Source organism: Hibiscus syriacus, unplaced genomic scaffold (genome assembly GCF_006381635.1).
Source record: "Hibiscus syriacus cultivar Baekdansim isolate YM2019G1 unplaced genomic scaffold, ASM638163v2 tig00111769_pilon, whole genome shotgun sequence".
NCBI classification, from domain to species: Eukaryota; Viridiplantae; Streptophyta; class Magnoliopsida; order Malvales; family Malvaceae; genus Hibiscus; species Hibiscus syriacus.
In genome coordinates, this window is record NW_024063172.1 from 1,444,886 (window position 1) to 1,570,000 (window position 125,115).

Below are 125,115 nucleotides of genomic sequence, written 5' to 3' on the forward strand. Positions count from 1 at the left end.
GCTTGACAATACTTCATCTGCTAATGCTAGATGAAAGTTTTCCATAGCATTCCCGTCCATCTCGTTCCATTTGATGTCATCTGCGAAATCCACCGGTCTTTCATTGATAGCCGCTAGACACCCGTCTTTCCTTAGGATGGCCTTCATCTTCAATTTCCACAATGAGAAATTTCTCCAATTGAATTTTTCAATATCAAATTTCGTTGCCATAGCTTCTTTTACGGATAGCTCCCACTATTTCACTATCGTGAATAGTTCTCTGGAACCTTCAAAGAATGGGTAATAACTTCTTACTTTCTTATGTTGGAGGATCCACCTTTTGGTGGCAACCACAAAGACAATAAGCAGATATTACACACTCTAATCTAGCTCGGATACCACTTGTTGCGGAAGACGGATATCAGATAGAGCAAAATCGCAACTGATAATTTGAGAAAATAAAAATGAAGATAAAAGAGACACAAAATTTACGTGGAAAACCCCTAAAAATTTAGGGTAAAAACCACGGGCAACGGTAGAAGAATTTCACTATGAGAAAATAGGAATTACAACCTCTCTCGATCTACCAAGGAGAAAACAATGATAATTCTCTCTTGATAAAAAGGAGAAAACAACTCTCAAGAAACTCTCTAAATTCTCTCTAGTATTGGAAGAAAGCTAGAATGCTTTGGGATGGTTTTGAAGCTAAATGAGCTAGGGTATTTATAGTTGAAGCTTTAAGGACTAATTTGTAAATACCCTAAATTACAATGACTAATTGCATAGTTTTACCATCTAAAATTTTCAACAATTTGGTGGCCAAATTTGACCAATTTTGCCACCCCCATTAATGCCACCAAATTGCCACCCATAATGTTGACAGTTGATGCAATTTGGTGTGCCAATTTTCAACAAAGAGTGCTATGATTAATAGTAGAGAAGAAGAATAGCGTAAGTCAAGAACAAGTGAATGCTGGCGTCATTTTGCGTTAGGTTCACTCGTGAGTTGAGCACTCAACAATAAGAAATCGTTAAGGTATGGAGAACGACGACGGGTATGAATGTCGAGGTTCAAATTCTAGAGTTTAAACGGTGAGCAAAGTGGCGACTAGAGTACATTAAAAAATATTGCCATGAGGTGAGGTTTGTTGTAGTTGCTGGTGACTTGGCGGGTTGACAGCTGAAGCCGTGGTTGTTGAGATAACTTTCAACCTCCCTAGAGTTCCTTATAGTCGGCCACAACAAAAACGACGATTACATGCGATAATAATATTTGGTAGGGTTAGGGTTTGTTTACTAATATATCACATCATTAAATTAACGAGAGTTAACATACTAAAGAACAAAATAAAATAGACTAATGTGTCACATCATTAAACTAACGAGATTTAACAGACTAAAAAATAAAATAAGACAAATCGATAATATAAGTGATTAAATTGTTACTTTTTTTCAAAATTGATAACTAAAATAATACAACACAAAAATATAAGTGAAATGTGTAGTTTACCCTAATAATAAATATATTTTTAATTTTAAAAAATAAAGGGTGAATCATAGGTCCCTCAGTTATTAGTGACATTACAAATTAATTATTGAATTTCAAAAAGTTATAAATGAATCACTTCATTTATCAATTATAACAAATATGTCACGTTATCGTTAAGTGTGTAACAAATGTTAAAATTTTAATTACAATCAAGTCACTCTAATTATTAATCATAATATGTTTTTCAATTAATTGTAACAAAAAATTTAAATTATGTTATAGTTGAAAAATAAGTGACTTATTTGTTACAATCGATAAAAAAGTGACCCATTGAATTTAAAGACCCTTTTATAATCTCACTAACAATAGAGTGACTTATGGTGTAATTACGCAAAAATAAATTATCTTTTTCGACGACGAAGAGAAAACGAAATCGAAAAGCGAAATTCCATCGCAGTTTCACGTTTTTTTGCTAGTAAAGTTAAGATTTTTTTTATATAAACCAATTATTTAAGAAAGATAACGAGGAGAAATCGTTAATCGTTTCAGTGAGAGTTATTTAGCGAGAGAAATAGATTAGATAGAAACAAAGAGATGTCGGGTGGAATAGCGCGTGGTCGACTCGCCGAGGAACGGAAGGCATGGAGGAAGAACCATCCTCATGTTCGTACTCTTTCTTTCTTTTTTCTTTTCGAGTTTCCAAAATTTCATGTTTCGGATTTGTCTGAACATTTGTGAACATTAGGGTTTTGTTGCGAGGCCGGAGACGCTGCCGGATGGAACGGTGAATTTGATGGTGTGGCATTGCACCATCCCTGGTAAAGCAGGGGTAGGTCAAATTATTGATATTTTTCTATTTGTTGATTAGATTCACTGTATGATTTTTATTGCTTTGGTATTTTCCAGTTGTTTTCAGTATTGTTTATATTTTGGTAAATTGGGCATTAGTTCGAACTGGAATTAGAGGTGAAGCTGAGTTGATGTATTTGAACTGAACCCAAATGTTATGAATTGAATGGGAAAACAAGGACAGCGTAGATTTTCTCTAAATGTTTGAGAAAAATGTTTTTTTTTTCATTCTAAAAGGGGAAAGAGGAAAGGATTTAGGCTTTAATGAGAGCAAATTTTTGTTATTTAAAAATGCATTTAAGCAATCTTTTCTGTGTGCTTTACATGGTTTATAGGTAGTGTTGTGAACTAACACGGGTGAACTCTGAGGCTAAACAGTCTATTAATTATCGTTATTGTTATGATCTCAACTTAGTATTGTTATCTTCATTTCAGTGAGCCTTATGTTAGTTAGTTGGCGTATTTTGTAGCTTCTGGTTAATAGCTTACTTTTGTTGCATTAAATTTAAATAATTGCATTTGTATTTAGTTTTCATACGGCTCTTTCCCCTTCCCAAAAGCAGCTCTGAACTATTCTTACGGTCCTGCTTCCTTTTTGTTTCAGGAGTTCTAATGGTTGGTGAAGCTCTAGCTCACTCTATTTTAATTGTGATATCATACAAGCACACATACACTTTTTAACACAAATACCTCTTATGATAGTACATTTTGGCTGTTCTTTTTTAGCAGCTCGCTTTATTGTTTATAAGCTGTCCTCTATTAATTATTCATTAATTAACTTGGGGTGCAGTCTTGATTAAACTCGGGTCTCATTCATCGTTATTATTACACATTAATGTAGATTTATTTGCATTATTGTTTGGGGAATAATTAGCTCACTGCCCGCTTAAGGCAGCAGCAATTTCTATACGTATTGTACTTCAGACAGCTGCTTTTGGAAATTTAAGTTTGAGGTTATCTGGCTGTTTATATGTTGCAAATTGAGAACTAACCAATTTGGGTTGCAAGTTTTAGGTTTTGCTTTGCAGCATTGGTGGTTTTATGTTACTCGGAGAGTAACAGCTATGTGGTATTCATTTTGTTCTTGTAGTGATTTCGTGCCTCTGAAATTGTATTGGCTGTTGGTTTCATTATTCACCATAGTTAATTGATCTTCTAGCATGGCAGCCTTGATCTTATTTCTGGGTGTTTCTATCTCCAAGCTCTGTTTTTTCTTTAAATATATTGAACAATTTTAAAGGTGATATATGGATGCTTTCAGTTTTATCTTGAGCATTTTATCAGTAGTATTAGAATGCTTCTTTCTTAAAAAAAAAACATAACCATTTAGAAAGTCAAAACCATTTCAATATAGAGTGGTGAGCAAGGAACATTGAAAGGGTATTTGCATGTTTCAATCAATGATTTGTGTTCATTTTAAAGTTTGGATGGGCTTAATACCTTGCATTATCTACGTTGCAGACTGATTGGGAAGGTGGTTTCTACCCACTCACACTCCACTTCAGTGAAGACTATCCGAGCAAACCTCCGAAGTGTAAATTTCCACAAGGCTTTTTCCACCCAAATGTTTACCCATCCGGTACTGTTTGCCTTTCAATCCTCAATGAGGATAGTGTAAGTATCATCTTCTTTTCATCGATTGTTTACATGTTGGATTGGTGATATTCCATCCATCTGGAACTGACATATCACGACATTGTGTTGTACGTAGGGTTGGAGACCAGCCATTACTGTGAAGCAGATCCTTGTCGGAATCCAGGATTTGCTGGATGCGCCAAATCCTGCTGACCCTGCTCAAACCGAAGGCTATCACCTGTTCATTCAGGTATATTTCTTAAGCTTAGATTCTTGGAGAACGAATAAATCAAGCACACACTAATGTCTGCCGCGTTGGACACAAACTGAATGTTGGTAATATTGGGTCTAAATGTTTAAGATGGCTGCCGAAGGCAGCAAAGTTTTCGGGAATCACAAACAATATGTTTACATCGTTCAGGATGCTAATGAATATAAGAGAAGGGTTCATCTGCAGGCGAAGCAATACCCACCTCTCATCTAGTGTCACTAAATACTGGATGTTCCTCAATGTTGCCGGTAAAATGCCGGCTCATTTCGTCGTGTATAATGTTAAATTATGCTTTTGCTAGAGAAAAATGCATTTCTTGTGTCTGCAATTGTGAGTTAGCCTTTCTATATGAACCAACATTTGTACTCAACAAATTTGAAACAATTGGGATGCTTATATACTATACAAGTGGACTTTATAACTGTATGAACCAGCATTTGTACTCATTTGAGCATATTTGAAAATGTCAGATCATTATTTGATCTAACTTAAAAATGTTAGGTCCTTATTCGAACAAATTTAAAAACGTTAGACCCCCATATTCGAATGTTTCAAAAATATTGACCAAGAAACCTCTAAAAGTTGAGCCATTATTTTAACACTTAGCTTATAAAATGTTTGAACCATGTCGGGGCTCATTCCATGGCTTGAATTCCTACATTGGGCTCAAGGTTCCTGCATAGGGCTTTGTGGCTCACTCTTAATCGAAATTCATATTGGACTTTAAAAAATATGGATAAACTACGTGTTTAGTTATCTAATTATTTATGCGGTTTCGTTTTGGTCACTCAACTATCTTTTTTTCAAAATCATATTTAGCGTCACGTTTTGGTTTTATATTAATCACCTATCGTTATGAAATAACAAAACTACTAACATGATATATATTATTTATATTTTTCAATGATGTGCTATTATTCGGTGTAATATATATTTAATTCAATCTAATTTGTTTGCAGTCCTATACCCTAGGTTAAGCTTTAGTAATTAATGTTAAACTGAATAATAATTCTCTATTAACGTCAATTAGGCTGAATTCCAAACAGGGGATTGCCCTCTCTAATTGTGTCATTCTTATGGGCATGGTCCTTTCTACTTGGCACCTCAAAATTTAGCCCCACTTAATTTTCTTAACAATCTTAAAAATCACATTAAGAAATTTTATGCAATAAATCAAGGTGAGGATAGGGCTCGTGCTATACTATATACAGACTTCTCATCACTCTTGTATGGATTCCATAAACATTCACTTGTGGGTTATGCTTAATAATTATTCTATATTGTACACATCATCTAAACCCATTTTTTACTAATCGTTTAATTTAATATTATAAATAGATATATTAAATTTTATTCACAAACATGTAAAATATTTTTTGAGATAAAATAATAACTCTAAATACTAAAGTGATATGAAATTAAGCAATAGTTTATAATAAAAAAATAGAGAGCTGTCATCTGCAATAACAACATCTTGAAAACTAGGTGCAGTTTGACACTCATCTTCTGGGGATGCCTGATCAAGAAACTGAGTTCCATGGATTCGATCCTTAAACATCTCGGAATTGGAGACACCCATAAACTAAAATGACTTTAATAACGACCAATAGATTAAAATTGAATGAATCAATAACGTATGAAACTAAAATCACTTTCTTTTTTGAACCGGTGATCAAAATCAATCAGACCGATAACATAAGTAACAATTCGTATAGTTTATCCTTATTTAATACAATGTGAAATTGACATGGAATGACTGTATACTTTTTATCTGGAGAGAGAGAAATTGAAGATAATTCCCAAAGTTTAAAGCTACAAAGATAAAGTTAGTGAAACACATAAAGAAGATTATGAAATTGAAGTTAATAGATAATCAAAATAATAATGAAGGATAAGTAAATAAACAATTTGAATAGGATGGCATTTAGACTTATAGAACTGTATAATTTATGTTGACATAGTTTATTTGTTAAGGTTATAGTCTTTTATTAATATACTTTATTATAATTTTTTTACTTTTTTGAAATATATATAATATAAAAGAATTCTGAAAATGAGAAAAATTAGAAACTAAAATTTTGAATAATTTCATAATTATAATATTATTTTTTATATTCTAATAAATTTATCCCTTTTATATCTTAAATCATTCCCTTCAAATTGTCTCTTTAAAGAACTAAGGGTAAACTACATGTTTAGTATATAAACTATTATTTTTGTTTTGTTTTAGTATCTAAATTTTATTTATTTCAAAATCATACCTAATGTTTACTTTTTGTTTCGTTTTGGTACCTCGCTGTTAAAAACTTAGTTGAATTATCGATTTCATATGACCCTACTGAATCAAATTAAGTCTGAACTTATCGATTTCATATTTTTTAACACCCCTTATCAAAATTATCTTGATCTAATTTTTTTAGAAAAGTTTTCATCATTAAAATGAATCTATTTGAAATTTATAGGAAGGAATAGGTTTTGCCATCCATATTTTGCTAAATGTAGAAGTGCACCTAATTTGTGCAATGTTGGTCACTAAAGCTTGATTCCAAAATTTGAAGGCAATCCTTATGGAATTCATTGTTGGCGTCTCTTTAATTTGTGTACAGCAATTGGTGGTGTTTAGGTACGGGCCAAGGCTCCGGCTGTGAACCTAACATGCTCCTACTACCAATTTGCTTTTATTTATAGCATTGTGCCTTAATTCATTTTATTTGTTTATTTATTTCGTTCGTTCTAATAGTAGGATAGGTTGGTACGAATCAAGCTATCTCAATGGTTAAAATGATGATTGTTATTCTTAAAACTCTCGAGTACTCTCGAGTTTGAACACCAACGACTGCAGGTTATTTGAGTGTTCATTATCAAATGATTGAGAGCCTCTAGAACATATAATATCACTTGTAATCACCATAGATTAATCAAAAACATTAAATCTCCTTACATATAGATATCTTTGAATTGTTTTAATTCATATTGTATTCTATTCATGATTTTTAATGATCAATTTTGGGTAAGGTACACAGATGGTCCCTCGACTATAGATTATTGCTTATTAATTCCATTGACTATTAAAAGTTATAAAACGGTCCTTCAACTATAGAGTGTTGATCATTTTGTAACTTTTAATAATCAAAAGACAAAATAAAGTAACGTTCTATAGTCGGAGGATTATTTTGTAACGTTTAATAGTCGAGGGATCATTCATGTGCTTTACCCATTCTTGTGGGTTGAATGTAAAAACTTTGTAATTATCAATTCCGTATACTTACCACCCTTTGAAAAAAACGTGGTATTAAAAAGACCTAGCATATGTAGGACGTTATCAGTATGATCTACTTAATGGTTTTGTTTATAGCAACTTTATCAAAGGGATTGTTAATCAATAGCCCCTAATTATTCAGCCGTAGTTTTCGTTAATGTTGACTTTACAACGGAATTAATGAGTACATTAGTGACGAATTCCCATGTGTGTACGCAACTGTTAAATGAATTATAAGGTCCAATTATGCTCATTAATTTGAAACGTACGCGTCGAGTTCTGATTCAGTGCGACGTTGTTGTTTCATGAAACTATCACAATCACCGCGAGTTGCCCTTTTCTGGGAATGTTTCTAAAATAGCAGCAACGCTACGGCAACAGATTTCTAGCGACAGATTTTTATTTGTCACTATTTAGAGGCGTGTGTTATAAATGTCGTCGTTAAAAAGCATGCGTATCAACCTCCAATGATGGACTCGGATTTTAATATTTAAATTTATGTGATTTTGCTTGATTTAAGTCATGTGTGCATAGGGATGACAACATGTCGGATTTTTTGTCAATTCGATCTGATCTAAAAATATATACATCATTCGTTCGAATCCAATCCAACCTGAAAAATATATATCTTTCACACGATTCTGACTTGACCCATTTTTTAGAGCATAAATCTGACCCGACCTGATCCGATATAAATTAAAGATTTAATTAAAAATAATAATATTTTTTAAGGAAATTACATTATTATCTTCGGGTCGGAGTTTTTTTCACCCTCCACCCGAACCTGACTCGACTCGACCTGACTTCATCCCTTAAAAAATCTGACCTGATCCGATCGGGTGAAATTGACATCCCTATGTGTGCACAAACTAAGTGGTCTTAATGATTAAATAATTATTTTTAGTCTTTGAAATTTAAAGTTCGAGCATTACATATGTCAAAGTATTAGTAGTTATTGTCAAACATAATTTATGGTAGTTGAATAGATACTACTTTATCAATATAAATGCCTTGTAATACCTCGGTTTCTGAGTCAGAAGTTTCGGTCAACCCAAAACCCGTCAATAGAGTCCATTAGATTCTTTCAAGCTAAATTAGACTAATTCTTTAGAGTATTGGGCCTAAGGTAGGCCGAAGAATTAAGATAAGTGATACTTTTAAATTGAGGTAAAAAGGAGAGGGACCAAGTTAATAATTTATCCATAGTTGTTTTAAAGGTTATAAACACCTTTCTTTTCCATAAATTTTCCAGAATTAAGGTAAATATTTTTATAACTTTATAAAAATTGGGTTCGAAATTTATAATTCTAAAATTCTATAAGCTCAACACGTGTTAGATAATAATTTCTTTTAATTACCGTAACGGATCAAACATCTAAAAATCGTGTTAGATAATACAAAAAACGAATGATGCTCGTTGAACGTCGATAAAATTTTCCCTTAAATTTGCACTAATTACTAGTCCACAACTGGAAAAGAAAGAAAAATCAAGGACAAAACAAAATACAAATTACAGTGCCCAAAAAGAAAAGGCAAAAGTAAGAGTTACGTTTAAAAGATGAAGGGGAAGGATAAAGGTTATTGGTGAAACTATGTTAATAAATGGTTACCGGTGAAGTAGTAAATGTTATTAATCATATTCTGAATTTAAAAAAATATATTTTTTTATTTATTATATCTAAATATTTATAAAAGTATGAAAAGTTAAAAATTATATTTATCACAATTTAAAAAAAAGAGTATGATTGTAATTTTTAAATAAGTTTCTGTCTAAATTAATTTGCAACTCCATTTTTTTAAGGATAAATGTTTGTATTATATCCAAAGAAAATTGTACAAGAATAAATCACAAATCACCTACTACTTACGGCACACAACCCATTCTTACACTAGAAATGGCTAAGTTGCCCTCTCACACAATTCATATCCTCCACCTTCAATCGGACTAACTCCTTAATACGGTACAACAATCCCCTTCAGTCGTAAAACACCCACAGAAAATCCTAAAATTTCTTTCTTTCCAAAAACAACGTCATACAAAAATTTCAAACAAGTCTAAACATAAAAGAAAGCGAAGACTTACCTCTAACATTGCGACAGACCCATTCAATCTCTTAGCTCCAGGACATGACTGGACGATGAACCCCGCAAGCATCCAACACACCGCCTCAAACCTACCTAGAATAAGAACACTCAAAGAATAGATGATCCCGAGTTTTAAACCCGGACAAACATAAAACACAACAATTATCCATAGACAAACCAAAAGGAATAAGACGACTATTGGTATGGAACATATCCAAGACCCCATCCAGGCAATAACCGAATACTTTGAGATATGTCCCGAGTGCCAAATCAACTTTTCTCTACTAACTTTAACATCCTGAACACAAACAGAATTCCAAATAGCATAGATAGAACCAGGTGACCCTTCCAGGAGCCCCAACAAGCATAAGTTGGAACAATTTACTTCAAACCCACCCACCTTTTGAAGAGCTCTCCACCTACACAAGGAGACTCCAAATTCAATCACATTCTCAATTACAATTTTAATAAATAGAAATGAAGTCTGAAAATTTTAAAATTTAAATTTTTTGGGTGAATAGGTGTGTGTATCATTAATTTCATTTTATGCCTTTTTGTTAGTTTTAAATTGAATTGATTTCAAATAGACCGACATATGAATTTAATTTTATAAACAAATTTATTATAAGAGAAAAGAAATTTTTATATACAATACAATATGATGGAAAGGGCGAATAAGAAAATTAAAAAATGATGAAGGACCACATTAAAGGGTGGTGTTTCCACTTGGGGGAGACAACCTCTTGAAACAAACCCCTTGTCCCACTTCCATTATAAGAAGGTTTTCTTTTCCCTTTTGCTTGCATCACCCCATTTTCACATACACAAACAAGTAGTATTAGGCACAAACCAAGCGAATTCAGTGGTAAAAGAATCGTTATTATTTTTTGAGGTATCGAGTTTGAGCACTAGGAATCAGAGGCGTATCAAAGCCTAGGTTTACCTAGGTCATGGCTCTCCCTATTCCAAAAAAGGGTAAATCACTTATTCAGCCACTCGTTAATTATTTAGTTTCTATTTTGGTCACATATCTATTATTTATTTTAAATCATACATAATTTACGTTTTGATTATATTTTGGTCACTCGTCTTTAAAATTTAACGGTGATGTTGCCATGTCATCATAAGATAATGGCATATTATGATTCAAAAATAATTTAAAAAATGCCATGTTAACATCATTATTAATTTTTTAATGGTGAGTGATCACAATAGAACCAAATGTAAGGTTAACTATAATTTTGAAAAAAAAAAAGTTGAGTGACCAAAACATAAATTAAGTAATAGGCAAGTGATCAAATAATTAGTTTACCCTAAATCAAAAACATGTATGAAATATGTTTAGAAAATTATATTGATCCATTTAATATAGCTTTTAGATTTAATCCATATATATTTGCTATTATATATTATATATATTATATTTAAATAAAAATTTTGTTATGTTTATATTGGTTCAGTCTATTAACTTTTTCTAGGTTCATCACTGTCAAGGATGTGAGTGTTCAGTGTCAAATGATTGAGAGTTATCTCTGAATATATATTGTCATGTATTTACCTCAGATTAATAAAGACATAATATATTACTATTAGATTGAGAGATGGAAATAATAAGAATAAAAACCAAAAATTTGTTGTGTATGCAAATTGGTCCCTGAATTTGAGAAATGATAAGTTTGAAAGATATACGATACATTTTAGATCCAATTTGAATAAGTTAAGTTCCGATCAATCAATCTAACATCACCCGACTATCACATACATGCCAAAACACATCTGCATAATATATTAACAAGTAATAATAACATTAGACTAACGGCGATAAGCTTTCACAAATTCAGACATAAACCAATGAAAGAATTTCTTCAGGGAGTAGAGTGAAAATAATAATAACTTTAGGGCTAATATATGCATAATCTATTAGTGTGTAATCTATGGGGACCAAGATAGAGAATATTGAAAATGCTTTTCGATTTGGTTAACGTGGGATTGTTAAGGAAAGAGACGCTTCCCTCTCCTTTATTTCTCACCTATTATGACTTTTAGTTTTAATTATGTTTCAGTCCCTCTACTATGCATAAATTCAATATTTAATTTCTTGATTAATTTGGCATTGATTTGCCTATTCTTATAATATTGTTAATAAACTTGAATTATAACATCATTAGTCGATGTCGTTAAAGTGATGATATGAAATTTTATTTATTATTAGTTGGTCACGAAAATATAATTAATAGGTTACTTTTAGAAGGAAAAAAACCGTCTCATCATTTTAATGGTAGCAACTAATATTACTATCAAATGGGATATGATAATAACAATATAAAAGTAGGAAAATCAAATTATGTCAAATTATCAAATGGGATATGAAAATAGGGTTTTTTTTTAGTATGTATTTATTTGTACGAATGAATAAATATCATTATTAATAAAAAGAATATATAATATAATTTTAAATAACCTTTTTTATTTATTTCAACTTATCTTTTTTATTAATATTTTATTATTAATATGAGGTAAGTATATGTTCAAGATAACTCTCGCCTATTTGATATCTAGTATTTCTGATGCTTAAATCTAGAATTTCAAAGAATAACAACAATTCTTTTATCACAAAATTCGCTTGATCCGTACAGTTAAATTGATTTCTATACCGTTTCGTTGAATCTTTAATCTTTGGGATTCGATGAACATAAACATCATTGATTTTCCTCCAAACTAATTTTTGACATTGCCAAATGTAAAAGAAAAGAAAATAGGAGCATCCACATTTAGGATCACTTGTTAAAATCGAAGTAGGAAGCATAAGTTGAGATGTCATGAACAGTTATACTAAATATGTAACATTGATGTATTTTTAAAGACATGTACGTAGGTAGTAATAATTTTTGTAAAAAGCAAGCATTGAGTTAAAAGCAACAAAGAACCTAGGCATAACGAAAGAGAGAAGCAAAGAGATACTTTAACCCAAAAAAAAAACAGATGAAACTTTAATAACTTTAACCCAAAAAAAAAAACAGATGAAACTTCATTTTATTCGCCATTATTGTTGATATAAAACCCTGCCTAACAAGAACTAGATCCCTCTGCCTCAATCCTTCATACCTTTACTAGCGTTAGCTAACTCTTAAAAACACAACCTCTTCCCTTTATTTTTAGCATTATATGCTGAGATAAAGTAAGAGCTTTTTAGCTCTCTTTATTTTCTGGGTTTTGATTCTTGAGAGAAGATGGTGATCGTGGTTGTTTGAAGTTCGGTTATTGAATTATATGTTGTTTTGGTTGAGTTGATAAGTTGAGGGTTTTTTGAAAGAGAAGAAAAAGAATGTGGGATCTTAATGACTGTCCTGATAAACCTGGAGTCGATGAATTCGAGGGGTGTGGAGATGAAGATAAGGGTAAACGTGTCGGGTCTATGTCGGATTTGAGCCCCCGGCCGTGGTGTGGTCGAGGATGGATCCGATGAAGAAGATGGGAAGAGAGTTAAAACAGCTTTAAACAAGAAACAAAGCAAGATTTTTGGATTCTCGGTTCTTCATCATGAAGAGGAAGAAGAGGCGGTGGAGGAGGAGGAGGAACCCATGGAGGGCGATGATCCGACCCCGGTAACCCGGCAGTTGTTCCCACTCGAAGAAGAAGACCCGGAAATGGGGAGCCCCACTTCGGGTGGAACCGAACCCGGGTTCCCTCGGGCTCACTGGGTTGGTGTCAAATTCTGCCAATCGGAGCTCAATGTTACCGGCGAAAATTCAGTCGAATCTTCAAGGCCGATGAAGAAAAGCCGGCGAGGACCGAGATCGAGAAGCTCTCAGTATAGAGGCGTTACCTTTTATAGAAGAACCGGCCGATGGGAGTCTCATATTTGGTTAGTTTTTTTATTTATTTCTCATTTTCATTACAATAAAGACCTGGATTTTTTTAAGGTTAGTTTATGTGTTTTGTAATTTAACGTACAGGGATTGTGGAAAGCAAGTTTATTTAGGTATGTCTGACTGTCTTTTAATATTTTTTTTAATTTTATTATTAATTTTATTTTCTGACGATGGATGTGATCTTATAGGTGGCTTCGACGCAGCACATGCAGCTGCTCGGTAAAAATGATAGAACTCATTGTAAAATGATAAAGAAAACAGAATCAAACAAGTTTCTTCTTTAAGAAAAAGTTTCCCTTTTATTTTCTTTCCAGAGCTATGATAGAGCTGCTATAAAGTTTCGGGGAGTTGAAGCTGACATTAATTTCAATATAGAAGATTACGAGTCAGATTTAAAACAGGTGAGAAACTTGACTCGGTTCTACCGTTTGAATGATATTATATGGATTTGATTTTATGGTGTGACAGATGAAAAATCTGACCAAGGAAGAATTTGTGCACGTACTTCGCCGGCAAAGTACTGGGTTTCCTAGAGGAAGCTCCAAATACAGGGGAGTCACCCTGCACAAGTGTGGGAGATGGGAAGCTCGACTCGGCCAATTACTAGGCAAAAAGTAGCATTACTTGAACCCATAAGTACTAGTCGATTCAAAAACTTCATATCGACACGATTTTCTTTTGTTATTTTATTTGGTTTTACAGGTACGTTTATTTAGGGTTGTTCAACACTGAGATTGAAGCAGCAAGGTGTGTCGTGTGTGTGCGTGCGCGCGCTTTTAAATTTTTTGAATCTGACGCAAAGTCGTGTGGATTTTAATATTTGGTCCCTTCTGCAGGGCTTACGATAAAGCTGCAATCAAGAGCAACGGGAAAGATGCCGTCACCAACTTTGATCCCAGTTACGACAATGAGCTCAACAATGGCGGTCAGTAAAATTTTCCATAGTTTGAATCCTTTGAAAAGAGTTTTCATAGTTTTCTTGTATCCTCTTATTGTCTAGAAATTCCTGCCGATGCTGGGGATCACAATCTTGATTTGAGCTTGGGGAATACAGTCTCAAAGCCAAATAATCTGGAATCCGGTACCGAGAAACGAAATTCACCACCCGAAACATATCAGCAATATCAGGGATTTAGGCCTAAGGTACTCATTTTCAGTACGTTATTCAGACTCGAGTACAAGTGTTCAAAATGGATATGTTCATTTTTTTTTGTTGATTGTGTAGCAGCCAATCCTGCAGCAAGAACAGGCTCGTAGAAGTGACGATCCTCGTCGAACATCAGATAGACGAATTCAACCTCCGGTCTCGGTTAGGTCCAGTGAAATGCTAAGATATGGACAGCTGAGAAGACCTGGAGAGAGCCATATGTTCCATATTCGTCCTCCTCCGCACGTTGTCTATCCATCGACCTATCAGGTTTGTGTTAATGACTATATCACTCAACTTGGATTCACGTGTCGGATACGGATTGTGTCAGGAAACTTGAGCTAACTAAAGCTTGTGTAAATGTTTCAGAATCAATTTGCAAGCAACAGCAACGGAGTCCGAATCGGGAGTGATCTTTCGCTTTCGACGAGTGCTCAACAACGACAACCGGGTCCTCCCCGATTGATTGCAAATGCAGCGGCAGCATCATCAGGATTCCCTATGCAGATTAAACCAACTCACCAGACATGGCAGCAGAGAAACAGGCTCCATTCGTTCATGACACCGTCCCACCCTATCTAAACCAAAAACATGTAGCCAATAGATTTTCATTAACTAAAACTACCACTTTGTTTTTTCATTGCAACTTCTCCTCCAGAAAAAAATTAACGAAAATTTCGAATTTTTCATTGCAATTTCTTGTCTTTTGGTTTATAATTGTAATTTTTTATTTTTTTAATAGTTCAGAATAATTACAAGATAACCTAAAAAAAAATATTGTTTTGTATAAATTTTTAGAACCAAAATCAAGCAGCCGACATGGGCATAATGGTGAGAGGGACTTCTCATCTTCACCCCATTGCTCTTTCTAAAGACATTTATATGTAATAAAATGCAGTAAAATTAAAAATCTATATTTTATGTAATTAAAAATAAATTTAACCGTTAATGTATAAATCATGTTTTAGCCTAAACTTAGTTATTTGAGTCCAACTATGTATGAACACTATCTAGAATTAATCCGTCCAAGTTTACATATATCTTAATTATTAGTTCAATTATACTAGTTATAAACCATTCACTTGACTATTAATAAATTTATACAAAATCACCTAAATTCAGATATTCTAAATTAATCTATTAAAAATAATCTTAAATATTCTTACATTTTATTTTGTGGCTTACCTTTTTTAATATGCTTAGAGAAGGTGATATGAATTTTAATATTAATTATCGATCGTCTGTATTCCTTATTTTTCTTTTATTTTTGTTTGTGTATTAGTTTTCAATAACTTTTTTTCAACATGATTTCATTGGCTTTGTGCTCTTTGTCGATCGTTTAACATTTTTTTTAATTTCTCATGATTAGATTTAATGTCACTATGATTGATCAATATAGCACTTATTCATTATCATGATTATCGTTTCTACTTTGGACCTTAATATTGGATTTAGATACGTAATTTGTGTTTTAGTTAGCCATCTTGTATATAAAGTATGTTTTGTAGATTAAATATTATATTAAGTACATAAATGATGAATTCATAATTATTATGTATTTCTCTTAAATTCGACATGTGTTAGAGTTTATTTAGAACTTGAACCATATATAAATATTGATAATTGATTGTGTTATTATATTAATTTTATTAATTATTAAGCTAGTTTTTATGTAAAAATTAATGATAGATGATCAAATTGTTACTTCAGTAGTTAAAAGAATCTTTGTTCTTCTTAGAGGTTACAGGTTTGAGCATCGATGGCTGCAGCAGGATGATTGAATGTTCATTATGTTCATTGTCAAATGAATGAGTATTTAGAACAATATACTTTGTAATACCTTAGCTTAATAAAAAAATACCTTTAATAACTTGAATACCCAATTTATAATCTTTTAAAATCGAGTGATCCAATTAAAATCATACTAATATTCAGATGACTAACTAGCAAGTTTACCCTAAAAAGAGTTTTGCGTGTCTGATTGACCTCACTGGCGTGGTTGTTCTTTGGACATTTTCTTTCACTTTTTATAAAAGCACAATTAGCGATAGGATAAATTTTAAATTTCATCACTCAATTTTTTTCTTATTACTATTTTTGTCGTTAAAGTTTAAAAAATTATTTTAACTTAAATATTATAAAATTTAATCAAATATAAATTAAATGGAATGAAATTATTCTATCTATTTTGGTACACATAATTGTACCATGAATGGTAGACGGATACAATTTTATAGATTTCACACCACACTCGTTCGAATTGAGGCGGGAATGACTATATGTTTAGTTCGTAGTGGACATGTGTGGATGTAAAAAATCATACCTTCCGTGAGTAGTGGGTAGGTGATGGGTTTGAGACCTTAACCACTTCACATTCGACCATTCCACATCCGCCCACTCACTAACCACCCACCATATAATTTTTGGATCATTATGAATTTAGATATAATTTCAAATACTATTATGTAAATGTTAAGACTTTATAGAATATGACTTGTAATTTGACCAAGTGTTAGTGTATAGACATTTTTAGAATTGAAGATTGTTGTTTCTCCTATCTGATATTCTCAACTTTTAGAATTGAGTGTATTGTCAGACGGATATGAACAAATATAGATGAATACGAGATGTATAACATGTATCCTGTTAAATAACGGGTGTGGAGTGAATTTAAAAATGTACCTACATGGACTGATACGAATATAAATATATATTTATATTTTACCCGTCGTGATTATAAGTAAATTGTAGATAAAAAAATATTAAATCAATAAAAGACTAGGTATCCGCATTCATCTCGTCCGTCAATTATGGCACCACGTGGGTCTCAACATTGCCAAATTTAAAGAATGCATTGGAAGTTATTTGGATTCTAGGGTAGATATTTTTAATGGTACTAAAAGAAACTACAATAAGCAAGGGGAATAATGCCAAATGTTGCAAAATAATTGTCCATCTCTCTCTCTCTCCAACCAATAATACAAAGAAACGTAACTCCTATAAAACTAATTTTTTCAAGATTGGTCTATGTTTCAAATTATTACGTCCTTTTTTTGGACCATACACATATGTTCAACTACATTAATGTCTTGTTCCTTTCGCTACCTAATAAGTTTTCGACTCATCAATATTTCACTTTAATCTGTATTTAGGTGGAGGAACTTGTTCATGAATTTCCTAAAACTACTTTTTTATTGTTAATAATGAAATGAATTACAATTGCTTACGTGTCTTCCTAGTTTGACAAGATAAATTTAGTTTTTAAGCTATTTAACATGGTTTTCAGAACCGGACCGGTTAGCAAACCGGTCATGCTATCGGTTCACTGATTTAACCGGTCTGACCGGTCGGAAGAACCGGACGACGTCATAATTATTTAAAAAATTAAATAAAAATACCAAAAATATTTAATAAAAAATAATTTTTTATATCACAAGTTATATTCAAAGCAAGTCATAACATATATAAATTAAAAACCATAAAATCAAGTGAAACAAAATGATTCAAATTAACTACAACATAATATTTAAGGTAAAACATATTAAATAATAAATATAATTATATAACTATAATTAAAAAATAAAATTGGGACTAAAAAATCATAACAAAATGATATTGTTTGGTTTAATTTTTTTTAAAAACAATCCCAGATGGCTAAGAAACATAGAAGAGCATCCTAAAAGTCTAAAGAGTAAAAATATGAGAACAAAACAATCTCACATTGCTAAGAAACATAGAATAGCATCACAACTAACTTCTATAAATAATAGAGATAATTTGACATTCAAAATCATAGAGCCTTTTGGTGAGCACTGAGTGAACTATTTTTTCACTTCAATCAAGCTCGAATTTTAGGCTTCTATTGAGCTTCTAATTTTTTTTATTTCAAGCATTTTTGAGTTCAAGTTTTAATATTATATTTCTAGTTCGAGTTGAACTTGATAATTTTTAACTTGTGAGTTTTGAGTGGAGTTGAGCTTACTTTTAAAGTTTTCAAGTTCGAGTCGAGCTCAGCAATACTCGAGTTCGACTTGGCCCGTTTAACAAACGACGTTTGGTTTATTTTTTTTTTATTAAAAAAATTCCGGTTTTTCCAGTTTTTTTCGGTTTTCAGCCGGTCCGGTTCGAACGGTTCAGCAGTTCAACCGATTTAGATTAAACCGGACTAGGCAACGGTTCCCGGTTGAACCGGTCGGTCCGGTTTTCAAAACAGGGCTATTTAAAGACTAAAAATATTAGGGTAAAGTACACAAATGGTCCTCAACTATATAATATTGTTTTATTGAATCTCTTGGCTATTAAAAGTTATAAATGGTCCTTTGACTGTAGAGAGTTGCTTCGTTGAATCACTCGACTATTAAAATTTACAAAAGATCACATAACTATTTATTATGTTCAAAACTTATCATTTTTCGTTAAAAAATAACGATCGTTCGAGTTGAATGTTAACATGCTAATTGAAATATGACAGTCGTTTGAGATTATGAGATTATATTTTATCATATCTCAGTTAGCAGGTTAACGTACAACTCATATTGTCGTCAAATTTTTAACAAAAAAAGTACGAGTTTAGAACATAATGAACAGTTGAGTGATCATTTTGTAACTTTTAATGGTCAAGGGATTCAACAAATCAATTTCCTATAGTCAGTGGATAATTTTATAACTTTTAATAGTCGAAGGACTTAATAAAGTAATATTCTATAATTGGGGGATCATTTATGTACTTTATCCAAAATATTACTAACTTCTAAATAAGTTTACCCTATCTCTTTGATAGATAAATTTAAATGCTGACACTGCATTGCAATTTTGTACACGTCCGGTGGGGGAAAATTAATACGTGCCATTATTTTTGGTCCCATATTGTATAAGTAATAACTTCAAAGTTAAACTCATTTTAGCTAATGAAATAGCTATTTTAAATAGGGATGGGCATGGTCCGGTTTTTGGTCAACCGACCCGACCCGAGAGTAAGGAATCCTCCACTCGAGACCTGACTCGACCAAAACAAGATTTCACCGACTCGATATATAACTTAAAAACCCGACTCAACCCGAAATAACAAAAAAATATTTTTATTCAATAAAAAACAGTGACTTAATTGGAAAAATATATAGAGGAATATTATTGTAATTATTCCTAAATATATAAGATATAATTTTTTTTTTCGGGTCGGATATTTTTCACCCTAAACTCGAACCCGACCCGAACATCACAATTAAAAAACCCAAACCGAACCGATCCAAATCCGATTTTTTAAAAACCATATCCAATCGGATCGAGTCAGAACCCGTCGATTTTAGGTCCCATGCACATCCCTAATTTTAAATGACGTAGTTAGGGTGATTTTTGAGGTTTATCTTTTTATAAACATTAGTCTTTCTGATTAAGTAAAGATTAATTTTATCAGATTAGATAAAAATACAATATCAAAAAAAGCTCATTAAATATTTTATGCTATTGTATTTTTAAAATTCTAAATCCAGAACGTTGATCAAATTATAATAACAATATCGTTCGATGATGATTTTATTACAATCTACAACAATCTCAATATTCAATATAAATAGTTTTAGGTTTAAGGGTCACATTTGCTCATGTAATAGATTCAATTTATTATTTTCGTCCATATTATATTTTTGTATCAATTTAATCTTTAAAATTGTTTAATTGCATCAATTTATACCATACACCTAAATTATGATTTAGATGTTAAGGTTTATGGTTTATTAAAGGTTGCGGGGGTTATGATTTAGGGTTTAAGATTTATAATTTAAGGTTTTAAGTTAGGGGTAGAGTATAAAATAACGCAATTGAGCAACTTCAATGGCTGAATTGATATGAAAATACGACTAGGATGAAAGTGATAAATTAGGTAAACTATAAGAACAAAAATGACCATTTTCCATAGTTTTAATTATAATAAATATAAAGTATAAGGTTGTTCTATGCATGAATGCATAATAAGATGTTAAAACACAACATGATTTATCGATAATGTACATATATTATGCAAACGTAAATATTCAAATATAAATCATTTAAAAAAATATTATTATTATCTATCAACAAAATCACTCAATAAATTTAACAATAAAAAAAATACTTTAACATGCTAGTGCTACTTTTTGTTTGGAATTTAGTTATTTTCATACACTATAACCCCACATGTTTTAGAATTGATTTTTCTTATCCAAGGAAAATGACCACATAGTGGTAAGTATGTATATTGATTTAAATATCCTCAAATTATTAAATCTATTTAATTTGGAACAAATTAATTGTTTTAATTGGTTACAATATTACAATAATATGCTTCTATTTTATTCTGATTTTCATATATATATATATATCACATATGTATTACAAAATAAACTGAAATTAACATACTTAAAATCATTTTTATCTAACAACCCCAATTGTTAGTTTGATTAAATAGTAGATCTGTTATTCTTTTAAATTAAAGTCAAACTACTTGAAAAAAACATATTTAATCAATTAATCAAAGTATTCATGTTTGTGCTACCATTAATCAAATTATTCAAACCAGAGTGCCTTCCCCCCAAAATATTATTTACCTTCTCTCCAAATAAAATAATTTAATCTAAAAAGACTCTCTAGAAGAGAGAGAAAAATGAATTAATACAAAAAAGAAGAAGAGAGAGAGATCCTACGAGATTGCTAGAGAGGGAAAGAGAGTTATTACAACTAGGGTTTGAAGCTCGGCCCGCCAAATATTCTCCGGCAAACCTAGTTTTTCTTGTTTTGCTCATCCGGATCCGGCATTGTCTTCTTATGAATCGGGTTCCGATCCGGGTATTCCAGCCTACTTTCTCGGACTCTGACCGGTTCTCTCTCCGAACATGACATCGAAATCTTCGCCTTCTGTTTCGGCGGATGGATCGGAATCTCATAAGGATTCCCCGGTAAGTCTCGCACTTCTCGATTTCTCTTTCTCTGTCTGACGTTCGTCAGACGAATATTTCATTATCATTTGAACTTTTTTGTTTGTCTCGAATTTTTCCTCGATTTTGAAATTATTTGATTGTAGGATCTGGCTGCATTTTGTTAAGTTTGGCTTATCTTATGGATTATTACGTCACTAAAAACCAGTGTATAGTTGACAAGTTTGTAAGCCTAAAATGCGACTAAAATGGTTTTAGTCTTTGTTTTGTTAATTTTAGAAGTCTTTGTTCAACAATTTTGTTTTGTTACAGGTAACATATTTCTGTCTTGAATTATGTATGCTTGATAATAAGCTTGATTGGAATTTTCATTTTTACACAGATGACACAAGTTGAAGAACTAACTGTGAGTTCTAAGAGATTTTATCAGTAATTGATTCGTTAAAGAAGCAAGTTGCAGCTGATCGATCTCTTTCTGTAAAGGTGATTCCTGGGTTATCTGATTCTGTTGGCAGCTTAAATAAAGGCTGTACATGCTAATCTATTTCAGTTCATTTGATTCCAGAAAAGTTTGGAAGAAAACAGGAAAAAAATAGGTGGTATAACAAGCCATCTTTATAAATTGTCAAATGAAAGAAGAGGCAATTGGGTTGGTGATACCGATAGTGCTACTGATCTATTGACAAAGAGGCAAAATGATGCTATTGGTATGCAAAATGGAATTGACTTAAGTAATGTGGTTAAGGATGGTTATAACTATCAAGAAGCTTCTACAGCAGTTCTTATGGGGTCTAGTATTCCTGTTAAGAATGCTGTTCGTCCTATTAAGCTTACAGAAATGAAAAAGCTGCCACCTTATACGACATGGATATTTCTAGACAGGTTTGTGAGGATAACTAGAATTTTTCTATATTATGTTTTCTTATTATCTTTCTTTATTTTATATAGAGTGCTAGTCAGAAAGACTTGTTTCAATCTTGCTTCTAGGATGTCTATTGTGTTATCCAATTTAGAAAACAGATATGAAAAATTGAAGGATATGGTCTCAACTATCAAGTAATAAAATAGCTTTCTTCTTTGAATTTCTATGAAAAGGATAAACTAAATTCATTTCTTTTGGCTGTAGAAATCAAAGAATGACAGAGGATCATCAGTGGTGGGTCGAAGGAGAATATACTATGATCAAAATGGTGGTGAAGCACTTATCTGCAGTGACAGTGAGGAGGAAGTTATGAGGAAGATGAAGATAAAAAGGATTTTGTTGAATCTGAAGACTTTATTCTCCGGTTGGTATAGTCGCGTTATCTATTATTATCATCATGTTTATGTTTTTTGTTTTCCTTTTTCTATCTCGAAGTATATTTCGTTGCTTTTACTACCCGTTTTAGTGTAGAAACCTGAAAATATTCTGGAAGCATGTACGATCTGCAGTAATTATAATTTTGTCAACTTGATAAAAATGTATTTTGAATATTAACGACAAAAGTATCATAATATACGTGTGTCATTTTGAATTAATGATTGTTAAAGGGATTGGTAATTATGAGATACATTCTGTAAGTATTCCATCAAAAAATTGGGTAAGACATCAATTATTCTGAATGGAAAATTAGAGATGAAGAAGACTCATGACTCATCTGCTACTTAATTTGCTTAGATTTGTGAATGTTCTACTTCTTTAGGGCCTCAATTCTCCTTTTGAATGTTTGGCATTTTAATTAGTTAATATTTTTGGCGGTGGACAAAATTGTTCTCACTTCTGTTTATTGACAATTGGTTTTCAACCTTTTATAGTCTACAAAGGTATACAGTTATTTTGGAACATGACAAAAACTAAGTCTAAATTACAAAGAAAACAAAATGATTTTTATATTTACACAACTCCAATCTACAATAAGTTTGAGGAATATAACTAGTTTTATGGTTTCCATTTGTTGCTTCTAGATGGTAAATTCTATCCTACAGCTTACCATGCCTAGTCATCTTTTCCGTGGTCTGATCCTAAAATACACAGTGAACTAGATAAAAAAAGTAACACAACATTTAGGTCAGAAGTGATCTCTTCATAGACAACACTGTAGTACAACTTGGGGACATGAATAGATGTCAAAGGCAATGATGTTATGGGTTTTATGATTCCTTTTCTGACAATGGTGTTTAATGTTCCATTGGTTTTTTTTTTATTTGATTCTTGGGACATGTGGTATAGGATGCAAATTGATTTGAGGAGTTTGTCATATGGTCGGTTGCTCATGAGTCTACTAATCAGATTCCATTGCTTTTGCTCTTTGAATCACTTTTATAATCTATTACAATTTGAGGAACAATCTATTACAACCTTTTATAGCCTGCAAGGGTATACAATTATTTTTGGAATGTAGCAAAAACTAGGAATTTCTAAATTACAAAGAAATCAGAATTGGTTTCTGTATTTACAATTTGCATTGATTTGTCAGTTTTAGGAACTTTTTCCATAATCCACTGCCAGATTTTTAGGGATGTCTTCCAAAAATAATGGGGTCAAGGAATCTGTCAGGTTTTGTCAACAGATGGAAATGAGCTTTTAGTTCTACAGTTGATGATATTTGGTGGAAACAAGCTTAAATTTATTTTTTAAAAGGAAAAATATGCCTAGTTAATTATGCTACATTGAATCAAATTGTGATTTCCTTAAAATTGTTGCAGAACTGTTGTTATTTACTTCGTGAACCTATAAGCTATCTTTGCATGATGTTTCACATGTTCTATGAAATTTAATTCATTTTGCAATACAGTTTCATGTATCTTCTTGTTATATTATTATTCATATTGACTTATGGACCAATAACGCCATAACATATCTTACAAAGTTTCTTAAGATTGATGTCTGAACTCCATCTAATTATTGCCAATGTTTCGCGCATCCTGTTATAAAATTGCCAGAATGACTATCAAGGATGTTGGTTTATCTGATCGGGTGCTGGAATCACTAGCACAGTGTTTGTCTAGTAGTCCTGCTGAAGTCAAGGTACGCACACTTGCTGGAAACTGCAACCTTTGAACTTTTTTTTAAGTATTAGCGGCCTTTTCTCTTTCATTTTTGGCAGCTAAAATTAGTTTTTGATGGGATTGTTTTTCTCTCCTGCTCATTTTTCCCCCTGATAAAATTGGTCATATAGTGTAAACTTCGGTCCAGCTGTTCCCCATTTTCTTTCTGCTGGATTTACAGAGATATGAAACACCATCAAACATTTTATACAGGCAAGATACGAAACTCTTATGAAGGAGGAGAAGGATGTTGGAGCTTCTAAGAATTGGGATACTGAAGTACAAAATTGGAATTCCTTTGTTGAAAAGGATCTTGAAGCAGCACTTGATTCTTTCGACAATTTATTTTGTCGACGGTGCCTTGTAAGCATTTTTCTTGCTCTTTATCATATTATGTGTTGCTTTGTAGTCTTCTTTAATTGTATCGTATTTTCTTGTACTTGGAAGGTCTTTGATTGCAGATTACATGGATGCTCTCAGGACCTCATCTTTCCTGTGAGCATGCAATTCTAAATGTTTATAATTTGTAGAATATGCTGCTAGGTGCCTAGATTTTATTTTCTCAGGACATTATACTTTTCAGACTGATAAACAAAATCCATGGAACCATCCAGATGAAGAGAATGCACCTTGTGGTCTGCATTGCTATCGTTTGGTATATGTTTTGCTGATCTCTTATCTCTTTAAATATTGAATTCCTTATACTTATATAGGATTGATCTGTTTAATGATAGGTGCTTAAGTCGGAAAGAAATGACACAGTTAGGTCTTCAATGAATCCTGAAGACAAGTCAAATTCTTCATCCGATAGTGTTGGAGCACAAATATCATCTAGTAAGAAATCTGCTAGGAAGAAAGCAAAGTCAAGCCAAAGTGAAAGTGCTTCATCCGATGCTAGAAATCTTTCAGAAAGTAGTGACTCAGAGATTAGAACCGGGCAAAAAGAATCCTCCCCTTTCCTGGTTATCACCTCCTAAAAATAAATTGCCAGAAAACCTGGCATTCTCAAGAGAAATAGCAAGCAAGTTGCTGAATGTGTTTAGTTTGCATGCGCAAGAGGCAGAAGAAGATGACAGCTTCTGAATTCGATTCTCTTGTGAGTGGATGTGTTTCACCTACAGATATGAAACTCAGGTCTAGTCCACGAACGCAAAATGATGATTCAACGTCTTCTTCACGTAAGGATGTAAAATCTTTAAACACAGGAAGGTCTAGGAGAAAAGACTGGTCGTTAAAAGGAGTGCAAGGAGAAGTTCCCCCTAGTGAAACTGTTAATGATCTGGCTTTGACTAGTAGCAGTGATTGTCTGGGAAGAGAAGAGTTTGTGGATGAAAATTTAGGTAAACAAGAACTTACTGATGATAAATCTTGGAAAGCTATTGAAAAAGGTCTTTTTGAGAAAGGTGTGGAGATTTTTGGCAGGAACAGGTTAGTTTAAGGAAATTACCACTTTGTATTTTAATGAATTGCTTTTCATACTGACTAGATAGAATCTGCATTGCATTTGAGTGAATGAATTCCATGAAATCTGCCGCCTGCTTATTGTTATTATCCGTTAAAGAATCCACTATCATCAAATTCATTTGTTCGAATTTCCACCTTACAAATTTCTGCATCTTGCCACAAGTGTTTTTTTAAAAGTTGCAGCTATGTTTATTTCCTTCCCCTCATTTTCTGAAAATTCAGACAATAATCAAGATTCGTAGTTTAAGAGTTACTTTATGTTGTTTGTGGATCACCCTCTCTTTGCAAGTAACACCATTTTTTTTTAATTTTGTTTGCAGTAATAGTTTTCCGGTTTCCTTCCTGTAAATTGATTCCGTCTACTTATAGTCTACTCTTTGTTATACAGCTGTTTGATTGCCAGAAATCTTTTAAACGATTTGAAGACATGTTGGGAGGTTTTCCAATACATGACTGGTACTGACAATAAACTGGCTTGCCATTCAGCCAATGGTGTTCTATCTCTTCTTGAAGGGTGCTCTAAATATGACCTTAATGGAGCTATTGTTAGTAATTTATTATCTTTGAAGGTTCTGACATGAGAACCTTTTGCTAAACTATATAATTCTACCATTTTTGTCACTGAGTTCCAATTCTCTTTTATTTTCTTTTAATACCTCTAGGGAAATAATGAAGTGAGACGGAGATCAAGGTTCCTACGAAGAAGGGGTAGAGTCCGTCGTTTGAAATATACCTGGAAATCAGCTGCATATCATTCAATCAGGAAAAGGATTACTGAGAAGAAAGATCAGCCATGTCGGCAGTATAATCCATGTAGTTGTCAAACTGCTTGTGGGAAGCAATGTTCTTGCCTTTTAAATGGAACATGCTGTGAAAATACTGCGGGTGAGCTATTTTTTTCAAGCTGAAGTGTGTTAAAATATGTCATCAATACATTCTTCTGTCCTTATCAGTTCTGATTCTTTGGATGTCTTAGATCTTGTCATCTTGATAGATTATGGTGAAAAATGTGCATTGATGATGATGTTGATCCATTTATTCTGTGCACTAATATTTGCTTGTTTATCTAACAATAAAAAAAAATATTTGCATGTTTATCTAGATGTCCTAAGAGTTGCAAGAATCGATTTAGAGGTTGTCATTGTGCTAAAAGTCGATGCCGAAGCCGTCAGTGTCCATGTTTTGCTGCAGACAGGGAATGTGATCCAGATGTTTGTAGAAATTGTTGGGTCAGGTGAGCTCTGACTTTGATTTTTTTTCTTCCTGATAAAAGCTTCATATCGCCTCTAGCATCTGATCCTTTGAAATTAGCTTCTGCAGTTGTGGTGATGGCATTGGTAGTCTTGGGGTTCCACCACAAAGAGGTGACAATTATGAATGCAGAAATATGAAGCTTCTTCTAAAACAACAACAAAGGGTAATGGTGTTTTCTACTCTGCATTTAATTGATGAGTGCATATGTACGGTTTTGTAAATATGCTTCAAACTGTTTTTAAGAAACAGTGCCCATCATTTTTATACTTAATTTTTGCGCAGTAGACTGTATCTAATCGATACCAGCAGATTATGGTAGCGAATATTCATATCTTTGTGCTGACAAGGCTTTTCCGATGCATGTACAGGTCTTGCTTGGAAGATCAGACGTTTCTGGATGGGGAGCTTTCCTGAAGGTAACTTAAGAACTTGTCTTTTTAATCGTGCTTTTTTCTGTTTTCAGCCTGGTGTTTAAGTTTTGTTCATTCTTCAGAATAATGTCGGGAAGCATGAGTACCTTGGTGAGTACACTGGAGAGCTGATTTCCCATAGGGAAGCTGATAAGCGTGGAAAGATATATGACCGTGAAATTCTTCATTCTCTTCAATCTGAATGATCAGGCATTCCCTTTCATCCTTCTTTGGAAGATGTAACCTCTCTTTTTATGTTCCTAGCAAATTTTGATTCCATCATTCTGTCATTTTCAGTTTGTTCTTGATGCATACCGAAAGGGTGACAATTGAAGTTTGCCAACCATTCTCCCGAGCCTAATTGCTATGCGAAGGTACACTATATTCACCTCATGCAAGAACGACTATTTATTTATCAGTATTTGTTGGAGGCCCACATGGTTGTTTTTGCCATTTTTCATTCCGATCTCGAGCTGAAAAACTGTCTCGCAGTAATTATGGTTGCAGGGGATCACCGTGGGGTATATTTGCCAAAGAACGAATAATTGCAGGAGAGGAACTGTTCTACGACTACCGTTACGAGCCAGACAGAGCTCCTGCCTGGGCTAGAAAACCCGAGGCATCTGGGTCCAAGAAAGAGGATGGCGCTCCGTCGAGCGGACGAGCTAAGAAACTTGCCTAACCTGACTATTTATTACATCCTACATTCAATTCTTTGCCATTCTTTCACAGGTAAAACTTGGAAAGATCATTCTCATTCGCATTGATGGTCGATAAGAAGAATGAATGTTGCCATGTTACTGGGGATGCCATCATTGTCATCTCCACTCTTGTAATTCATGTTTATTGCAGACTTAATTGACTGTTTTTTGTTCACATTCATTGAAAGAATTCACCATTTAACATTCTAAATTTCAATGTCATCTGACATGACTTGAAACATTTCTTGCATTATTTAACCTCGTTTATGAATTAAATCGAGTAAGACATTTTATTTGAACGAATAGAGGTTCATGTGTCACTAAGATGTACGGCATGCATTTTAATTACCAAGTATATTATTAGTTAAAATTCAAATTAAACAAGGTAATTATAAGATGACATTTGTTCACAGTATTTTTAATCATTGACGTACACATTTTATTTGAATGAATAGAGGTTCATGTGGCACTAAGATGTATGACATGCATATTTATTTATTACCATGTATATTATTAGTTAAAATTCAAATTAAACCGTTTAGGGTAATTATAAGGTGACATTTGTTCACAATATTTTTCTAAGGTAAATACAAGTTAGGAAGAAATACCAAGTTAAAAACTAAATAGGGCGATGTTGAAGTGGAGTAAATGTACCGAATAAATTGGAGTTTTATGTTGCCTTAAAAACTACGTGTTTTTGCAAAATTCTAAAATCTCATTTGGCCCTAATTATTATCAAGGAAAACTACTTGTTTGGTCATCCATCTATTATTTTGTTTCTATTTCGGTCATCCAACTATTACTTTTTCAAAATCATACTTTGTTTTAGTTTTGTTTTGGTCACCCCCATTAGAAAATTAAAGGTGATGCTGAAGTTGGTCACCCGCCACGTCAACATCGAAATATAATAAAAAAACTATAGCAGCATCATCATTAATTTTTTAATGGTTGGTGACCAAAATAGAATAAAAAAGTATATTTGGATGTTATTTTGAAAATATAATAATAGTTTGATCATAACATAAATTAAATATAGGAGTGACCAAATAAATAGTTTGCCATTATTATTTTTTTGTTTTATTAAAAGAACTTCAGTATACGTTAAATATTTACGAATTTAAAATTTGGGTGGAATTGCATGAATAAGGGGCATTATCTAACGATGATCACAATCATGATTAGGTGAAGGAAATCTTCACAATTTCTTAAATACTATACCTTTAAGAAAATCATTTAAGAAACAATTAACAATGGGATATTATTATTATTATTATTATTATCACCATCGTCAGTAGTAGTAACATGATATTTTTTATGTTCAATAATCACATAAATTTTAATTATATCTAAAGTTAAATTAGATTATATTTTTGAATATATTACAAAATTTTCACAAAACAATTTTTATCCTAAAATCACAACTCTAATTTTATTTAAAGGCATTGAATTCTCTATAACTCGACTTAACAACATTAACGCGCACATTGATATGTTATTGTAGCGTATAATCTCATTTAGCACGTTTTATAAAAGTGTGTTTTTTTAAATTATCATAATACCTTAGATATCAATATTTTTAACTATGCGCCTATTTAATATTTTACACTCAAATTCATCAAGTGACCTCAGACCTCAGTGATAGAAGATAATATTATTTCTCTAGAGATTCTGAGTTTGAACAATTACGTCTACAGAATATATATATCATAATTAGTTAAAAAAAATTATAAATATATTATCTTATAATTACTCCATATTATTAAAATTCATCCTAGACTCGTATCAGTGAATTTACCATATAGCCATATTGTGTGTACATATAATAATGTATGTTGCATGCTAATCACGTGCGTGCCATTATGTGAACTACATATAGACGAGGATTCCCAGTATTTAATCCTTCCATGTGATTTGGTATACTTTTAGTATTTAGGTTTAGTTTTAGATACTTTATATGATAATCCCTAATTATTACTAATTAATTTGTTTTTCGGAACCAAAGAAAGAGGGGTTTGGTGAATTAGAACACCTAAATCTGTGGGGATTAAATTATTGTCGTTGGTCCCACTTGGATTCTAATTAGCGAATACAAATCTGTGTTATGCTACTTTAATTGGGATCTCAAACCATGTTTTCGGCAAATCGCAATTAGTTTTTAATCAGTTGATTTTTTTCTATTTCTATTTTATATACGGGGAGAGGCAAATACCAACTATAATGGTTCACCGCTATAGAGCGTTGTTTTATTGAGTTCGATTATGAGAGTACTATTTTGTTGAGTCATCAGAATAGTAAAAGTTATAAAATGATCCTCAACTATAAGCATTGCTTTGTTGAGTCCATCGTGTTGAAGTATGAAATGCATTGCTTGAAATGCATCACTTGCTGAGTTGGTTAAGCTGCTGTGCATGAGTGCGTGTGTTTGTTAATCACTTGCTGAGTCTGTTAAGATGTTGTGCATGAGTGTGTGAGTCTGGTAGCCAGCTGTTAAAAGTTTGTTAGGTGTTTGCTTATGTGGCGTTGCGTATTAAGTTGGCAAAGGATGCAGTTAGAGCTGTTAGTCAGCTTAGTATAAAATCCTCTCTTGTTTTCGAACTTGATGTGAGAATGATTTTCAATACAAAATGATTCTAAAGCTTTTCTTAACTCTTTCTCTTTTCTGCTTTATCACTTAATAGAGCAACAACTCTATCTTAACACATCGACGATTAAAAGTTACAAAATATTTTCGAACTTGACTTTTTTCGTTGACATGCTAACTGAGTTACGATAGTCATTTGAGATTCTAAGATTATATATCTATTTTTTAAATGAATCTTGTACTATATTATTAGCTCATACACGTCAGGACAAGAGCATGGACCTCGTTAAAAAACTTTCCTAAACCTAGATGGAGGAAATTGGAAGATCATATTTTATTATATCTCAGTCGGTAGTTTAATGATCGGCTCAGACTGTCATCAAATTTTTAACGAAAAATGACAAGTTTGGAACATATGATTGGTCAGGTGACCATTTTATAACTTTGAAATAATCTACGTGCTTTATTTACGTGACAAAAGAATGCTAATCTTTAAATAATCTACATTAGGTGTTAGAATGAGAGTAAAAAAAACCCTGTTATGGAAGCTCATAGGTAAAGCATAGTGTTGAAATGTAGCGATGGAACTCCTGCTTCCTTATCGGTTGGCCTGCCTTGTTCCAAAGTCAATGTGGAAGTTTTTTTAGACATTGCTAGGGTTCACACTCCAAATATTACAAAGTCCCAAACTTTGACTTTTCATACTATAACACGCGGATTGGTCAACTCAAATGTTCCTAGAAATTATTCGCGTTTGATTTTCTGGAGAAGTTAAGTTTCAATATATTTGTTAAGAAGGGAATTGTACAAGAATAAATAAGATCATTTATGCTAATAAATAAATAAAATAATGGGCTGTACAATGTGTGACCAATCACAACTCTTGGTCACCAAAAAATAGAAAGTCAGTCCACCTAAATGTTTTCTAATTAATTTTACAAATTTTGATCAAGGCATCTTCTTCTACCTCAAGCTGATCCAGCTGCCGCAAATACTCCAGGTAGGCGCCCCATCGCAAGCCAATTCTCCAATCCGATCCAAAGCTAATGAAATGCGGCTTGAATTTTCCGATTCATCAGTTGAAACCCAATCTGAGAAATCGAAAGGACATCTCGGGGATTCCGAGAATTCTTCGAAACAACATTGTGAAGACGTTGAAGGAAATGAAACAGCTTTTTCATCGTCGGCGGCCATGAAAGGATGGTTCAGGAGCATCTCAGTCGTCCATCTTGCTTGGATCCCTAGAAAACACTTTCCCAGAAAATCTTTTCCTTCGTCGGATAACTCCCCGGGAATCCCTGGCAATTCATCGCCGAGCCCGATTTTAATCAACAAATCTGCCATGTTCGACCCTGGTTTCAAATTCCAAGCTGTTTTTCGGTAAACATCTCGACAACGACGCAGCCGAGGGCCCAAATATCCACCGGAAATCATAACGTTTCCATTGACGGACTCCGGCGCCATGTTCAAAGGCGTTCCCCTGATTTCGAACTTCCCCTGTTTCTCACCGTTTCTCTTCGCCAATCCAAATCAGCCAACTTGACGCCACCGTTACCGAAAAAAACATTTTGAAGCTTAACATCGCAATGAACAAACCCTTTGGAATGAACAAAGTTTAGCCCACTGAGTATCGATTTAGCGAATCTTTTAACATCGGATTCCGTCAATCTCCCGCCGTTTCGCTTAACGTGATCGGCCAAGCTCCCTTTATCCGCATACTCCAAGAACAAATTGAAACTTGTCAGAATTCTCGTCCCCGAAACAACGGATGATTCCCGGGGAAGAGCCGAGTTGATCCAGCACTCGTTTCTCGTGCCTGAGTGAAGCCGAGTTATGAGTTTGGCAACGCTTGACGACCATTAATGGAGATTTCGAAAACCCTGTTTTTGGTAACACCAAATTCACAGCGCCGAAACTCCCATGTCCAATCATTTCTCCTGGAACCCACTCCATGGATTCACCTCAACAAATCTGGTTTTCTTTTTGAAGAAATCGAAGCCTTTTTAGTGATTTGATTCTTTGAGAAAAAGAGAGTGCAAACAGAGGTGACAGAATTATGGTGGCGCTAAGTGCTTATATATATAAATGTGGGATTTTTTTTACTTGGTGGGCGTTCAACTAGTGTACGCTAAGAAAGATCCTATATTAGCACGTGATAGTCAAGGTTATTTTTTTAATTATTTTTTTCCAAATTTCGGATATAAAATATAACAACTTCAGACAACCAGTTTTGAAACGTGGTCCATATGGCCGATCCATAAGATTTTCACTCGATGGCACGTGGAGTAGATATTAATATTTTTTAATAATATCTACAATCAATTTGATTTAATTCCATTTTTCCTTTATTTTCCCTACTTTGCACTTGGGATCTTTCATGAGTTGTTGTCATGAGTTGTCCTTTAAATCACTCTTAATTAGCTACTTGACAACAAATATCATACAATAACATGGTATATTCATACTTGTTTAAATATTCCATTGATTATCATATATGATTTATTAATTACTAACATATTTGATGGATGTATAATTAATTTCTTACTTATGGAATATCTTTCTTAATAAGATTTGATTATTTGTTGGATTTAAAATGATATTTGAAGCATAAGTGCTAATCTAATTTATTTGAAGGAAAAACAATTATTTAAATTATATGAGAGCGTGTGATACTTTAAAAACCCTACATGAATTATTTAAATACAATATAAAATTAAGAACAAAAAAGAAAAAAATATTAATTTACAAATATCACAATGTAAATTAGTAGCAACAACAAATGTCGTATACTTAATATCTTAAAATTTATTAATATATAATTAGAAAACATGATGATAATAAAATAAAATATGATCATCCGAGTTTTTTTTTAAGTTAACATGATTATAAAATATATTTGATTTAATTATTTTTAATTATTTGATATGAACATTTAATTACTTTTGCAATTGTTTGTGTTTTGAATTTGAATCATTGATCTCTGTAAATAACAACGATTCTTTTAATTATTTAGATAATTTAATTCTTAAACAAATTAAAAAAATATTTATTACAATCATGTAAAAACCAAGAAATGTGAATCGCTGTCAAAACATGAATTTTCGTAGGAGAAAAAGAAGAAAAATGGCAATGAGAGAGCGGTTGTCGGTTTAGAAAAGAAGAAAAATGGCAATGAGAGAGCAGTTGTCGGTTATTAGATAAGGCGAAGACGCACGTCAGCCAAAGATAGACGGAACCGTCGCTGGAAGACGACGACGTGACTGAGTTGTAGGGACGGTAAAAGTGCAGCATGCAATGCCCAAGTGGAGTTTGGTCAAACAATATATAAAGAAATATAGGTTGTTTCTAGTGGGGGCTGCCGCCTAAGCCTGACCCCTATGAGCTCATGCAAGTGCAGCCCTCAAACTCAAAAAGGTTCATGGAATCTTGACCACCCATAGCCACACAAAAAATATTAAATGGATCCGTTCATTCATATTCTTGATATCAATTAATAATATTTTTATCTTATTTTTACGGTAAATATTCGTCTCTTTCTTACGTGTCAATAAGGAGATAATAGATATTTGGAAATTATTTTAAAATTAAAGAACATGATTCATTGATATCATAAATGACGTGATGAATCGGATCCATGAATTAATTTGTCCATGGCCGCAGCCGAGCCTCCCTCTTCGATAGACCTTCAAGTGGTGCACTTTGAGGTTGAAACCTCCAGAGTTGAATTCCAAATCTACCGAAAGTGCTATATTAGTGCTGTAAAAGGCCACCATTTGACAAGTGCATTCAAAGTTGAAACTTCTTAAACAAATGACGGTTGACAAGTTCGCAATGTTAATGGATGAAATGCTAAGATTCATCATCATCTCTAAACAATTTAACCTTAGTTTAATTATACCCCAGAGCAATTAAGAATTTTTACAACCGGGGGATCCGACACAATGTTTTCAAATCGTAATGAGGTTCAGCCCATGATCGCTTATATTCCTTCGCTTGGACTGTGGCACCATGAAACCCGATATGGAAATATGATTTAAATAAATCAAAAGGTAAAATAAGCTTTAGTACCAAAATTATAAGTTTTGGTTTAATTTAGGACTTAAATTTTTAATTTTTTAAAATCATAACATTTAGTTTTTGTTTCATTTTGGTACCCATTAAAAACTTAACGCGTTTAGTACTTAAACTATCAGTTTTGACCCGTTTTAGTAACTAAATTTCCAATTTTTTTCGAAACTTTACCTTAAATTGAAAGTTTAGATACTAAAGGAACAAAACTGATAATTTATGTATGGTTTTAAAAAAAATGAAAGTTTTTGTATTAAAATGGACCAAAACCAATAGTTTAGATACTAAACGCTAATTTACCTTAAATCAAATCATAGAATTTTTAATATTAGAAATTTTGTCATTATTGAAAGACATGTAAAGTTTGTAGGGTTAAATTGTAAATTTAAGAAATTCGAACCATTTCTACGAGTTTCAAAATGTTCAAGGGCCAAATTTCTTATTAATTTTTTTATTTATATAGAATGATTACAAATTAGCATGTGTTCAAAGTCTTTTAATTATTTAATAATAAACACTTAAACACTTGTATTGACATTATACTAACTTAATACTTCCAAAATAATAATTATCCCTTTAATTTTTTATGTGCTTGATTTGGGTCACTCTTATTCAATTTTAAGAAGAAAAGGAGGTGAGGGGATGAAATCGACCCAATACCGCACTTAAAAGATAAATTAGAACTCTAAGGTACATGGACTTTTAATTTGAGATCTATTGTTATATTGTTTAACGAACTCGTTATTTTAATGTGATGATTTTCAATAAAATATAATTTTTTTATTAATTTTTATCATATCAAAGGTAAAAAATTGAAATATATATATATATTCTTGCACTATAATAATACTGTAGATATCAAATTAAAAGTCAAACTGCCCTAGTTCCTTAATTTTTTTTCTGGGCTGCCGTAACAGGCCAAAATTGCCTATTTAGGTGACTAAGTAAGTGGTCTCGGACATGTGCCTTTGGCATGTACACAGCCGGTCTGACTTGCCACTGCGCTAGTAGAACTTAAACCTTTCTAAATTTGAATTAAAACCAAACCAATTTAATCACTAAATTTTATATATTAAATATTTTGGTTTTCTCATTAAAAAGGTAACTACGTGATTTATTTTGATATTATAACCTATCACCACCACCAATGTTTAAATTTTGACGATTACAAATGGAGTAAATTGGATTGGAAGGATCACCCTTATTTCTGTAGTACTCGATCGAGATTATGTAGCAAAATTGAGAAAATTTCGATGAAATAGTTCAACTTTAAAATTGGCTTACTTTTATCAATATATAAATTTTTTTTTATCTATAATCTAAAATTAAATATTCAGAAGATATGATATCGTTTATAATTATTTAAACTAATTTTTATTCAAATAATTAAATATTTTTAATCAATGTAAATTTTTTACACCGAATCAATATAATAAAAGTCGCAAACTCTAACATGTCTTAGGTAGTTCATATCTTATTGTAATCTCTAAATGAGGATTGATTCGAATAAAATCAAATTTAAATGATAAGATTAAAAAGCTAAATAATATTATGTGAATGTAAATATATGAATTATTGATGCTTTGATAGAAGTTGCCAATAAAAGTTTGATTTAATGATAAAACTAAATTTTTAAATTTCAAGATATCAAATTTAAATTTATGTAATTTCTTATAGTTTTTAAATTTCAAGGTATCGAAGAGTTCATGAGGATGATGAAGAGAACTTGTTACGGCGGGTATTAGAGGTTCGTCGTACGGCTGGAGGGAGCGTTCTATAGCTGCAGCTGTGGCATCTTGTATAAATAAACTAAAAAACATGTGCGTAGGATTGAATATACTTGGTCATGACTTTTAAACATGTACTTTCAAAAATGCTTAACTTGGCTGCTTCAAAAGGAATCTTTGATTTTCACCTAAAATGCAAGAAGATCGGGTTTTCACATCTTTCATTTACTGATGACTTGTTGATTTTCTACAAAGAAAATTTTGATTTGGTTGCAGATGTTTTAACTATTCTTGATCAATTCTATGAATTTTCAGGGCTTAAGCTTAATTCTTCCAAATGTGAGTTTTTCACGACGGGTATCTCTTCTAGGGACTTGGAGGATATTAAATTTCTTTCAGGGTTCAAATCTGGTTCTCTTCCGGTTAGGTACCTCGGTATTCCTTTAATTACTCGCAAACTCACAATGAAGGATTGTGATCCTCTACTTGAGAAAATAAAACTGCGATTGCATCACTGGTATGCTCGGCAACTTAGTTACGCTGGCAGACTGGAATTAATTCGCTCGGTTCTGTTCAACATCAATAATTTCTGGTGCAGGCAACTTGTCCTTCTAGCCTCTATTTTAAAAGCAGTCGATCAACTATGCGCAAGGTTCTTCTGGAAAGGTGAAGATAAAACTGTAGTAGGAGCTCGGGTAAGCTAAGATAGTGTCTCATAGGGATGGCAGTATGACCCGAACCCGATGCGGAAACCTGAAACCCGACCAAGTTCGGGTTGGGTATCGGGGATTTTTTCGGGTCGGGTTCGGGGCAAGGTATCCCCGCCCTGCCCCGATTATATATATATATATATATATAATATTTTATATTTTTTATATTAATTTTATATATAATATTTTCGGGTTCGGGTTCGGGTTTGGGTATAATATTTCAGGTCGGGTTCGGGGATTCATTTCGGGTTCGGGGACGGGGCGAGCAAAACCCGCCCCGAACCCGACCCGTTGCCATTCCTAGTGCCTCACCAAATCAGAAGGTGATTTAGGTCTGATTAACACATCTATTTGGAACCGAGCATGCACTATAAGCCTCATAAAAAAGGTTCTTGCTGGTAATGGTTTTGTGGGGTTGCATGGGTTCACAATTACGTTCTTAAAGGCAGATTCTGGCATTTCGAGGCTGCAACAAACATTAGTTGGGGCCTCAAAAGAATCTTAAAACTTAGACCTACTGCTTTTCCTTTAATTGCTTCTGGTTTCATGCGAACTAAGAAATCTGTGAGAACATTCGGATGCAAGTGCAGAAGGTTATGTGGCAACGTCTAATATGGTATCCTATGCATATTCCTAAGCATAGCTTGATTGCTTGGATGGCCATTTTGAATAGATTACCTACCAGAGATCATTTACAAAAAATGTGAATTTGCACAGATGGTCTGTGTTTAAACTGTAACACTCATCAAGAAACCAGAGATCATCTTTTCTATAATTGCTCCTTGGCTGCTGGTATATAGAAATCAATTCTTATCAAGAATGGAATGAACTATTCTACTTTGACTTGCGATGATATTGTAACTCGTGCTTGTTCCTCTTAGAAAGGAAAGTCCCTCTTAACCACCATTTTGAAGATTTCTTGGAATACTTTCATCTACTTTGTGTGGCAAGAACGGAACCAGAGATTATTTCAAGATTGTTTCCGTTCTACTGACGTTATTCTTAAAGAAATTGTTGACGTGGTTGCAATTCGTCTTAGGGGCAAGACCATAAATCGACTAGATAGTATTAACTTATTTCTTTGTAATGCTTGGGGTATAGTCTAGCCAATCATTGGTTGTGTAATTAGACTGTTTTTGTTTTGTTGATTGGTTGTAGCTAAACCTTGCTATTTTGGGTAATAAAAATCTGAATTATCCAAAAAAAAATTTTTTTATAGAAATGGATTGAATTGATCAATGTATCTTTGTTCGTCTTGATCTTTATCATTTGAGGTCATGTCATGCCTACGATGATATCATATTTTATTCGGTAAAGTATGCATTTAGTACTTAAAAATTTAGTTTTGAACCGTTTTACACTTAAATTTTCAGTTTTTTTAAAATGATACCTAATGTTTAGTTTTTATTTTATTGTAGTACCTCACCATTAAAAACTTAACGTGTTTAGTACTTAAACTATCGGTTTTGGCCTGTTTTAGCACCTAAATTTTCTTTTTTTTCCTTTAAAACTTAACATTAAATTTTGAATAGAGGTACCAAAATGAAACAAAAACTTTTAACGGCAAATACTAAAATGAAATAAAAAATTAACTTTAGATATGATTCTAAAAAACATTAAAAATTTAGATACTAAAATAGGCCAAATTTAATAATTTAAGTACTAAATACATAATTTACCCTATTTTATTTATTCACATATAGTGATTGGTGGTAATGAAATATATTTGACACGACGACATGATTTATTCAGTGATTGCAGTGAAAATAGTTACTATAATTAGGCTCAATTACCAAAATAAAAAGAGAGGTCTCTAATATATATATATAAACAGAGAATATAAGTTTGGTAGCTGATTATTCCATGTCTCGGAAAGTGGTGACAATTTATAGTTTGAATAAACATAAATTGTGGTTAATTCTATTATATTATATTATTTAACCGGAAATATTATAAAGTACAATAACATACTAGGTAGCGCTTATATAATGTAATAGGTAGCATTTATATAATGTAATAGGTAGTGCTTATATAATAAATATCGTAACGTAAAAAATAAATCATTAGACGCCTATAATTACTAAATTAATATCTTAAAACTCACTCAAAGGATAACCTTAAATTAATGTTGTCCACAGTGAAAAAAGTATGGACACTTTTAAAAAAAGGATAGATACTTTACAATATAACCACTACCTATTACATTATATAAACGATACCTATTACATATAAGCGCTACCTATTACATCATATTTTACATATTATATTGAAAGTGTTCATACTTTTTATAAAAAGGATCGATACTTCTTTTAAAGTTATGTAATTTATGTTTCAATTTTTTTAATAGTGTTTCATGTTTTCCACATACATATTAATTTAATAATTTCATTTGCACAAAAAATTATTTGATTGTTTTGATATTTTATAAAATAATATTTAGAATTTTTAATTTAATAATATATATCGTAACGTAAAAATAAATCATTAGACGCCTATAATTACTAAATTAATATCTTAAAACTCACTCAAAAGATAACCTTAAATTAATGTTTTCCACAATGAAAAAAGTATGGACACTTTTATAAAAAGGATAGATACTTTACAATACAACCACTACCTATTACATTATATAAACGATACCTATTACATTATATAAGCGCTACCTATTACATCATATTTTTACCTATTATATTGAAAGTGTCCATACTTTTTATAAAAGGATCGATGCTTCTTTTAAAGTTATGTAATTCATGTTTCAATTTTTTTTAATAGTGTTCATGTTTTCCACCTACAATATTAATTTAATAATTTCATTTGCACAAAAAATTATTTGATTGTTTGATATTTTATAAAATAATATTTAGAATTTTTAATTTAATAATAATATATATCGTAACGTAAAAATAAATCATTAGACGCCTATAATTACTAAATTAATATCTTAAAACTCACTCAAAAGATAACCTTAAATTAATGTTTTCCACAATGAAAAGTATGGACACTTTTATAAAATGGATATATATTTACAATATAACCACTACCTATTACATTATATAAACATACCTATTACATTATATAAGCGCTACCTATTACATCATATTTTTCCTATTATATTGAAAGTGTCCATACTTTTTATAAAAAGATCGATACTTCTTTTAAATTATGTAATTTATGTTCAATTTTTTTAACAGTGTTCCAGTTTTCCACCTACAATATTAATTTAATAATTTCATTTGCACAAAAATTATTTGATTGTTTTGATATTTTAAAATAATATTTAGAATTTAAATTTAACAACATTAACCAAAGATAATAATAAATATGTAATATATGTTTATTGTTTTTAATTTAATAATAATATATAACTCAAACACATTCCAAGCTATAAATTACAAGCTAAGAACACATGAAGAAGCAAGAACAACTATCCAAGCATCAAAAACGAGAAAATCCCAACATGATAACAACTGAACATATCATATCAATGTTCAAACTCAAGTTGTAGATTTTGATTTCCTTTTGCTTGACATCATATGAGATTTGGATTTTGATTTCCTTTTGCTTGGCACCATATGAGCTTTGGATTTTGATGAGCATCGGAAGTATTTCGGACTTATGATTTGGGTGGTACTCAGAAGCATTTGTTACATTTCTTGGATACCACCCAGATCATATGCCCGAAACATTTCTGACGCTTTAAAGTTGACCAAAAAATACAATGGTCGGGATTTCCCTCGCGTTTAAACGTTGGAAAAAAAACAATGGAAATTAGGAATAATCAATGATAACATGCATATTGGCTTGGACTAATATTTATAGCGGAGCCGAAATATATATTGAAATTCAAACTCAAATTGAAATTTAAATTCAAACTCCAATTACATATGAAATGAATTTGAAATGCAGTGTTAAATTGAACATGAAAATTGCATAGTTGATTCATACTGTTCAAGTAACATGCTTTATGAACCATCAAGCTAAAAGACAATATTGATTGAGTTCAAAGCTGAGTTGTGAGTTGATGGAGTTGTCACACTTGTCAGATGGTTGGAATAAAGGTACTCGCATGGAAGAGATAGATTGTTTTGTTATATAACCCATCTCAACTGAATGAAATATACATACAATATAATCAAACCAAACATACATACACAACAAATTATATATAACAATGTTCAAATAATGTACCCACAAAAACGAAATTAATCCAATGAAAAGAGTTATTTCTAACAAAGTCCGAACATTATTTTTCCAATAATGTACCCATAACAATGTTCAAATAATGTACCCACAACAATGTTTAATTGATTTGTTGTTTAATTTTCAATTTGAATTATTTGATTTAATAATTTCATTTGCACAAAAAATTATTTGATTGTTTTGATATTTTATAAAATAATATTTAGAATTTTTAATTTAATAATAATATATATCGTAACGTAAAAAATAAATCATTATACGCCTATAATTACTAAATTAATATCTTAAAACTCACTCAAAGATAACCTTAAATTAATGTTTTCCACAGTGAAAAAGTATGGACACTTTTATAAAAAGGATAGATACTTTACAATATAACCACTACCTATTACATTATATAAACGATACATATTACATTATATAAACGCTACCTATTACATCATATTTTTACCTATTATATTGAAAGTGTCCATACTTTTTATAAAAAGGATCGATACTTTTTTTAAAAGTTATGTAATTTATGTTTCAATTTTTTTAACAGTGTTTCATGTTTCCACCTACAATATTAATTTAATGATTTCATTTACACAAAAAATTATTTGATTGTTTTGATATTTTATAAAATAATATTTAGAATTTAAATTTAACAACATTAACCAAAGATAATAATAAATATGTAATATATATGTTTATTGTTTTTAATTTAATAATAATATATACCGTAACGTAAAAAATAAATCATTAGACGCCTATAATTACTAAATTAATATCTTAAAACTCACTCAAAAGATGTATATACCTAAATATGTATCGACACTTTTTTAAATCGTATCGACAAATTTTTTTTCCAATCTGGACATAAAGTACCGACACAATATTAAAAAGTGTCGATATAGGTTGTAGACCGATTCGCGCATAAAACTGGTATATTTATACCGGTTATATTACAAAATTATCTATTACATTATAATTATGGGTTCCGATGTGTAAATGTCGACACTTTTTGACAATGTATCGACACATTTTTCTTCCAATCTGGACATAAAGTACCGACACAATATTAAAAAGTGTCGATATAGGTTGTAGACCTATTCGCGAATAAAATCGGTATATTTATACCGATAGCATTGCAAATTTACCTATTTTATTATAATATGTTGAAAGTGTCCATACTTTTTATAAAAAGGATCGATACTTTTTTTAAAGATATGTAATTTATGTTTCAATTTTTTTTAAGTATGTTTCATGTTTTCCACCTACAATATTAATTTAATAATTTCATTTGCACAAAAAATTATTTGATTGTTTTGATATTTATAAAATAATATTAAGAATTTTTAATTTAATAATAATATCGTAACGTAAAAAATAAATCATTAGACGCCTAAATTACTAAATTAATATCTTAAAACTCACTCAAAAGATAACCTTAAATAATGTTTTCCACAGTGAAAAAAGTATAGACACTTTTATAAAAAGGATAGATACTTTACAATATAACCACTACCTATTACATATATAACGATACCTATTACATTATATAAGCGCTACCTATTACATCATATTTTACCTTTATATGAAAGTGTCCATACTTTTTATAAAAAGGATCGATACTTCTTTTAAAGTTATGTAATTTATGTTTCAATTTTTTTTAATAGTGTTTCATGTTTTCCACCTACAATATTAATTAATAATTCATTTACACAAAAATTATTGATTGTTTTGATATTTATAAAATAATATTTAGAATTTAAATTTAACAACATTAACCAAAAAATAATAAATATGTAATATATATGTTTATTGTTTTTAATTTAATAATATGTAAGTTATGTAATAGGTAGCGCTTATATTACCTATTTTATAAGTAAACCGGTATATTTATACCGGTTATATTAAAAAATTGTCTATTACATTTTTTCAGTCGACACTTTTTTAAATCGACACTTTGTTGTGGATATCATCGAAAACAATGCTATAGTCATGTTTTCGATACATTTGCAAGCAGATGTAAAATACATTAGTATTGATATTTCAACAATCCTCAAATGTATATGTACACATAGAAGCAAATATGGAAATTAATGAAAATATACACACAATATAATCACACCAAAATATAAATACACAAGAATGTTCAAATAATGTACCGACAAACAAAATTAATCCGATGAAAAAGGGTTATTTCTAACGAAGTCCGGAACATTAGAGGCCTTCAACAAATTTTCCAAATACTCTCGTATGTTTCCGCCTTTTTCTGAGGACATACATAAATAATTTCAATTATCAAAACTAATGAGCTGCAATTTTACTAACAATAAACTAAATAAGCATGAATAAATTTGTGTCATACCTAGAGCATTGTCGTTCGAATGGGAAGCAGCGTCAAAGGTATGTGGACATATGTAATTGTATTTCTATATAAACACATAAGTTGTTAAAATAATCAATGTCTGAACACCTGTTCAACTGGAAAAACATATTGCATAAATGCAACTTACCGGATTATAAATCATTTTTTCCGCTAAATCATCGACCAAAAGTGTATTTAGCTCGTTAAAATCTAGACACGCGTTCCAAACATCATTGAGATCTTTACAGTAGGTAACAGAATCGTATGTTTTGCATTTTTTTTCATCCTGTTCACAAACAGTCGAACATAAATATGTAGGAATCATAGACAATGAAAAGTCAGCAAACTATAATGACATTCTTCTTACCCACACGAATAGAAAATGCTCGGAAAATACAGGTAGTTTCTCAAGTACACGGTCGACGTTATGCCTGAGATTGTAATCAAGTTTGAATGTTAACATTCAAATGTATATTAACGATTTTGAATACAGTAATTCAATTGCTTCAAACATGTTCTAACCTCCTCTTTGAAGACAAAAAGGGCAACAACAAAATTGTCGACACAAAATTACATAAATTCAAATAATCCTCTTCTGAGGACAACATCTACAACATGAAGAAAATGAGATTAAAGTTCTACGCTTATATGTTAAAATAATGGATACAAAAGAATAGAATTAAAACCTGCAGGCAGTCTTGGGATGTAGGCAAGGACACCATTGAGATCAAAAATTAAAAGTTTTCTTGAAGGCGGCGTTGCAGACACGATATACTTGTTTGGATCATCATCTTCATCATCATCATCATCATCATCGTCATCATCTTCATCGTCAGCTTCATCGTCATCATCATCGTCATCTTCATCGTCAGCTTCATCTTCTGCGACCGCTTGGTTGTCCACATCTGTTAAAAGAAAATAAAATAAAGTTCAGAACGTGTAAATGTTAAGAAACATAGATAATGAATTACCTAACTCGTTTGATGTCGTTGACGTAATTCGTTGGAGACTTCACGTTGCAATGATGAAATATCGGATCGCATTCCACTCACAAGGGAATCAATATGCTCCCGAAAATTGACCATGTATTCCATCACGGTCTTAATTGTGACATCCTCTGCAACTGGAGCTTCTTCCATCATTGCGTCTCCACTTGGTTGCTCTTCTTCATGGCCAACGGGGGTCCATTTCCTCCCTCTCTTGATCTAATCCGACCTCCTTGACACGCTTCCAACCGATTTTTTCAACAAAATCATATCCCGCTTTTTTAATAAATACCATGTCAATCTTGCGGGTTAATCGAACAGGGGCGTCATGCGAAAAATCAACTTCCTTCTTCTTCAACAGATGGGTGATGACACATCCATATGGTAGTGTAGTTGAAATTGTTGCTCCCTTTGTGACCATATATACAATTGTATTAAATATGAGTTTTGCAATGTTTGGAGCCGTTTTGGATTTATACTTTGCTATCCACCAATAATCGCTGTCTCGAAGCGTTGAATGTTTTCCCCCACTAGGCCGGATATACCATGTGAGCATTTTGTGAAACACTCTCGACTCTACATCGAGGTGAATTGGGCTATTTCTAGCAACCCGTTTAATTGTAGACCAATCTACACCATTTTCATCTGAATCCCCTGTATTCGCTACACCTAAACCCTCTGCAATAGTTTCTGGAGATATATATATATCCTTCCCCATGACATGTGTATTAATTCCTATATATTAGTCTTATTAGGCTCGTGCTGTAAGGAAGCATTGTTGTAGAAGACTCTAACTAGGTTGGGATAATATCTTGGTTCTACACCAAGGAATTCAAGCCAACCCCAAGATATAAATGTGGATTTAAAACTAAATGCATATTTATCATCAAACAAGAAACCCATGTCAATGACACGTTCGGGACGAATCTTCCTTACTTTAAAACTCGTCTGCCATCTTTGTTTCTCCATATCGGATCTAAAGTTCAGAGTTTCGAAGGATCTGATTTCCTCAGAAGAATCGTTTGTTACAGAAGGAGGTTGTGGTTGAGAAGAACTGGGTTGAGAAGAGCTTTGAGAAAGACCTCGCTTCTGACGCTGACGTTTTGGAGCCATTTTGGTTGGATGCTATTACAATGGAACACAAACACATTCAGGAAAAAAACTCCAATATAGAAATCAATCAAACCCATAAAATATCGATAAATTTACCTGAATATCTGATCGTCACTTAAGATAACGGTAGAAGAAAGAGGAAGAGTTATCTTCTGTCTGCTTATGTTTAGGGTTTCTCGATTAAGAGTACAATATATAGTGAACGGTGGAAAAACACTTGATATTTAAATTAGTATCGACACAAACTAAAACGTGTCGACACATTATTTAGACATATTCTCTCATAAAACCGGTATACTTGTACCGGTTAGATTGAAAAATTACATATTACATTATACTTTTGGGTTCGATGTTTTTGGGATCGACACTTTTTATATATGGATCGACACTTTATGGTTGCACCCTGTTTTCCATTCATTATGGAACAAAACTATCGACACAAACTAAAACGTGTCGACACATTATTTAGACATATCCTCTCATAAAACCGGTATATTTATACCGGTTATATTGAAAAATTACATATTACATTATACTTTTGGGTTCGATGTTTTTGGGATCGACACTTTTTATATATGGATCGACACTTTATGGTTGCACCCTATTTTCCATTCATTCTGGAATAAAAATATCGACACAAACTAAAATAGTGTCGAAATATTATTTAGACATATTCTCTCATAAAACCGGTATATTTGTACCGGTTAGATTGAAAAATTACATATTACATTATACTTTTGGGTTCGATGTTTTTAGAATCGACACTTTTTATATATGGATCGACACTTTTATGGTTGCACCCTGTTTTCCATTCATTCTGGAACAAAAATATCGACACAAACTATAATAGTGTCGACACGTTATTTAGACATATTCTCTCATAAAACCGGTATATTTATACCGGTTATATTGAAAAATTACATATTACATTATACTTTTGGGTTTGATGTTTTTTGGATCGACACTTTTTATATATGAATCGACACTTTATGGTTGCACCCTGTTTTCCATTCATTCTGGAACAAAAATATCGACACAAACTAAAATAGTGTCGAAATATTATTTAGACATATTCTCTCATAAAACCGGTATATTTATACCGGTTAGATTGAAAAATTACATATTACATTATACTTTTGGGTTCGATGTTTTTAGGATCGACACTTTTTATATATGGATCGACACTTTTATGGTTGCACCCTGTTTTCCATTCATTCTGGAACAAAAATATCGACATAAACTATAATAGTGTCGACACATTATTTAGACATATTCTCTCATAAAACCGGTATATTTGTACCGGTTAGATTGAAAAATTACATATTACATTATACTTTTAGGTTCGATGTTTTTAGGATCGACACTTTTTATATATGGATCGACACTTTTATGGTTGCACCCTGTTTTCCATTCATTCTGGAACAAAAATATCGACATTAACTATAATAGTGTCGACACATTATTTAGACATATTCTCTCATAAAACCGGTATATTTATACCGGTTATATTGAAAAATTACATATTACATTATACTTTTGGGTTCGATGTTTTTAGGATCGACACTTTTTATATATGGTTGCACCCTGTTGGCCATATTGTAAATTTGCCTCTTACTTCAAAGTATCAACATGACCCTTAATGTGTATAAGAAACATGTACAACAACATACTGCTAACTTTTCTCATCTCATTCATAATTATATTAACATAAAAAAATATAAATCGTATACAAAATTATAAATTTTATACAAAATTAACCCTACATTTACATCATTGCATCCTTTTGTTATTCTTATGTAATATGGCAGCTTTTGTTATCTCCTGTCTTCGTTCATTTTGATTATGGCTTACGAGATCGTTTAATATTCGCGATCGATCCCAGTCTCCAACAACCTATATTCAAATTGTCATAACGTTAAGTATTGTCAACTACATCATTCAATCTACGAATTTTAACAATTTTACCACAAACGAATTTTTCAATCCACTTACAAAATCACTAGTTGCCCCTGTAGAACCGATCGATTCCATCCACATCATCACATACATGCCGCAATCATGTCTGTTACAAAATTTGAAAACCACACATGTCAATATGATGAATACTGCATAAATTAAGCTTTCTATTTGTGATAACATCTCATACCCATTCAATTGCTTATTCTTCTTATGCTCCACAAATTTGAAATTTTTCAAGGGATACTTTCCTAGAGATCCACAGGATTCAACCCAAATGCGTTTCTTATTATAAGAATCTAATATTTTAATCTGCATTAAAATAGAAGAAGTTATGCACCAAAAAAATTATGCATTATAATTTACATAATGTCCTTTCATACATACATACATACCAATCTCTTAGCATCCTTCACTCTCTGTTTAGCTGCTTCAGTTGTAAACATACTATCATATATTGTTGCAACACGATCTACCATATCCAACACCAACAGATACCAATGTGAATTATGGTAGTTTATTGTGATCATGATCTGCAACAAATTTCACACCCAATTTGACAAAATTTAACATTCTATATCCGAAAACATCATTTGCAATTGGTATGGTGTCTTACCTTCTCACAGTCGGTGAATTTCACATAGTTATCCAATATGAGACCCCAGAAGGTAGAAATACTCTCAACACTTTCTTTGTTGTTGGCATCCAACGCCTGTTGCTGTAATTACGCAACAAACATTATTAATTTACCGTCTATAACACTACTTTTCAACATTTATAATTTAACTCACCGCTAAGAGGTATGGAAGGTAGCCAATCCTCCGGAGTGACTTTTGAGAATCGTAGCATATTGTCCAGGCGAGCAAATCGATAACCTAACAAAATTAATTACAAATCAGAACATATTCAATAAGTTTTAACATTTTCTACTTTCTACTTACCACACTGCCAACCCATTCCGTAGGCTTCAACGTTGCAACGTCGTATACAGTAGCGAATTGATTTCCCATTGAGATTACAGAATATCTGTATGAATCATTAGGATTAATATGTTGTCATGAAATAAATATCACTCACAAAACAATATATTTCACTTACTCCGATTCTAACTCGCTATTCCATAAATAATCACAAATTGCAGCTTCGATGTCATCAATTCCGCTTGGAATATCCGCTTTTTCAACCTACAATTTTGCATACAAATTTTTCACAACAACATAATAAAAATCAAATTAAGTTTTCTTTTATTTTACTTCTGCTTCTTCTTCTGGGGTACAGGACATTCCGAATCCAAATCTGCTGCTATAACACTCTCCGGTGTATAAATGACATTGACTTCCTTCCTCCTCACTTCTTCCATCTCTTCTTCTTCCTCCTCCCTCTTTTCTTCTTCATATTTATTCAGTTCATCATATTTTTTTTTCTACATAGCTCTTCATCTCTTTTATTTCACCCTTCAATTGATCTCCTTCATCCAAGTATTTATCAACCACCCCCTTCACCCCGTAAGTTCACTCCTCAATTCCACAACCTCCTTCACCACTCCCTCAAATTTTCACCGTCACCATCTTAATATCACCCCTTAACACCCCAACTTCTTTCACCACTTCACCCCTCAACACCTCTACTTCTTTCACCACTCCATCTATTTTCCTTCCACTACCCCCTTATGCCTCTCAAGTGTATCTTCGACTCTCTTAAGTTTCTCTTCGACTCTTGATTGTCTTTGCATGATTTCAAATTGGATTTTTTTATATCAGCCAATTCAGACATCAAAATGTCGAAGTTACTACGTTTTCCCTCACCGTCGTCCCACTCACCGTTATCCCCCAATACAACCATCCCTCCTTTCTTCTCCTCTGCCTCCACTGCCTCCTCTACATCCTTGCCAATAACCTTCAAAATTAAATTACAATATTAAGACATTGATTATATTCTTAATATTATTTAATTACATTTATTACCCTTTCTTGGTTCTTCGATCTATCCAACTTCAACTTCACCATCACTCTAACCACCTCTTCCTTCCCCCATGCACGGATGTGTGCCACTCCGGTTCTTTCATATGCCGGCACTGCCTCAAAGCCCGACCAAAAATCGAACAGTGCAACCTGCATTTATAATAAAATTTATATTTTTATATAAAAACACAAAAAAGTTCTTCAACTCATTTACCTCTAAGATTGCTATGCACCCTTTGAGGTATCTCTGGCTGCCCTTTTTAAAGGTGATTATTGATTCAATCAATCTTGAATGGATATATTCAGCCCAATTGAATTCACCCTCAAGCCTTCATCACAAATGAGCTTCATATGTTCTTTGTTCGTTGACGTATTACCCGTTGGACAAAGAAAGATACCGACAAGGTATAATAGAACTCTGGCCTTCAGCTCATCCCCAACGTAAGATCCACTTTTTATTTCCTCTTCAATTTCAGCATATGTCACCTTATGCTTCAAACCATATTTGGAGGCAAGTGCTTTCCAGTCCTTACTCTGACAGACTTCTACAACACTTTTGCCTTCATTTTCTACCCCCAATACGGCTGCAGCACATGGGATCCCGAGAGGAAATGAAAAATCACCATATTTAGCAATACATTGCCTGACATCAAATTGCGCCATCAAGGATCGACACAATTTCCTCCGAATAGGTCGATCCCTTACTCCTACAACGATCCAAACCCTATTTCTCCCAGCACATTCAACTGACCTTCTCTTAAGGTGTTTAATTAATAAATTCACCCTTTTAATACTGCATCTTGTCGACACTTCCTACATTTTTAACAATATATAATGTTATAGTTCTTATATATTTTGTATCAACGTATTTACAAGTTTAATGAATACCTTATTTTCATGTGCTTTCCTCCGTTCTTTGTATTCTTTACTATCATTCCTTGACTGTGTGATGTAAGGTTCCTTTTCAGCATCACTCATTGAATTCCATTTGGACCTCACATCTTTTGTCACCTAATATAAAACATAAACGTTTCTTAATCAATACATTAACACTAAATACTACTCAATGTCAATTTCATTTTACATACCGAACCGCTCTGTGTGCCATCTTCCTTCATCCTTTGCATTCGGCCATACTGTCAACATTTAAAATTTGTAATCAATTTAAAGTTTATCGATACTTTAATCCAATTACCATTTCAACAATAATAACAAAAAGACATTGATACTTACTAGAAGTACATATATCCACCCTTGGGTTGCTTTCGAGTCTCGGTCTCAATTTCAAAGTCATCTGCTCCACCAACAATTTCCAACCCATTGACTCCATTTTCCTTCATATATCAGTTTACGCAAATCAAATTATTTGTTACATACACTTATTCAATATACAAATATAGATAACTACTCTTGTGGTAAAACGGTTTTCTTCAAAAGAATTTGAATGGCCACACCAAAATGTGTCGGCACATTTTATACAACCTATAATACCATTTTTCTACCTATAATATTTAATAAAAGTATCGACATTTTTATTTTTCCTTGAATATCACTTTCTACTGCAATCGTCCCAAATGCTTCTTTACTACAAAACCCCAAACAACACATAAAAACCCTATCGCGATTACTGTAATAAAAAATTAGGGTTTCGACAACATACTTTTCGATTCGACTGCAGCAACAAACAAACAAACTTCGCTTTAGAAACGCCTTCTGAAATGCAGCAACAATTACACTTGCTTTCAAAAACTCGTCCGTTCTATCTATTTTCAGAGGAGATTTAGCTTATATTTGATCGGATATGTTATTTATATTTAATCGATACAAATACAAAAGTGTCGATACTTTTATGTCAGGTGTCGATACTTTCGAAAGGATAATTACCTATTTCTTTGAAAGTGTCGATAATTTATTACACGTACTTACGAAAGTATCGACACTTTAAATATATCCGGTATCATTTTACCGGTTTTATCATTTTGATACCGATTTTATCATATTTTTACCTGTTATATCGTTGTGGATCGATATATTTTTTTAAAGTATCGACACATTATAAGCGCTAAAACTGCTTCTCTTTTAAATTCACAAAGTGTCGATCCTTATATAAAGTATCGACACTTTCAATATATCCGGTAACGTTTACCGGTTTTATCATTTTGTTACCGGTTTTATCATATTTTTACCTGGTATATCGTTTTAATATTTCTTCATGACTTAGACCTACTTTTATACGTATTGACACTTTTATAAAAATGATATATACTTTTTTGAAAGTTATGTAATTTATGTTTCAATTTTTTTTAATAGTGTTTCATGTTTCCACCTACAATATAATTTAATAATTTCATTTACACAAAAAATTATTTGATTATTTGATATTTTATAAATATTATTTAGAATTTAAATTTAACAATATTAACCAAAGATAATAATAAATATGTTTTCTACAGTGAAATAAGTATGGACAATTTTATAAAAATGATATATACTTTTTTGGAAGTTATGTAATTTATGTTTCAATATTTTTTAATAGTATTTTATGTTTTCCACCTACAATATTAATTTAATAATTTCATTTACGCAAAAAATTATTTGATTATTTGATATTTTATAAAATATTATTTAGAATTTAAATTAACAATATTAACCAAAGATAATAATAATATGTTTCCACAGTGAAATAAGTATGGACACTTTTATAAAAATGATATATACTTTTTTGAAAGTTATGTAATTTATGTTTCAATTTTTTTTAATAGTATTTTATGTTTTCCACCTACAATATTAATTTAATAATTTCATTTACGCAAAAAATTATTTGATTATTTGATATTTTATAAAATATTATTTAGAATTTAAATTTAACAATATTAACCAAAGATAATAATAAATATGTTTTCCACAGTGAAATAAGTATGGACACTTTTATAAAATTGATATATTTTTTTTTGAAAGTTATGTAATTTATGTTTCAATTTTTTTTAATAGTGTTTCATGTTTTCCACCTACAATATTAATTTAATAATTTCATTTACACAAAAAATTATTTGATTATTTGATATTTTATAAAATAATATTTAGAATTTAAATTTAACAATATTAACCAAAGATAATAATAAATATGTTTTCCACAGTGAAATAAGTATGAACACTTTTATAAAAATGATATATACTTTTTTTAAAGTTATGTAATTTATGTTTCAATTTTTTTTAATAGTGTTTCATGTTTTCCACCTACAATATTAATTTAATAATTTCATTTACACACAATATTATTTGATTTTTTGATATTTTATAAAATATTATTTAGGATTTAAATTTAACAATATTAACCAAAGATAATAATAAATATATTTTCACAGTGAAATAAGTATGGACACTTTTATAAAAATGATAGATACTTTACAATATAACAGGTAAAAATATGACAAAACCAGATTCATTATGACAAAACCGGTAAAATTTACTTGATATGTTAAAAGTATAGACACTTTTATAAAAAGGATAGATACTTACCGATAACCAAAGTTTACCGGTTACCAAATTTTTTAATAGTTTTTCATATTTTCTACCTAAAACATTATTAGTTGTCAACATAATAGGTACCGCTAAACCGAATTTATTAAATATATTTTAATGTATCCGGTACTGCCGTATATTAGCCGTATATTAACCCGCCTTTCCTGAGACAATCCCCTATTATATATAATTTTCTTAGTGTCTATTTTTCTTTCCGATATGTATAATTTAAAAAACATTAATATTTAAATATAATAATAATATAATTGAATTCAAAATAAGTTAATATTATTTTCTTAAGTATTACATATAATAATGTTATGATTTTAGAATTTTAATTTGGATCAACATTTGTGACTTCCTTTTAGAAATATACAATTCATTATAGTTGTATAATTTATATTTTACTTATTATAAACTGTCATGAATCCAATTTAGTTAATTTCTCCATATATAAATTTAATAATATTTATTTAGATTTTTTTTAATTAATATGTGTTGCGGAAGACGGCTATCGGATAGAGCAAAATCGCAACTGATAATTTGAGAAAATAAAAATGAAGATAAAAGAGACAAAATTTACGTGAAAAACCCCTAAAAATTTAGGGTAAAAACCACGGGCAACGGTAGAAGAATTTCACTATGAGAAAATAGGAAATACAACCTCTCTCAATATACTAAGGAGAAAACAATGATAATTCTCTCTAGATAAAAAGGAGAAAACAACTCTCAAGAAACTCTCTAAAATCTCTCTAGTATTGGAAGAAAGCTAGAATGCTTTGGGATGGTTTTGAAGCTAAATGAGCTAGGGTATTTATAGTTGAAGATTTAAGGACTAATTTGTAAATACCCTAAAGTTTAGTGACTAAAGTTTATAATTTACCCATTTAATTTTCAAACATTATTGCACCTAATTTTGACATTGTTGCACCTAATTTTGACATTGCAATATTAGGTGCCTAACTTGAACCAATTTTCCAAGCTTTGACATTTCAACAATCTCCCACTTGAAGAATTGATTGGAACAATCATATCTTCACACCATTCTTTCTACCTTCTGCCATCATGTTGCTTACGTCTCTGACAGGCCACAAGAGGATCGACACCAGGTAAATTTATTAGCGTTGATCGCCTTCGTCATGAAATCTGCTATGTTGTCTTTGGTATGGATCTTCTGTATATCTACCGGTCCTTCTTCCACCTTTTCACGAATGAAATGGTACTGAATTCGTATGTGCTTAGTCCTTGAATAAAATGATGGATTCCTTGCTAGATGCAAGGTGCTTTGACTGTCACAAAACAGAGAGACATACTCTTGATTGTGCCCAAGCTCCTCCAATAGCATCTTCAACCAAATTGCTTTTTTACTAGCTTGTGTAGCTGCTACATATTCTGCCTCTGTTGTGGATGTAGCCACAACTGACTGCAATTTTGAAACCCAGCTTACAGCTCTACCAGCAACTTTGAATACATATCCTGTAGTAGATTTGCTTTTATCCAAATCCCCTGCATAGTCAGAATCTACATACCCATTGATTAGTAAGTTTGATCCTCCGTAACATAATGCAATATTTGAGGCCCCTTTGATGTATCTCAGGATCCTCTTTACTGTATTCCAATGCTCTTTGCCTGGATTCGCCATGTACCGACTAACCACTCCCACTGCTTGTGCAATGTCTGGTCTTGTGCATATCATAGCGAACATTAAATTTCCCACTGCTGATGCATACGGTACTCGAGATATCTCTATCCTCTCTTCTTCACTGCTAGGACTCATACTGGAGGATAATTTGAAGTTAATAGGAAGAGGGGTAGAAATTGGCTTACAATCTTGCATGCTAATCGTGACAAGATTTTCTTCAAGTAATTCTTTTGTGAAAGCCAAATCTTCCTATTACTTCTGTCTCGGTGAATTTGCATCCCTAGAATCTTGTTTGTTGATCCCATGTCCTTCATTTCAAATTCCCTAGCCAGTTGTGCCTTCAATTCTTTAATATGATCTTTGTTGGGCCCTGCAACCAACATGTCATCCACATTCAACAGCAATATAACAAAATCGTTATCACCAGACCTCTTGAAATAAGCACAAGGGTCTGCATTAAGTCTGTTGTATCCAAGGCACATAATGAAGGAATCAAATCTCTTATACCAACACCTCGGCGCCTGCTTTAGACCGTACAGAGATTTGTTCAACCTGCAAACCAAGTTCTTCTTTTCGTCTTCTTCAAAACCTTCAGGCTGGAGCATATAAATCTCTTCTTCAAGATTTCCATGAAGAAAAGTTGTTTTAACATCTAGCTGTTCCAAATGTAAATTCAATGTAGCACACATTGCCAAGACTACTCGAATTGTTGTTAGTCGAACCACAGGAGAAATTTTTTTATTGAAATCAATACATTCTTTCTGAGCATATCCTTTGACCACTAGTCTTGCACGATACCTCTCCACTTGATCGTCACCATTTCGCTTGATTTTGAAAACCCATTTGTTACCAACTGGCTTCCTTCCTTGTGGTAGTGGCACAAGGTTCCATGTATTATTTTTATGAAGGGCTTCGATTTCTTCTTGCATCGCCATCATCCACAGTGAAGCATATGAACTGTTTATTGCCTCCTGGTATGTTGATGGCTCACCATTCTCTGTTAAAAGGCAGTATGCAATATTACCTTCTATAACATAATCTGAGTACCAATTGGGACGTCTTCTCACACGATCTGATTGACGAGTTGTTGGAGCTTCATAACTCTCTGGTTCTTGTTCATCATGTGCTGGTTCTGCTTCAGAAGAATCTCCTTCTTCAAACTCTTTTTCCACATGTATCTGAGTAGTCTCTGACTTTTCAGCGCTATCATCGTATTCTTTTATTTATAGCTTATCTTCTACAAAGATAACATCCTTGCTAATGATCACTTTGCGGGCAGTGGGATCCCACAAGCGATACCCCTTTACTCCATCAGCATACCCCAAGAATTTGCATTTCCTGGATTTTGTAACCAGCTTTGAAATTTCTTGGGCGTTGTACATCACGTACACAATACTTCCAAATACATGTAGGTTTAAATAATCAACTGGTTTACCAGTCCACATCTCCATTGGTGTCTTCAGCTCTATTGCAGTTGATGGAGCTCGATTCACCAAATAACAGGCGGTATTGACTGTTTCTGCCCAGAATGATTTTTCTAGGCCTACGTCCCTCAACATTGCTCTTGTTCTTTCTAATAAGGTTCTGTTCATCCGCTCTGCCACTCTATTTTGTTGAGGAGTGTTCGCCACTGTGAACTGTCTTTTGATGCCTTCTTTCTTGCAAAAGTCATCAAATTCTTCGCTTGTGTATTCTCCTCCATTATCTGTTCTGAAACACTTGATCTTATTTCCAGAATCAAGTTCCACCCGCACTTTGAAGTTTTTGAAAGTTGAAAACACGTCTGACTTCTTCTTAATAGGGTGCACCCAACATCTCCTGGAGTAGTCATCAATAAATGAGACAAAGTATTTTGCTCCACCTATGGACGTTACTGGTGCTTGCCATACGTCAGAGTGAACCAATTCTAGAACACTTTTGCCTCTAGAATTTGATGTGTTGAATTTCAACCGGTGCTGCTTACTTGTTATGCAATGCTCACACAAAGGAAGTGATACCTTTGTTAAGCCTGGAAGTAGCTTTTGCTCCACAAGGACTTTCATTCCTTGTTCTGACATGTGTCCAAGTTTCTGATGCCATAGCATTGCCGAATCTGAACTACATGAGGCAACAAAGGCTTCTGCTTCTACCAAAGTCTCTCCCTTCAACATGTACAAGTTTGCATCTATTTTTTCACCTTTCAGCACCACAAGCGCTCCACGGAACACCTTCATGATTCTTTTCCATGTTTCAATCTTGCTTGCATTATTATCCAACAATCCGTAGGATAATAAATTTTTCTTCAAGCCTTTCACGTGCCGCACATCTCGAACAATTTTAATTGTTCCATCATACATCTTCAATTTGATGGTTCCCACACCAACGATCTCTAAGGCATGATCATTGCAACTATACACAGATCCTCTTGAGACAGGTTCATAATGATGGAACCATTCTCTTCTTGAGGTCATGTGATATGTCGCTCCCGAATCAATGAGCCATATATCTGCAAATCTTTTTCTGCCTTCCACGGTGGTTGACGCTTCACAGCATAGAGTATCTCCATCATCTGAAGTGTTTGTGGTATTGCCTTGTGGATTGGAGTTTTTATTTAGACTCCAACAATCCTTCTTCAAGTGACCCTTCTTTCCACAGTGGTAGCACTTTAAATTCTTCTTGCTCCTCGACTTCGATCTACCATGTTTATGATTACTGCTTTGGCCACGTTCTGTTGATCTCCCTCTCATCGTTGTCAACGCTTCTGCTTGTTGCAGATTTACTTGTCTGTCTTCCTTGTTCTTGCATCGATTTTCTTCTTGTAGAACAACAGCTGCAACGTCATCGAAGACTAGACTGGTGACATTATTGTTTGTCAAGTTGATGATGAGTTGATCGTATGAATCCGGTAGACTTTGAAGTAGAAGTTCAACACGTTCTTGTTCTCCTATTTTACAGCTTAAGGATGTAAGTTGAGAAAATAAGGTGTTCAGTGTATTTAAGTGCTCCGTCACTGAAGTAGATTATGGCATACGGAGAGTGTACAATTTCCTCTTAAGAAAATTTTTATTGTGCAGCGATGTGGCCTCGTATAATTTGATGAGATGATCCCATATCTCCTTAGTTGTCTTCTTCTCCTCGATGCTTGACAATACTTCATCTGCTAATGCTAGATGAAAGTTTGTCATAGCATTCCCGTCCATCTCGTTCCATTTGATGTCATATGCGAAATCCACTGGCCTTTCATTGATAGCCGCTAGACACCCGTCTTTCCTTAGGATGGCCTTCATCTTCAATTTTCGCAATGAGAAATTTCTCCCATTAAACTTTTCAATATCAAATTTCGTTACCATTGCTTCGTTTACGGATAGCTCCCACTATTTCACTATCGTGAATAGTTATCTGGAACCTTCAAAGAATGGGTAATAACTTCTTACTTTCTTATGTTGGAGGATCCACCTTTTGGTGGCAACCACAAAGACAATAAGCAGATATTACACACTCTAATCTAGCTCTGATACCAATTGTTGCGGAAGACGGCTATCGGATAGAGCAAAATCGCAACTGATAATTTGAGAAAATAAAAATGAAGATAAAAGAGACACAAAATTTACGTGGAAAACCCCTAAAAATTTAGGGTAAAAACCACGGGCAACGGTAGAAGAATTTCACTATGAGAAAATAGGAATTACAACCTCTCTCAATCTACCATGGAGAAAACAATGATAATTCTCTCTAGATAAAAAAGAGAAAACAACTCTCAAGAAACTCTCTAAAATCTCTCTAGTATTGGAAGAAAGCTATAATGCTTTGGGATGGTTTTGAAGCTAAATGAGCTAGGGTATTTATAGTTGAAGCTTTAAGGACTAATTTGTAAATACCCTAAAGTTTAGTGACTAAAGTTTATAATTTACCTATTTAATTTTCAAACATTATTGCACCTAATTTTGACATTGTTGCACCTAATTTTGACATTGTAATATTAGGTGCCTAACTTGAACCAATTTTTCAAGCTTTGACATTTCAACAATATGAGATAAGTATAAGGTAATATCTGTTTAAATATATTTCTCAATCATTTTCTATTGAACCCTCGTAATCCCTGATATTTCTGGTGCTCGAACTCAAGGCCTTAAGGAATAATATTCATTCCTTCACCACTAAAGTAGTATTTGTTTAGATTTTTTTTCGATCTTTGATAATGGATACGTCCCGAAAGCGTAGTTATTCGAACCTGAATTCTTTAAAAATTATTTTTTTACCATTAACGTCCCTTAGTAGATTGTATCTTAAGTTACACGTTTAAAAAGAATTCAATAAAATGTATATTAGAAAGAGATAAATACTACTCAATTAGAAGCAACAAGTGTAGCAGAAAGAGAGAAGCTGCTACAGCATTTTCTTTATCAAAATACAATTATACCCTAAAAGGAAAAGAAAAATTATTACAACTGACTAATAAAGAGAAGCAGTGAGCATACCAGAGATGAGGAAGAAGCAGCAGACATTCTAGCAGTTGAAACTGACAAATTTTGGTGGCTCCGGATTTCCACAAACCCACCCATTATTATATTCCAACAGGATTTTTATATTAGCAATTTTAGATTTTTTTTTATAGATTTTTCTAACTGAGATGGCGTGAGTTGGATTTTCTTCATGGCTTTAATCGAATCCATTCGTAGCGCCCTTCCAATGGTTCATCCTTGAAAATGTCGTAGTTGTACCTAAAAGTAGTCAAGCCAAACAAATTCCCTCTTACTTAGTTTGAAATTACTGTTTGGTTCCCGAGAAAATGTAATACAAGGAAAGGGAGAAAAAAAAAACTAATGTGAACGTACTTTTCAGCAAAGTGATTCTGAAGTTTTTCCTCGGCAACAGAGAAGAATTCTTCCAGTACATATTCGGTTGGCATCTTCACCACCGTTGATCTCCGCTCTGATGGCGTCCACCTTGAATCCATGTCTTCTGCTTCTGCCGACGTCATCGTTTCTCTCCTGCCTCAGTTCACGATGGAGACGAAGAAAACAAGAATTTGAGAGGAGTATATAAAGAAAGAGAATTCAATTTTTAGAACGTAAGAAAGGGAATTTAAAATTTGATTTCAAGAGAGAAATATCAACATAAATAAATTTATTAGTAAGTTCAATTTCACCAACCTTTCTCTGCTGCTGAAATGCGTGGATGTTTCATCTTCAATGCTCTCATCCTAGGAAACAAAATTAAAAAATTCTTCAATTTAATAACATCAATTAAAGCTCGAGAAACTGAAATTCCGAGAATTTATCGTTTCTTTAACAAAAATTTCAAACTTCACCTCCAGATCTGGCAATTCAATATTTCTTTTCTCGCAAGAGCCGATATTGCTTGAAGAACATGACACCGGCACCGGCACCGTGTCTGGTATTCGGATTGCGACGTCAGCTACCTCCATAACTGCAATTCCTCCGACTGTAACGAGTTTGAATGGTTCTTTTTTTTCTTTCCTTTTCTGAGAGAATTATTTTTTTTCCTTTTTTGGGTTTTGAGCATTCGTTTTCTGGTTTTGTTAGTTTTACGATGATGACGAGAGAGAGGGAAACAATTGAACGGTGAGGATTTGTTTTCTGTTTTAAAGAGGTGATGAACTGATGGTGGTCCATATAACAGAATCTGTAACGGGAACATTTGACGGCGTAATATTTTATTCATTTTGTCAAATTCCCTTTATTTTGATTTAGTTATTATCCAATTATACTTTGTAAATATATTATTGCGACTTCATTAGTAAAAATCATTGTTAAATGATTTGGATTCATTACAGAATCAGGATAAGGATGTGTTGTCGGATAACTTTTTTTTAAATAAATATTATCTTATAATCACTTTAAACTAATAAAATTATTATATTTTATTAAATATTTTTACTTAATATTAAAAAATAGATCAATTTAAATATTATTATCTTATTTTTAAAAAATAATATGATATGATTAGAAAAGTAATATCTCCTCGAATTTTTTTAGTCTATCGACAACATACAAACATCTTATAGACTAGGGGTAGATGCACTAAACTTTTATAGGGGGTCAAGTGTATCCTCGTTATTTTGTAAAAATAGTTAAATTTAACTTAATGTATTAAGAGAAAAAGAAAAAAATAAATTTTTTTACATACCTATTATTTTTAAGAGAAAAATATTAAAATTTTGACCCTCATCTTTAAATTTTTAGATCCGTCACTACTATAGAGACAATCATTAAAATCTAAATCCTCTGGAAGAAGACTCATTTTTATCTCTAAATTACTCTACAAGTTAAATATTATTGTTTCACTTAAATGTGCATATTCATTTTCCCCCAAAAGAATGAATACGAAAATATGAATAAATGAAGAAATTTAAGTAAGGGCCGTAAAGGCCTAACAGTTCGGTAACGAAGAAATGAATGCTGACCCGTGGACAATGATAATGATATATCTTTTCACACTATGATGAATGATTCCATTTGAGATTTGAAAACATGCATGCATATATATCTCACGTGGGTCATGTATAAACTAAGCATACATATGGACCACCACCCAAGAAATGCTCTGCGTTTCTTGCTTCAAGTGTCGTGGGATTGTTAACCATACATCAACATCCATCCAAACTCTTTCACATATATTTCAACTAGTACCTATTGCTGAGTAAATGTCCCTTGATTGAAATACTTGCCCGTTTTATACTTGTGATGTCTTTTGGGTGTTAAGTAAAGGTTTTGCTAACTTTATGTTTGATTAAAATCAGCAATCGTAGGCAATATACAAATATGTATATTGTATTATGTTATTTTAAAATATGATATAAAATTAAATGATACATTATATATATGTTATAAATTTAGACAAAGTTAGGATTAAATATTAAAAAGATTAAGATTTATTAACTATTTAAATTTTTGAGTGTGAAATTGAACAGATAGCTCACCTTGTTTGCACTTTAAAAGGGTGTGGTCCAATTCGTGGGGCCGTGGGGGTACATCTCATATGCTTCATCGTCTTCTCCTTTTGCTCATTTAACCTAATGCACCTGCCGGCTTTTAAAGGGTAAGTAGAAAAAAATAATTCACCCACGTTGTTAAATTGGATCAATCCAATAGACAAGGCTATTATATACTTATACCCAAGTTATTCACCAAACAAGCCCAATACGGTCCATAATTTCAAATTTTGTATTTCTATGGAATACCATTAAACTTTAATATTTGAACCAATTTTACCACTAATTTTTTCATCAATTTAAAATATAATATCGAATTTTTTATTTTTAATCATTTTTTCCTACAAATAAGTTAATTCTTGTTCCCATATGTTTTTATTTTGATATGATACATGCCACAGCTAAGCAAGATCAGTTTAGTTCGGGTTTGTTTTTTATTTTGGATTTAATCACATTTACTTAAGTTTTGTTATTGATGCTTTAACAGAATGGTTGGATCCCTTAGAGGTGTTGGAAAAATTCGATAATTCTGGAACTTTTACCGGCATGGTTGTCAAGGGAAATGTGAATCTAATTGTTGGATTTGTGCATGTGTAGATGTAACGTGAATATCCGAACCGGTCAAAATCTTGTGAGTTTGCGGATATTTTAACCCAAATGTGAAATATTTTTCTTAAATAAAACGTATTTTCAAGATTTATTTTGGAATTAAAAGATAAACATTAAAAGGTTTCTTTAATCAAAACACTAATTTTAGAATTTGTTTGATTCTCGTTAATGCTTCATTAAGTTAAAAAATTTCAATTATTCACAATATAAAACCCATAAAATACCGTGTAAACCTGCTACGTTAAGCACCTATTTTAATTTTTCTTTTTGTGATAAACGAAAGCAAAAAAATAATAATTCATGATCTCCTGTAGTTATACTTGTAACAAAAGGAACCCAATTCTAAACAAAAAATAAATAAATAAAATGAATGGTTTTCTGAGCTGCGGTGGTGGGGCTGCTGTGCAATTCACTAATGCTTTCCCCGGATTCATCACCGTCCATTCAATCCAACGTAAACCAATGGTCGGGAGATTTCAGATGGAAAATAATAATAATGATGACGATGATGGTGATAATATGCGTAAATTATAGAAGGGATCACTTTGATTTTATTTCCTTCTCATTTGGGCCACTCAATTTTCAATTATCATGTTATCGATTAATTTTGAGATGTGAACTCACATTCTAATTAGTGGCGTGACACACTATAAAAATAATTTTTAATTCAAATCTTTAATTTTAGATAATATATCAATATTATACTTTAAAATATTTTAATTATAATTCTATAAAAACCCTAGTCGTGATCCTTAATTTTACCATTACCACCTTTCTTAATACATCCTACAGACACCAATACTAACAGTCCCCAGAAACAAGAACCCGTGCCTAAAACTCAAATCCCACAAAAATGAAGTAACTAACAAAAAACCCGTAACTCATCCGATATGCCGATAAAGCTTGGAGGATGAATGGACTAGATGAAGACCAATTTCCCACCTCGTGAGAGATGATCAACCCTTTTGTGCCGTCAAAAAAAATCTTGAGTATTTTAAAACTTGTCGAGAGATGGAATCGTCATTAATTATTTCGAGTTTGATGAGTTTGATGCGATTGAATACTTTCAAGTTTGATTTGTATTTAGCACTATAAATAAAAATAGATTCGAGAATCGATCACGCATGAAAAAGTTAAAGAATCCCATGATTCCGAAAATTAATCTTCTTATTAGTCATCATACACACAAATAACAACAATGACATGTAAAAATATAAAAAGAAATAAAAACGTGATTATCTTCAACGACGACAACAAAAAAAAGCATTAAAAAGTCATGAAAAAAATTAAGAAAATGATAAAACACTTAGAGCAAAATATGAGATGACCTAAGTATTAAATGTATAAACATTTCTGCACCGATTTGCACACAATCTTCTTTGGTGAACCTTCATTTAGTACACTTTAATCCTTCATGAATATTCTTAGGGTGTGCATGTTTCCCTAATACATCACGTTTACGAAGATATTATTTTTTGCGCATTAATTCATTAGTTATTTAATTCTTAATTTTATATCCGAGTCATCTTTTCATATTTAAAGTATTTTTAAACCTAAAAAATTGATTTTTTGACATAATTTTTTTAAAATTAAAATCAAACTTAATCACTCGTAAAGTTTGAATTTGGGCATAATAATTGAACTTGTTTTTATTACAGAAAGGGGAACTCAGATCCCCTAAAACCAATGTACGTGTGACTCATCATCCTAACGACAACGTAGATGACCTATCACTGTTGGCAGAAGATACTTACTCCACCTCTATATATTGAAATAAAATTTGAAAATAGTGCACAAGCGTCGCTTTGGCCGAGTGTTTCCCGCGAGAGTTCTAATCTCTCAGGCGACGACAAGCGTCGCTTTATTTTTTAATATTTATTAAATTAATGTCAACTTTCATATTAAATAATTAAATCTAACCTATATTTTTTAGTTTAAATACTATTTATATCTTCATTATCTTTTAAACTACCTCAAATATTTTTTTCCTTCTAATTTCATCCCAATAACTGCACACTTGTCAAAATTACAGACTTCTGCAGGAGTTTTCCCCCATTTATTTGGCCTACTTACTTTATATAATATAGGGCAAAGTACATAAATGGTCCCCTGACTATAGGGTATTGCTATATTAAGTCTCTCGATTCTTAAAAGTTATAAAATAGTATTCCAACTATAGAGTGTTACTTTGTTGAGTCTCTATTATTAAAAGTTACAAAATGATCACTTAACTATTAATTATGTTCCAAGCTTGTCATTTTTCGTTAAAAATTGACAGTATTCTAAGCTGAACGTTAACATGCTGATTGTGTATGATAAAATATGATCATAGAATATCTCAACTACTATCATATCTCAGTCATTATGTTAACGTCCAACTTAGACAACCGTCATTTTTAAATGGAAAAGGACAAGTTTGTAAGATAATGAATAGTCAGTTGATCATTTTGTAACTTTTAATAGTCGAGGGACATAACAAAATAACATTATATAGTCGGAGGCCATTTTATAATTTTTAATAGCTAAGAGATTTAATAAAACAATATCCTATAGTCGAGGGACCATTTGTGTTTGATGTTCTTGATTAAATATATATATCTCATTATTCAAAATTGCAAACTGAATGAACCTTTCTTTTTTCAGATATACACATTGGATTACAAGTGTTTGATAAATTGTTTATATATATATGTGTGTGTTTATTAAATTAAATAAATATGTATAAAAAATATATTAAATGAATGGATTTGGATTAAGATGTATTTTATTTATTAGACTTACATGTCGGTTTATCTATATATTTATTTTATTTAAAGTTGATTTTTTAATAATGTTCAAAATATTCTCTTTTACCATTTAATAAAATTTTTAAAATTGATACTTAATTTCCTATATAAGGTACATAATTTTTTGGTTACTTCATTTATTTATAATGTGATTATTAATATTTTATATCTAAAAAATATGAATTAAATTCATGAATATACTTGTTCAAATTTTGTTCATTTATTAACCTAGTGACATAAAATATGTGTGGAAATTTACGAAATGACGTGCAAATTCTAATATTTTATGGGTGTGGAATTTAATGATTTCATCCGTGTGAGTGTTTAGAAACAAAAGATCAAAGTTGTAAAAAATTAATCTTGTGGCTGTTTTTGGTTTGTAGTTTTTTCTTTTGATATTATCACATGTATTCTTTTCTTCTGATTAAGTTTAGAAATTTTTAATGAAGTATGTAAAAATATTTTTCTACATGATTCGATCCTATGAATTTATATCATTTTACCAAAAAAAAGTTATAAATAAAATACAGATTATGTTATAATAAATATTTAAAATATTGATATAAATTAATTATTAAAAAATTATATATTAATGATTAAGAAATTATAAAAAATTAGATTTTTTTTAAATATTTTATGAATTCTAAATAACTTGGTCGAAATTATTTTTAATAATAGAATCATTTTGGTAATAGATGGTACATCCCTTTCATGTATAATATTTTATAACCAATTTGACCTTACACTTATTAAACATTCGATCTACTTTTATAATTATTTTAATCTTTTTACATTTGTTTAAAATAAAAAATTATTAAATTATATTATCTTGCGTTAAATCTTAAATTATTTGTTAGTTAAAATAAGTTTTTAAACTATTATTTTGAAATTATTCTGAGTTTTATCGTTATTTTTAGTTTAATAAATAATAACAATTTGATATTTTAAGAAGGGTAAAAAAAATGCATAGTTTAACAATTTTTTAAGTCATGGCCAGCGCAAAAATCAACTTACATAAGTTGTTAAATGAATTGTTGTTATTCCTAGATGTTACGGGTTTGAGCACCAGCGGCTATAGCAAGATGATTAAGCGTTCATTATTAAATGGTCGAGAGTATTTAGAACATAAATTATTACGTAATCACCTTAGATTATTAAAATAATAAAACAAAAATAAGCTTTGGCCGGCAGAAAAAATAAGGCCATGCACGAACAATAAAAACAAGAAACCACAAGTGGGCTTAATTTTTAAAATGATTAAAAAATAAGAATGGCTGAAACATTTTAAGCATGGTTTGCATGTGGTGCCCTTTCGGCCAATTATGATTCGTTTTCTTGAAAAATACAAAAGCAAACCTCCAAAATATTTAAAAAAATAAAGCTATCAGCCAAAGCAATTATGGAAAGTTTTCAGATAAGGTTCGAGAACATTTTAAGCATGCTTTGCATATGGTGCCCTTTCGGCCAATTATGGTTCGTTTTCTTAAAAAATACAAACGCAAACCTCCAAAATAAGATAAATATGTAATCCAAAATATTTTAAAAAATTAAGCTATCGGCCAAAGCAACTATGGAAAGTTTTCAGATAAGGTTCAAGAACATTTTAAGCACGGTTTGCATGCTTGGTTTTTCAGTGTATGCACATGAAAGGAATTCATTACAAATAGGGTGTTTGATACTCGAATTCTTCTCATAATCAACTTAAACACACAGATTACGAATTCGGAATCAAAACCAAAAATGGCTGCCCAGAGGAAGATGTTAACGGTGCTGAGTATCGACGGAGGTGGCATTCGAGGCCTTATCCCTGGCACTATCCTTGCTTCCCTCGAAACCAAGCTTCAGGTAATCTTGAAATATGTTACGATGCGGCCGTAATTTAATACTATAGATCCCGGAAAACATTAGCTTACAAATGGTTTATGTTTTGGTAGGAATTGGATGGAGCGGATGCAATACTAGCAGATTATTTCGACGTCATTGCCGGAGCAAGCACAGGTGGTCTGATAGCCACCATGCTTGCTGCTCCAATCGATCAAGGCCGACCCTTAATTGCAGCAAAAGATATCAACGATTTCTATCTGAAGCATGGCCCCAAGATTTTCTCCAATGAGGGGTTATTTCTAATGCCTTCTATTAGTTACTTTCTTTGAGCAGAATATATTTTAACAGTCCTTTTTTTCTTTTTTATTCTTTAGTCGTCTTAAATTCGAGGATTCAGTGGAAAAATCTATAATACCCCTTGGACCAAAGTACGATGGAGATTACCTAAGAAAATTGACAAAGGACTTATTAAAAGACATGAGTCTCAAAGACACACTGACGAATCTGGTTATCCCAACTTTCGACGTCAAGTACATGCATGCAGTGGTCTTCACAACCAAGAATGTATAGATTCGGTTATCCAGTTTTCGCATTCCTTTTGAAAGGAGAATTGAAATGCATATAACGTATTCTTTTCTTACAGGCCAAGTCAGATGTTTCGAACAATGCTGGGTTAGCTGATGTCTGCAACAGCACCTCCGCTGCTCCGATATATTTTCCGGCATACTACTTCGAAACCAAGGATGCCAAAGGAAATACCGTAACGTATGATCTTATCGATGGCGGAGTTGCTGCTGCTAATCCTGTATGCACATCATTTCTTTCCTCTGTCTCATAATTGTATGTATATATTCATGTGTATGTATGAAGAATTTTTCTAATGTTTCGAATCATGATTTACAGACATTGATAGCTATGAACAGCATTTCCATGGAGACGTTCAAGCAAAAGAGTGAAACGATGGATGGTAGTAGGATGCTAGTGCTGTCACTTGGCACTGGTGCAGCCAAGTTCGAAGAGAAATATAATGCATCTATGGTGTCCCAATGGGGAGTGTTCGATTGGCTCTTTCACAATCTCAATAGCAGTCCATTGCTTGAATGTCTTGGCAGTGGAACCTCCGACATGGTCGACTTCACTATCGCTGCTCAATTCCAATCGGTCCAGTCCATCGAAAACTATCTCCGTATTCAGGAAAACGGGCTGACGGGTGATACGATATCGTCGGACAATGCATCATGTGAGAATATGAACAACCTTATAGACATTGGGAATAAGTTATTGAAGAAACGAGTCTCGAGAATCAATTGGGAAACCGGAATGTATGAAGAAGTTGAAGGGGAATCCACCAATGAAGAAGCCCTTGCCATCTTCGCTAAGAAGCTCTCCGATCAAAGAAAGCTCAGGCCTTCTTCTTAAATGGGCTTGATTTTAATGTAATGCTTTGCTCCGACAAGTGCCTTTCCGTTTGGGGTGTCAAATAAATGTAAGATCGATTTAGATCTTCACTTGTATGTGTGATTCAATAAGTTGGAGTTATTGCTCCGATAAGTGCCTTTCCTTTTGGGGTGTCAAATAAATTTAAGATCGATTTAGATCTTCACTTGTTTGTGTGATTCAATAAGCTGGAGTTATTCTGTTGTTCTTGGTCCTACAAATTATTTTGGGGGGGGGGGGGAATCTTAAGAGTGAATTACAAGGCTTGATTGTGTGTCAGATATGAGTATATGCCTCTTTCTATAGGTCTCTTCGATCAACAGTGTTAAGTAATTTCAAAAATTCAATCATAAAACAATACAGATTCCCTTCACATATTTAAACCTTCAATTTGAACAAAATCTGGCAAGTTTTTGCTGAAGCCGAAGCCTGCATGGTGGGGAAAAACCGATAAGACGTTGCAGTCGAAAAGCATGCTCACATCCATGGCAAAAGTTGAACAAAAATGAATACCTGATTTTCCCTCAAGCCAAACAAAATATGGACAGAAAAAAGAAACTATGCATAGGTTTTGCTAAAGATCTATTGAAACATTCTAGAGTATACCTGTTCTCCCGGTCTCTTCGATCGGCAATCTGCAGTAGTTTTACAAGTTAAAGGAAAGGCAGGGAGGAAAGCATTAAACATTTAACGTGTTTGATAAAGGAAACGGCGATGATTATTAACCTTCTTCCTTGCAGCTGCAAACTCTTTCTTTATTCCACCTGAAGGGTGGAAAATACGGTATAAGATGATCACAGAGTTATACTAAAAGTATGTAATTGAGCAAAGTTGATGAACTAACACCAAGAATGGTACTGAAAACTTATTAAGAAAAGAAAATCAGCCTGAAGACCATATGGAGTTTAGGCCATGAGGCCAATTACATTAACCAAATGTGAAAATCTAGCAAGCCTAACGACTTCCTTTCGATCCTTGTAGCAGTAATATGGAAGGAACGAGATTGCACTGACCATTATTAGGCTCTAAGTTCAATGCCTTTTTAAAGCTCTCAACTGCAGTATCTATATCCTTAAGTCTCATGTATGCCTGAAATAGGTGAAAAGCAAAAGCATGCAGTTTCAAGGAATGAATGAACTTGTCTTTGAATGTCAGGCATATAGTAAGCACCGACCTGGCCTTGCCGCAAGAAAGCTTTCACATTATCTCCACCGTCACGAATTGCAAAGTCGGCCTCCAACAATGCCCCTTTTAAGTCGCCAAGTTTCAAGTTGCAGGCCTGAAACAGACAACTTGGTTGAGCATGCAGTTTCTAGGACCTAACATTTTCAAGGAAGTCAAAATCTTACAGAACAATTCGTATATATCTGAGACTTGATCTTCCGCAGAGCCGAGCATTTCCCTATGCAATGATAAATTAGAGATGAAAAGAAAAAAAGCATGAGATTCATGTCATTAGTAGTAATAACATCTCGGTCATCAAAGAAAGGAACTAAATCATGCACCTCCATCAATGCCCTGCAGCTCCCAGCAAACATCCGAGTAACGCAAAGCCTTGCAATATTTTCGAAGAGCAATCTTATAATCTTGTTTCTATAAGAGGCAAAACAATATCAGAGTTCCAAACAAAAGATGTCCAGAAAGTATGCCACCATTACGCATTCATAATCAAAAACATGATGGAAAACCGTATAATCATATCGAATACCTTGAATTGCTCATTTCCGAAAGCTTTGATAGAGTCTACTGCCTCCATCCACCAAGAAAATTCATCTGGTTTTTTGTCAAGGTCAGCAGGCCAATCAGGATAAGGATCACCATCCTTAAAGAAGTTACATACGCCATCATCTGCCCCCTCAGGAATTTCTCCACAATCAACAATTACAACCTCTTGAGTGGGGCAATTAGTACCATCCTCGGTAGCAACATGGTCGATAGAACGAAGAACACCCACTCCTTTAATAATCTTCCCAAAAACAACAAGCTTTCCATTGAGACGAGACATTCGGTTAGTGGTGATAAAGAATTGAGATCCATTGGTGTTAGGCCCCGTTTTAGCCATTTATAACATCCCTTTCCGTTCATGTTTTAACTCGAAGTTCTCATCCTCGAATTTCAAGCCATAAATGGATTCTCCCCCAGTTCCATCACCAGCTGATATATCCCCACCTTGCATCATAGAACCCCTGATAACTCGGTGAAATCGAACACCCTGTAAAATCATTATGTATTCGTCATACCATTCGCATGGAATCTACACATATATTCAAACGCAATATTAAATCACAATATCACATAATACACAATGTGAAACAAAAACATTTAATCACTACAAAATAAAAAAGATGTGAACACTATTTTAACATTCCATGAAGAAGAAGAGGATGAACCTTATAATGCAGGGGAGCGGAAGTGTCGGGACCAATGCCATTCTCGCCAGTACACAAAACCCTGAAATTTTCAGCAGTTTTAGGGACAACATCCTTGTATAACTCCACTATTAGCCTTCCTTCTACTTCTCCTCCTATACTTATGTCCAAATAACACTTTGGGTTCACTATTTTTCCTCCTCTCTCTAAAACTCTGTGCTCCAACCAAAAACAAAAAGCCATAGGAAAGAAAAGGAAGTTTTTTTTTTTTTTTGTGCTAAGAACTGGAACCGTCAGATAAAGATTTTCTAATAAAACAAAAAATCAAAACTTTGGGTTGGAGGGGCTGCATTACATGAGAGTGACAATGACAATACCGCGGGTTTTGAGGTTATTCTTTAGGGTTGACATTCTTTTTCAACCTTTTGGATTTTTGCTTTGGGTCAAGGTAGAGAATGTGGAGATGTTGGGGGGCCATCCCAATAATTATATTAAAATTAGAAAAAGTATGAATAAATATTTTCTAATAAATAAAAAATAAGATTAATCTAATATTGATTTAAGTTGATAATATATCATAAATTTAATTAAATTATAAAATGAATTGAGAGATGACATAAACACGTATATAAGATAACTAAAATAAGATATTATATAAAAAGATAACATAAATGTTACTAGCTTAGTCCCAAAAAATATACTCTCTACTCGATTCAATTTGATCTAAAAATATATATCCTTTATTCAATACCGACTGACCTAAACTTTTAATGTATAAATCTGATCTTACCTAACTTGATCCGATAAAAAATAAGAATTTAATTAAAATATAATAAAGAGGGGAGTATCATAACAATTATTCATAAATTTATTTAAGGAAAATTCATTATTACTCTCAAGTCAAGTGATAGCTTTTTCATTATCCACTTGAATGTGACCCGACCTAACTCCTTTATAAAATTTGAATCGACCTGACTTGAACCCAACTTTTTTTTAAAGAAAATTTGACGTTGTTGAGTCATGTCGGGTAAGAATTTGTCGATTTTGAGTCTCTATTTTTCGGTGGTCTTTCACTAACTTGATCTCTTTTGTAGTTCGTTTACTGATACGGTCAAATATGTTTGTATCTATCATTTATTCGAGTTTATTATATGGTCATTGTGCAATCTAAGTGTCTAATTTTTGTGTTAATAATCATAAACAAATGTTCTTATTATATATTTAGTGTACAATTATGATTATAAACTTTCAATATAATCTAAGTTTTTTTAATAGAATTAGTAATTTATATTTGTTAGAAAAACTTTTATTATTCTCAATAATTAAAATTATTAATTAAATCGACGTTTGATAATTTGAATGATAAAATAAATGAGCTATGACATTGGGATATATCATTCCACCATGTTTATCAAGGAGTGAAATGGAAAATGCACTAAACAAGCCAATAGGGTATTAAATGACACATATTATTTAATTATTTTTATAATCAATTTATTTATTTAAATGATATATATTAATTAAGTTTTGATTAAATTATAATATGAATAGTTTTAAATCAGTTTAGTTTATGTCGGTTAAGAATTGAATTGGAGTTCCTGAATGTCTTTGGGAACTGAATTAACTGGATAGATTTTTCTCCTGTGAACAAGGTTGCTTATATGAATTAATTAAAATTTAAAATATTAATAATTTAAATATACATCTTAAAAGTAATCTATTATGGTCAATGTAAAATGCAGCAATATTGTATTCAAAGAAATAGAAATCTAATAAAATAAAGGATAAATTACATAAATGGTCATTAAAGTTCAAGTTTTTCTATTTTCTATTGATATTTCAAAAATAATAATTTAATCACTGACGTTATCAATTTATAATAAATCAAACACTCTTTGTTAACAATTATTATTAAAATAACGAAATGTTAATGTGACGTTAAATCAACTTGTATGAAACTGTTTGGCCACACGGGATAACAACTTTGACCAGTGTTTGATTATCCTATACAAAGAAGACGTCAATTTACATTAAAAAAAAACTTATATCACAAATAAGTACCTAAAATATATTCTATTTTTCATTTAAGTATTCAAAATATTTTCTGATCAAAATAAATATCTAAAGTTATTTTTTTAATCAAAATAGGTAAGTAAAATATTTTATGTCAAAATAGGTACCTAAACTATTCAAAAAAAAAATCATCTAAGTTCTAAAAAGGTTGACATCTTGCATTAATTATAGAATATTTTACGTACCTATTTTGACCAAAAAATACTTTAAGTACCTATTTTGACCAAAATGATAACTTTAGATACTTATTTTGATAAAAAAAAATACTATAAGCACTTAAATAAAAAAAGTGATATACTTTAAATACTTATTATATAAAAAAACCCTCAATCCTTAAGAAAAATTTAATTTACCCATTTCAAAATCAAATCCTATTTTACAAGTAACTCTTCATTTCACTTCAATTCTTGTTCCTCCTTGAATATTTTATTAATATATGGGATTTCAACATTTCACCTAATAGTGGTTGATTTTCCATCCAAATCAATGTTGTTCTACATGGTCAAACAATGTTATGTAAATCGAATTAACATGTCACATTAATATTTTATTATTTTAATAATTGATGTTAACGTTAAGCGATCGATTTATTAAAAATAGACAATATCAGTTATCATCAAAACATTAGTAGAAATAAATTTACTATCTTAATGATCATTTATGTAGTTTATCTTAAAATTAATTATGATATATTTTTAGTAAAAGAAAGAATAGGGTAACGGTCTGATGTAGCAGAGGGGGATGGAGTTTGAGTAGACAGTTGAGGCAATGTGTGTTGAGGTTTAGTCATTTCAATACAATGAATGCGTAAAGCAAAAGTCTTGAAGAAAAATAAATACGATAAAACAGTTGAAACAAATATGAAAACAGAGAGTCGGTGATGACGCCTGAGACTGAGTCACTCGGTGGTCATCGGCAGATGCTGCTGCCCCCCGAAATGCCAAAGCATTGAGTGATTCGCACGGTAACACCCATTGACCCATCGACAATGGAAAGCTCTTTTCTCGTCTTTCGTGACTCGTGCATGGGGATTGTTCTTAAACCAGAAATTTCATTACTTGAATCTATAAATAAGCGTGGACGGTATTAATGAGAGAATCGAGACACGATGCGGTTCATTCTTGTGGAATTACCACCGCACCCTTTTTGTAAGAGACAACTGTCAATTCCCAATGACGCTGTGATTGGAGAACGGTGATGTATATATTCTCATCTTATGTTTTGTTATTTATGTAATATGTAATGTTATTGTAAGGTATGTATGAGCATGTATATGCGGATACTAAAATATAATATTAATTATAATTTTTAAAAAATAATTAAATAATTAAAATTAAAGTGATAATTGAATAACTAAATATATAATTGATGAAAATAAAATTGAGTCTACGTAGAAAAGTCAAAGACAACTTATAGGTTGTTAATTATAACAATTTCCCATTATTAAATGCCGTCCATAGAATTCTACAGAATGAAACAACATTTCCAAAATTGTTTAAAAAAATGGTAATTGGCTTATCTTGAAATTTCCAATTAAATGCAATTATTTCATACTAGTAATTAATCTGAAGATCCTTTTTATTGGTATCACCGAAAGTATTTACAAGATTTTTTATTATTTAATGCATTACTTTTATGAAATGAAAAAAATAAAATTAATTCATAATACTTACTATTAAATTATGTCTTTAACTTTATAAAAAAATCCATTAATTTCTTTTAAATGATAATATTAGATCAGAATTGACATTCTAAATAAGAAACAATAAGCAGAAGGCAACTTTTAAATATAAATGATAAAAGATATCTACAGAAATCAAGTTTATTCAAACTGTGATATTTGATTGATATTAACAATTAATTAAAAAGGATAATTACATGAATCTAATGGCATCACATAAAATCATAGCTTAGTACAATCTTTTATTTAGAGGGAGACAGCACAGGAACAAAGAGGTAACTCAGAGACGCATTCAATAGTTGCTCAGGGCCAGGGTAAAAGACAAACCCTTTAAGGTGATAATAAATTTATTCCTTTTTTTCATTTTGATTTTTATTTATATCCCATTTTTATTGAAAACAAAATTTGAGTAGCTTTCCTTTTTAACAACAAAAAATAAAAATTCTCAGATTTTGATCTTAAAAGAAGCTGTTGTCCCTAGTCTTTAGGGTTAGGTTAAAGCACTATCTGTTTGATTTTTCTGAGGGAGAAAAAAGAAAACAAACAGAAGCTTTTTGAGAGAACAAGATCTGCCCAGAGATGACAATGTAATTTGTTTCTCGTTGCGTTTAAGGTTTTGTTTTGTAAGTTTGAAAGATGAAGGATCCAGTTTTACAAGTGAATTCACTATTCTATTAGTAGATCTATTCATCTTCTTTTTTTTTCTGGATCTCATAAGATCTTGAAAAAAGATGTCATCTTCCAATTCTCCATGCGCGGCGTGCAAGTTCCTTCGTCGGAAATGCACCCAAGAATGCGTCTTTGCGCCGTATTTCCCACCGGACAACCCTCAGAAATTCGCCAACGTTCATAAGGTGTTCGGCGCCAGCAACGTGGCCAAGCTTTTGAACGAACTGAACACCGCCCAACGTGAAGACGCCGTCAACTCGTTGGCCTACGAAGCCGAGGCTCGTCTCCGGGACCCCGTCTACGGCTGCGTCGGCCTCATCTCCATCCTCCAACAGAAGCTCAAACAAATGCAACACGATCTCAACAACGCCAAGAAAGAGTTGGCTACTTATATCGGCCCTCAAGCAATGCTTCCCATATTGCAACCGCCGGTCTACTTGCAACATCTCGAAAACCCTTCTTCTTCTTCGTCTTCCTCGGCTGTTATGCAACACAACATGATGCCGGTGATGGGGATTCCCACGGCTTCCGTAACAGCGGCGGCTTCGGGTCATTTAGTGATGAGAGAAACACAGCAGCAACAGGTTTTCAAGGCTCAGCAACAATTGGCGGCGTTAATAGCATCAAGGGAACAACAAGAGATGTTATATGAGCAACAACACGAGATTGTGAGGTTTAACAATGGTTTTGAAGGGTCAGGTCCGGTTGCTGCAGCCGCCACCATGTCTCCAGCTTCATTGGCTCTGGGAAGCTTCGGAAACCCTTATCAGATTCAAGCAAAACAAGCCCATCACCATTGTCATGGAGGCTACCACCATCATCAACTTCAAGCACAGGTTTTACTTCAGTCACAACAAGACCAACCACCGCAAAGATCAGGCAGCGACGATGAGACAAGAAGCATTGGGCAAGTTGAATAAATTAACAAAGAAACCATCTTTTTTTTTGCCTTCCATCAACAAATTTTCAATCTAGGTAAACTTAATTCATCATTTATCCTTTGTTTTATTAACTTATGGTAAATGCCTATCCACGAGGACTTGTTCTGAAATACTACTACTAGATAAGCTTTGCATTTATGAAGGGTGTTTAATATCTTCCCATTCAATGGATGTTGTTTTTTTATCCTCTTCTTTCATAAATTTGGTTAAAATATCATATGATATCAGCCAGTGGAAAGATAGAAATTACTCTTAATTGTGAAGGGTTGGTAAAGAGAATTATTGTCTTTTCACCGGCGTGGGATATTCCCATTTTCATCCGCTATGAATGACAGCCTTGGATTGACGTGAAAGAAATGAACAAGAGCATTTATCAGCATGGTTTGAATCAAAATAAAGATCCAATTTTGCTCTTCAAAAGATGAAACAGTGGATTTTTTTTGTGACAGATCAAATCCATGATCTTGACTTGTCCTCTCAGATTTTGCCTCGAAAGACAACAGCAGATAGCTTCCTTTTACATGAAATTTCAAACTTCTTTTTATGAAAAAATAAATCAGAGTGCTGTCGAAAGAGAAAACTTTATTAATAGATGAAGTTTCAGACCTCTTCAGTCAGCGGTTCTGTACAGGATTTGCATTTGTTCTTTTTGTCAAGGGAAATGAAAAGTTCTATCTTTTCAGTGTATGTCTATAACCATTAATTAATATGTGTTCACTGTTTTCTTTTCCATAAACTGCGATTCTGCCATGGGTGCTTTTCATCCATATGATGAAGATTTCCAACAATTTTTTAAGTTTTCGTCTAGTCTTTACCCCTGCAGCCCTCCAGGGAAGAGAATGGCCAAAATCGATTAAACGGGGTTGAAAATAAATTGATTCTTATAGCGTGACGGATAAATTATTTTCTGAGATAGAGTGATTATTGCACTGTCAACGATGGTGATCACAATACATCTCCTACATAAAAATTCATCACAGTTACAAGGACTGCATTTGAACATTGAACATTGAATTGGTATGATATGATATACTAATATTTTATATGGGGATCTGCACTTTTTCTGACATGGCATCGGTCTTTGTTTTACTTTGAATTTCATTACTTTATCTTAGGAATTATGAAGATTTTCTTTTATCTTACTTTTAATTATTTATGACAATAACACTTAAGATGAAAATACATTTTATCAATCGTTACTAAAAAAATGTACATGGTCAAATATTTATTTACGTGACAAGACCCTTAAAATAATTATATGTATTTTATCTGAAAAATAAGAAATCGAATGATGACAGAGACGTATATAGATAAAATCTCCAATCTTTCATTGAATAAATATTTAAAAATATAAAAAATAATATCAGAATAATATTATAAATACTTTTTTGAAAGAAATTATTAATTTTATTAGAAAATAAAACATTTCGAATTATAATAAAGATTTACAATAATAATCATAAATTAAAAACATAATTAAGATATTTTTCTAAAATTATTGACACGAAACTAACAACTTAATATCACATAAGGACCATACGATGAAAGATTAGAAAATCCAATCAAAACTCAAATAAGAATATATACAAAACAAATTTGATCGCACCGACAAACGAATCACAAAATGAAATCAAGCTACTGCAAGGCCACCAATAAAACCACAAATCAAAATCAAACGACATGAAAAAAAACTATCCACGAACGCAAATTGAATATCTAAATCCAATCCGAGGGTCCAAAGTAGAGAATATCAACATGATAGCAAATAAGCGTCATATTGATCAATCGTAATAATGTCAAATCAACTCTTAAAAAATAAATGAAAAACAACTATAGAAAACGTGCAAAGAGATGAAAAAACGTACCATCAAGACATATTAAAACATGCCATAAAGGTAAACTTATTAAAAAATAAAATAAAATAAAGATGCAATATAAAAATAAAAAAATAGAAAAATATATTGACAGCCAACAATCAATTTCAAAACTAGTACGGTCGCCAATCAACAAAAAAAGAAGACACAACAATTTAAGTTCATTAATCCAAGGCATGACATGCTTAAGTTCAATCAGCTTCATTAATTCAACAGTATAAGTCTAGTACTTCCCTTAGTCACAAACTGATGGTATAGACATAAACTTTAAACAATAGTCAACAAGATAGTGTTCAAGTGCATCATCAATAACATCACAATATTTCTTGATCTCGTCTATCGTCAAGTAAGGGCGAATGCACTAAACCTTTATAAGACTTAAATGTATTCCATTATTTCAAGAAAACGTTAAATTTAACTAATATATTAAGAAAAAGAGAAAAAATAAAAAAATAATTACATACTCATTCTAAGCTCTTAAAGCCATCATTCTTAATCAACTAGTCCCACGGTGACATTTTCATAACTTTACTCTTCTATAGGTATTCTATATTATATGAGTTAATACATCATATTAATTTCAATTTCTCAACTATTGTCCAATCTCAATTTGTCAACTATTGTCCAATCTCAATCAATCAAGACCCAAAGCTATATCCCACCACCAAGACCCAAAGTCATATCTCCACCACCGATGGTATTGATACTTATATCTATGATACTCGATCATTAAGTATCGATATCATCCTATGACATCGGTAAGTATCGATATCATCCCAGGATGTCTATACTAATTTAAGCTTCAAAATTAAGACCTCATAGCATCGATACCCCATACAAATTATTGGTACTATGCCTAAGAATATCTATATAAATCTAACTAAACTTTAGATATAATTTTGAAGAAACTAAAAGTTTAGTACTAAATCAGATTAAAACTGGTAGTTTAGATATTAAATATATGATTTACCTAGAACTTTATTACCAACAAACTTTATTAAGGTTGTGCGAACCACAAGTTGGCCTGAACCATTCTTCAAATAGGGCCTGAATATTTTCTTTGCATATTTTTAAGGGTAAAGTATACAAATGAGCTCCCAACTATAAAGAATTTCTTTGTTGAGTATTCCAACTATTAAAAGTTACAAAATAATTCATTAATTATAAGGTGTTACTTTGTCGAGTTCTTTGACTATTAAAAATTAGAAAATTGTCACATGACTATTCATATGTTTTAAACTCATCATTTTTCGTTAAAAAAAACTGTCGTTCGAGCTAAATGTTAACATGTTGATTGAGATATGAAAGTCATTTGAGATGACTTGATCAGATTTTATCATATCCCTATCAGTATATTAACGTCTAACTCAGACTACAGTCAATTTTTTTAACGAAAAAGGATGAGTTCGAAACATATGAATAAATTTTATAACTTTTAATAGTTAGATGACTCAATCACACGACACCTTATAGTCGAGAAATTATTTTATAACTTTTAGTATTGGAAACTCAACAAAAACAACGTCGTACAATTTAGGGATATTTAATTTTTTGACTTTATAACCTTTTTAATTCATCTTTCGTTTTTACAAGAATTGGTTCGTTTCAAGAGAAAAAGAAAAAAAGGAAAGATATAATCAATGGCGAAATTGCAGAATGGCAATGAGATTGTGTAATGAAAAAAAGAAAAGAAAAACTTTAAAGGTGAAGCAATTATTAACATAATGAAGACGTGAAATGCGCCGAGCATCAGTTAATTACAACTAACGAGTTGCTTTATCATCCATATAACATTTATGGCCAAATATTATAACATATGTAACAAGGTAAGATTACATTTAATCCGAAATTTAGAAATTATCACACATAATTTACTTAAAATTATTAGTACTATAAAGGTTAGGGTGTGAGCTTTTAATGTCACAAGGTTAAAAGTTATCTTTAAATAGATAATGTCTTCTACTCACCTTAGATTAATAATTTTTTTTCTAATAAAGCACTGAACCTGTATGTCTTGCACCTTTTCCTGCCTTGGTTCTTATGAGAAATTTGTAATTCTTTGGTTCAATGGCATTTTCAGGGTGGAAGAGATATGGGAAAAGCAGTAATGCTCCCATGGATTCTTGGAGCTTTGGCTGTTTTGAGTGTTCCGTTGGTGAAAGCGGAAGACCCATATTTTTACTACACTTGGACCGTCTCTTATGGCACTCGTTCTGTTCTTGGAATTTCCCAGCAGGTTTGGTATAATATGAATTCACTTTATGTTGAAAGTAATGTGCTTTGATGTGGAGATTTAACCTGGGTTTACTGAAAAAAAGTGTTGTTTTTTGTTGTTGTTGTTGTTTATTTGGAAGGTTATCCTTATCAACGATCAGTTTCCAGGACCAAAACTTGAAGCTGTGACTAATAACATTATCTTGAACCTTATTAACAAGCTGGACCAGCCTTTCTTGTTGACATGGTGACTACTGATTTTTCGTATGCTCGGATTCGAGTGCGAGTACAGGACTCTCAAATGATAATGATTTACAGGAATGACATCAAGCAAAGGAAGAACTCATGGCAGGATGGTGTGCTGGGAACCAATTGCCCTATCCCTCCAAACTCATACTACACCTACAAGTTCCAGGCCAAGGATCAAATTGGGTCTTTCAGATGTTTCCCCTCAACTCTGTTGCATAAAGCTGCTGGAGGATTTGGAGCTCTCAATATATACCATAGAAGTGTGATCCCAATCCCTTATGCAAACCCTGATGGAGATTTCACTTTACTTATCGGTGACTGGTACAAAACCAGTCATTAGGTTAGTGTACTCTGTTTTGTTTATGCACTCGATGATCAAGTGTTACTAGCAGCGGAGTGTGTGTCAGTGTAGTATACCGGTTGGATAAACAGGATTAAGACTTGTTGTCTTGGTTTGATTCATCGTCTCGAATATTGTTTCCTATTTTGCAGACATTGCAGCAATCTTTGGACTCAGGAAAGCCTCTTCCGTTTCCTGATGGAGTCCTTATAAATGTGCAGACTCAAACTAACTTTAGTGGGGAACAAGGTCATGTTCATGGCATTTTAATTCATTAATTCGATATATTTGTATATTCCAAGATTTTTTTCGTTTACCAAATAAGTTTTATTTGTGATGTTTCAGGCAAAACTTACATGTTTAGGATCTCTAATGTTGGATTGTCCACCTCATTGAACTGCAGGTTCAGGGTCACACAATGAAGTTAATTGAGGTTGAAGGGTTTCATGTGGTTCAGAACTTATATGATTCTCTTGATGTTCATGTTGGGCAGTCTTTAGCTGTTTTAGTGACCTTGAATCAGCCACCAAAGAGTTACCACATTGTCGCATCGACAAGATTTACCAGGACCATTCTTACTCCAACTGCGGTATTGCACTACGCAAACTCGCAAACCCAGTTTCGGGACCCCTGCCAGCAGCCCCTGCATTCGAATTTCATTGTCAATGCAGCAAGCAAGAACATTTAGGTACTAGTTATTGAACCACTACTTTGTTCTTGAATTCAGTTTAGCTCAAGGATGATCTTATTTGATTCGTTTTCCTTCTCGTAGGTGGAATTTGACATCAAATGCAGCCAGGTCTAATCCACAGGGTTCATTACATTATGGAAAGATAACACCAACCAAGACCATTGTGCTGTCGAATTCGGCATCCCTCATAAACGGAAAGCTGTGTTACACCGTGAACGGTGTCTCTTATGTTAATCCGGATACCCCTCCCAAGCTTGCTGATCATTATAACATTCCTGGAGTTTTCACCATTGATTCCATCCAAACCCTTCCCTCAGGTGGTGCTGCAACCGTTGCTACCTCCTTTATGCCGGTTTCTTACAAGATTTTCTCGAAGTCGTCTTCCAGAACAACGAAAATAGCCTGCAATCTTGGCATCTTGATGGTTATGATTTTTGGGTTGTGGGGTGAGTCACACTGCCCTGTTTGCTTGCTGTCTTTTTTCTGTTTCTGATTAGATATTTGTCGTTTCTATTACAATACATACAGTTTTGGCTATGGACAGTGGACTCCACATAAACGAAAAACTTACAATCTAGTCGATGCTCTTACCAGACATACAACTCAGGTAAGCCAACATCATGCCTGTGTTAGATACTGTTGTTTTTCTGCTACTGATGTTTTTATTCCATCCTAGGTTTATCCAAATTCTTGGACACCCATATTGATCTCCATGGACAACCAGTGCAACCTGAGGTCGGCATAATGGGGAAGACAATATATTGGGCAACAATTTTACTTGAGAGTCTTTGATCCTGCTCGAAGTCTTACCAACGAATACGATGTTCCTTCTAATGTCTTACTCTGTGGCAAAGCTGTTGGGATTCGCCCTTAGATTGAGTTATAAACCATCGGAGAGTGTTTGGTTGCTGAGAAAGTAGATGTGGATTGAAATGTTTTGAGTTTTCATTTCATTTGTATATATTGGAACACTTGATCAGTTCCATTTGTTGTACTGTATTAGCTCCAAGGGGTCTAATTATGTCTTGAAAATTTTATAAGATTTAAATCATAGTATCAAGAGTTTGTGGATATATGATGATGTCTAAATCAAGATTTATATGTTATGATTAAATCTTCATTAGTAGAGTTATAAATGAGATGCGTCGAATCATTTGAGTATTGTCGAGTTCGATTCAACTTAAAAACTTTAAAACTAAGTTCAACTCTAATAGAAAGTTCACAAGCTTAAAATTATTAAGTTGGATTCAAACTTAAAATCAAAAGTTAAACTCGAATCCAACTCGAAAAAACTTAAACTTTAACCATTCTATGACACGCATAAGGCTGCAGTTGGAATCCTCCTTTCCAACCGCTAAGAATCAAATTGCTTTTTACGGAAACACTTCAACAAAAAGCATGCTTTAAACATTATTTGATTACCTTTTTGTTGTTGCACAAAACAATACACAGAATCTTTAATCTTTCATATGCCACCCACCACTTCGTCACACAAGCTTAAACCCTAAAAATGTTTTTGAGTTAATATTTAATCAATCAATCGAGATAATAAACCCACGTTCCTGCTTATTCTCTTGTGAATAATCTCTGGTTTGAATGTTTTTTTTAGTTTAAAAACAACTATAGCAAAGCAACTTTAACTCTTTACATACAATAATGAAGAATCGAAACTGTAAAATAACGAGAAAAGCGTATAGCGTTTCCTTTTTTCTAACTTGTTCTACATGCTTGGAACACTCTCATAAGTTAAATAGTTAAACCACACCTTAAAAACACACCAAAACGAAAAAGAAACAACCTAATAAAGAAGAGCCGACCGACAGCATTTTAAGGATATGCACCACTGGTTGTTGGAAGATCAGACCATGATGATGAAAATGCCGGATTCCAGTAACCCAATTCTCCTCCTGCAACCGGAGCCGACTCCAAAATGGACGAAGGAGACGATAAAGAAGAAGAAGAAGAAGAAACCACATTGCTTAGGATTAGTGCTGACGTATTAGGGTAGTAACTTGATGGAGATGATGATTTGAACCTTTGATACAGTTCTTGGATACCTGCGTTTTGAACTTCACCTGCTAGGAACCCATTATTATTCTGTTGTTGATGATGATTGTTTTTGCAGAAAGGGTTAACAAGATCCAAGCCTAGGGTTCGAGCATTTAGTGCACCAGTTGCAACTGTTGTTGGTTCGTTCATCACTTGAGATCCAAGCAAGCTCAATTCTTCCTTGATACCAACAGGGTTAGACAAAGTGTTAGGGTTAGGGTTTTGGGTGGTTCTCAATAAGGATAAAAGATGTGAACTCTGTGGTGAAGTAGTTGTCCAAAGAACCGGAGTTGTAGATTGAAGCTCATGATCGAACCCAGATCTCCCAGCTTCAGAAACTACCGTTTTCATCTTGGATAAAGAAGTTGATTTCCCCAGAGATGATGTGGAAACAATACCACCGGCGCCGCTTTTGTTCTTCCGTCAACCACCGCCTATAGGAACGTTCCTGAGAGCGCCTCCTTTGGTCCAATACCGACGGCAAGTCTTGCAGAAGTGACGAGGCTGAGTGAGATTGTAGTTGTTGTAATAGCAGAACTTGGTGTTGGAGGAATCACACCGGGGGCACCTCACGCTCTGGTGGTTCTCCGGAGTCGATGAAATAGTCTTCGCCGGAGAAGACGAAGGCGACGGCGATGGTGATGGAGAAGAAGAAGAAGTTGGGGTTCCTTCTAAAATGCTTCCATTGATGGGGATTTTTCTTTCAGCTCCAAAGTTTAAGAAAGAAGAAGCTCCGAGGAGTTCTTGAATCATGTTTTTGTAGATCTACAACAATCCCAAAAAAAAAAACAAGAGAAAAGGCAAAGAAGATGGTGAGTGTTTTTCTTTTTGGTTAGTGAACTTGAAAAGCTAAAGTGGGGAAGAATTGGTTTGGCTGATTTTGTGGGTGCAAGGGGTGGGGATTCTTTAATATAGCCTCTGCTAAATCAATATGAAATAATAAAAGAAAGAGAGAAGAAGAATGCTCACTTTGGTGCCTTTCTAGCTCAAAAGCAACTGTTTTCGATTATAAATTAGGTTCTAAGCTGTCCTTTGAGGGGAGTGAATTGTATTCAGTCTTGTCAAATTTGATCATTATTATTTCTCTTTAATTAAAATAGTAATTATATAAAAAATCAAAATAAAATTATTAAAAAAATTAAAAATTCAATTCAATTAGTTAAAGTAGAGATAAGTATTCAACTAAATTAACTTAAAAAAATTCGAGTTAATAAGTTATATTTTATATTTTAAAAAAATTTCTTCAAGTTACTATGGATAATGAAATTTGAATATAATCAAGTTAAATCTTTTAATTTAAATTTAATTGTAAACTTTATAATTTTACGGTATAAATTGATTCAATTTAATAATTTTTAATCATATAATACATACACATATTTTTCAAGAAGGTATTGGTTGTGATATATGTTATCGGCAAAGATGGACGAAGGAGGGGTAGAGGCAATTACTCTCTCGAAATTTTAAAATTATTATATATTTTTTCATTTTTTCATGTACTTTTATTAAAAATATATTTTCATCCCATATAAAAATTTATCAGTTTAAATTTAGTAAATAAATATAATAATTAATATTTTATTTTGAATGCATCAAATTGAGAAATGATTGATCGTAATCAAGTTTCCTAAAAGAAGCTTAGGCTGGGGTTTTGAGATGATTACAAAGTTCAATGGAAAGGCAAATGACATTGAAGAACGTGTAAAGTTAAAGGTCCCCACCCTCCAACTACAAACCCATTGCTGTCGTTGGACTGCTCAAATAATTACTTGTCATATGCGTCCATGAGTTTCATTCTACTCTAAATCAATTTTGGGTCAAATACAAAAATAGTACCTCGGTTATAGGATGATATTTCGTTGAGTCCTTTAATTATTAAAACTTACAAAATAGTATATAACATATTGTTTTGTTGAGTCTTCGACTATTAAAAATTATAATATGATCATCCAACTATTCATATGTTCTAAACTTATTATTTTTCATAGAAAATTTGACGATCTTTTGAGCTAGATGTTAACATGTTGACTGAGATATGATAAAATCTTATCTTAGAACCTTTTGAGTTTTATTTTATGGATCGACTATTCGTGTATATTATGTCATTGTGCTAGTGCTTGAAAAATTATGTCGTCGAGTAAGTACTTAAAAGTAATGACGGTGGTAGTAGATATCATTAAAATATGATTTTATCATATCCCAATCAACATATTAATGTCTAGTTTAGGCGACCGTTGATTTTATAACAAAAAATTATGAGTTTGGAACATATGAATAGTCGAATGATCAGTTTGTCATTTTTAATTGTCGAGGAACTTAATAAAGTTGTGGCCTATAGTCGAGTGATCATTTGTGTACTTTACCCTATTTTATATTATTAAAAAATCAAATGATAATTTTGAGTTGAGGTGAGTAATTTAATTTAAAATTGAACACGAACTTGATTGAAAAACATAATTTTTTTCTTAAAGAATAATTAATACTAATTTATGGATATTTTTATCTTTTTAAATAATCTTCAAGATTTAAATTTATAATTATTATTGATTAAACTTTTAAAAAGTATTATAAACTATTATTTAACCCACATCGCCGATGTGTCGCAAAATATAACATATATCTAATTTAATAAAAAAATGAACTTTATCGTATCAAACAAATAAAACAATTTTTAAAATTAAAGATATTAAAACATGTGATGTTTTAGGGAGAAAAGTTGAACCCTCATATCTTTTGTTATTCAATTTTGGGCTAAAACTTTTCTAAGTTTAATCGAATGTTTCTTCACTCTTCGACCTGAGATTTAGAAAATTAAATTTGAAATTCATAAGATCAATATTTCTCGTGTTTATGTATGTTTTAGAGGTTTTGAATTTAAAAGTTGCGTACGTAAAATGTGTATTATTAATAAATTAAGAAAATTTTATCTTTTATTATTTTATAATTAACTCGTACTATTGCAAAAATGATTGTATGAAAACAGTTAGTCTTGAAGATGAAGCATCGTTCGATGGTTTTACAAGAAGATCAAAATTGGTTGAAAACGAGAGACTAAGATGGGAATGGCGGGGTCTACATGTCTCAAGTTTGTCGATCCAATTTGTCAAGAAACGAATCTTTTAATTATCACTTGGGGGACACAATATATTATAAACGGAGTCTATTGGAAAGAGGGAAAGAATGTGTAAATTACTTTATAATATTGGCATTACTTAATTCTAACTACAATTATAACAAAGTCTAGGGCATGTCAAATCTATTTTGAATTTCTCAACCGCACGGTTAGGATTCAGGAATTTAAGTTTATAATGTTAAATTCAAATCCTACCACCAGTACTCTTTGTGGGCAATCTGTAAATTTCTATGTAAAATCTCAAATAGATCTTAGGTTTGCCTTGGCGCTGAACTGGGAGAGTCACCCCTAACTTAAACTTTAGATGTAAAAAATATATAATCCCCTAGACCTGACCTGGACGTTATGCCCAAATCTAAACGATTATATTTTATTTAGAAATTTCTTTTCATATTTAAAACAACGTTGAAATTCATATAACAATATAGTATGAAATTAGATATAAGAAAGGTTCACACGATAAACATATATATATCAATATATACATATATCTAAAAAACCTTATAAAACACATATATATATCAAAATACATGTAATACATATATATCGAGACGGTAGCAAAAATAAGTGTCACAAAAGTATATAAACAAAGGCATATAGAGATATACAATGGTACAAAATAGGAGTAGTCGATCCTTCTGATGCCAAGTGTGCTAGCCTACAGTTTGCTACTATCTGAAAATGTTAAAAATTTACAGAATGAGCTAAAAAGCCCAGTGTGCTCCTTACGGTATATAAAAACATACAAATAAAATACTTTAGTAAAAAATAGTTTATCGAAAATATTTTAAAAATATGAACATTACGCCCATCTGATCACCAGAATGTGTAGGTTCCCCAAAACCATACACCCACCTGTACACACGGTAAGGCCTTATACATATAGCATAAGGACTTGCGGTAAGGACTTACCCTGAGCACAGAGCATATGAGTCTGCTATAAGGTCTTGCAAGTCATAGACTAGGCCTGATATACTTCCTCCAATAATACCCCTAATGACAACAACAAACATGTATCTATTCGAGTGAAAACGATAATTTAATCCATTAAAACATGAAAATATTCTAAACTCAGAAATCAGAGATCATATTAGAAATTTACAGTAAATCATATATCAGATAAACAATATTCATAAAATCAGGTATTGTGTCGTAAAAATATTCAGTATTATCAGAAATCTAAAACAGTTTAGATAAATAGTTTAAAACAGTAATGTAACACCATCAAGAAACACACTTGTATCGGCCTGAGTAATATGATAAGAAAGTCTACTACTGAGTCTGCTGATCATGATCAGCGGCAGCGCTAGATCTTACGAATCGAAAAATCCATATCATAATCCTAATATGAATAATAACAATAACCGCTATTTAAAAAATATACAAATACATACGAGTAACTCTCGAGGAACACGAATCGTGCGGATCTGACGGACGGGAATCATCGGATCTGACGGACGGGAATCACCAGATCTAACCGACCCTCGGTCGGGTGACACACGAGTATCTTCATAAAAATATATTGTCAAATCAATTCCATAATCAAATCCCAAATAAAAAAGCAAAAATACTAAAAATACTAAGCATTTTCGGATTAACAGGCTCGATTCGGGGCTTTCGGGTCAGAATTTGGCAAAACATATCACAAAATCTGACTAAGGATGTTCAAAAACGTCAAGACAGAGGTTTTAGAAAAAAGTCAACGTCGGTCAACGATCAACGGTCGGTCAACGGTTGACCGGTTCGATTCGGGTCGGGTTGGATCGGGCAGGCGGGTCGGATCAATATCAAGCAACCCACTAGGCGGTGAAACTTCCCCACGCGCAGTGGCGGTGCTTGGGGCGCGTGCAGGGCCTCCAGGAGTCGAAAAAATTCCTACGTACATTTTAAGAGGTTTTAAGACACTTACAAAGCTTGGTTCACAGCGGTGAACGACGGAGAACTCGATTTCGAAACGTTGGAAATTTAATCTTCCTTATCCCCTCACACGCTTGTAGAAACAAAGACAATGTGGACACCGGTGGACTCGGGACGATGCAAGGAAAACAATGGCGTGGGAGGTGTTGAAAACGGAGTAATGGTCGACGACAAAATGTCGATCAAAGATTTCCTTCTATAAGAGGAAAGGTTGAAAAGAGATAGATAAAGAGGGTTGAAACTTTCCAAAAATAGAAAGTTTATGATTTTTTTTTGGAATTTTAAACCCGATTTTTTTGTAATTACAGTATATGTCCTTCAATTTTAGTATTTTTGTATTTGGATCTAAATTTATTCAAAATTTTACTTTGATGCTTGGATTTAATTAAAATTTCAATTTAGTCCTTAAAAAAGTTTAAAGAAATTTTAGGCCCTAATTTGAGTGTGACAAAAATCCTCTTCCGAATTCATCAATCAAATTTTGAATAATCTAATTAGACAGGGGATATGTTCTTTATTTAATCACATTAATTTAATGTCATCTCTCTTTCAGAAAAACAAGAAAGAACATCAAACTAATTTTTTAGTGGTGGAGTTCTTGTGTAGGTTTTTTCCAACGTGATCATATAATTTCAAAGTAAAATTTGATTATACACACTCCGTCAACGGTTGAAATTAGCAGTCAACGGACGCTCCCATAATTTCAACATTGTCCAGTAATGAAATGTTTAGACCGAGAAAAGTCTATAAATATAGAGAAATTCTCGCCCCCATAGTGTAGACTTTCAGATCACTCGAATTTTCTCTAAAAATATTATATGTACCATATAAACAAAAAAAAAAGTTTTCTATTACATTCCACAACCATATCAGTTAACCTAACTTGTCGATTCCATTAATATAATAAAGGCTCAACGGTCACCTTTGCTCTTGTAATAGTAGACTTAATTTATCACTTTTACTTCTATCGTGTTTTCACTTAATTTAGTCATCAAAATTGCTTAATTGCGTCATTCTATATCTTACCATTGACTTAAAACCCTAAGTTATAATTTATTATTTAGATGTTATAAGGTTATGATTTAGAATTTACAATATAAGGTAGAATATAAAATGATACAATTGAGCAATTTCGAGGACGAAAGTAATAAATTAAGTCTATTATAGGAGCAAAAGTTATCTTTTGCATATAATAAAACACATCCGAACACATGAACATACGTAGAGTCTCATACTTAATCTAAAAACTATCATTCTTTTGGAATATGAAATCTCATTGTTTTATCTTACACGACTTTGCAAGAATAAAATCAAATCACTACATATCAACATGAAGTTAAGTGTTACAACATCAACCAAGTTGCATGGAAACGACATTTCTGTGAAAGAGAAATAATATCACACGGGGGGTGGTCCATAAATCCCAAGTTTTGCTTTGATACAATGAATATATATTTGCTTTTAAGGTGGGAATTTGGATATGTCCAAATCTTGTCATCAATCTTGTCTGAAAAAGACCAAAGTTATGAAAATGAAATCAGCTTCTCGTGAAGAAGAGGGGTGGGAAAATCTTTTAACAAAGCCCCAACACGTGCTAAAAGCTTGAGCTGTTCCAAACCCAAGAAATGAAGAAAACGAAATGAGAATGAAAAAGGAAACCAAAGCATATGTGAGAAAACGAAAACTCAAATTCTGTCTTCTTAATTTTTGCCATAAAGGGAAGGAAAGCAAAAATTGCGTGTTTCTCGAATTATGTAGTTTTTCGAGAAATTTATTGTCCGCAAAGTACAACGGCTGAGAGTACCTGACCGTGCGTGCCGTCCGGTGCGCGAGACGGGCTGCCCTTTTCCCACCTCACTTTACCCAATACAGTCGACGGGCAGCGGAAAACGACATCACCTTATTACAAATAGGGTAAACTACGTCAAATACCATCAAAATTTATACCGATAAATTGTTAGATCGTTAATGGTACAATGACGTGATTGATGGTTTTAGACATAGACACCTCATTAAAATGACAATATTTTGATTCAGTTGTTAACTATTTAACAGTCCAGTAATACAATTTAAATGAAAATCAAAGTTCAGTGCTATAATTGATAAAATTAAAAGTTCAATGATACAAACAATACAATGTATAAAGTTCGATGATATATGATATAGTTTACCCTTACGAACATTTGTAATTCAACCATTTAAGTGCATAAATTATGTATAATAATTTCACTTTAAATGTACTTCTGTTATGTATGGATTTTTTTAAGACTATAATTTAAATTTATCTTATTAATATTTATTTGTTCGTATCTTTATTTTATTCGAGTATTTTGATTAGGTTTTTTAACATTTTCCTTGTTAGGTCATTGTGTGATCTAGGGGCTAATTTTTGTGTCAATAATTATAGGAAAATAACATAATTATAATTTAGTTTACGTTTATTGTTATGCTTGTAAATCTTTATTGTAATTATTGATATTTTTATTTTTAATAAAACTAACGACTTTCTATTAAAATTTATCTTATTAACATATTAATTAATTAATTAATATGTTAATAAGATAAATTTTAATACCTCCGAACATCGGTCTTTGAAATTATTAGTTCTTCGTCACACGAGATCTTTTAGAAATTCATCGACAATTAGTCTTCACACAGATCTCTCCGTTTTCCAAAGTCCCTAACATCTCGTGTCCCTCAAGCACAAATCTTCAAGTTAACTGCAATGTGTAGACGAAACTTATATAAAATCTCTAATGAAAATCAATATCTAACCAACGAATCTTTTTAATTCGACCAGCCTAAAAATAGTCATCATGGCCCTTAGACTAACACGCTTAGACTAACGCTTAGACTAACATGCACCCAAAAGACATTATAATACCTCCAATCGAGATTGGTAAGAGGGGATGGACCATTGGCACTCATAACTGACATACCATCCTTCTCCTTCATGATAATTCTCTTTCTCCCTTCTTTAAACATTGGCCATCGATCATTCTCTTATTACTTACGACCCTTCATTTAAATCAAAAGAAATGAAGTGCTATTGACCAATAAACTAAACTTTGACTCATCAACAATAATAATAACAATAACCTCAATTAAATTACACTAAATTAATAAATTCAAATAACTTTTACATATAAATATTTTATTGAGGCCGGCCGTATCTGGGGAGATAATGTAGTCGCCATCAAACTGGAACGGGGGCAGCCTTCCCATTGATCCGTGAGGTTTCCGTCTTGTGTTTCTTTTTTTGATTGCCCAACCACTATCAGCTGCGTTTTCGCTTTGTATTATTGGTTTCGTTGCCCTCTATTAGGGCCATTCGTTATCATTATAAAATTAGCAAAAGAAAGAACTAGTAGTTTTTATCAAATTATATATAATTTCCACACCAAATCCAAAGCTGAATTTCAATAATTGCACGAACTTGTTTTGTTCTTATACTAGAAATGGGGAGCTTATAAGTAGTTTCCATGAAACTTCATGGAGAATCTTGTATCGTCACTTTACTACAAGGACAAGGTGATACTTAAGTACATAAAATCAATGCTAATGTATTCTTTTTTGTTTTTTTTTTAATTATATAAAATGATTACAAAGTGATATCTGTTCACTTTTATAATCTATTGATATTGTACACAAATCTTATAGATTTTGTTCGAACCTACAACTTTCAAGGAGAAATAACTTTATCTTTTAACACTGAAATCACTTGATAAATTTTATGACAATATATTTTTGAATGGATTAATAATATATTTAGATATTATCAATATCTAAAATAATACACACCATTAAAAACAATACATATTTTCTGGGAAAAAAGTAGTTTTTATTTTTAAAACCACAATTGTTGTTGCACATATAAACTTATAGTACAAATATTTTCTCCACAATTGGTCTAGATTAGGATGATAAATTTGTTTGAACTCAACATATTTTGACATAACTTAATACGATCAATTTAATTTTTGTTATAAAATATTATGTTTAAATCGGATTGGATTATGGATGGGCATAAATCGGGTTCAGTCGGTTTTTAGTCCACCTCATCTAAACTAAAAATTATACACCCTCTACTCAACTCAAAAATATATACCTTTCACATGATCTAAACCGACCCTGCATTTTTTAGATAAAATTTAAACCCGACGTGACTCGACCAAAATAATGTATTTATTAAAAAATATTATTTTTATTCAATAAAAATAGGAATTTAATTAAAAATAATAATATATAGATGGACATTATTATAATTGTCCCTAAATATATAAGATAAAACCATTTTTTTTAGATCAAATATTTTTCACATTAAATCCGAACCCAACTAGAATATAACCTCCAAAAAACCCGGCCTGACCCTGATTTTTTTTAAATTTTTTTTTGATTTGATTAGATCGGAAACCATCGGGTTTGAGTCCCATGCCGATGGCTAGATTGGATAAGGTTTGACCTAACTCGTCCATCAACCAAGCATGAAATGTTCCTTGCTGGAAAACAATTGTGCATCGAGAGTGGCGAGATCGCTCAGTGTACAGAATTAGAAAACACAGAGAAATTTATGGGTATTGGCTTGCAATGATTGAGATTAAATTTGCAAATTCGTATTTTATAGGAATTCTCACAGATACCAAATAAGAAAGCAAGTTTGGACTGAAATTCTCCATCAGAAAATGATTGAATTCTTTTATAATAATGGGAATATTATCAAAAACAATACGACAAAAAGGAATCCAACTGTTTCACTTGCTTCTTTTGAAAGGAGAACTGTGGATTGGAGGGTTCTTAAACAATATTAACAAAAAAATGTTTTAGGTACCAAATTTGAGAAAAGGTATAATTTAGTGGACAATTTCCCAATTAAGCCTACAATTTAGTACCTGCGTTCATTTCATTGGAATCTTTGAAATAATTTCCTTCTTCAAGCTGTTTGGTGCCCCAAAAAATAACACAAAAAAAGGGCAATCTTTTGAAAGGAGAACTATGGAGGGTTCTTAAAGAATACATGCTAATTGTGGTTGTTATCCCATCTCTAATTGTGTCGCGTTTATCATCATTATGGACATAATAAATATTATTACGAATATAAGAAGTATCATTGTCGTACAATGCATTAATGATTTCAAATAACATTAAAATCATAATATAACATTTGTTATTTTGATAACGTATCACTATTTAAATCCAATGCGCACCTTAAAAACCAAAAAGATTCACCTTGAAGTCTTAAACACAACTACAATAAAACTGGGTTTTGATCTTTATTTATTTATTTATTCACCTTTTGGAATCATTTGTTTTAGTTAACATTGAGGTTCGTTCAGTCATGTGGGATTATACCAATCTTCCAGTGATCTGCTTTGAAAGTTCCCAGATAATATTGTGAGAAAAAGCAAAAATAAAATGTATGATTTAATATATGATATCGATGCTCGTTTTTCAACTACAATATTTCCTTTTGCTAGTTTTGATTCTTCAAGCTGACACCACATTGGCATTTTTACGTGAATATTAAAGTGCTTTTGATCTGCTTTACTGAATGAAAATAGGCAAAAACAAACCAAATCAAACGAAATTGAATAATACAATACACAAAAGGTTGTAGTTTTGTTTATTATACTTCCATATACCTAATAATTTACTATCAGACACTAATTCTCCATCAAAGATGAACAAAAAAGATGAGATTCACTTGAGCAAATTCCCAGGGGTTGAAATGGAAAGTTCAGGCCAAGAAAAGCAACCAGTCCCCTCTTCTCCACCTTCAAAATGCCATGGACTCCCATCATTGCCACCACCAACCGCCGCACCATCCGCCCTCGGAAAATCCCACATTCCTCTTCCAAGCCCAAATCCAACATCTTCGAGTGCTGGACCAATACCAAGCCCAAACCAACCAAGAGACGGATAACCAGGTCCTTGAGGATGATTACTCAACAATGAAGCCAAACCATTGCCCATGGACTCCCCACCAATACCCAAACCTCCCTGATGGCTCGTCAGTGGCAGCCGCTGGCAAGCGGAAGTCATTGTAACTTGTGGTGGTAGTGGCATTGGTGGAAGAAGAAACGACGGTGGAGCCAAGGGTGGTGGTGGTGCGTGAACGCTTTGCGTTTCTTCTCGTGCCACCACCAATAGGGATGTCCCTGAGGGTGCCACCGTGAGTCCAGTAACGTCGACATGACTTACAAAAATGACGAGGTTGAGAGAAGTTATAGTTGTTGTAGTAGCAAAACTTGGTGTTGGTGGAATCACATCGAGGACAAGGCAGCTGATGTTGCTCCGGCGGTGGGGCTCCGGTGTTAATGGCCTTTGTTGACCGCCTGTTTGGATCCCCGGAATCTGATGGCATTTTCAGAGAAAACATGTACCCAATGTTATATGAACGGAGACGGGGAGAAAGAAGTGAGTAGGCTTTTACAGTGGTCTGTTCGAAACGACAAAGAGAGAGGTTTATGGCAAGAGAAAAAGATAATGATGAAAAGGGGTAAGCAGTTAGAGAAGGGTTCATGAGTGTCAGGGCAGCGTGGGGAGCAATGATAGATTCTCCCCCTTATTTCGGAGGCCTCCTGTCCCGTCCTGTCATTATCAGATTCCTCCGCTTTGTTCTTCCACTGTTCTCATCACCAAACATAACTGTTCCCTGTTCTCCCCGCACAGCTCGCCTACCTTTCACATTTCCGCACACCTTTATTACCTAAAGTCCAATCATTTACATTTGATGTAGGGGTGTAATAAACTAAGCTCAAAAAATAAGTTTTATTTATTTAAATTTTAATATAATATTATTTGTTTATTTGTAAAGATTATTGGTCTCATATAATTAGATTGTTTTATAACAATTTAAATCATTTGTACAATTTAATTTTTGTTTGATGAAAACTAATCTCATTTATAAAAAAATTATCTTTAAAAAAATCTTTCAAGTATGAATCTACATCTGCCCTCAAATAGTACATTCAAACCCCATAAGTAGGATAACAATTTACCGTTTCCGATGTGTTTTGACTCGATTCGATCTGATTAAGTAATTTTTTTTAATAATTCAGGTTCGAGTTGGGTCGAGTTTTTTGAAGGTGAATTTGGGTCGGGGCGGGTGAAGGGTGAAAAACTCCGACCCACTTAAAAATAATAATGTAATTTCATTAAAAAATTATTATTTTTTAATTCAATCTTTAATTTATATTGGGTCAGGTTTACACTCTAAAAAATTGAATCGAATGAAAAATATATATTTTTGAATCGAGTCGGATCAAATGCAAGATATAAAACTTCAAATCAAATCAAATCAAATTCGAGTGAATGGTGCATATTTTAAAATTGGATAAGATTGACTAAAAACTCGACCTTAACTTGACCGGTTACCGTTCCTACTTATAAGAACTGTTGGGCGCATGAATCGGTATTCATCTATGTCTCTCGGGCACAACATCTACTGTCACTCTCAACCCGCAAAATCCCTCATTTTCCATTTTGTTTCTTCACTTTCCTTCCTCTTGTTTCACGTATCTCCCTAATTTTAAAATCGAAGGACTTTAAAAATAATTAAACAAGAAAATAGAAATCGAGATGTAATTTTATTTTAAGATCACAAAATTCTAAAAATTTAATTAAATCATGTGAGAGAGACGCGTGTTTAATTATAATAATTTTAAAAATATTAATAATTTCAAAAAAAAATTATATTTATTGTAAAAATAAAGTTCGTCAAAAATAGAAAAGGATACACATGACAAGTTTTTTTACCTTATAATTATGAATATATTAAATAATAATTAAATATATTTTTATAAATCTTCTAATTTCTTAGGTAGTCATCATCTACATATTATCTTAATGTCGTTGAAAAATGTACACAAAACAAAATATCTTTAGAGTCACAAGCACGGCAATGACCATGGGTTCAATTAGACTATTAATCATGATTTCTTTCTGCCTTGGGGAAATAAAATAAATAATATACCTACTACTGTGAAGCCCATCTCTTGCACGTTTACAATTAAGGAAATTCCATATTAGAAAAGTTTAATGATATAAATTATCGAAATTCATTAATTATTTTATTTAATTTAAGAAATAGTTAATTTTTAAACTAATTACATCAAGTATTTATAGTTTATGATTTAAATTATAAACTGATTCTCAAACTTTTAATATTTAATTCATTCTAAAACTATATGTTAATGAATTATTATAACATTTTTTAGGATTTATCTTTTTTTTCTCTTTTTTTCCCTTTAATCGTCTTTAGTTTCTTTTTTTTATGATTAGTAACGGCATCAATCTTAGTATTGATCGCCGACCGTCGGTTTCATTGTTTTTCTTTTGTTTTATTATAATGTATCTTTATTTTTTTATTTTTAATAATTATATCTTTATGACACGATTTTTCTGTCTTTTTGGCACGTTTTTATCTGTATTTATGACACATTTTTGGTCATTTGACCGTTATTTTCATTTATCATTTTTCAGGATTGAATTTGATATCGTCACGATTGATCAAGATAACGATTTATTTGTTATAATGCTAATCTTTATTTATTTGGACCCTCAGATTGGATATGATACACAATTTGCATTCATGGGTTGTATTTTCACTTCGTTCAACTTGATTTGCGATTTGTTAGTGGCTTTTCAATATGTTCATCTTCTTTTGTTGTTCGTTTATCGATGCAGTCAGATATGTTCGTATTTACCTTTTATTCGAGTTTATTTGATTATGTTTTTTTGAATCTATTGCTTGTATGGTCATTGTGATCTTAAAGTGACTAATTTTCTCATATTTAGGGTTTAGGTTTATATTTTTAACTGACTTTATATTTTTAATAAAATTAAAGATTTCTATAAAAAGTAATTCATTCTAGAATTATTAATAGATTTTAAATATTGAATGGAATCCTCATTTTGATAATTTTTTAAAATATATAAAACATTTATATAATATTTTATTATCTTTAGAATAATAAAATGAATTATTCGAATTAGTCCAGACTAACCCATCAAATGAACTTGGATAAATATTTCAAAAATTTTCTTGAATTAATTGTTTGCATTTATTCAAGAAGGTAGGTAACAGTGTCGTCTCTGCAAACAGGCCACGCCCATTGAATTAGTCAATAAAATATATAAAGAAATGCTGATAACCCACCCTCAACTGTAACTTTGATGAAAATTTGCATGGAATCATTTCAAATTTAAAAGCTTAAATTCTTTTTTTAAAAATATTTCATAGACACGGATAATGGAGAAGTGTAAAGGAAACTTGCTTAAATCACAAAGGAAATGACAAAGTAAAAATCCCAGATAATTTAATCAAAGATTACGGAGCTGCTTAAGATTCACCGGAGAAATAACTTTGGTATTTCCATTGAGAATAAGTTGAGTAATTATAAGATTGGCAGCCTCACTGGGATGATAAGGATCCCAGAACACATGCTTGTCTAGATCATCGCACATGCTCGACGTCGGTCCGCACGGGATTATCCCGGCGAATTGGCCTCCATTTCCACATCAAGCTTTGCTGGCCGTCGTAAATCCTGCATGAAAAAAATAGGGTTAGAGAATAATCGAAGAAACAGAGACCGACCAGCTGCATGGGATTATACCGTATGTCTTGTAATTTGTAATGAGTTCCATCAATATGTCATACACATTAGCATGAACAAATAAGGCTCCGGGGAGCTTTCCGTTCGTTTCAGTAAGTAAATCCTTTAAACGTCCATTGTACTGTATTTCCAGCTTGTTGGCTAAATCGACACATTCGTTCTCGTTCAATTGATTGATGGTTTTCTGATAGGGAATGCAGCCGATCGGACCGACGTTACTGACGACAAACTTCCGAGCATCGAGCTGGTAAAGTCTCTGTTGAAACATGGTTGTTTAGTTGATAAGTGATAGTGAAACATTGGTTATATATATTGAATGGGCAAAACTTTCGAGATAACGTTATCGAATTTTTTATTTAAGGATATAACGTACTCCCAAGATTAATTGTTCAAATAGGGCGAATTGCACAGTGTTAGCCGTAGGTCGCCATGCCTTCCGGGCGACCTACGGCGTGGCAGCTTCCCAACATAGGTCGCCATGCCCTCCGGGCGACCTTGTAGGTCGCCATGCCCTCCGGGCGACCTTGTAGGTCGCCATGCACGCCAGGCGACCTTGTAGGTCGCCATGCACGCTGGGCGACCTTGTCCTGCGCCTTGCTCCCCGTTGCATGCTCGCTTGCTCCCCACTGCATGCTGGAGACCTCTTCCGACGTGCATGGCGCATGCAAAGCTTCATCCTCTCGCCACAGCTCGTATAGAACACTTTTATCGTGATTTCATTACTGCATGCATGAGGGAGACAGGGGTGAGGGAGGCAGAGCCACCTTTGTCGTGATTTCAGCAGAATCACGGAGGAATTCGAGCCATTTGCATGGCGACCTACAAGGTCGCACCGAGTGTATGGCGACCTATGATCTCGTTTGGCTTGCATGGCGACCAATCCATACACTGTATAATTCACACCATTTGAACAATTATTTCTTGGACAATATTATCACGTGAATTGTTTTTTTTCACAGCAATATCTCGTGAGTTTTGCCATATTGAATGGTGTTCATACAGTTAATTGGTTCCTCAAGTGACTAATCATGTCATCAATGAAGGCGTCTGGAGAAATCCTAGCTCCAACGGAAAGAACCGGGAGAAGATAGTTGTTGAGGAAATCATTTGCTCTGATTGTAATCGAAAATATCGATCTTTTCGAAATATAATCTCTGGCCTTTGATGCACCCAACAATGTATCGAACTGTTTCCTTGTGTTGTTGAAGAAATCAATTTGGATATCCAATCCCAGCCTATTAATATGCAGAAGAAAATTGATTAATTTGCCTGGAATTGGTTAAACTTTTGAAGGGTATATATATATATATATATATAAATCTAAAACTAACAAATATTCTTCCAGTTGCATTCATAATGCCCCCTCCTCCTGATGCATAATTTACACCATAAAGTATAGCTTTCCCGGTAGAATTTGGAGCAAGTTATGGAACTGCATAATTCGGTACTCCCAATTATTCTCCTGTTAACATATAATATATGTTACTAAAATGCGACACAAATGAAAACCCAAAGTGAAAAAGAGGTATATTATATAGAACCAACCTACAATGTCACCTATGGTTCTACCATTAGTGTATCGGCCGGTAGGGTTTCCGCCGGACACTTTAAAATCGATTCCATTCGGTGGAATATTCGCCCTGGACAACGTCGGTAAATAGTTATTATAACGGCATCAACGAGAGAATCACCGAAATGAAAGAAGCTCCCAAACTGCTATTGGTATCATCAGCTGCATTAACCGGATAGTAGTAGCCCAGAGTACCGAACCAAAAAATAATGAAACTCCAAGCTTTCACCATAACCATGGCTACCGATTAGTTCAAGTATCGATCTTATGATTCCGAGAACTGAAATGGGTGAGAGTAAATAAGTCCAGTTTGATGAAACTTGTGAACTTGTGTATATATTGGAGTTGGCATTTGGTTTGACACTTGTTGTAATGCAAAGGACTGTTTGATGTAAGGTAGGTGATCAATCTGATGTAAAATATTCTCAACGTGTGCTACGAACTTTTTGGCCTTTGTTTTGTGAATACGTAAGGGTGGAACCGAGTGGCCATTAGTTATATTATATGGTCAAATATGCCGTTTAGGTTTAGGGTGCGTTTGGTTCAAGGAATGTAAGATTACCAGTGGGAATAAAAGATTACCAGGGAATACGATTACTGAGAATGTTACATTACTGTGTTTGGTAGATATGGTTGGAATGTAAAATTACAGTGTTTAGTTGAAGGAATAAAAGATTACTTGAATGTATATTTTACCAAATTGTCCTTGTTCTATATTTTTTAACAAGTGAAATTCTAAATATTTCAATAAAAATTATTTATATAAAAATTATATATGTTGATAATATATTACTTGAGTATTTAAATATATCATGTATTATTTTAATTTTAATTAATATTAAATTTTACATAATTTATGTAAAAATATATTAAAATTTTACATCAACATTTAACTAAATGTATACATTGTGGAAACTAGCTTCGGTTCATACGTGACGTATTCACTGGGAGGTTTCTTGTATTTTTCAATCGACAATGTTTACATTCTTCTATATACAATAATTTATCATAGATATTCATAATAATAAAAAGATGTAAATTATTTTTGTTATCTAAGATATAATATTTATTACTTGCAAGCCATATACTACAAACAACTGTTGCAACAGAAATTAGCCACGATAATTTTGACAAGACTATCCAATATACCGAATAGCAGATATGAACTCATCCATACAGAATACAATTTTATAAGCTTACATTCTTCGTTTAGCTTACATAACAAAAAGAAGTATACCATTAACCATCAAAAGTTTGTACAATGTTCAGACTTACAAAAGATAATAGCCATGACATTCTAAACTTAATCATATATGTTGACTATATTAGATACACAAAAAATTATAAAAAAAAAAGAGCTCAATAAATTCACAAGCTACTTGAAGCATTATAATATTCAAATTTGGCTACTTCAACTGTTCAACCTTGATTCAACAATTACCAAGAAAAATTAATAGTTTTCAAAGTAGAATCCAAATAATTTGCGAGCCAAAGTGTCGTTCTGTACCCTATTCTGATTATATGGGTGAATGAGTTACTTACTGCATTGAGGGCTTCAAGAATAGCCTTGACGGTGTTGTGAGGATTCCTACAGCCAATAACCTGGGAAGATTGTTCAAATTAACAATACAAAGAGTTGAATTCTAAACACCATTCCCAATCACTTCTAAGTTGTTCCATCTCTCATGTATATGACATATATCTATATATGAGTACAAGAAATGAAACTCCAGGAATCATCTAAACACATGAACAAACTTGGGAAAATTAATAAAATATAATAGCGTCAAACATCTATCTATATCCAACATACACCCGAGTCCAACCAAAATGCAGAATCGATAACACTTTATTACCTTTGATTTGATATTCTTAAAGCCAGCTAAAAGCAAGATGTTTTAAACTGTTCTTCCAGATCTTATACCCGTTGTAGTTGGTGCAGGCCAGAGATAGACCTACCAAAGCATAAAAAGATTAAAATAGTGAAAGCAGAGAAACTCTAGCATCAAAAGATGTGAACAATTAACTCAAGGGGAAGATCTAGATTAAAAATCGTGAAAAAAATAGAGAGTTATGCACACCTTAGTCTTCTTATATGATGTTTGAATAGGATGGCTATAGTGTGCTCCTCATGTCGTTCAATATAGTGAAGATTCTGAAAGCATTTCTTATATGCCTGTTGGTAGGTTATATTTGTCAGTACATGTCACATAAATTCATCAAGCTAGTGACATTAAAAGATGATTAATGATATTCACGAACATGTTCATTAGGGACAATATTGACGATATTAAACACCTTTCAAATTAAACTGATTTCACTACTCCAGCCCAGAAATCATAGCATCATGGTAAGAAGTAACAGTATAAAAAGCAATCATAAGAAAATCCAAAAATCCTTAACATTAGCAAGATTGCCCCCAAGGAATTAGATAAAAGCCAGAACAAGATTTATTTAAAAACATAGCAAAGAAAAAACTAAAATGTACATCTTTTGAACATACAAAACAAAACATTTACTTTACAATAGTTCTAGAGTAACATTGTACGATTTTGTTGTATAAAAAATCTAAAACGTAGATATCATGCAAAACATGCACAGAAGGGCCTCTTTCAAAATATCCATATAAAAGAAAATAAAATAGATTCTTCTTCTTTATATTTTTTAATGTTACCTTTTTTATTATTGTTTTTTTTGGGGGGTGGGGGTGATTGTATTATTTGTTAAAACCTCTAAAATTGCAATGTTTAGTTGAAACTTGAAACATATATTGCTCCAACTCTAAAAATATCTTGAAATACCTATGATATCCATATCCATCACATTTTCCGATATGAATATAGAGATATGATCCTATAATGAAATTTCAAATACATGGAAAACCTTTTTTTAAAATGAATATACCCATCTCGAACACATCCACACCTGACCCTCACACCTAAGCCCAGCTGCCAATTAATATAGGTGAAACTGTAGTGGATCAACCAGTGCCAAATTTTCTTATGCTTTACCCTTATTCTCACTTACATGGCTAATTTGTAACTGCATACTATGATGGCATAGGATGTAAAACATGTCTGAACAGACAAGATTTACTAGCCAAGTATAAATTAAAAAGTTTAAATAAAAGCAGTGAAAAGCTACATTTTGAAGTGCAATAGGGGCTGCTTTGGCTTTTGCATATCCAACAACACCATGATAGTTTCCACACGCCAACAAAACGGCGTACTTGACCACTTGCCCTCCCTGGACAATATCAACTTCGGATGTGCTTCATGGAAATCAATTTAACGACAAAACAAATTCAAATGAAATAAACGTCTATCAACCTCATATCAAAACCCTACCATCATTCAACAAAAACCAAGTTAGTTACATGCAAGATGAAACTGTTTGAAAAACAAAAACTTGAAACTTGAAACGATACAATGCAAATATATATCATCAAATGAGTCATACTTGTAATGCTTAAAGTTGTATTAAAAATTAATGTACATACCCATAAAGGAGGGGAGTCAGAACGCAATGAAAACCAATGAATATGTGGATTCACATAATATAGAGAATATGATGAATAAAATTCGGTTGAAGGAAGTTCAATTTCTCAATGTTATAACCTAATTTAATGACAAAAGGGAGTCAAAGAGGAGAACTACAAATACCAGACATGCCTATGAAAAGCATGAATATGAATAATATATATATATAAGAAAATGTAAGAATAATATTAGCTTAGAATTTTGTTCCTCAACCATTTCAAAAATAACTGATTTGTTTGACCTTTGAAGCAAAATAAATGAATGAGCTCTGGTATACACTTACCCTTTTGTAAAGAGGTCTTATTTTCTTTTCTGTCAAAGAATTTCTTTCCTCTGCAAGGTCTCTGATTTCATCCTCTAGCAATTTTCCCTTCCAGCTGAATGTATAATCCAACTCTACTAGATTCTCTTCTAGTTTCTTGTCAATAGCATTGAGCTTCTTTAATAGTATGTTATCCTTTCATGTCATCAAATTCTTCTTTATCCTCATCTCTACTAGTTTTTCTTATTATTTTCTTCTCATTCTCCTCTTTAGCTTCTTCCTCACGATCAACAGAAGGACCAACTTGATAATCCTTCATAATTCCATAATTGGCAGGATTATTAGGATCGTAGGCTTCCTTCCATTGAAGGAGCCTCATTTCCCTATTCAATTTTGGCTTAAGGATAAATTTCTCCTTGCATTCTGTAACTTTAAGTAGATTCATCAAGTCACCAATGGCCCTATATTCAAGGCGAAGTTTAAAATACTTTTCCTCAAACTTATCAATTTTATTCATCCATTTAAAAGCATCATCTAGTGTCATTGTCAAATTCAAAAATGTAATTTAACAATGCACCAATTGATAAAATTTCATAAATATCACTTACAAATCAAAATTTTAGCTGCAATTAATGTATACATGTCAGTTTTGTTTTTTTGTCGATATAAATTTTGAGACGTTCATGAATCCCTGTGGCAATGGAGTTTTTTTTGTTTGAGTGTTTCATTTTTCTTGATAGAGTGTCAAATATTGTCAACTCTAGTGTGTTTGAGTGAAATAAGAATTCTACACAATGTGCACCCATATACATGTTATACTAGCATTAGTAAGCGTAAATAAACAATGCAACAACTAAAACAAGGCTTGTTCATTTACCTGACTCGCAGAAGTTCTTTATCAACTGCTTATGCATATTTTGTTTCCTCTCAAATTAGTTTTCCCACGTCTCCTAATTCCCCTCATCCTCGATTTTGAAATTCGAATCCATGCACTGCTCAAATGCTATACGAAAATTCTTTTCCTGTAACGCCCTCTTTTCAAGCTTCTCTATCAGTGGCATAACACCCATATAATCTTCTTTGTCCTCTTCATCAATATCCTTTTCATCCAAACCTTTTCTCTTCCTATCCTCTTTTTCTTGCTGCTTCTCGAGTTCTATTTCAGCAAATACATCAGCCAGAATATCATCATCACGTAGCTCGTCGGAAGAGAAGTCTCTAGAGAAATGCCATCTCGTAAAAGAAAATGGAGATTTTGGCGTTTGATTGTAGCGGAAATAGGAAAAGTTTGAGACACTTTGACAGAATGAGAAATGTGGTTTAATGGGGGTTTTAGGGATACGATTTGAGTAATGGGTGTTCGGTAAAATATTCGTAGAGATTTCCCATGTAAAAGAAAGCGGAGTTTAATATGGGTATTGAAGGGACTGGAAAAGGAACCTAAACCATGAAGATGGCTGTGATTTCGTTGACATTTTTCTTTTCTATTAGCTTAACAAACGGGAAATATAAACAAACCTGGAAAAAGAAAAATAAGAGAAAATATGAGATAAAGTTTTGCGATCAGGTAGCTTTGAAAAAGAAACGAAGGAGACAGAGCAAGGATTAGTAGGATCGAAAACAGAAAATGCAATATAACAGAGTGAAACAGAGGTAGCGAACCGAGCTAGAACTCCAAATCTGAACACCAAATCGAAGAAGAAGCATATTTTCTTTCAGCCAGAACCAAGCGAGGAGAAAGGTGTTTTAGACAACGGGGACCGGGAATAAGAAAATACCTAAGAGAAATGGGGGACTGATATTCTCGGGAAAACATGAAAAAAATACTACTGTTGGTGTTCATCCTTTACCTGCACTTGGGAATGTAGTCCATCCAAACATGGGTATCATTACCCGTAAAAAAATATTCCTCCCAGGAATAAAATATGACGTGAACCAAAAGGAGCCTTAAAGCTTTGTTTGGATTGGTGGGCTGAATTAAGAATGTTTTGGTCGAAACTTGGTGATTGTTTGGTAAATTGTTCAAAAATGGGAAATAAATCCATAGTTTTGAGCCACATTTGAAGTTGATTTTGAACACCCAAAAGGCCAAAGGCCAATTTGGACTAAATCCATATGGAGATTCCAAGCGTATGCTTTCGGCTAAGTTTCCCGGTCAAAATTTAATTTGTGATTTACGATATTTGTTATAAACGGTTGAACATTATTTGGACAGACTAATCATCTGAATGTGATGAGTTTTTCCTACACTATAAGATTTACCGTAAATTCCAAACTAATTTTGGAAATGATCTAATGGGTTATTTATTACCTGCATAGTTTATTGGGCTAATTTTACCAAATTTCTAGTGTTTATTGTATAATGCAGGCCAATGTTTTTTTGGCCCATTACCCCCAACAGCTAAATTAATTGGCCCAATAGGTTAATCTCGAATTTATTTTATAATCTACGTCAAATATTATAGTACAGGGAAAACTCGTCACACCCACATGATGAATTTATTAAATAATATTTTTTATTTAAACTCGTCACGTCAACATGATGAGTTCCATTAAAATATAATTATTTTATTAGAATTTTATCACATCAAGGTGAAATTTTTGAATAAAAAATATATTTTATTAAAACTTGTCACGTTGACGTGACGATTTCCAAATAATTGTTACAAAATAGATTCTTAAATAATTTACTTTGTGTCGTATTGGACAAAATAATTAGCCCGACTCTAGTATTGGGTCAATTTTGCTGGCAGGCCAATCCAAAGTGTTATTTGAGGAGCCTTTTAAGTGTTTTCATGTTAAATTGAAATTGGTAAATGTTGTGTGTTACTGAACTTAGTAAAACTTAATGTTTGAAATTATTGTTTACAAACCTATTTAATATTTTAATAATAATTTAGGAATAAAATTAAATAATATATTTTTAACATTATTACATTATCAATTTAAAACTTAACTTAAAACTTAACGTTTGAAATTATTGTTTACAAACCTTTTTAATATTTTAACAGTAATTTAGAAATAAAATAAAATATTAATTTTTTAACATTATGACATCATCAATTTAACGGGAATGATGATGGAGAGATCAATTTGTTACTAATCGATAATATTAGTGACCAATATAATATGTTTGGAATATAAGTAGGCAAAATGAAAACTTACTCAAATAGTAATGATTATTTGTGTAATTTACCTTATAAGTTCTATAAAAAAATGCATTTAGTACGCTGTCGTTTTAGGTGTGTTTGTTCTGGACTAGGTGATCGACCGATTTAACAGAATTTTCTTCTCTAATCTCTTTCGTCTACCTTTCTTCCTTTAATTCTTGATAATTTGAAATTCAGCCTTCATTAGAATTGGCTTTTGAATCCTTTTTGGCTGAATTTAGGGTTTGCTTTGATCTGAGTGCAACTCCCTTTTGCTTTGAAGCCTAAAGTTGGAAGATTGAATCCACTTAGTTGAAATAAAGGATTTGGGTTTGTGTTGGAAAAAACCCCCTTTTGTGGTGAATCTTGAGCTTATTTTCTTCCTGGGTTTTATCTCAAATTTCTCGGTTTTGATGCATTTTTCACTTTGGAAATCCATAGCTCACTGTGCTTCTCTGATCTTAGACAAGAAGAGCAAGAAAAGGGATGGGTCTGAATCAGCTGCTGAAACCAAGCAGAACCCTTCAATTATCCGGAAACTCCATGAAAGCAAGCTCAGGGAAGCTCTCGAAGAGGCGTCTGAAGAAGGGTCTTTGTTCAAGTCCCAGAACATTGAACCCGATTCCCTAGCCAATCAAGATAAGAGCTTGGGACGATCAAGATCCCCTGCAAGGCTCAATGCTCATCGCGAATTCTTGCGAGCCACCGCTCTGGCTGCCGAGCGCACATTCGAGAGTGAAGATTCCATCCCTGACGTGCACGAGGCATTCGGTAAGTTCCTTACAATGTACCCAAAGTACCAGTCATCAGAGCAAATTGATCAATTGAGGTCGGATGAGTATTCACATTTGTCACCCACGGTATGCCTTGATTATTGTGGATTCGGGCTTTTCTCTTATATTCAAACTTTGCATTACTGGGAATCCTCTACTTTTAGCTTGTCTGAGATTACTGCAAATTTGAGTAATCATGCACTTTATGGTGGTGCTGAGAAAGGAACTGTGGAGTACGATATAAAGAGTAGTATAATGGATTATTTGAATATTCCTGAGCATGAGTATGGTCTTGTGTTTACTGTAAGTAGAGGGTCCGCGTTTAAGTTGCTGGCTGATTCTTATCCGTTTCAAACGAATAAGAAATTGTTAACGATGTTTGATTACGAGAGTCAGTCGGTGAATTGGATGGCTCAGAGTGCTAGGGAAAAAGGTGCAAAAGTATACAGTTCTTGGTTTAAATGGCCAACTCTTAAACTTTGCTCTGCTGATTTGAGAAAGAGGATTGCAAATAAGAAGAGGAGGAAGAAGGATTGTGCTACTGGTCTTTTCGTTTTTCCAGTGCAGTCTAGAGTTACGGGGGCCAAGTATTCCTACCAGTGGATGGCATTGGCTCAGCAGAACAATTGGCATGTCTTGCTTGATGCTGGTTCATTGGGTCCAAAAGACATGAATTCACTTGGCCTGTCGTTGTTTCGTCCAGATTTCATTATCACATCATTCTATAGAGTGTTTGGATATGATCCAACTGGCTTTGGATGCCTTCTTATAAAGAAATCAGTCATGGGAAGCCTTCAGAACCAGTCTGGATCGACTGGTTCTGGAATGGTGAAGATTACCCCAGAGTATCCTCTCTATCTGAGTGATTCTGTAGATGATCTCGACGGATTGGGTGAGATCGTGGACAATGTAGTTGGTCTGAATGGTGATAAGCCCTCAGAAAACCGTCCAGGAACGCATCTGCCTGCCTTTTCTGGTGCCTACACACCTGCTCAAGTACAGGATGTATTTGAGACGGAAATGGATCTAGATAATAGTACTGACAGAGATGGTGCAAGCAGCATATTTGAAGAAACAGAGAGTATTTCTTTCGGAGAAGTGATGAAAAGCCCCATCTTCAGTGAAGACGAGTCTTTGGACAACTCATTCTGGATTGATTTGGGTCAGAGTCCATTGGGGTCTGATAATGCAGGTCAGTTGAATAAACAGAAAATATCCTCCCCTTTGCCACCATTTTGGTTTAGTGGCAGGGAGAGCCACAAGCTGCTCTCTTCGAAGCCAACATCCAGCCCGATATATGATGATAAAGATCTTTCTCTCAGGCATGACAATCATCATGTGTTATCATTTGATGCTGCCGTTCAATCAGTTTTGCAGGAACCGGATCTCGCGAGGGATATCCCTGGTGAAGCACAATTTGCAAGAACTAGCAACATCCCACAAAATCATAAGAAGGCTTCGGACCGCACACATCTTCTGGAAATCCAGGAAGAACAGGGTACTAGCAAACCACTGTCTGTAGAGTCTGTATCTAATTCTTCTGTCTTTCGGAATAATGGCCTACTACATGACTTAATTTCCTCAGAGATTAAAGACAATGCCATAAGAAGAGAAACGGAAGGCGAATTTCGGTTACTGGGGAGGAGGGAAGGAAATAAGTATAATGGTGGTAGATTTTTAGGGTTAGAAGATGAAGATCCTAGTAGAGGAAGAAGGGTCTCCTTTAGCATAGAGGGTAGTCATAAAGAACACGTGAGTCGTTCTTTGGAGCCAGGAGAAGCATCTGGGACCAGCCTTGATAATGAAGACACCAATAGTGATGGAGAACACGGTGATGGGCAAGATTGGGAAAGGAGGGAGCCTGAGATAACTTGTAGGCATCTTGATCACATTAATATGTTAGGGCTCAATAAAACCACTCTTAGATTACGGTTTTTGATTAATTGGCTTGTAACCTCGTTACTGCAGCTCAAGTTAGCTAATTCAGATGGAGATGGCAGAGTGAATCTTGTTCACATTTATGGCCCAAAAATAAAGTATGAAAGGGGAGCAGCAGTGGCTTTCAATGTGAGGGATCGAAACCAGGGACTCATTAATCCAGAGGTTGTTATGAAGTTAGCTGAAAGGGAAGGTATCTCTCTTGGTATCGGTTTCCTCAATCACATACGAATACTAGATAGTCCACGACAACAACCAGCGGCTTCAAACCTGGAGGATACAGTGCTGTGCAGACCGATGAAAAATGATCAACATAATGGGAAGAGTGGGTTCATTAGAGTTGAAGTCGTTACAGCTTCACTCAGCTTCCTTACTAATTTTGAGGATGTCTATAAGTTGTGGGCCTTTGTGGCAAAGTTCCTTAACCCAGTTTCCATCAGAGAGGGTACACTCCCAACTGTCACAGAAGAATCCGAGACATAACTTCTGAAATTTAGCAATTCAAAATCATTTGCTAAATAATCTGGGAGTCTGACCTGAAGATTAGGAAGTCCCTGGAGAGGATTTGGAGGTACTAGTATATGCAATTCTTGCTCTTCCGCAAGACTCTCGGATCCAAGCAGGTGAATATTTCAACTCATTTTTATTGTTAATTGAAATTTTCTCTTTTGGGGATCGCTCTCATACAGTTAGCTTCAGAAATTTGTATCATTTTGGATGTTACACTGACCTCAAAGCAGTGTACATGGATAGAGCTATTACCACTTAGAACCTATGTTCGATTTTTTTGTACAATTTTCCACATGATTGGAAGGTCTTTTCACTTTTGTAAGTCATATTCACATACCTATGTACATATATGTGTCGGACCTTAGTATTTCAAGAAAAATGAATGGCCGGTATAACATAGCTTATATGTAGCTAAGTTTACCATCTGCGGTATAACATCGAACTTTGGTTATGTTTTGGCGTGAAATTACAAAGAATGAAATTGTTGGGAAATCTCCAGGGCAGATTCTGGTGAGTAAAACATATTTTGTTTGGTGCTGCTAATTGCATGTAAATGATTGCAGATGTCGGAATCCGAATCTTAGGCTCCTTTACAGATGGTTGTATGATGCAAAAGCCCCACCATGAACTTGATAAAGTAATGATGTATGCTTTAGTGGGGTTTTTTTTAAATGAAATTAATAGGTATATACATTGCACATCAAACATCTTTTCATAATTCAAATTTGGTGCTACGAATATGCAAATATTTATTGTGGAGAAGAGAAAAAGATTACGAGATAGTTTTGAATTTAAATTGATTGTGTAATGGGTTAAAACATAAAACTAGAAGAAAATAGGAAAACCAAAGATTTAGAGAAAAAAAGAAGATAGAAATTAGGGAGGAGCAACAAAATTTATGGGTTCGAGCATCCCCTGCAATGGTGATTGAACATTTATTGTCAAGTGATTAAGAGTACTTAAAACAAATATTATTTTATAATCACATTAGCTTAATAAAAAACATTTTTCTACATATCTTTCTAACCTTAAAACATGTTATGTTTATAACCTATTACAATGAGAGCCCAAAAACCTATAGCGCACTAAAATATTCATTAATTTATAAAAGCGATTACAGACCATAGCTTAGAACTTGTTTTGCTTAACTTTTGAAGCTTTGTTTACTGTGATTTTCTTCAACAATGGCTTCTCATCTTGTGGACACCATCACATCAGTCACACTATTTTTTTTTAAAAGTTAGTTCTTGAAAATACTACTTCTACTGATAATCTTCAACTCTGTTTTTCTCTTTGGAAGATAAGTTTTTTTCCGAGAATAAGACCCTTAATTTTAGAACATACTTGATATAAATATCATTTAAAGAAATATGAGATGCAAAATGAGATTTTGGGGTCATAATTTAGCGAACCAAACTATAATAATGGACTCATCACGTTGAAAAATATAAAGTCAAATGATTAAAGTCAATAATCAACTGTCAATGGTTAGGATCAACAGTTAAATCAATTCAAATCAACAAGTAAACGAGTAGCTCAAACTAGATCAGGTCAATGAATAAATGAGTCGGTCAAACTAGGTCAAATCAATGGATAAACATGTTAAACATATTAACGAGTTAGACTAGTAGGTCGGATTTTGGGTCAGACTCAGATAGGGCTTGGTTTAAACTCGAACAAGGGCTGAGTCATTAGACTTAGTTTAGCCTTGGATCATGCCTAGGCTTGGGCTGTGGTAGAGGTGGTTGCCAAACACAATCGGGCCATATTCTCTTGACATGCTTCTAGTTGAACGATTTCGGGTTAGTAAAAAAACTTGGGCTTTCAACTTGAGTCAGGATTTTAACTCGGGATAAAGCATAATTAATCATTTAAAATAAAGAGACAAAGTCAAAATTTTAAAATAAAGATTTAAATTTTCAAACAGCATTTTTACAAAACCACCAGATTGTTTGACTTTTAGTATAGATATTGAACAACGTGAGGCGAAACCTTCTCTCATAACATTTGAGATCTTTTGTTCTCATTTTATTTTATCAAATTCTTTCGTTTTCTTTTTTGTCATTTACTTTTGCTTTGTAATAATTCTCTCTCTTAATAAATACAGCTGGCATTCACTTCCAAAAAAAATCAATCTCCGTTCTTACTGTTTGCTTGGAGGGCCCTTTTGGAAAGTCGATGAAAGACTTGGGTTATCTTTCCTTTGGTTTATGTTGCAATTAAGAGAGAGAAACAGAGAAAAAATTCTTTTTTTTTTAGAACTGGTTTTGGCGTTGAAGAAGGAATTTCTATATGCCATGTTTTGTAATTGTTAAACCCTGGTTATTGTTATTCCCAAGTGTCTACCCTTTGTCTTTCTTGTAATTTTCTTTAAAAAATTGGCTTTTGACTTCCAAATATGGCTTCTGAAATGATTCTCAGATTGGGTTGTTTTTCTCTCGGTTGAATCCTTTTTGGCTGAATACAACTCTCTTTTGCTTCGAGGCTTAAAGTTCGAAAACTGAACACACTTGGTTGAGAAAAGATTTGGGTTTTTGTCAGATGTGTTGAAAAAAAAACTTTATTTTTCTGTAGTGAATCTTGAGCTTGTTTTCTTCCTGGGTTGTCTCAACTCTTGCGGCTTTGATGCATCTTTCACTGTGGAAACCATAGCTCACTGTGCTTCTTTGATCTTAGACAAGAAGAGGAAGAGAAGGGATGGGTCTGAATCTGCTGCTGAAACCAAGCAGAACCCTTCAACTCTCCGGAAACTCCATGAAAACAAGCTAAGAGAAGCTCTCGAAGAGGCGTCTGAAAAAGGGTCTTTGTTCAAGTCCCAGAACATTGTACCCGGTTCCGTAGCCAGTCAAGATGAGAGCTTGGGACGATCAAGATCTCTTGCAAGGCTCAATGTTCAGTGCGAATTCTTGCGAGCCACCGCTCTCGTTGCTGAGCTAACATTCGAGAGTGAAGATTCCATTCCCCGATGTGCGCGAGGCGTTCAATAAGTTCCTCACAATGTACCCAAAGTACCAGTCATCAGAGAAAGTTGATGAATTGAGGTCGAATGAGTACTCACATTTGTCACCCAAGGTATGCCTTGATTATTGTGGATTCGGGCTTTTTTCTTATGTTCAAACTTTGCATTACTTGGAATCCTCTACGTTTAGCTTGTCTCATTTTACTGCAAATTTGAGTAATCATGCACTTTATGGTGGTGCTGAGAAAGGCACAGTGGAGTATGATATAAAGAGCATGATAATGGATTATTTGAACATTCCTGAGCATGAATATGATCTTGTGTTTACTGTAAGTAGAGGGTCCGCGTTTAAGTTGATGACTGATTCTTATCCATTTCAAACGAATAAGAAACTGTTGACGATGTTTGATTACTAGAGTCAGTCGGTGAATTGGAAGGCCCAGAGTGCTCGGGAAAAGGGTGCAAAAGTATGCAGTTCTTGGTTTAAATGGCCAACTCTTAAACTTTGTTCTATTGATTTGAGAAATTGGATTTCAAATAAAAAGAGGAGGAAGGATGGTGCTACTGGTCTTTTCGTTTTCCTGGTGCAGTCTAGAGTAACGGGGGCTAAATATTCGTACCAGTGGATGGCATTGGCTCAGCAGAACAATTGGCATGTCTTGCTTGATGCTGGTTCATTGGGTCCCAAAGACATGGATTCACTTGGCCTGTCATTGTTTCGTCCGGATTTTATTATCACATCATTCTACAGAGTGTTTGGATATGATCCAACTGGCTTTGGATGCCTTCTTATAAAGAAATCAGTAACGGGAAGCCTTCAGAACCAGTCTGGATTGACTGGTTCTGGAATGGTGAAGATTACCCCAGAGTATCCTCTCTATCTTAGTGAGACTGTGGATGATCTTGACGGGTTGGGTGGGATCGACGACAATGAAGTTGCTGCGAATGGTGATAAGCCCTCAGAAAACCGTCCAGGAATGCAGTTGCCTGCCTTTTCTGGTGCCTGCACACCTGCTCAAGTACAGGATGTATTTGAGACGGAAATGGATCAAGATAATAGTACTGACAGAGATGGTGCAAGCACCATATTTGAAGAAACCTAGAGTATTTCTGTCGGAGAAGTGATGAAAAGCCCCATCTTCAGTGAAGATGATTCATTGGACAACTCATTCTGGATCGATTTGGGTCAGAGTCCGTTGGGGTCTGATAGTGCAGGCCAGTTGAATAAACATAAAATATCCTCCCCTTTGCCACCATTTTGGTTTAGTGGAAGGAATAACGACAAGCAGCTCTCTCTGGAGCTAACATCAATGATATATAGCAGCCCGATATATGATAAAGATCTTAACCTGGGGCGTGATGATCATCATGTGTTATCATTTGATGCAGCTGGTCAATAAGTTTCACATGAATCGGACCACGTGAAGGAGATCCCTGGTAAAGCACAATTTGCAGGAATTCATAAGAAGGCTTCAAACTGATCACATCTTCTGGAAATCCAGGAAGAACAGGGAACCAGCAAATCGCTGGCTGTGGAGTCTGTATCTAATTCTTCTGCCTTTCAGAATAATGGCCTATCCAATGACTTAAAATCAGAAATTTCCTCAGAGATTAAAGACAGTGCCATAAGAAGAGAAACTGAAGGTGAATTTAGGTTGCTGGGGAGGAGGGAAGGAAATAAGTATAATGGTAGTAGATTTTTCGGGTTTGAAGATGAACATCCTAGTAGGGGAAGAAGGGTCTCCTTTAGCATAGAGGATAGTCATAAAGAGCACACGAGTCGTAATTTGGAGCCAGGAGAAGCATCCGGGAACAGCCTTGTTAATGAAGACTTCACCAGTGATGGAGAATATTGTGATGGGCAAGATTGGGACAGGAGGGAGCCTGAGATAACTTGTCGGCATCTTGATCACATTAATATGTTGGGACTCAATAAAACCACTCTTAGATTACGTTTTTTGATTAATTGGCTTGTAACTTCGTTACTGCAGCTCAAGTTACCTAATTCAGATGGAGATGGCAGAGGGAATCTTGTTCAAATTTATGGCCCAAAAACAAGTATGAAACGGGTGCAGCAGTGGCTTTCAATGTGAGGGATCGAAACCGGGGATCAATCCAGAGGTTGTACTGAAGTTGGCTGAAAGGGAAGGCATCTCTCTTGGTATTGATTTCCTCAATCACATGAATACTAGATAGCCCACGACAACAACGAACGACTTCAAACGTTGAGGATACAACTCTGTGCAGACCGAAGAAAAATGGTCAACATAATAGGAAGAGTGGGTTCATTAGAGTTGAAGTCGTTACAGCTTCACTCGGCTTCCTTACTAATTTTGAGGACGTCTATAAGTTGTGGGCCTTTGTGGCAAAGTTCCTTAACCCGGATTTCATCAGAGAGGGTACACTCCCAACGGTCACAGAAGAATCCGAGTCATAACTTCTGAAATTTAGCAATTCAAAACCATTTGTTAAATAATATCTGGTCCAAGCAGGTGAATATTTCAACTTATTTCTCTTGCTGCTTGAGTTTTTCTCCTTTTGGGTTGCTCTCATACAGTTAGTTTCAGAAATATGTACACTATTCGATCTTACACTGACCTTGAACTCGAAGCAGTGTACAAGGACATAACTATAACAATTTTAGAATCTATTTGGGAGGCCTCTGGTGAGTCATATTGACATGCATATGTGATATGTCCATATTTGTGAATTTGTTGCTAGCGAACCATTTTGCTTTCGATTTTAGTCTTTAAAGAAACTTGAAAGTGCTTTTCCTGCTAGACTTTGGTTATGTTTTGGTGTGAAACTACAATGCATGCAAGTGTTGGGAAATCTCCAGGGCAGATCCTGGTGATTAAAACATATCACTTAAATTATAATAAAAATATTAACATCATTAAAATATAATTTATTACTTAATAATTTATTGTGGACTGATTTCAATTGATAACGGCTACAATTTAATAAGTAATAATCAATAACGAAAATAATAATCTTTATCGTAATTAAAATAATTATATTCTATAATAATTTATACACATTTTAAAAAAATTATAATTATGATCCTAATATTATCTATTACATCTGCTATTGTCATAAACACAATATAATCAAAGATACAGTTATAGTCGCAATCTAAACATCTTTGTCACCCTCTTACCTTTATCCTCAACTGCAACAGCAGTGAGAGTGAGCCGCCGCCATAGCACCCAGTTTCAAGTACCCCACCCATGTCTCGAGCCATGGTATGCATCTCTTTGTTACTTTGAGTCGGCCAACCTCATAATAACAATATCCGTCTCTATTCGCCACCGGTTTGGAGAACAATACCTCCCAAAAAACCATGGGGGGCATTGAGCAAAACAAAATACCAGAAAACGGGCCAAATATCACCGAACTATTCAACCCAATCTTTGCCTATAAATAAATACAGCTAGCCCTCATTTGTCATCAATTATCTTCACACATCACTCTCCTTTTTCACCTTTAATTTCTTCTCAAGCACGAGAATGGAATTCATGGTTTCCAAAGCTCAGGGATACGTTAATTATAGCCCGGAAGAAAACGATGGTACTGATCAAGCAGTCATTAACGGAGTCAGCAGGCAGCTTCAGATAAAAGCCTCAGCTCGATCTTCACCTGAAGGCCTCGACAAGGGAGTTGTTCTGAGGCGTATCCGTTACCACAAGTGTAAAAGCAAAGTGCAAAGCGCTTTTCAGGCTCTGGTTCAAAGCTCCGGACAAGGTCAAGAGAAGTTGATGGAAATGGGCGATGCCTTCACTTCCCCCTGAAATGAAACCCCATGGGAGTGGGACTAAAAATGCTTATGTGAGCTTGACGATGAACAAGACTACTTAAAACTTACTCTCTTCTTGAACAGTCTAAGGCTCACAGTCCAATGAGAGCTTGATAGTATTGTACTATTTCTCTCTTCAATTCTAGGAGAAGCACCGTGTATATTTATTGCACTTTTGACTCTTTTCTTTGTACCTTTAACTGGCTTGGTTCGCAGAAAAATTAGAATAAATTATACTTATAATCATTTAATTATTATTTTATTTCATCATTATTTTTTCAATTTTTTTAAATTAGATTATTCTAGTTATATAATTATTGTCAATTAAATCATTCGACGTTAATATTTTGATGAAAGTGATGATGTGACTGTTAATATTATAAATTGATATAATTATTATTTTATTTTTATTATTTATATATTTTATCAATTTAATTTTAATTTAATTCAAAAAATTAATACATGTGAATATATTATTGTAATGCATGTAAAATGGAACATCAAGTATTATTATAAAATGAAACCAAATTCGAAATTAATGATGTGTTAAACTATTTAAAGTATCAGAAAAATTAATTGAATTTTAAAGGTATCCGTCGAAATAAATATTATAATAAAATTATGATTAATGTTATTTTTTGATCACTCACCGTTAAAAGATTAATAGAACTGATGACATGTCATTTTTTTCTAATAATGACACGATATTATCTTATGTTAACACGTCAACATCACCGTTAAATTTTTAAAGGTGGGTGACCAAAATAAAACCAAAACTAAACTATAGTGATGATTTTGAAAAAAATAGTCGGATGACCAAAACGGAACAAAAGTTATAGTAGGAGTACTAAGCTTATAGTTTACCCAAAAATAATAAAAAAAAAGTCTGACGATTGGACTTGGATTGGGCCACAGCCTCACAACTTACAGCGGGGGCAAGAAACGAGCCCAAGAAGTAGGAAAATTACGAAACCCTAACCCTAAATCACTTCTCGACTATATAATAAACCCAGAAGCAATTGTCGTCGAAGCCTTGCATTCTTTTTTCTCCTCAAATCTGAGGAATCTTCACCGTTTTCGGAGTTTTCCATTAAACAGAAAGATTATGATTTCCCGGCGACGATCGAATACGATGACGAGTCCCATTTTCCATTCTTTCAAATCGTGATGACAATTCGAGGCATTTGTCTGAGAGAAATCCATTTTCTTTATTTTAAAAAAGTGTCTGATTGTGTGATTTTTGAAAATAATTATTATCTTACACTTCATGATCCTACAATCTCCTCAATAATTAACTTACAAAATTAATCCTTCTATCTACTTTAATTTGGAGGAAATTAAGCAAGGAAATAAATGATTTGAAGGCAATACAAATATTTATTTTACAATTTAAAGTGATCATAGATAATATTTACTTGAAATTATTTTTAGTTATTAATTATATACACACGTTTTATAAATTTTTTTACTTAAATTTAAAATATCTATAAAGACCAACGCTCATTTCTATTATTGAACCGGTTTGAGTTTGAATGTAGTTTTGAATATTAAAAGGCTCTATCTTTCTTTGTTCTTAAGATAAGTGATCAGGCTATTTCGATTGTTGGTAATGTGGCTGGTCATAGAATGGTTATTACTGCTGTATATGGCAGTAACACAGTCTGGTTAGGAGAGGTCTTTGGGCTCATCTTAAGAGTTTGGAATCTGTTAAAGGAATTGAACAGAAGTTATTATTCTGACATTTCTGGCAGAGTTGCTGCAAAAAGGGCTGAGCTTGAATCTATTCAGCTTTTTAATCTTGTCCATGTGAATCAAAGGAGGCTGGAGGAGGAGAGCAAACTTAGAGATGATCTTGTAGCTCTTGAGGATGTTGAATCTGAATTTTATAAACAAAGAGCCAAGGTTCACTGGCTACAAGAAGGTGATATGAACATCGGTTTTTCCATCAAGAGTAGAAAGTAAATAAGAAGAGGAACACTATTAAGATTATTAAAGATGATAGTGGGATTTATCATGAATCTTTTGAGAGTATGGCAGTTGTTCTTGAGGAATTTTTTAAGGATCTTATTGGAACTACTGACCCTAGTGTGCAGGGATGTTCTGCTGAGTGGCTTAAATCTGTCTTGACTTATTCCCTTCCCCCTGGTGCTGCTGATGGTCTTACTTCTGAGATCACTAATGCTGAGATTAAAGATGCATTGTTTAGACAAGGAAACAATAAAAGTCCGAGTCCTGATGGTTACACCCCTTGGTTCTTTAAGGTTGCATGGGACATTGTATGTAATGATTTCTTGAAGGCTGTAAGGTACTTTTTTCAAACTTCAATCATCTTGCCTGCTTTCAATGCCACTGTCCTAGTCTTAGCTCCTAAATCCTTAAATGTATGCATGGCTAAGGGTTTTAGGCCTATCTCATGTTGCTATGTGTTTTACAAGACCATCACTAGAATTTTGGTTTCTAGATTAGCTTTATTTTTCCCTGACATGATATCCCTTAACCAGTCAGTATTTGTTAAGGGTAGAAACATAGCTGATAACACTTTGCTTGCCCAAGAAACTGTAAAGGGATACTCTAGGAAGAATTTATCTCCTAGATGCACTATTAAAGTTGACTTGCATAAGGCCTTTGATTCAATTGGTTGGGATTTCTTGATGACTGTTTTAGAAGCTATGGGTTTACCTGAGGTTTTTTGTGGATGGATAAAAGCTTGCATCACTACTCCTCGCTATTCAATTTCTTTGAATGGGAGCTTGGTGGGGTTTTTTAAGGGTGCAAAGGGGGTAAGGCAGGGGGATCCTCTATCCCCTTATCTCTTTGTTATCGTTATGAATGTTCTATCTACCCTTCTGGATGCTGTAGCAATGAATGGTGTGTTCAAATTTCACCCTAAGTGCAAAAGAATTCCCCTCACTCATCTTTGTTTTGCTGATGATTTGTTATTGTTTTGCCATGGGTCTTTGGATGCTATATTGGGAGTAGTTAGTACGCTTGAAAAGTTTTATGAGATCTCAGGTCTTAAGTTGAATGCTTTAAAGTCTGAGTTGTTTGCTTGTGGAGTGGCTAGGGATGAGCTTGAAGTGATCCAGAGTCTACTGGTTTTAAGTTAGGTCAGCTTCCTGTTAGATACCTTGGGATACCCTTGGTCACTCGAAAGCTCTCAAGTAAGGACTGTTCTGCCTTGCTTGTGAAAATCAAAGGTAGAATTGACAATTGGTCTAGTAGGAAACTCAGCTTTGGTGGTAGATTGCAGCTTGTGAAGTCTGTCATTTTCAGTATATTTGGTTACTGGTGCAGGCATGTCATTCTGCCTAAAGGGGTTATGAGGGATATTGAGAAAATTTGCTTGAGGTTCTTTTGAAAGGGCAGTGATACTTCAGCAAGAGGGGCTAGAGTTAGCTGGAATCAGATTTGCACCCTTAAATCTGAGGGTGGTTTGGGTCTTAGGAAGCTGGCTGATTGGAGCAAGGCTTGTTGTTTCATGCTTTTTAAAAACATTCTTGTTGGGGAGGGGTCCTTATGGATTGCCTGGGTAAAATCTTACTGTTTTAAATCAGTACACTACTGGGAGGTTGATAGTAAAGCTCATTTCAGTTGGACTCTCTGCAAGCTGATCAAAATGAGAGAGGAAGCTAGAAGACTTTTCTGTTCTATGGCCAATCTGTCACAGATTAAGGGCAGTTGGATTTGGGAAAATATTAGAAAAATGAGAGAAAAGGTTGACTGGCATCGGCTGATCTGGTTCCCAGCTCATGTTCCTAAATTCTCTGTGGTTTCTTGGATGGTGATGCTGGATAGACTGACAACAAAGGACAGACTTAGGCGTTTTGGTATTGTGACTGATAATTTATGTGGTCTGTGTGGGGCTAGTCAGGAAACTCGTAACCATCTGTTCCTGGAATGCTCCTATTCTTGTGAGGTTTGGCGCTCCATTATGAACTTTTGTGGTTTGCATTACCAACTTCCGAGTTACTGGGATGATGCTATACGCTGGATGGTCCTGAACTTTAAAGGTAAATCCCTCTTGATTTATATTCTCAAGTTAGCTTGGACTAGTTTTGTCTACTTTATCTGGGAGGAGCGAAATCACAGATGTTTTAGAGGAGTGACTCGCTCGACTGACTTAATTGTAAATAGAATTAGTGAGACTGTTAGAATCAAGCTTCATAGATGTCATATGAATAGGTCTGATGCTGTAAATAGTCAGTTGTGCCTCAATTGGGGGCTGATATTGTAGTCATATTGTTCTTTGTAGCAGCCCTGCTGCTTTCTTTTGGATGAATAAAATTTTACTTATCCAAAAAAAAATGTTGGATTTGATTTTTAGTCAAATTTTAATCTAGTCCCTACAATATGTAGAAATTATAGATTTAATTCTTATACTTCTTGAATTGTAATATTTCAATTTTGATTTAAATAATAATAATATTAACTTTTAGTTTAAATTCTGGGCGTTTTTCTCAAAAAATCACCGGTGACTGGTATATTTACTAATCTAACACGGTCAGACTATATTTCCCGATCTAACACCCTTTGTAGTAAGACGCGCCCCCTGCAGCGCGCTATACGCTGATTTGGTGCCACGTGGGGTAAGGCGCGCCCCCTGCGACGCGCCTTATGCTGACATGGATACACGTGTGAACGGGCGGGGGTAATTTGGTAATTAAGGATATAGCGCGACGCAGGGGCCGCGCCTTACCCGTGATTCTGACACGCGTCAGAAAGGCGCGGTCACTGTCCCGCGCTATACCCCTACCCGTTCACACCCACCATCCTTCCCTATAAATACCCCATTCTTAATCACTTTCATCACACCAAATCCTCTCTCAACCTCTCTCAAATACTTTTATATTCTCTTATTAAGGTATATTTTATTATATTTAGTATTTTTTAGTAATTTATTTAATTATTTTAATTGTTTAATATTTTATTTAATTAATTTTTTTTGCAGATATAAAATGGAATGCGGTCTACTTTGGTTGGATGAAAATCATATATCTCAACACTTTGATGATACGATAACATTTTAACGTTTTAATTTAATTAATTAATTAATTAATTAATGCATTATTATTAGTTTAAAAATTAATTTGTGTAATTATTTATATTTTAGGAGAAAGACCGTATATTAAATCCTTTTATTAGGAACCTTAAGTTAGTTATATTTACTCGTGTAATGCCGTATTTAGTAGAGGTTGGATTTGGTCACCTAGGTAGATATCAAAGTCACTGTAAGATAGAACCAGACCTTATTTCTGCCTTAGTAGAGCAGTGGAGGCCGGAGACCCACACATTCCATCTTCCGTGCGGAGAGTGCACGATCACGCTTGAGGATGTTTCTATGCATGGGGTTTTCGGTGGATGAAGGGTGATATCAGGGATAACTTCCGGTTATTGGACTACTTTGTGCCGGGTTAGTCTAGGATGTGTCCCGAAAAATTTTAATGGTGGACGGATACCGTTAAATTGGTTAGATGCCAATTTTCGGGAATTGAGCGAGGACACGTCTGACGATGTAGTTAAACAGTATGCACAGGCATGCATACTGCAGCTGATAGGAGGGTTGCTGATGTCGGACCAATCGCGCAACCAAGTTTACTGTATGTGGTTGCAACATCTTGGCGACTTTCATCTGGCCGGATCACTCAGTTGAGGCTCGGCAATTTTGGCTTGCCTGTACAGGGAGATGTGTCGAGCCATTGACTAAAGGCGTAATGCTATCGGCGGATGTCTCCTGATGTTGTAGTCTTGAGCATGGTATCGATTGCCCTTTTTATGTCCCGTTGTCAAGAACCCAGTCGTATTTCCGCTACTCCTGAGGTAATTATAAAATTGATTTTGTATATTAATAATTTTATACAGTGAATAAGAAATTATTTTTCTTAAATAGGTGGTCTACTGATAGGAAAAATCATCAGGAGCTACCTGATGATTTAGAAAAAATTAGGGTGTTAATCGATCAGAAGGCTGGTACACAGGTATGAATTTTAATGTTTAAAAATCGATTTTAGATTATAGTTATAAAAGCTTTGCAAAAAACGCCCCCAAACGAAAATATGTAGTCTTTACCAAAGTCGCTACTGGTAAGTGACGTGCACCCTTTAAAGTTGAATTGATTGCCTCTGCCAAATTGGTCGTCATGTGTCTATATCGATATCCACCATCATATGCGTTTGTCCACATTTCTTTATCGATGAGGCTGATGTAATCGTATCCTTCCTCGTTCTTCGCCCGCAAATCTTGAAGCATTGATTCAAACGTTCGAGGAAGTAGTTTGTAACCTGATCAAAAAATGTATAACTTACTAACTTGCTTTCTTTGCAAAATTAAAACGATCGAAAGAAAACAAACTACATTAGTTTTACTTACCCATGCGCACAATTAATTGACGCTCATAATTCTTCTTGTACCTTCCATGGTAGTTCGCAGCAATGTGTCAGAGACAATACCTATGTTGAACAAAGGGTGGTTGCCACATTGGACCCAAAGACTCCATTGCTGCTTTGATCCCAGCTCCGCGATCTGAAATGACACAGATGTTTTCCCTCGTGATAACACGTGCACGTAAATTTTGGAGGAAAAAAACCCAAGAATCTGTATCTTCTCATTCGACAAGAGAAAAAGCAACTGGAAGAATGTTGCGATTGCCATCTTGGATAACTGTCAATAATAAAACTTGCTTGTATTTTCCATACAAGAAAGTCTCGTCGATCTGGACCACAGGCTTGCAGTATTTGACAGCATTAACGCATTGTGGGTAAGTCCAAAAAACCCGGTAGAATTGGCATCGATCGCGGAGAACTCGATCATTATGGTATGCATAGGAGGTTTTGAAGTCCACAATTGTCCCAGGATTCAACCTCCGCACCAACCTAAACCGGCCTGGAAGTTCGTTGTAAGATGCATCTTATTCGCCATGAAGTTTGACAATGGCATTTTATTTTGCCAACCAAGCTTTTTTATATGAGACAGTGTACTCATACTGCGATTGTATAGCTGAAATCAATACAGCAACAACTATATGAGAGCTTGCTTTTACTATGTGCATGATGGCTTGACATATCACTTCAGAGTCCAAGTTGGGATGATCTTGGTTGACCCCTCCAGCACAACATGTGTGAGGACCGTTGTATATTGTTAGTTCCCATCTGATATTTTTCCTCTTCCTCTTCGATACACGAACCATCCAATTGCATTTGTTTTCGCGTCTGGTACAGTAGCATATCGATATTTAGGTCGAAGAACCTACTACTTGCACGTCTTCCCCTTGAACTGGAAGGCATATCGACATTCAGATCGGAAAAGCTCGCAGTCGAATGCCTCCCCCTGGAGCTTGAAGTCATCGTGTCAAATGGAAACTGCACAGATGGTTGTGTCGATGTCATCTCCATATTAAGGTCAAACAGATTTGCAGATGAATGCTTTCCCCTTGAACTTGACGCGATGTTGCCATACGAATTGTTCGTCGACTCACCTCGGTACATATCGTAAGGAGTTGCGGATAAATGTCTCCCCATTATGGCATTAAAATCATTACACATTACTGTCGTCGGGCTGTCAACTTGTTCAGCCAGCCCATAGTGGGAGCTTAATGATTAACCCTGAACGACACACACTTGAATAAAATTTGCATACATCTCAATATCGGCGTCTGAATAATTACTTTGAGCTTCAACCATCATTTCAACATCATCATTGTTCAAAAGTTCAAACGTTGTATAAGTTAATGGCAACAATGATGTTGGAAATCTGTACTGCAACGACGACATTCTTCTGCTACTTCCAACATGAATCTTCCTCAAAATATTCGTTATCAGCTCCTCAAGAGTTATTTTTCTCTTCAATGATATTTTAACACGCTCATTTGATACGAAAACAACGCCGATTTCATCTTCTCGAATTTCACCATCATAATAAACAATAGCTGAAAATCGCGTCATTCTTTGAGTTTAAAAGTGCGGCAATATTATATCTGCAAAAAAAAACAACTGAAACAATGCTGATTAAATAAATAATATATGAACGAAAATATAACAGAATTAAATTTTTACACATAAACATAAATAATTTAAATAATATAATTTTATATTATTACCTGTACCACAAAAC

General features: G+C 33.3%; 9 protein-coding genes, 1 non-coding gene and 9 pseudogenes across 10 annotated transcripts; 11 read left to right on the forward strand and 8 right to left on the reverse strand.

The window, feature by feature from the left end:
* Window positions 1–1,896: 1,896 nt before the first annotated feature.
* Window positions 1,897–4,484, forward strand: LOC120169707 (SUMO-conjugating enzyme SCE1). The gene is made up of 5 exons (XM_039177829.1): window positions 1,897–2,131; window positions 2,214–2,297; window positions 3,779–3,931; window positions 4,029–4,142; window positions 4,314–4,484. Exons 1-5 carry the CDS (start codon window positions 2,063–2,065, stop codon window positions 4,374–4,376), a joined length of 483 nt encoding a protein of 160 aa, XP_039033760.1. The 5' UTR covers window positions 1,897–2,062; the 3' UTR covers window positions 4,377–4,484.
* An 8,106-nt stretch (window positions 4,485–12,590) lies between these two features.
* Window positions 12,591–15,208, forward strand: LOC120169709 (annotated as a pseudogene).
* Window positions 15,209–21,282: 6,074 nt separating this feature from the next.
* Window positions 21,283–28,529, forward strand: LOC120169708 (annotated as a pseudogene).
* A 3,273-nt stretch (window positions 28,530–31,802) lies between these two features.
* Window positions 31,803–32,887, reverse strand: LOC120169537 (annotated as a pseudogene).
* Window positions 32,888–36,812: 3,925 nt separating this feature from the next.
* LOC120169815 lies at window positions 36,813–37,881 on the forward strand. The gene is made up of 3 exons (XM_039177917.1): window positions 36,813–37,183; window positions 37,265–37,361; window positions 37,822–37,881. Exons 1-3 carry the CDS (start codon window positions 36,813–36,815, stop codon window positions 37,879–37,881), a joined length of 528 nt encoding a protein of 175 aa, XP_039033848.1.
* Window positions 37,882–59,525: 21,644 nt separating this feature from the next.
* Window positions 59,526–60,666, reverse strand: LOC120169680 (cyclin-dependent kinase inhibitor 7-like). Its single transcript, XM_039177793.1, has 4 exons — window positions 60,400–60,666; window positions 60,242–60,291; window positions 59,924–60,079; window positions 59,526–59,809 (listed from the first exon to the last, which is right to left on the reverse strand). The coding sequence occupies exons 1-4, from the start codon at window positions 60,514–60,516 to the stop codon at window positions 59,740–59,742; spliced, it is 393 nt and encodes a 130-aa protein (XP_039033724.1). The 5' UTR covers window positions 60,517–60,666; the 3' UTR covers window positions 59,526–59,739.
* A 6,480-nt stretch (window positions 60,667–67,146) lies between these two features.
* Window positions 67,147–68,836, forward strand: LOC120169500 (patatin-like protein 2). The gene is made up of 5 exons (XM_039177628.1): window positions 67,147–67,283; window positions 67,373–67,554; window positions 67,637–67,826; window positions 67,906–68,067; window positions 68,166–68,836. The coding sequence occupies exons 1-5, from the start codon at window positions 67,179–67,181 to the stop codon at window positions 68,679–68,681; spliced, it is 1,155 nt and encodes a 384-aa protein (XP_039033559.1). The 5' UTR covers window positions 67,147–67,178; the 3' UTR covers window positions 68,682–68,836.
* A 1,174-nt stretch (window positions 68,837–70,010) lies between these two features.
* On the reverse strand, window positions 70,011–70,910 carry LOC120169492 (peptidyl-prolyl cis-trans isomerase CYP40-like). Its single transcript, XM_039177621.1, has 3 exons — window positions 70,408–70,910; window positions 70,205–70,292; window positions 70,011–70,101 (listed from the first exon to the last, which is right to left on the reverse strand). The coding sequence occupies exons 1-3, from the start codon at window positions 70,759–70,761 to the stop codon at window positions 70,037–70,039; spliced, it is 507 nt and encodes a 168-aa protein (XP_039033552.1). The 5' UTR covers window positions 70,762–70,910; the 3' UTR covers window positions 70,011–70,036.
* On the reverse strand, window positions 70,762–71,479 carry LOC120169816 (peptidyl-prolyl cis-trans isomerase CYP40-like). The gene is made up of 3 exons (XM_039177918.1): window positions 71,424–71,479; window positions 71,090–71,282; window positions 70,762–70,953 (listed from the first exon to the last, which is right to left on the reverse strand). Exons 1-3 carry the CDS (start codon window positions 71,477–71,479, stop codon window positions 70,762–70,764), a joined length of 441 nt encoding a protein of 146 aa, XP_039033849.1.
* Window positions 71,480–75,523: 4,044 nt separating this feature from the next.
* LOC120169508 (LOB domain-containing protein 36-like) lies at window positions 75,524–76,420 on the forward strand. Its single transcript, XM_039177637.1, has one exon. The coding sequence runs from the start codon at window positions 75,554–75,556 to the stop codon at window positions 76,409–76,411; it is 858 nt and encodes a 285-aa protein (XP_039033568.1). The 5' UTR covers window positions 75,524–75,553; the 3' UTR covers window positions 76,412–76,420.
* Window positions 76,421–80,379: 3,959 nt separating this feature from the next.
* On the forward strand, window positions 80,380–82,683 carry LOC120169509 (annotated as a pseudogene).
* An 859-nt stretch (window positions 82,684–83,542) lies between these two features.
* Window positions 83,543–84,745, reverse strand: LOC120169507 (annotated as a pseudogene).
* A 9,789-nt stretch (window positions 84,746–94,534) lies between these two features.
* On the reverse strand, window positions 94,535–95,322 carry LOC120169609 (annotated as a pseudogene).
* Window positions 95,323–98,184: 2,862 nt separating this feature from the next.
* Window positions 98,185–100,321, reverse strand: LOC120169817 (annotated as a pseudogene).
* Window positions 100,322–101,489: 1,168 nt separating this feature from the next.
* On the reverse strand, window positions 101,490–105,757 carry LOC120169818 (annotated as a pseudogene).
* A 1,626-nt stretch (window positions 105,758–107,383) lies between these two features.
* Window positions 107,384–110,367, forward strand: LOC120169630. The gene has a single exon (XM_039177739.1). The coding sequence runs from the start codon at window positions 107,447–107,449 to the stop codon at window positions 110,225–110,227; it is 2,781 nt and encodes a 926-aa protein (XP_039033670.1). The 5' UTR covers window positions 107,384–107,446; the 3' UTR covers window positions 110,228–110,367.
* Window positions 110,368–112,717: 2,350 nt separating this feature from the next.
* LOC120169631 lies at window positions 112,718–115,877 on the forward strand (annotated as a pseudogene).
* Window positions 115,878–118,120: 2,243 nt separating this feature from the next.
* Window positions 118,121–118,206, forward strand: LOC120170040. The gene has a single exon (XR_005520719.1). It is a non-coding gene; the product is annotated as a small nucleolar RNA SNOR75 (small nucleolar RNA).
* A 429-nt stretch (window positions 118,207–118,635) lies between these two features.
* LOC120169819 lies at window positions 118,636–121,243 on the forward strand. The gene is made up of 4 exons (XM_039177920.1): window positions 118,636–118,930; window positions 119,047–120,096; window positions 120,207–120,303; window positions 120,376–121,243. Exons 1-4 carry the CDS (start codon window positions 118,636–118,638, stop codon window positions 121,241–121,243), a joined length of 2,310 nt encoding a protein of 769 aa, XP_039033851.1.
* Window positions 121,244–125,115: the final 3,872 nt, after the last annotated feature.

Bases quoted from the DNA above. Each gene is read 5' to 3' on its own strand.
- LOC120169707 (XM_039177829.1), top strand. From the start codon at position 2,063: ATGTCGGGTGGAATAGCGCGTGGTCGACTCGCCGAGGAACGGAAGGCA. The intron at 2,132-2,213 runs GTTCGTACTCTT...TGTGAACATTAG, and splicing joins GGAGGAAGAACCATCCTCAT to GGTTTTGTTGCGAGGCCGGA. The intron at 3,932-4,028 runs GTAAGTATCATC...TGTTGTACGTAG, and splicing joins CAATCCTCAATGAGGATAGT to GGTTGGAGACCAGCCATTAC.
- LOC120169816 (XM_039177918.1), bottom strand. From the start codon at position 71,479: ATGTCAACCCTAAAGAATAACCTCAAAACCCGCGGTATTGTCATTGTC. The intron at 71,283-71,423 runs GTAATGCAGCCC...GTTGGAGCACAG, and splicing joins ATTGTCATTGTCACTCTCAT to AGTTTTAGAGAGAGGAGGAA. The intron at 70,954-71,089 runs GTTCATCCTCTT...ATATATGTGTAG, and splicing joins CCGCTCCCCTGCATTATAAG to ATTCCATGCGAATGGTATGA.
- LOC120169500 (XM_039177628.1), top strand. From the start codon at position 67,179: ATGGCTGCCCAGAGGAAGATGTTAACGGTGCTGAGTATCGACGGAGGT. The intron at 67,284-67,372 runs GTAATCTTGAAA...ATGTTTTGGTAG, and splicing joins CCCTCGAAACCAAGCTTCAG to GAATTGGATGGAGCGGATGC. The intron at 68,068-68,165 runs GTATGCACATCA...CATGATTTACAG, and splicing joins GAGTTGCTGCTGCTAATCCT to ACATTGATAGCTATGAACAG.
- LOC120169680 (XM_039177793.1), bottom strand. From the start codon at position 60,516: ATGGAGGTAGCTGACGTCGCAATCCGAATACCAGACACGGTGCCGGTG. The intron at 60,292-60,399 runs GTGAAGTTTGAA...TTTGTTTCCTAG, and splicing joins TTGAATTGCCAGATCTGGAG to GATGAGAGCATTGAAGATGA. The intron at 59,810-59,923 runs GTACGTTCACAT...GACTACTTTTAG, and splicing joins CAGAATCACTTTGCTGAAAA to GTACAACTACGACATTTTCA.
- LOC120169819 (XM_039177920.1), top strand. From the start codon at position 118,636: ATGGTTATTACTGCTGTATATGGCAGTAACACAGTCTGGTTAGGAGAG. The intron at 118,931-119,046 runs GTGATATGAACA...AGAGTATGGCAG, and splicing joins GGTTCACTGGCTACAAGAAG to TTGTTCTTGAGGAATTTTTT. The intron at 120,097-120,206 runs GTCTACTGGTTT...TGAAAATCAAAG, and splicing joins TGAGCTTGAAGTGATCCAGA to GTAGAATTGACAATTGGTCT.
- LOC120169492 (XM_039177621.1), bottom strand. From the start codon at position 70,761: ATGGCTAAAACGGGGCCTAACACCAATGGATCTCAATTCTTTATCACC. The intron at 70,293-70,407 runs GTATTCGATATG...TGCCTCTTATAG, and splicing joins TCGGAAATGAGCAATTCAAG to AAACAAGATTATAAGATTGC. The intron at 70,102-70,204 runs GTGCATGATTTA...ATCATTGCATAG, and splicing joins GCTGCAGGGCATTGATGGAG to GGAAATGCTCGGCTCTGCGG.
- LOC120169815 (XM_039177917.1), top strand. From the start codon at position 36,813: ATGCTTAACTTGGCTGCTTCAAAAGGAATCTTTGATTTTCACCTAAAA. The intron at 37,184-37,264 runs GTATGCTCGGCA...TTTCTGGTGCAG, and splicing joins AAACTGCGATTGCATCACTG to GCAACTTGTCCTTCTAGCCT. The intron at 37,362-37,821 runs GTAAGCTAAGAT...ACGTTCTTAAAG, and splicing joins AAACTGTAGTAGGAGCTCGG to GCAGATTCTGGCATTTCGAG.
- LOC120169630 (XM_039177739.1), top strand. From the start codon at position 107,447: ATGCATTTTTCACTTTGGAAATCCATAGCTCACTGTGCTTCTCTGATC.
- LOC120169508 (XM_039177637.1), top strand. From the start codon at position 75,554: ATGTCATCTTCCAATTCTCCATGCGCGGCGTGCAAGTTCCTTCGTCGG.